Below are 144,179 nucleotides of genomic sequence, written 5' to 3' on the forward strand. Positions count from 1 at the left end.
TTCCTCTCATTCTCTGGAATAAAACCATGAATGTCAACATGTGTGCCACATGTGGAATCTTCTCACCACTTTGTAACATCTGCTTTAAGAAACATTGGATTTTAAGACTCAGCGCTGAGATCAAATTAAAGGTAGGGTGAGTGATTTTCTTTTGTTAAAATAAGTGTTAAATAGCTCAATATCGTGATAGTACTCATTGCTACAGAGCAGGGACGCAGAGGGCATTTTAGAACCGAGGGGGATGCATGCACGCGTACGCAGCGCACGTGCATGTGCTCCCTGCGTGTGCGCGCGCTGAAGAAGTTTTTTTCTTTTCCGGGTTTGTTACTTTTTGGGTTTTTGGGCCAAAGACACAATATTGCGTCCTTTCAAAAATAGATCATGTTCTTAGTGAGGGAGCTCTTCACCAACCTATGAATGATGCCTTGACTTCCAGAGAAGAATAGAACCCGGAAATGACATAATCAAAAATAAAATCACCCCAAAAAACACATCTAGCTCGGATTTCTTCTCCCAGACTGCGTTTTTTTGGTGAAAACCAGGTATATTCAACTGCCAATAACTACAGAACGGACGATCGCGGTTACAATGTTTTGTTCCGATGGAAAGAAGAGAGACTCGTCCTTCCACGGAGACATTGTTTGTTTACATCCGGGTTGAAAAAAAAGATCGGTGGATCGTCAAAAAGACTCAAAATAAGGTAAAACCGCTGGCAGTGGTGGATGAATTAATTAATTAATACCTGGCATTGAATGTGTTAAACAGAAAATACATTTTCAGGTCAGGATACCAATTTTATCCAATCAGGATAGAGAACTCAGTCAGGACTCAGGATACAGATTAAAGTGATGACAAAGAAGTGAGCAGACACAAGTGGAACTGGAACACTATAAAAATGAAGCTGATAAATGGGTACTCTCTCCTGATTGGCTGAAATGTTGTCACCTAACTGAACATGTATTTTCTGTTTTCTAAAAAACTGGAGACAGGGAGACCTCTGTTACGGTTAACACTAGCAATGATTACTATCACAATGTAGAGCTATTTAACACTGTTCCTGAATATACACTAAAGCAATGATTACTATCACAATATAGAGCTTTAACCTTTTAACAAAAATCACTTACCCTACCTTTAACTGACATTTATATATTTTGTATTTATTTTTGCAGTGTGTCCTTGTTTGTGGTATGATGTCTACTCTGAATGCTAATGCTAGCTTTTTATAATGAATAACCTTTGACCTCTAGAAAACATCTGAAATGACAACGAGCCAAGCTTTAGGCAACCTGCAACCACTTCCTGGCTACAGGACCACTACTTCCTGTCTATAGGATCACTACTTCCTGTTGTCACAGGAAGTGGAAGCAGTGCTTCCTGTGAGGTCTGTGTTTTATGTTGCATAATCACTGTAGGGTCAAAAGGTCAGGGTTCAGGGATCAGTTCTAGTCCAATCTGATCGAGCGGCTCAGGAGCCAATCATGGGGAACTGACCCTCTGACCCGGCAGAAATGCTAGCAAGGAGAGAGAGCGCCCCCTGTGGGGCGTTAGAACCCTGACAACCATTCTCCTCTAGTGCCTCCAGAACCGTAAGGAAGCGCTGAGAACAGAGTTATGGCTCGACCGTACTCTGTACAATCCAGGTGTTTCACCCGGATGGGCGTGGCTTAGCGTTACGTCGGATGATGATGCAGCTTGTTAGGTCAGCGGGTCGTCATGGCTACTAACGAGGTAAAGCGAACTTTCCATAATTCAAGTGTGGTTGAATTCCTCGATATTCTAAAATGCTAGGCTGTAACATGCTAAAGCTTTAGCACCGTCCAGGTTCATGATGCTAGGCTATAACATGCTAAAGCATTTGCCCTGTCTGGGTTCATGATGCTAGGCTATAACATGCCAAAGCTTAGCACTGTCTGGGTTCATGATGCTAGGCTATAACATGCTAAAGCGTTAGCGCCATTAGGGTTCATGATGCTAGGCTATAACATGCTAAAGCATTAGCGCCGTCCAGGCTAGATGCTAGGCTATAACATGCTTAAGCTTTAGCGCCATCCGAGTTCATGATGCTAGGCTGGATGTTTGGGTATAACATGCTAAAGCTTTAGCGTGTCCGGGTTAATGATGCTAGGCTATAACATGCTAAAGGTTCCGCTTTGTAAAAACAGACAGAATAGAAGCAACCAGGGGTGTAGAGCGCCAGCCAGAGGACACACAGGGAACAGACGTAACGTCGACGCCAACACCAGCTAGCCAAACTCTGTGTCAGCGACTTCAGGTACGATCCAGAATCATTAACGCTTAATTCACACTCTGTCGTACGACGGCAATTGCTCGCCCAACATAACTGACATGCAAGTTCACAACGCGGTGCCATGGGACGCCTTGTGAGCTTGTATATCGGTTATGTTGGACGAGCGATACGTTGCACGACAATTATAGATGAAGCTTAAGGCTCAACGGGCAGGAGGTAAAATCAACCCGGAACTCACACCAAAAAACTTTACAAGTTATGATTACGTATCTATCTTAAAATACACACACACACACACACACACACACACACACACCAAAGGACCAAAACAAACACTCTTGTAAGCTCTTCTATTCCCTGTGTTTCGCTCACAATTCTTTTGTTTGTTCATCAAAATGTTTGTTCATTTATCCAAGCATTTTGTTTGTTTATCCAAACGTTTTGTTTGTTTATCCAAACGTTTTATTTGTTTATCCAAACGTTTTGTTTGTTTAGCCAAACGTTTTGTTTGTTTATCCAAACGTTTTGTTTGTTTAGCCAAACGTTTCACAGTCGTAAAGAAAAAACGTGTTGAAATGAGCGCGTCGACGTGCAACCATGACGACAGGAAGGGAATGAAGCAAAAAACAAATCAACAAATCAACAACGATGCGAAGGCCTTCATTTTTTATAATGTTCATAAAACAACCAATGCAAAAAAAAATATAAAACAAATACTGCTGAGTGACTATGAGTGGAAGGAAGGAAGGTTGGATGGAAACAAACAAACAAACAGAAAACAAAAAGTATAAGTCAATTAATGTTCACAGTCTGGTAGCTCCGTGCGTGTGTGTGCGTGCGTGTGTGCGCGTGTGTGCGCGCGTGTGTGTGTGTGTGTGTGTGTGTGTGTGTGTGTGTGTGTGTGTGTGTGTGTGTGTGTGTGTGTGTGTGTGTGTGTGTGTGTGTGTGTGTGTGTGTGTGTGTGTGTGTGTGTGTAAATGATGTTAATCAATGAAGTATCTCAGAGAGATGGTTGTTAAGGAAACGAGGTGTGGATTTTTTTATGATTTCATGCCATTTCAGCTGCCTTTACACACGCACACGCACACCCACACACACACACACACACACACACACACACACGCGTAATTTCTTCAACAAATCAAATGGTAATCATCATCATCACACAACAATTTCTCAAAGAGAATAATGTAATCAGTTACTTTTGGGATCCACGTTCCTCCTCCCAAACAGGCCCGTCAATTATTATTACATACGGTAATCACAATTATCTTTTGCTCAATCGTCATAATCGTTTCCACGTTGAAAAATTTTCATGTATTTTCAAACATCATCATAAAATAGTGGAAATAGCAGATCTACAAGCTCAAAACGCATCGGCTATTTTCACTATTCATGTTTCGTTTTTTTTTTGTATGACGTTATTAATTTGTATAAATTATTTGTCATATCTACCCCTGTGCATTTTTTTCAATTCAAAATAATGTTTCAATATTCAACGACAGAAACGCGATTACATCGTTTAAATCGAGATTATTTGACCGACAATTAATCCTTGAGTCGAATTTCATAATCTTGACGACAGCCCTACTCCCAAAACCAACCATGTCTGAACATCAGACAACTCTTCATCATCATCATCATCACCCTTCTTCCAAAGTAACTGTAGTGGACACACACTCGCACGCACGCACACAAGCATGCGAGCACGCACACCTCAGTCAAAGTCAGTTGAAGCCCCTCCCCTCCTCTCCTCTCCGCCTCTCAGGTGGGAGGAGCTGTGTGTGAGGAGGCGTGGCTCTTCTCCTCCTGACGGGAAACTGAGGATGTCGGGGGGGGGCCACAGGAAAAGGAGGTGTGGCTTCAGGAAGGGGGTGGGGTCCATATCTATCATGTCTCAAAACGAACGTCAACATATTCTGGCCCGATAAAAGAGATATATTTAAATATATATCAGAAGAAAATATATTTGATACGGGCCAAAATATAATCTACAATACATTGTGAAAATATATTTCTGGTGGGGGGGGGGGGGTGGGTTCTGCAATATATATTTTCAAATATATGTTTTTGGAGGACTTTAAAATTTTCTCGTCTTAATTGTTTGAAACATGAGATATGTAACTTTTTTTTTTCTGCTGGGGGGGGTCAACGAGGAGGTCAAAGTTCACATCATGAAGTGTCATGTGTCGGAGGAGCTGTGTGTGGGCGGGGGGGGGGGGGCGAGGGGTGGGGTCACAGAGAGGTCACAGAGGTCACAGAGGTCACATAGTTCACATCATGACGTGCCGCCGGCAGTGCAGCGCCAGGTGGTCCGAGCGGGAGAAGGAGCGGTCGCAGTGGATGCAGCGGAACGGCTTGATGCCTGTGTGCTTGCGGAAGTGGCGTGTCAGCTCGTCTGACCGGGCGAACCGCCACGTGCACCCTTCCCACGTGCACTGGTACGGCTTCTCTCCTGAAAAGACAAACGCACGCTGTTTAGAATACACACACACACACACACACACTCACTCACAATTTACAATGTAGGCATTTATCGGACGCTCTATCCAGAGTGACTTACAATAAGCAAGGTAAACACCAGAGTTGGGCAAGTTACTTTAAAAAGTAACTGGTTATACTGTAGTTACTAGTTACTACTTTCTTTTAAATGTAACTAGTTACTTTACTAGTTACTAAATTATAAAAGTAACTAGTTACTTTAAAATAACACACACACACACACACACACACACACACACACACACACACACACACACACACACACACACACACACACACACACACACACACACAAACACACACACACACACACACACACACACGTACCTGTGTGTATGCGTCGGTGGGCTTTGAGGTGGGAGCTCTTGGTGTAAACCTTCTTGCATCCTTCATAGTCGCACATGTGGATCCGCCTCCTCTTGATGTCCGGACTGTCCGGATCCACTGGCTCCATGTCTACACCCCTACACACACACACGCGCACACAGTAAAGAAAACACACAAGATATAAAGGATACATACATATTATGTGACCTAAGACTGACATGATTCAACCAGCAGGAGGCAGCAGCGAGATGAGATGAACTTTTATTAACCCATTAAGACCTGAGGCCGATTCTACGAATGCCTAAATCAGTAATTCTCACATTTCAAGATTTTTCAAAAAACTGCTAAAAAATAGCAGATGTACAATGAACTTAGATGACTCTAAGTTCACCTGTCTGTCTCTGTGTGTGTGTGTGTGTGTGTGTGTGTGTGTGTGTGTGTGTGTGTGTGTGTGTGTGTGTGTGTGAGAGAGACCGACATGGAGAGACCGTCTGACTGTCGTGTGACCGTATGCATGTATTAACTTGTTAGCGAATGAGAATGGTGCCTACCCGTTTTCATTTCAATGAGCAGATTTATTTGAACCACTTAAAGGGCAAGACCACTTTGGTAGAGGTTTGGGTTGTGTAGTTACCTTGCCCTGATGTAACAACAAAGGTGGACAAGAAATCTAAAATAATTTCTCCATTGACTAGAAAATGATAACTTAAGATACGCTCCTCATTGATTTACATTGTACAGTGAAGAGGCTCAGGAGGAGCTCTTTTAGCGTGTAAACAAACCCAAACAAAGCTGATTCTGACAATATAGAACATCACTAAACCCAGTACTGTTTATTTTTTATTTTTTTAAATGTCAACTTCCTATTGATTTAGCTATTTTTATTAGGAGGAAACCCCGGACTGGATCTGCAGATCTGGATCCAGATCTTCAAATTGTAAAATTTACCGAAAGTACTGGGTTTTGTGATTTTCTATATATTGTCTGGTTTTTTTTTGTCATTGGAGGAATTATTTTTGATTTCTTGCCCACCTTTCTTGTTACATCATGGCAAGGTAACTACACAGCCCAGAGCTCTACCAAAGTGGTCTTGCCCTTTAAACCCTATATGGTTGACCGGAGTCCCTCAGGGCCCTATACTAGGGTCTCATCGGTTCTCTGTTGTTGTGGGGAAAGCTTCCGCTGAAAACAGCCGATCGACAAGCTCACAACGCTTTGCGTTGCCATGCGTTGTGAGCTTGTCGATCGGCTATTGTCTGCAAAAGCTTTACCCACAATATTGATGCTGGGGTTTAATTTAAAGTGGTTACGCTTCTGAACAGAGTCATTAAGTTGAGGGGGGGACGCGGAATTCACGTCCCACTTCTGTACACTCCATTTCTTCCTCTCCTCTCTCCTCTCCTCCTCTGTCTGTCTGTCTGTCTGTCTGTCTGTCTGTCTGTCTCCCCTCTTTTTGTAACTAGCTGGGACTCCCCTTCTCTTCCCTTTCCTCCATAGATCCCTCTGTCACTCCACCCATCCTGTTAACTCTATCTCTCTCTCTCTCTCCCTCGGTCTCTGTCTGTCTGTCTGTCGGTCTGAGTGTCTGTCTGTCTCTCTCTCTCTCTGATTCTCTGTCTGTCTCTCTCTCTCTCTGTCTCACTCTCTCTGTCTGTCTGTCTGTCTGTCTGTCTGTCTCTCTCTCTCAGCAGTATGTCTGAATGTATTACATAAGAATGTTTACACCCAACGCCCAGTTACACTCACTCTCACACACACACACACACACACACACACACACACACACACACACACACACACACACACACAGTTAGCTGTGTTAAGTGGAGCATGAGGCCGCCACCCTGAGGTTCAGTAGGACCACACCCACTAACGTCAAGCACACACACACACACACACACACACACAACACATTTCATACAAGCAAATGCACAATCATGCATGCAAGATCGCACACACGTTATATAAGCCTGGCAGTCATTAACTGTGTGTGTGTGTGCGTGTGCGCGTGTGTGCGTTCTCACCCCATATCGACACACTGCATGCTAAAGGAGGCGGAGCCTGACTCTGTGCCGCTCTCTGATTCGTGGTCACTCTGGTACTCTACTGGAGAGGTAGAACCTGGTGTGATACGCACTGAGAGAGAGAGAGAGAGAGAGAGAGAGAGAGGGTTACATACCAGTGGGAGCACAACCACTGATTGAAACCTCAAATCCAAAATCACGGATTGAGCCTTTAACCTTATGAAATATCCCAGACCATTAGGGTTTCAACAATTTAAAATTTACGATGTAGGCATTTATCGGACGCTCTTAACCCATTTAGACCTGAGGCCGATTCTAAAAACGCCTTCTAAATCCTGACCTGAAGTTTTCTGAAAAACTTAAAATATTTATTCAAAAATTACAACAAATGTATGTTGCTATATACTGTACATAGCAACAGGAACCCCAAAAGGGGTTCCCGTCCTGAAAGGTATAGTTGCAAATAGGGGTTCACGCCCAAAATGGGTTAAAAGGAAAATTTCGCCCTAGGCGTATTCGTACCTTGATTTGAGGTTGTTAACTCATGATAAGAGTGGTCCAGGACCCCCAGTTCATAACAAGACAAGTTCTCCATTTCGGGGGCCCGCCCCCCGCAGCTCAGAACGGCTGTCTTTAGATCTAGGCTAAATCCGCTTATTTCCGTCGCTTGAAAATAGTTTTTTCTTGTATATATCTGTCGTGTGTGGACTGTCTGATGTCCGGACAGTGCTATAGCTCCATGGGCGCCAACTCTGTTTTACTGAAAATCACGTTTGAAATTTCGTTTCACGATACTTCCGCCTTCCGTTTTTCCAAACGTGATTTCATTTAAAGACTCCCGTTCTGAGCTGCGTGCGCGGGGGGGGGGTGTCCCGTAATGTTCATAACATTGCTCGTTACTTTATGAACTGGGGGTCCTGGACCACTCTTGAGATGAGATAACAACCTCAAATAACGGTAAAGAAACGCCTTGGGCGAGATTCTCCTTTAATCCAGAGCGATTTACAATAAGCAAGGTAAACACGAGGTAATACATCAAATGCATAGAAATAGAACCTCTCATCAGTCTAAACAGTATAATATAATTAAAAAAAACAATAATCTGGACATTGAAACTATACAAACTATAGGATGCCAGTTCTGGCATCTGTCTACAATGATATGATATCTAAATTACAAGGAAGATGTTTATCAATTTACAATATATTCAATAGAACATGTATTGCTAGTTTGACCCATTGTAATAATTCATCATTAAAAAAAAAGAGATGACCAATGAAGGAAAAAATACTCTGTTTTACTTAAGACCTCTACACACTGCCCGACATTTGAAATGGTCGGTGTGTGAACAGATCGTTAAGCATTTCACATTGCACGAGTTTCTCTCTTGAAATCGGGCTAAATATATCGTTGTGATTCTCGCACGATAGATTGGTCGCCGACAGGGGTTCACTGATTACAAGATATTTCACCACGATGTGATCCCGACCCAATACATACATTTGTTTTTATTACAAACGTCTCACGAAAACGTGAAAGGCTCCCGTGATATATGCGCAAGACAGGACGCTAATGATTGACATTAAATAATTCTCAATTTCTCTGTATTTCTCTCTCTCACTCTCCCTCTCTGAAACAAACGTTTCAAAACAAAAGTCAACCAGAGTCCAATTCAGATCAGAAGCAGTGTTGCCGTGTCCGCTTATTATAAGCTATTGGTGGTTGCGTCACACACACACACACACACACACACACACACACACACACACACACACACACACACACACACACACACACACACACACACACACACACACACACACACACACACACACACACACACACACACACACACACACACACACACACACACACACACACACCTCTTTCTCTCTCTCTGTCTGCAAGCCCTATTCCTCAAACAGCCCCATCGCCGTGCAGGCTCGCTCACTCTATCAATCTGTTTATCATGTTTAAACTAATACAGCAGGACTGGACTGTCTGTACGGTAATATTGCGGTTCTATGCGGGAGGACTGCGTCTCTACAGTGAATCATGCTGATAATAAAATAGTTTTCCCACCAGCTACCTTCGCTGGCTGGTACTGTGCTTTGATTGGCTGTAGCACGGCTCTCATCGGATCCGACAAGCCCAAATATCCAACATACTAGAAAAGTAAAAATTATCGGGAACCGCTCGCCGAGCGCAATTTATTGGGGTGTTTCTTCTCGGAGTACCTTACACACTGCGCGATCAACACCTCGCCGAGGAACGCCCGATCTGGACTGAGATCGGTGGTTTTCTCGGCGATCACCAAAAAATATCCCCGAGAGCCAAATCGGGTCAAATATCGTACAGTGTGTAGAGGCTATTAAGTAAAAGTATCAATACTGCAATGTAGAAGTACTCTTTTACATGTAGAAGTCCGGAATTCTAAATTTACTTGAGTAAAAGTACAAAAGTATTGGTATCAAAATGTACTTAAAGTATCAAAAGTAAAAGTACAAAAATGTTTGAAAATAGCAGATCTACAAGCTTACGACGTGTTGTGAGCTTGTAGATCGGCTATTTTCAAATAGCCTAGGTATAAAGTAAGGCTAAAGTGGTTAATGCATGTTTTATAATGTAATAATGTATATCTGCAAAGTAACTAGTAAGTAGTAATTTTCTAATAATTGTAGTGGAGTAAAAGTACAATATTTGCTTCTGAGACGTAGCGGAGTAGAAGTAAAAGTACTGAAAATTGTTAATACTCCAGTAAAGTAAAAGTACCTAAAAATTGTGGTAATACTTAAATACAGTACTTGAGTAAATGTACTTAGTTACTTTACACCACTGCTGACAACTTTTAATCCATGCAACTCAGAACACTTGTCCCAACCAGACAGACAGACAGACAGACAGACAGACAGACAGACAGACAGACAGACAGACAGACACCCATCTCTCTCACCCGTGCCCTCCGATCGCCCGTCGCTTCCGATCAGCGGGACGGTGATGGCCGCCGTGGCCATACCCCCCCTGCCGTCGCTGGGCATGGTGGCGTAGACGACTGGCAGCGATTGGACGACGACGGGGATGGTCTGCAGCTGGCCCGCCTTGCCGGACATGGTCACTGAGGGGATGGTGTGGATCACATGCAGGATCTGTTGACCCCCCGACCCCTGGGTCGCCAGGATAGACCCCGGGGATAAAACCTTAAAGAGGGACGAGAGAGATCAATTAATCAGTGGTGGGAAAACGTACTAAAATGTTTTTTACTTAAGTACGGTAAAAATATCAATACTGCAGTGTAGAAATACTCATCATCATCATTGCAAATAGCAGATCTACAAGCTCAAAATGTGACGCGTTTTGAGCTTGTAGATCTGCCATTTTAGCAATTTTTGAATTGGAATCCAGTTTTTTTTTGTGCAATTTTTTTATTGGAATCCTGAAAAGTTACATTTTTATTTCATTTCAAATGCATTTATTTATACTTATGTTAACTTTATGAACTAAATACAAATACATTGGACTTAAAAAAAGACTATAGAATTTCAGCTACTAATATAGACTGAAGTAATTAAAGCAGGTCATGTTTGCATGTTTGGAATTGTAACTGCTGAAATCAATAATATATCTATATACAGTGACGGTGGGGGCCGCATGTGGCCCCCGGGCCACCAGTTGCCCATGTATGCACTAGAGGGCGCTGTTCGCCATGAGCGATCCTATGACTTCTGGAGAGGAGTAGACCAGGAAATAATGTGATCACAACAAACCTAATCTCTCAATAACAGATTCTACTCTGCGTTTGAATCTGTCGGTAGCCGTGTTGACAACCCGTGCACATTGGCTACAAGTGGGCGTGCCATCAGATCAGGAAGAAGGCCGCACTTTACCCTATCAAATGTAGTGGGCGGGATTTACGTGTTCCGTTCGTTCCCCACTGGAAACAAACCGAAACTCATTTAACAATAGCGTCCTCGAAGCCGACAAAACCACGGAAAGTTAGTAACATTTTAAATTGCCCTTTCATCATAGAAACAAGGTGGCTTATAACCAAAACGATCCATGTTCTTTGAGAGAAATGGTGTTAGTGTTCCGTGGAGAAATATTGTTAGTGGGAATGAAAACATAGTCGCACCACCAGAAGTGAAAGGCTGAAGGCAGACCAAAACCCCGGTTTCCCTGAGCACGGGTCGTCCGTTCAGCTCCGCCCAGAGCCAAATGAATAAGTAAAAAACAGCAGAGGGCGCTGTTTTTCCTTTTTATTTGGCGATGGGTTCCCAGATTGCAACAAACCCAGCCCCATCCGCTCTAATGATAAAGGATTTATAAAAGTCAGATTTTCTCTGCTCTCTGTATTCAAACTACCCACAACTATGGAATGGACTATCGCAGTGGCATAAATATTTTTATATTTTATATTTAAATATACCCCGCCACGTTTTTAAAGGGATCGGCGGGTGGATCTTTGTGAAGAAAAATATTCTATGATTTGGCTAGGGCAGCTATAGACGATGTTTTAACTCTAGCAGTCAATGAGTTAATAAATAGATAAATAAATAAATATCTACATATATAAATATATAAATGAATTGATAAATATATAGATAGATACATTAACACATTGCGTGCCAATCGCGTAGATCTACGCGAACCTAAATAATTGCGCAGCGTGCCAGTCGCGTAGATCTACGCGAAGTGGTCTTTTTTTTTTTTTTTCTCTCATGTTCACATTTCATTGTAGTCCTCCCTCGCCACGACACATTTCATTGTAGCACACCCGGAAACGGAAATATCCGTATCCGGAGATTTTCGTTCCCACCCGCCTCCGCTCTAAAGCGGAAACTAAATCTTTATTTTCTCGGTTGTTGTTTTTCTCCTCGCTGATCGCTGTTTAACATAAACGGTGACTGCTTCAAAATGGCCGATCGCCGATCGAAACGGTCTTCTCTGGGCAACTCACACAGCTACCCTGTGTGTCTACAAACAGTTGAACACGCGATTTCAAGGTATTTAGCGAGGTCTGTGGCGACGTGAAAAAAACAGAAAAACAACAATAAATCGCTGGCACTGGTGAGTACATTATGATATTAAACTCTGGCGTGGAATGTGTAATAAAAAATGCCTTTTTGTTTAATTAATTGATAAATAAATAAATAGATAGATACATTAATAAATAAATACCTACAGATATTTGTTATAGATACAACCTTAGAGAAATAGAGATACATTAATAAAAACCTAAATAGATAGATAAATAAATACATCAATAAACAAATTGATAAATATATTGATAAATAAACAGATACTATCAGAATATAGTACTTTAACCTTTTTAACAAAAACAGTACAAAAAAATATCACTTACCCTACCTTTAATTAATAGATAGATAAATAAACAGATAAATAAACAGATGGAACTCCCCAGCTCACATCAAAGCTGTGCCCCAACCTCGCCATGTTTAAAACCACACTAGATCTTTCCTAATAAAGTTGTTGTTTTTTTGCGACTTTGAGTACTCAGAAAAGCGCAATATAAATTGTATGAGATAGATAGATAGATAGATAGATAGATAGATAGATAGATAGATAGATAGATAGATAGATAGATAGATAGATAGATAGATAGATAGATAGATAGATAGATAGATAGATAGATAGATAGATAGATTACCATGGAGCCCAGTGTTTGGACCGTGGTGGTGATGGGCATGGCCGACAGGGTAGGAGGCGGGGCCAACATCCCCCCGGGTGCCGGGTTATTGGTCAACACGGCCGTGGTCGCCGTGGAGACCGGGAGGGAGGCAGAGCGAGGCTTGTTGAGCGACAGGTCGACCGGCTCCGTCTGGTCCTCTGGGGGGCGCGGCGACGGGCAGGGGGAGGGGTCAGGGGCGGGGCCAGGAGAGGAGGCGGGATCTGGTTCCGTCTTGATGTCAATGTCTGAAGGAAGAGATTCTACCTGCTAGAGAGAGAGAGAGAGAGAGAGAGAGAGACAGTGAGTGAGTGAGTGAGTGAGTGAGTGAGTGAGTGAGTGAGTGAGTGAGTGAGCCAGAGAGAGAGCCAGAGAGAGAGACAGTGAGTGAGTGAGTGAGTGAGTGAGTGAGAGAGAGACACATAAGTCAAATTGCTGGAACACAACCGTAACCCAGCCTTAACACATTCCCTGCCATAGACGGCGATCTCCGTCATTTCAAATCCAACCGTTGACCGCCATTGACGGAGATCTCTGTCAATTAACAAAATCCACAAGAGGGCGCTCTAACACAACTTAGGAATGATCCCTTGATTCTGAGAGTCAACCTTTCCAAGATAGCTGCTGTGCATAGAGCCAGTTTATAACTGGACCTTTCCAAGAAGGCTGCTGTGCATATAGCCAGTTTATAACTGGACCTTTCCAAGATGGCTGCTGTGCATAGAGCCTGTCTATCACTGGACCTTTCCAAGAAGGCTGCTGTGCATAGAGCCTGTGTATGTGGATCACTGGAGCCCAGATGCGAGCAGCGTTTTACTAACCGTTCGCAGTAGCCTCACTGGGCGGGGCTTCTTTCGCTCTACATTAGAAGAGTTGGGAATGGTGGGCGTTGTCAGATTCGAATCCAGCCCGAATACCCAATTTCACCACCGGCCTCAGTGGCTTGCCTCGTTAATCACTAGACTCCCAACCCATACCTCCCGGGTTCGACTCCCGCAGACATTACTTTTTCCAACAACCGCGGACTACTGTTTTCCGCCTATAAAGTATAGTTTTGGACCGCGACGGAGGGGCGGAGTCTCAAGCGAACTTGAGCCACGGGGAAGCACCACCGAGAATCGTAAATTATCGCCCCCCCCAGGCAATGCCAGCGCCAAGCATTATTTTCCACCACAGAGTACTGTCCTCCTGGCCCCGCCCCCCCGCTACTGAGAACGGTTAGTAAAACGTGTGAGGGTGTCATGGTGAGGAGGATGTTTACGTCACAGGAGAACAAAAAGAAGGAAAACGTGTAAACGTCACACATTCTGACGAAATAATTTCCGCAAAGGAGACATGAAGGACAAACGATGTGTCCTCACTCTCGTTTCCCACTAAAGCTAATGAACATTTGGGACCAGTACCATTCCCAGGTCACACTGGAGGACAGAGGAGGCAAGGAGGTGAAGAGGCGAGGAGGGGGAGTTGGGATTCAGCTAGAGATGGGGGGGGGGGCACATTATGGAGTGGTAAACAGATGGACACACACGCACATGCGCACGCACACGCACACGCAGTGACAATGACTGCTGTGTGTGGAGAGAGAGGGTGGGTGGGAAAGATTGAGTTACCATGGAAACTGGGAGGTATCAGTTGGCTTAATTTTCCGACATTCCCCTCCATCCATTCGTCATCCATCCATTGTGTGTGTGTGTGTGTGTGTGTGTGTGTGTGTGTGTGTGTGTGTGTGTGTGTGTGTGTGTGTGTGTGTGTGTGTGTGTGTGTGTGTGTGTGTGTGTGTGTGTGTATATATATATATATATATGATAGATATCTGGCAGAAACCAGCAATGTCCAAAATATTCAGGAAATGAAGAAAAAAAACATGTTTTTAGAACAACACACTACTGCCTCACCGCCTACTGCCTCACCAAAGTTGGTATGGTGACTTTATACACAGATACTTGAATGTGTCCTTAAATTATCATCACTTTACCCAAATACAGCTTAAGTGGAGTTAGGAGGTTTTTGACCATTAACTCTCTCAGTGCCAATGAAATAAAAAAATATGTTCATACTGTGCCAGCATTTTATTTTTTTCAACGTAAAAAAAAAGTGCTTAGGAAGCGAGATACAGCCTTTTTCAGTTATAACTTAAACAAGGAGTGGATGGAGCCGCAAATCTTCAGATAATGATATCTTGAGTTCTGAACATTTAAAAAAAACTTTTATTTTTAAATATATATATATATATATATATTTTTTTACTCGGGATAACTCGTTCTGGCACTGAGGGCATTCAGAAAAAACTCGGGATAACTCGTGGCTTGGCACTGAGAGAGTTAATGTGGAGTTTTTGATTTGAGTGGAGGCGATGATTGACAGGCAAAATCCCTCAACAGCGACACCCGCAGGCAAAGATTACTTTTGACATTGCAGTTGAAAAGGCTTTAGAAATGTGTGAGAAAAACACCTGCAAAGACTCACTGGAGTAGATTTTTCAGTTAAAACTTTGTATACACGTTTGAAGGACCATGACAACGACTTTTAATGTGTTGTACAACTGAATGTCATGAAACCTTTAAGTTAAAGACCTTGTCAAATGGCTTCTTTTTGCTAAATTTGCTAACCCGTCCCCTCGGGCTATGGGATCAATAGACTCTCGTCAGGAGAGACAGAGTTAGAGCTGTGGGAATCACACAGGAGAACTAAATCAAGGTTAATATATAGGACTTGCTTATGGCATCACGCAGTACGTTTACGTTTGACAGGAAGTCATTACATTTTTACTTTTAAGACCTGGTTAAACGAACAATACGTTTTTCACACTTTTAGAGTATATCCGTGGTCATAATATGGACCTAACAAAATGTTTGTGTATTTTTATATTAAAAGGCCAATCTTAATTACTTCCTGTAAACGCAAACGTACTGCGTGATGACATAGATAGACTCTTATGAATATATATTAATTGGTTTCATTCACCTGTTTGATTCCCATAGCTCACACTCCTACAAACACACCTGATTTGAATTACAGAGCTAATCCGTTTTGAATCTCATTCAAGAGTGTGAGAAGTCGGGGCACGGTGGCACAGTCGGTAGCGCTGTCGCCTCACAGCTAGAAGGTCCTGGGTTCGATTCCTGTCGGGGACGCTGTGGGTGCTGGGGGCGTGTTCTCTCCTCCGCGTCATCAGTACCCATACCCTAGGTGGGGTTGGTGAAAGGGGCCTTTCTGTGTGGAGTTTGCATGTTCTCCCCGTGTCTCCTAGGGTAGCTAATACCCTCACAAAAAAAACATTCAGTAATCCTGGTCTCTATACTGCCTCCCCATGACAGCCGGGGCGCCTGATGGAGGGGAAGGGAACTGGTTGGAATAACGTGTTCCTTCCACACGCTTACGTCTAACCAGGGAAACTCCCCCCTGTCAGGTGACAAGAAGGATAGTTGGCTCTCTGCATTGAAGGAGGCATGAGCTTGGCCCTGGGCTCCCTAGGCTGGCGGGAGGAGTGTAGCACCCAGGATCACTTAGACAATTGGCACTGGGTGAAAAAGGGTTGCAAAATCGAGGGGAAAAAAAAGTGAGAGAAGTGAACAATATCATAGCAGAAGAGTGGCGAGGTGTTGCGCAACACAGTGACATAAGCGATTGCTCAATTAGCGTCGAGTCATGAGCGTGGCTGCCACAGCCTCATTCTTTAAGGGTTCAACCTCGCATTTCATCGGGTCACCAGTTTGACCGTAACAGCGTCATGCTGTTGGCCACTGGAGGAGGGGATGTGGCCGTTTCAGTGCAGCATTTGCGCTAGAACGCCACGGCTGCCAGAGATGACATCATCATTCTGCACCAGAGGAGATGAGGAGGAGGAGGGGCCAGGGGGAGGGGCAGTGCTGCAGGCAGTGGGGGGGGGCATTCAAACGTTATGAATGCACACACGGGCACGCACGCGAGCACACACACACACACACACACACACACACAGAGTGTGTTTTCCCTGATTGCTCCTGGTAGCCAGAGGACAAGTGACTGTTTATGTGCTTGCACTGATGGCTCTCTCTCTCTCACACACACACACACACACAACAAATCCTGCCAGAGCTTGGTTGCCATGGAGACCTCGGGAGCGGAAGACAAGAGCCTCCCACAACAATATACGGAGAGGAGAAGAGAAGAGAAGAGAAGAGAAGAGAAGAGAAGAGAAGAGAAGAGAAGAGAAGAGAAGAGAAGAGAAGAGGTCTTCTTTACTCTTGAAGGAGGTGGATTTAGCTGCTTCATTTGTCTCTTTTCTTACGTAATATATGACAAGTTGGCCAATTTGTTATTAAAAAGGTCTTAAGTCATTAAATTGTCACTTTATAAATGTGCAGTGCATATATTCTGTATACTCTTATACTGTATGTTGGTTTGCTTACTGTTGAGTAAGAAAACAATGTTGCTCATTAAGCTAATCATCTTGGGACCCCCCCCAAAAAAAAGTCCCGACCCCCAGTTTGGGAAAAACAAATGGTACCATCATGAGCATAAGTGAGGGACCAATTATATAAAGATAAGGTTGAAAATGGTTCAAAGTGCTCCTTTAACAGCATTGTGCATCACAATGGCCAATGAGGCATTCCATGTAAAACATCATAACTGGATAAAACATACAATAGTAATGAGTCTCAGATGACTTGAGAAATAGTGCCACCTTCTGCTCATCTCATGAATCATCTCCTAAGCAAGGGATAATGTACGGGGAGGTGGTCATTATTGAAAATTGGCTTTAATTTTCAATAATGGCACCTACCCATACATTATCCCGCTTATTACACGGCTACTTAAAAACCCAAAAGTAACAACAAAACAAATTATTTCCTTGCTTATGGTAATGAAAGTATTCCATAAGTATTGGGCTGGGCGGAAAAGTTCGCCTCGGAAAACAAATGAAAGTATTCCATAAGGTAACCAGAAGACTCGCCCCTAAACACACTTGCCCCCATTCTATATAACGCCGGATTTGCCAATAATAGCACCAGGTTTTGGGGCGAGCGTTTTGGTATTCTTGCGTTGTTGCGCCACGATAAACAAGGAAGTGTAGTGGATCAAATAGAATCACTTCTCGGTTATTGCATCGTCTATTTCTCGCTTCAACTGTTTTCAAAAACATTCTTGAGAGCAACGTTTAGTTGTAAATGACATTGTTTGTTTGTTTACATGGCTGTCATGTTGGATACAGCATAAAACCAAGCAGCGCAGGTTGATATGAGCAGGTGTGCTGAGTCTTTGATTAGACAGAGGTCTGTTATAGAGCTCATCGGTCATTATACACTGATAACACACCGCTGAATTCAGCGATTGACCAATCAGAATCAAGCATTCAACCAAGCCGTGTAATAAGAGTAGTTAATTAATGGGAAAAAGAATTTGCTTAATTGCGAAACATTTGAATGGAAACCCAGTTACTGTCTCCTGTGTGCGTGTGCATGTGTGTGTATGTGTGTACCGTGCATGCCGTCTCCTCCGTTTCTGTTTTGATTTGGACGGAGGAGGGGGGCGTGTCTTTCTTCTTCTCCTCCTCCTCCTGGTCTGTCTTCTCCTTCTTGACCTCCTTGACCTCCTCCTTGACCTCCTGCTTGACCTCCTGCTTGACCTCCTGCTTGATCTCCTTCTCCTTCTGTGACGGAGGACTCTTCTCTGCACCTCCTAATGCACTGCTGTTCCTCTGCAGAGGAGAGGAGAGGAGAGGAGAGGAGAGGAGAGGAGAGGAGAGGAGAGGAGAGGAGAGGAGAGGAGAGGAGTTAAAAAATGGACATGGCATGAGGGAAATGACAATTTTACAAAGAGAGATTTCTCTTCTTTCAAATGTGACCAAGAAAATAAAAAGATAAACACACACACACACACACACACACACACACACACACACACACACACACACACACACACAGTTGTCTTACACACATCATACAGAAGGTGGCAGCATTGCAGGCAGTGAAAGTCTTGTAGTTGGGAGCTTCTGAACAGATAGATAAATAAGATGTGATGCACAGGTTCATAGAGCCCGCAGGAATCTACAGCACTGTTCTCAAAGTGGGGTCCTTGGTGGGTGTTCCAGGGAGTCCCCAGCAAAAGCAGTTAATACAGCATCACAACATATCTCTGCTGTCGGGCAGAAACCAGCTAACTACAAAATGTTCATTTTTCAGGAAATGACCAAAACCAAACTAAAAGTGGAGATAGGAGGTTTTGTTGATCATTGATAAGAACAGCTGAATGGACCTCCAGGCTCTCAATGAGGTTGGAGGTCAAAAGGGGGTGGAGCCTGAAGTCAGCTAATCCAGCTAACTCCACCCCCCTTTGGTGGACTTAGCTGGTTTAGCAGAACGTTTGAGGATCCAATGGAGTTGGTTTAGTCAGAGGCACTTTTTAATACTTTTCATTGGTTCAATATTGTTTTAATCAACACACAGATGTAAAGGGTGTTCAATAGCACTGATTTATGGAAACAAATGCAAAAGCTGAAAAATCCGAGTTTTTCTCGAGGGTTCTGCCGGACAGCAACGAAAGTATATATTAATATTTATATATATTTTTTTATATTTGTGGGTCTTTTTCTGCCTTTATTGATAGTAGATAGTGGAGATGGACAGGAAACGGGGACAGAGTGACGGGGACTGAGCAAAGGTCGTCGGGAGCGGGATTCGAACCCGCGACGCACTGTCAGGTGCATGTGGTTTGCACCTGGACTGGACCGCTAGGCCAGCGGGCTCCCGCATGACAATCATTTTAACTACTTTAACCATTACGTTGGTTATTCAAAAATAGCAGATACACAAGCTCACAGCTTGTCACTTTGTGCTGTGCTGCGAGCTTGTGCATCTGCTATTTTTGAACGTTTTTGAAAAATATCGGAAATGTTTGGACATTTTTTTATATTTTTGATTTATTTTGTACATATGTCTTCTCTTCTGGGGGTCCCAGGCACAAAACATGTTCAGATGTACCCAGTTCCAGTTTTGCTCATTTCTTTGTGTCATCACTTTTTCATCACTAATTTCACTAGTTTAATCTGTATCCCCCTGACTGAGTTCTGACTGGATAAAAGTGGTATCCTGACCTGGAAATGTATTTTCGCTCTATAGATGGGTTTCCTGTTTGTAAACATGAGAGGATGATGCGCGCGCAGTGGAGGGTTGAGCAGTAGAGGGCGCTATTACCCGCAGCAGCTCTAGTCAAATGTACATCCATAAAAGAAATGGTCTTCACCGGGTTTAATGAAAGTAGATTAAATGATGCAGTTTGTAATATCTTCTTTACTCAATAAAAATGATTTGTCGGAAGTTGGATCTGTTTGTATATAATAGCAGCATTATGCCTATTATGCCTAAAATAGCAGCATTATGCCTATCTAAATCCCGAAAATAACAACAGAGTGAATGGCGCTTCCGGTTCGTTCTACCACCCGCATGCGCAGATTGCGCACTCTGCTCTGTGATGACGTCGCGCGGAAACCCATCTATACACTCTATAGCAATGATTACTGTCACAATATAAAGCTATTTAACACTGTTACTGAACAAACACTCTATAGCAATGATTACTGTCACAATATAGAGCTATTTAACACTGTTACTGAACAAACACTCTATAGTAATGATTACTGTCACAATATAGAGCTATTTAACACTGTTACTGAACAAACACTCTATAGCAATGATTACTGTCACAATATAAAGCTATTTAACACTGTTACTGAACAAACACTGCATCTTTAACTGTATACTATACATGAATGACATTCATTCATTTTCAGTTTGCTTTGGCGAGAGAGATGAGAGAGAGAGCATGGGAGAGAGAGAGGGAGCATGGGAGAGAGAGAGGGAGCAAAAAAAAGGGAGAGAATATGAGAGAGTGGGGGGTGACCCGTCCTTCCTGAGAGACAGAGAGACAGACAGAGAGACACAACATTCAGTGGAAAACAGAGAAAGACAGAATGAACGAAGCATGTTGAATAATACTCTCTCTCTCTCTCATTCTGTCTCTCCAGCTCTCTTCCATTCTCTCTTTCAGCAGGGGGTCACCCCCCCACACACACACACACACACACACTCTCTCTAGATAGCATTACATTTAGAATATTCACTATGTTCTATTCTTTTACAGAAGAGAGAGACAGAGAGGTGCAAACTGTGAGGGAATGGGTGTGTGTGTGTGTGTGTGTGTGTGTGTGCGTGTGTTGGGGGAGGGGCGTGTCATGTGACGTTAGCTGGTAGATTCCTCTGTGGGGTGTGGCCAATCACATGGCAGGGTGGGGCTGGCACACTCACACACACGCACTAACGCACGCACGCACACACAAAGGACAGAGCCCCTCTGTGCACCAAACAAAGCTATGACAACTCTACACAAACACATAATCTACAATCTACACATTTATCACACACTTTCATTCAGAGAATTAAAACCGATTTATTATTTTATTTATACACTTTCATATTCTTTGAAGGCCGTGGCGGAGAATATGTTTCCGCCCCTGTCCGTCCGTGTGCGTGTGTGTCTGTTTGTGAGCATCTAATCCCCGGCACCGTTTGCCCGATCGACGTGAAACTGTGCACATATACTCCCTGCCCCAAATGTATCACATCAGCCTGTTATAGCGCCACCAGGAGGCCAATCTTTTCAAAACACATAATATTAGTCCTACAGATCTTGTCCAAACCTCACGCAATTCGGCACACATGACCACTATAGTCTTGTGATCTAGACGTATCTGTCAGATTTCTCATTTTCCATTCCAATTGGCTATGATTTGCCATCCAAACTTTGCAGGAGTGGTTCGTTTTGCACAAAATGCCACAAATCATAAACACAGCTCCTGATTGCTGTGAAACTTTGCACACACTCTCACCGTAGGCCAAGGAAGAACCTCCACCCCAAATAGTTTCACTCAGGAGTAAAAAGAAGGAAAGGTCTTTATTGTCATAATGCCAACATGTTTCCACCAAGCCATTGGTCGTCTACACTCGATATGCAGCGCAGTGAATCTTACATTAAAATGTATTGTTACAGTCTCAAGAGGTGAGTGCTAGGGGGTGAAGAGGTGAGTGCTAGGGGGTGAAGAGGTGAGTGCTAGGGGGTGAAGAGGTGAGCGCTATGGGGGTGATGAGGTGAGGGTTAGGATGTGAAGAGGTGAGTGCTAGGGGGTGAAGAGGTGAGTGCTAGGGGGTGAGGTGGAGTCTAAAGAGGTGAGTGCTAGAGGGTGAGGTGGAGTCTGAAGAGGTGAGTGCTAGAGGGTGAGGTGGAGTCTAAAGAGGTGAGTGCTAGGGGGTGAGGTGGAGTCTGAAGAGGTGAGTGCTAGGGTGAGGTGGAGTCTGAAGAGGTGAGTGCTAGGGGTTGAGGTGGAGTCTGAAGAGGTGAGTGCTAGGGGGTGAGGTGGGGTCTGAAGAGGTGAGTGCTAGGGGGTGAGGTGGAATCTGAAGAGGTGAGTGCTAGGGGGTGAGGTGGAGTCTGAAGAGGTGAGTGCTAGGGGGTGAGGTGGAGACTGAAGAGGTGAGTGCTAGGGGGTGAGGTGGAGTCTGAAGAGGTGAGTGCTAGGGGGTGAGGTGGAGTCTGAAGAGGTGAGTGCTAGGGGGTGAGGTGGGGTCTGAAGAGGTGAGTGCTAGGGGGGTGAGGTGGGGTCTGAAGAGGTGAGTGCTAGGGGGTGAGGTGGAGTCTGAAGAGGTGAGTGCTAGGGGGTGAGGTGGAGCCTGAAGAGGTGAGCGCTAGGGGGTGAGGTGGGGTCTGAAGAGGTGAGTGCTAGGGGGTGAGGTGGGGTCTGAAGAGGTGAGTGCTAGGGGGTGAGGTGGGGTCTGAAGAGGTGAGTGCTAGGGGGTGAGGTGGGGTCTGAAGAGGTGAGTGCTAGGGGGTGAGGTGGAGACTGAAGAGGTGAGTGGCAGTGCTAGGGGTTGAGGTGGAATCTGAAGAGGTGAGTGCTAGGGGGTGAGGTGGAGTCTGAAGAGGTGAGTGCTAGGGGTGAGGTGGAGACTGAAGAGGTGAGTGGCAGTGCTAGGGGGTGAGGTGGAATCTGAAGAGGTGAGTGCTAGGGGGTGAGGTGGAGTCTGAAGAGGTGAGTGCTAGGGGGTGAGGTGGAGTCTGAAGAGGTGAGTGCTAGGGGGTGAGGTGGGGTCTGAAGAGGTGAGTGCTAGGGGGTGAGGTGGAGTCTGAAGAGGTGAGTGCTAGGGGGTGAGGTGGGGTCTGAAGAGGTGAGTGCTAGGGGGTGAGGTGGAGTCTGAAGAGGTGAGTGCTAGGGGGTGAGGTGGAATCTGAAGAGGTGAGTGCTAGGGGGTGAGGTGGAGTCTGAAGAGGTGAGCGCTAGGGGGTGAGGTGGGGTCTGAAGAGGTGAGTGCTAGGGGGTGAGGTGGGGTCTGAAGAGGTGAGTGCTAGGGGGTGAGGTGGAGACTGAAGAGGTGAGTGGCAGTGCTAGGGGGTGAGGTGGAATCTGAAGAGGTGAGTGCTAGGGGGTGAGGTGGAGTCTGAAGAGGTGAGTGCTAGGGGGTGAGGTGGAGACTGAAGAGGTGAGTGGCAGTGCTAGGGGGTGAGGTGGAATCTGAAGAGGTGAGTGCTAGGGGGTGAGGTGGAGTCTGAAGAGGTGAGTGCTAGGGGGTGAGGTGGAGTCTGAAGAGGTGAGTGCTAGGGGGTGAGGTGGGGTCTGAAGAGGTGAGTGCTAGGGGGTGAGGTGGAGTCTGAAGAGGTGAGTGCTAGGGGGTGAGGTGGAGACTGAAGAGGTGAGTGCTAGGGGGTGAGGTGGAGACTGAAGAGGTGAGTGCTAGGGGGTGAGGTGGAGTCTGAAGAGGTGAGTGCTAGGGGGTGGACAATGGGGAGTAAGTCTGCAGTTCTGACTGATGGAGGGGACAGAAACAGACAGGAAAGACAGACAGACATATTAAACAGACAGACAGATATTATTAATAATTAGGTATTATTATTAAACAGACAGTTTTGGATATGAAAGTGAGATTGATGTGAGAATGTTCAGATGAACAACATTATTATTACAGTATGGGGATGTTGCTACAAACAGATCATTTTAAACTCAGTGCGACAGAGGGAGGGGCGAGAGACTATCTGGGTCACTGCTCTCTCTCCCAAACCCCCCCAGCCCTCTGTGTGTGTGTGTGTGTGTGTGTGTGTGTGTGTGTGTGTGTGTGTGTGTGTGTGTGTGTGTGTGTGTGTCATATCCCCCACCCAGCCAAACCCACACACACTATTTGGTATGTACCCACACCCATCCAGCGCACGCACGCACGCACACACACACACACCACAATGTGACCCTACATTCATTCTCCTCATTCAAGAGAAGAGGCTGGTTTACTGCTAAAGGACACACACACACACTTGTATCACTATACTTGTGAGGATATTGTCATTTTAGGACAGCGTTGAAAATAGCCAAAAATGTTCAATTTATAAATTGCGAGCATGTAGATCGGCTACTTCTTTCCGGTGTTCGACAAATATAAATCAGGCAAAACTACAACCCTAACCCCTAAACCTAACCTCTAAAGGTCTAATCCTAACGACCTAATGGTGAGCATAACTCTACCTTTAACCATAAAACCAAACATTTCTCTTGTGAGGACCAGGAAAATGGTCTATTTCTCACATGCTGCTACACTTGTGGCCCTCACAAGTGTGGACACGGACACACACACACACACACACACACACACACACACACACACACACACACACACACACACACACACACACACACACACACACACACACACACACACACACACACACACACACACACACACACACACACACACACACACACACACACACACACACACACACACACACAGTCAGAGGCTTTGGCCAAATTCCACAGAGCAGCTACACACCCTCTGCACTTCCTCTGTTACTCCCCCTCCCTCCCCCCCCCACCCCTCTCTCACAGCCCCTCAACCTCTCCCCACCCCTCTCTCTCTCCCCCACCTAACCCCGTCCCTCCCTCCCTCCCTCTCCCCCTCCTCTCAATTCAGTTCAATCGAATGGCATGAGAAAACATAGGTTTACATTGCCAAAGCAACAGTGGTGGAAAAAGTACTCAAATGTTTTACTTAAGTAAAAGTATCAATACTCCGACGTAGAATATTGGTGTCAAAATGTACTTAAAGTACCAAAAGTAAAAGTTCTAACATTTTTTAAATAGCCGATCTACAAGCTCACAACGTGTCGTGATGCGACGTGTTGTCTGTTGTGAGCTTGTAGATCTGCTATTTTCAAATAGCCTAGGTATAAAATAGGTCTAAAGTGGTTAATGTATGTTTTATATTTTATATCTGCAAAGTAACAAGTAACTAAAGTTTTCAAATAATTGTAGTTGAGTAAAAGTACAATATTTGCCTCTGAGATAATAGAGGAGTAGAAGTAAAAGTATTGGACATTGTAAATACTCAAGTAAAGTACAAATACCTCAGAAGTTTACTTAAGTACGGTACTTAAGTAAATGTGCTTAGTTACTTTCCACCGCTGTTCAAAAGTAGCAAAAGTAGCAGATCTACAAGCTCAACATGTCAAGCTTGCATGTAGATCTGCTACTTTTTATGCTTTTCTGTGATGCTGTAGTGTGATCAAGTAGGGCGTTCATTTACGCCCCACAACCACCTCCATTTCCTCTACCCCTCCTCTCCCACCTCCCTCTCTCCTCCACCCCTCCCTCATGGCCCCCCACCCCCCTCCCCCCTTTCTTCACATGGTCACATGATGTGCATGGGTCATGTGACCTGCTCTGTGCCTCATGTGACTCACACATCATGAATTAATACTGTGAATGGGGATTACTGTGAATATACACCTGTATACAGTGTAATACAACACGCACGCGCGCACACACACACACACACACACACACACACCTAAAATATTGGTACAACTAGGACGAAAAGCTCCAGAGAAAACACACACCTACACACACACACACACACACACACACACACACACACACACACACACACACACACACACACACACACACACACACACACACACACACACACACACACACACACACACACACACACACACACACACACACACACACACACACACACACACACACACACACACACACACACACAGATGTGCATTGGAGACCTGGGTGTGTCTCCCATCTGGAGAGTTCTCGCAGGAGAGGAGAGGAGAGGGGAGGAGGAGAGGAGAGTTCTGTTTCTTATCCTACCACACCCTGCTGACGCAAGGCAGACTGCCACTTTATCACACACCCTCTTATCCACACACACACACACACACACACGCTGTGGTCAGAATTCTTTAAACTCCTTCGACTCGCAGACAGCAGCTAACTCTAACCCTAACCACAACACAGCTTAGAAAGACAATCATGTCTAATTTCTCTCATTTGATCTTTTCAGTGAATTGGATTCATTTGAGAGTAGTAGAAGCGCGGTTACACAACGGTGTCGCCACGCTACGTAAAATGACATCAATGGCGCCCATCCCGAGTTCAGAAAAAAATGTATACAGTATACTGGAAATGTGCTTTATTTGTGGAAAGGTTTATAAGAATCGTTGTGTAACCGTCTTCTCTGTTTTACCACTGTTACTCAACTAGACTCAAATAAATCCAATTCACTGAAAAGATAATAGTATAAGAGAAATTAGACATAATTGTCTCTATACACCGACTCACATGTACATGTGTTGAGAGTGCAATGTTTCTAGCTTTATGAGCTCACCCTAACAATTCTGAATTTATCGAGACCCGTGTATCAATAAGCTTAGGGCTTGTCGAGCGTATAGAGGCTATGCGCGTGACATCATCGTACCTGGAAGTTATGCGGAGCCGGGAACGCCTACTACTAGTGGCAAAAAACTACTTTCTGGCCTTGACAGCCCATACATCTGATTGTGTTAAACGATGTTAAACTCAACATGGCAGCTGTACGAAAATCTTGAATTATCCTCTTTCTACTGGTTTTTGTAAATGAGCTACTTTCTGTCAATAAATTAAGTGTAAAATAAAGTGTCAGAGTTTTTGTTTTCAATAACGCAACATCCTGCTGCCTCCTGCATTATGAACAATTTAGAAACAGGTTAATAATTAAGGATAATTCCTTTTTAACAGGTCGTTCATGAAAGTCCTTGCGGTCCTGTTTCCAATGAGAACCTGTGAGCAATTGGGGTTAAGAGTCTTGCTCAGGGACAAATTTCATATTATCGGCACATATGCTGGGATAGCCTGGAATCGAACCTGGGGCAACCAGGGCCAGCTGGTTCCCTAGGCGGGCTCACTAACCACTCAGCTATGGCCGCCCCTAGGTGGTAAGCAGGATTGTTGAGTGATTTCCAACGAGCGTTTCCAACTCCAACGCTCCATGCTGCTAAATGTTATGCCACTCAGTCTAGATGAGGGGGGCGTGTCCCGGTGGAAAAGTGACGCATACTCTCTATCAGGTATAGACGAATCCACAGACGCGCTGCCTGTAGCTGCCTGTAGGCGGCCATTGCTGCGGTGTCGCGTCCGCGGAGCGTTGACACCGCAGCAATGGCTGCGCGCAGGGCAGCGCTCCGTGGATTTGTGTATAGCGTAGCATGTACCATGACGTCATGCTTAAACAATCAAGACAAGAGGCAATCAAGAAATGAATCTAATCACCCACACTGGCACAAACATGTCGGTCTAAAAGTGTATTGATACCTGTCAAACAAAGCCCCCTGGCGAAACAAGGAAGAGGAATTTTATTGGCTCACTATTGGATACATCGCCTTTCTAAAGGGTGTGTTTACATGTGCCGTGGAACAATGGCGTTAAGAGTGAAACACTCAAAAGTTTCAGAAGAGGACGTCTTCTAGCCAAGGTAGTGCGATCAGACGCGGTGTGAACTTGTAGATCGGCAATTTTTGGTGTGTGACACCGTCATACGATGAAGTATAAATTACACTTTTGAAGTGACGGTGAAGTAAAAAGGTTGCATGCCTTCTGTCTGCTAGAAAAGTACTGTATTTGAAGGCCCTAGGAAGTGTTAAAACAAAGAAAAAATTGAAACATCTAAGAGAAAATAATAGAAAAAATAAATATGCATTTTCTGTTTATAAAGAGCTGAAGAGACATGGAGATTTTATGGGACATTTAATGCTGCCGTTTTCTTTTCAAATTATTGCCCAGAAATATATATACAGTAGCATTGATTATTGGCATAGACAAACTCACAGTCGCAACTGGCCAATAAAAAAAGATACCGGTTCTGTTCAGAATGTATTGTCGTCTCACATCTTCCCACAAAATAACAGAAATAGCTCAATAGCGGGCTCAATAAGACCTGTAAGGGTCCATTTGGTTCCATTTGTACACTCTCAGAGTTACAGACCTGTAGGGGTCCATTTGGAAACCTCTCACGTAACCCAGAGAACCTTTGAGAACCACTACGTTAATATGTATGCAATACTGCATGTGTAACTGAATTTGTGTTTATCCACTATTTTAATGAAGGCCAAGCTTATTGGTTTTTAAGATAGTCAAAGGGGCTTTGCCCTCAATACCCACATACCTGACTAACTCATTCAAAAAAGTGAGTGAGACCCACAGCCACGATACTAGAGGGAGCAACAACAACGATCAGGTGCCAGCCTCCTATAGAACAAACTTGGGAAAATTCTCTTTCTACTACTCTGCCACCAAAATGTGGAATGCCCCGCACCATCCCTTAAAAAATGTGGATCACTGGCTACCTTCAAAACAGGCCTAAAACTCCATCTTTCAGGAGACCAAAAGGGAAGGTAAAATAACTTTTCCCATAGAAAGGAGATGGCATTCATTGCTGCCACTTTTTCATTTTCCCCCTTTTTCTACATTGTACATAAAGTGTTTTATATTTGTTGATGAAATTGTATTATGGTGTTATTTTTATGCTATGTTGATGAATTGAATACATAGGACCACAATGGAAACAAGTCCCCTGCACTTTTTGGTGTTATCCTTTAAGCCCAAATGTCTGGCTGTACCTCGTGCTGTTTACATTTCTGTCTAATATAATATTCAATCAAAATCAATATTAAAACTCGTTAAGGAATGGGACCACTTGGGACCATTTGACTCCCAGTGAAGCAATGAATCAGACATGGTAAATGTAATTTCCTGTATTCTGGTGCATTTTAACAGGCATTTACTAGCATAGGAAAATTATGGGTATATTTTGTAATTTAATCCATTATAAACTTTCAGGATAAATTACAATTCAGGAGCCAAGAAGGAGACGGGGTAAAAAAAATCAGTAGTTTGTAGTGTTGGCAGGTATGCACAATGCACAACTAGAAAGTGTCTGCTCCTCTGGGTGCAGATCTGCACCAGGCCTGGTTCCTACGTTGTCTCTCATTTCTCTAAAGTTCAGTCCACGCCAATGACTCACAACGGAACAACAAGTTGCAACTGCAACCACCTGCCGACAGAAAACTGTACCGACCCGCAGCAGGTCAATTCAGACCGCTGCAACTGGTTGCAAGTTGCAACTCGTTGCGTTGCCAGAACCAAAACAGTCAGAACCAACACATATATTATTTTAACCTTTGTTCCTTCACAGAAATAAATCCACCTCTAAACAAACCCCACTCCTGTTCCAAACTACTGCTCAAAATAATTAAGGAAACACTTTGATCCCTTGATTCTTTTGAGCAGCTTTTGTTAGCAGTATGTACACAGTTCATGAAAACTCAAAATAATTAAGTGTTATCAAAGTGTTCACTACATTTCTTTGAGCAGTATAGTATGGCTGTAGTCTAGTCTGATACTGTTGTACTGGGAGCTGACCGGCACAACCACAGTCTGATACTGTTGTACTGGGAGCTGACCAGCACAACCACAGTCTGATACTGTTGTACTGGGAGCTGACCGGTACAACCACAGTCTGATACTGTTGTACTGGGAGCTGACCAGCACAACCACAGTCTGATACTGTTGTACTGGGAGCTGACCGGTACAACCACAGTCTGATACTGTTGTACTGGGAGCTGACCGGTACAACCTCAGTATGAAACTGTTGTAGTGTCAGCTGACCAGTACAACCAGTTCATATTCTTCTCCCTCTGTTTCTGTCAGAGTGTGTGTGTTTGGCAGCAGGGCTTCGGTCACCATGGTGACAGGATTCTTACCCCAGTTAATGAATGGCTGGTAGGTAGGGGGTCTCACACACACACACACACACACACACACACACACACACACACACACACACACACACACACACACACACACACACACACACACACACACACACACACACACACACACACACACACACACACACACACACACACACACACACACACACACACACACACACACACACACACATTTTCCTCTCTTCCTGGCATTCCTTCCTAACATCTCTCCTCTGTCCTTAGATCAGTGGTTGTTCCCCAGGGATCATTGGGTTATTCAAAAATAGCAGATCTACAAGCTCACAGCGCGTCACAATTTGTTTTTGAAAAAATATAGAAAATGTTTGGGATTTTTTTTACAAATCGTCTTCTCTTCTGGGGGTCTCTACTGGCACAAACTATTTTAAGATGGGGTTTCTAGGCCAAATACATATTAATTTGGGGGTCCTTGACAAGTTTGAGACGCCCTGCCTTACTTCCTATTAACATAGGACACCCGACAAGGCCAACATAGACGATACGTATATTTAAATATATCTATGACCAGGGGTGCACATAACTGGTGCGCAGGTGCGCATGCGTCATCAAAATGCATGCTGCGCGGGACATCAGACGAAGGGAAGCGCTCTCGCGTACCAACAGCTGGGACCGCTGGGACAGGAATTTACTTCCTGAAGCCACACTCACACAATCACGCTAAAGCACGCGTCGGCCCCATACACAGCCATTAGGCGGAGGGGGAGGGAACGCATGCTGCACGTGATTGTGTGAGTGTGGCCTCGAATCCTGACACACAGACACAGTCAGTCGCACGCAGCACGCTGCTGGCTGTGTTACAGGCACTCGTCACCGATGATGAACGCACCGTGATGGTGCAAAGTATGCCGTGAACGTCCCAATCTGGCGGATAAAAGCAGCGCAGCACAGGGCACCAACCTTGGGGGGGGGCACCAAAAGCGGAATTTAGAAGCAGGGCGCTACAACATTGAAACGCGCCAGTTAAGTGAAGCGTCCTTTTTTCAGCGCCGGGGGGCACCGGACCTTTTATTTACCATTTATTTGGTGCGCACCAAGTAACATCTCCAGGTGCTCCTCTGAGAACTAGACCAAAAAAGTTATGTGCACCCCTGTCTATGACATATATCCATATTATTATTAAACATATCTCATATGTACATTTAGACATATCTATAGTATTGTTTTCAATACATTGCCAGCATATTACCGGCAAAATAATTGGCATAGCTTGCTGGAATGGCAATGGGAGAGACCGCTTTCCAGTGGTGGAAAGTAACTAAGTATATTTACTCAAGTACTGTACTTAAGTACAATTTTGAGGTAGATTTTGATTATTATTACTAGGGCTGGGACTCGATAAAAAAAAAATCTAATTAATTAGAGGCTTTGTAATTAATTAATCGCAATTAATGGCATTTTAATCGCATATCAATATATATATTTTTTTTTTAATTTTTATCCCACGATTTTGTAACCCTATTTTTTACACCCTGCAGTGCCAATTGTCTATGTAATCCTGGGCACTACCTTCCCTCTGCCAACCATGAGCTAGGCCAGGGCCGAGCTCATGCCTCCTTCAATGCATGAGAGCCAACTGACCTTCTTGTCACCTGACAGGGGAGAATTTCCCTGGTTGGACGTAGCGCGTGGAAGGAACACGTTATTCCAACCAGTTCCCTTCCCCTCCATCAGGCGCCCCGGCTGGCCAGGGGGAGGCAGTATAGTGACCAGGATTACTGCATGTTTTTGTGAGGGTACCTACCCTAGGCGCGCATATCAATATTTGACCTGAGAACAGTGAAAAGCAATTTTTTGACCGGCACCGCATCGTGCACCCCCCGCCCCCCCCAAACGGGACAAACGCGAGCGTAGGGGGGGCATCCATTACAGATTCTGAAACTCGTCCAGTGAGAAACGTTCTTTTCTTTACGCGATATTTTTTCTGTAATTAATTGATCGAAATTAACGTGATAAAGTCCCGGCCCTAATAAAGCTCACATATGTAACTCTCAAATAGTAACTACAAATGTCCGCTTTAAAAAATATTTAAAGATTTTCAAAAATGTTTGAACGTTTTTTCAAAAAATAGCAGATCGACAAGCTATGAGCTTGTATATCTGCTATTGTTTTAATTTAAACAAATCTAAAAAAGACAGAGATGTGTTCCCGGATTGAATGCCCAGCATCCGTATTCTCCAGGGGAAATGCTATTCCGTCATACAATGCCGGGAAAATTACTAGGAAGCTTACACCAAAACTGCCGGCATATAAGATAAGTGCAAGTTTTCACATGAGATGGATTTCAAATTTTCCACTATACTGCCGGCAATTTGGCAGAGCACAACCTTAGTTATTATCATCACCACCGTAACTCTGAGAGTGTACATGGAACCATATTCCAACTCTCAGAGTTACAGACCTGTAAGGGTCCATTTGGTTCCATTTATTACACTCCCAGAGTTACAGACCTGTAAGGGTCCATTTGGTTCCGTTTATTACACTCCCAGAGTTACAGGGTCCATTTGGTTCCATTTATTACACTCCCAGAGTTACAGACCTGTAAGGGTCCATTTGGTTCCATTTATTACACTCCCAGAGTTACAGACCTGTAAGGGTCCATTTGGTTCCGTTTATTACACTCCCAGAGTTACAGACCTGTAAGGGTCCATTTGGTTCCGTTTATTACACTCCCAGAGTTACAGACCTGTAAGGGTCCATTTGGAACCCCCTCAAGGAACCCAGAGGGTCCCTGGACCTCACTTTGAGAACCACTACATTTATTGTTGCAATGTATGCAATGTATCCAAACTAGACGAGTAATAAGAGCTTATAGGTCTGTAAATGAGATAAATAGAACCAAATGGACCCTTACGGGTCTGTAACTCTGAGATATGGAACCAAATGGACCCTTACAGACCTGTAACTCTGAGATATGGAACCAAATGGACCCTTACAGACCTGTAACTCTGAGATATGGAACCAAATGGACCCTTACGGGTCTGTAACTCTGACAAATGGAACCAAATGGACCCTTACGGGTCTTTAACTCTGAGATATGGAACCAAATGGACCCTTACAGCCCTGTAACTATGAGATATGGAACCAAATGGACCCTTTCGGGTCTGTAACTCTGACAAATGGAACGAAATGGACCCTTACGGGTCTGTAACTCTGACAAATGGACCCTTACCGCCCACATGTGGATGCTCAGAACTCCCACTCGTCTCATGATTGGCAGTTTAAATGCAGCTGGATTTGAAAGGTAACGAGCTGGCCCCGCCCCTGCTGGCTCTAGACGAGCTAACTTGAGACGGTGTTGTGACAATGTGTGTGTGTGTGTGTGTGTGTGTGTGTGTGTGTGTGTGTGTCAGCAGGGAGTGTTGAATGGGAGGAGTAGGACGGAGGTGCTACGTCCTCCCGGTGGGGGCTCCTCACTGGCAGGTGAACCAGTAGGGTACAACAGTACGTCGTCCTGGTGGGGGCTACTCGCAGGCAGGTGAACCAGAAGGGTACCCCAGTTGGACCCTAAACACCATACGTCCCATTGACACAAGCCGTTTGTTTTCTTGTTCAGGTTCAAAACTACAGCAGATTCAAAACAACAACACAGCTGCAAATATCACACTAATGATGGGTGCGTCAGATTTATAATCACACCAATGATGGGTGTGTCCGATTTATAATCACACCAATGATGGGTGTGTCAGATTTATAATCACACCAATGATGGGGGTGTCCGATTTATAATCACACCAATGATGGGTGTGTCAGATTTATAATCACACCAATGATGGGTGTGTCCGATTCATAATCACACTAATGGTGCGTGTGTTAGAATGAGGTGTGTCTGGAACCACACACAGACACGTGCAAACATAGACAGCAGTAAACAGTATTGTCAACGCACACTGACACCCATTATTAATGTGATTAGCTGCAGCTGTGTTGCTTACATCACTGAGTACTGTAAGGTCAGCCTTATGCAGCCTGCAGTGTTTTTTTTTTTATCTGGACCCTGCTGTAGTTCTAAACTAGCCTGGGAAACCATCCCAGGCTAGTTTTAAACCTGAACTGGAAAACAAAACTACAACATTTGGCTCAAGTTTCACCCTTGAAGATCAGGATCGAGATCTGCAGATCCAGTCCAGATTTTCTTCCTAATAAAAATGGCAAAATCAAATGGAATTTGACGGGGTTTTTTTTTTTTTTTAAACAGTACTGGTTTGGTGACGTTTTATATTGTCAGAATCAGCTTTCTTTGTGTTCGGTAACGGTCAATGGGGAGCATATTTTGAATTATCAATGGAGCAACTATTTTTTATTTCTCGCCCACCTTTGAAGTTACATCATAGCAAGGTAACTACACAACCCAAACCTCTACCACAAGTGTTGCTCTTTAAGCTCTATTTTCTTTTTTTAACCAAAATTATTCAAGTGTTCACTAGTGATGACTAGTGAACACATATGGAAGGAGGGGATAAAGTGGTTCATTTCTTTAATTAAAGTAATACTAGGTAACGTTTTCAACAAAACTAAAGTTAAATTGTATATCTTTTGCGAGTGGCAAAAGTTTCACAACACCCACTCCGTGAATTTCACCCCCGGAAGCCTTTTATTTATATATTTTCTATTGAACGTGTACGGGGGGGACTTTCCCGGGAAAATGACGTTCCTGGCCAACGTCATGACGTGGTGGCCGACGTCCTCAGGAACTACCGCAACGGTTTCCTGTTTGGCCAGGAACTACCGCGCTATTAACAAAAAGGAACCTCACGCTGATTTTAAGAGAATGTAGAATTGGGAGATCGAAAAAGAACAGAAAAAGAAAGCACAGCTCATGGTAACTAATGCTCCACTGGCTAAGAGAAACGATCCGTAGATAGTATAAAACAATTAAAAGATCGCTTTTTGAAACGCTTCCGGCTTCCGGTGAAAACGAATGGAATTCTGGGTAATCGAGGACTAGGGAAATTGTATGCAGTGACGGTAGTGACCAGCAGAGGTTGCTAAAAATCGTTATTTGTGATTTTGCATTGTACAACTTTAAATGTAGGCTACAGTACTAAATGACCAGACAGCATTACAGAATACAATGACCTCCTATCTGCAGCATTCGACACAAATCAATCATCATAAACCATTCATCAAGGACCCTCACCATAATCTAATTAACTCATTCCCCGCCAATGACGTCTTTCGACGTCTCTTAAAAAAAATCAAATTTTCACAAAGGAACCAGGAGATAACACGATCAAAATATTTGCTGCTCCATTCACTTCAATGTTAAAAAATAAACAGAGAAAGAAATCAAAAATTTCCTGTGTTTTACCATGTATTTTTGAGTGAAAGATGCTATTTTCAAACATCAAACAACAAATGTCAACGAGGTCACAATGACCTCGTTGACATTTGTGAAACCACACCTGACAACCCTCAGTGATTAGCAACCATCAGGGGATCAGTCATACTGGAGATAAATATTCTGTGACTACAGGTAAGATAATCGCAAAATCCTGGCAGAGGGACCACAAGCTTGAAATAAATCTGGCAGTGAATAAGTTCATAATAATCAATCAATCATCATAAACCAATCAAGGACCCTCCACCACCCAGCCACATTCGAATTAATTATTATTATTTAGGTCAAGAACCTATCATCGGTCTAACAGCAGAATATCCAAAAAAAGTCAATAATCTGTACATTGAAACTGACACACACGTATAGGATGCCAGGTCAACAATGACCTGGCATGAATCCTGCAAGGTCGTCGAGGCTAGGGCAAGTGCTACGGGCTGAGGTGGAGTCTGAAGAGGTGAGTCTTCAGATTACGGCGGAAGATTGGGAGTGAGTCTGCAGTTCTAACTGCAATGGGGAGTTCATTCCATAGTTTCCACAAGAACAGTTTCCACCTGGATACCATCCCACTGCTGGAGAAGTGGGGGAGACCACCACACTGTCATGTTGTCATGACAACACAGACCAGCACACTGTCACCATGTTGTCATGACAACACAGACCAGCACACCATCACCAGACTGTAATAATGAGGCTGTGTGCTAATGCTAATGCTAACAGTAAACAACACAACTCAACAAGCCCATTCCAATCTTCTAAATCTATTTTAACCTAATTCTATTAATAAATCTGATGCAGTGATGGAGTTTGAACTGCAAAGAAGTACACCTTTAAACCTGAGATTATGTCAATAAAGTTTTGATTCAATAAAGCAGCCAGCCAGCCAGACAAGACAACTCGGTAGCAAAGAGAACAGAAGTTTCTCGTTGTTAATAATTGTCTAGTATAGACACACCCTGACTCCACACACACACACACACACACACACACACACACACACACACACACACACACACACACACACACACACACACACACACACACACACACACACACACACACACACACTAAATTTAGTAAGTATTAAAATGTTTGAAAATAGCAGATCTACCGTTGTATGTGTTATAATATAAATTGTATCTGCAAAGTAACTAAAGTTTTCAAATCATTGTAGTGGAGTAGAAGTGCAATATTTGGCTCGGAGTAGTGGAGTAGAAGTAAAAGTATAGACAATTGGAAATATTCCAGTAAAGTAAAACATTTACTTAAGTACAGTACTTGTAAATGTACTTAGTTACTTTACACCACTGCACATACACCAGTTGAGTTATATGAATATGAATGGCTTTAATAAATGATGTGTCTGATAGTCTAGTGTTGAAGATGTGTGTGTGTGTGTATACGCCACATAGGCTCTGAAGCCAGACAGCGAGTCCTCGGTTCCATTCCCACGCCTTGCTGCATGTCACTCCCCCACTCAATTCAAAGCCATTTCAATTCAAAGGAGCTTTATTGGCATGAGAGCAACATACGTTTGCACTGCCAAAGAGCTCGCTCTCTCTTCCCATGTCGGAACTTTCTCTGGTAAGGGGAGGTGCTAGGACTACAAACTTCTGATGGGCGGAGTCAGAACGTTTTTTCGGAACTCGTACACCTCCAGATGTCCTGACCATAGACTATAAAAAAAAATGATATGGACGAAGGGAGCTGTGACATGACCCATTGAGCCACTTCTTCGGGGGCGAATTCAAATCCACCATCTTGGAACGCCACATCCCGAAAAGCAACCGGAAACGAATGCTATTGGCTGGAAGGGCAGCGAGGGTGGGTCTTCACTAAGTAGAGCCAGTAGAAGCCCTAAAAGCATACCCTACTTTATCATCATCAATTTAAAAATTAAAGGGACCATAATTTACAATAACGCATATCATGGTTAACTAGCGAAGTATTTATGACAATGACTACTAAGGCAACAAAATCAAGTGTTAAGTCCGGTCAAATCCCCATTGTAATCAATGGTGTGGTAATTGTTCTGCAGAAAGGAAGTGCCAGAATCTGGTACTTCCTTATTGGCTTCATTTAAAAAAAACGGATGCTTTCTGCGACCCCCAGGGGTCCTTGGAGGGTTTCCCCAACTAAATGACATAATATAGCCTCAAAATCAGTTTAACCACTTGAACCCCTGTATACATTACATCAGCTGTTTGAAAATAGCCGTTCTACAAGTTCACAACGTGTCGCAATGCAACATGTTGTGAGCTTGTAGATCTGCTATTTAAAACAATCATGTGTTAAAAAACTAAAAATGTTCAGATTAGAGTACACGCGGCCAAATACATATTAATTTGGGGGTCTTCGATATGACGATTTGACGAGAACCACCGGTTGAAATGTCTTAAAATGTGTTATATTGAAATGTATTTAAATAATTGAAATGTCCACTTAATAGTTCAGACTGTATACACGACACACTGCAATGAAGTTCAGATAAGTTAATAGTTCAGACTGTATATACGACACACTGCATGAAGGTGTAATGCACCTGGCCCATTTCCCAGGGTTCATAGCGCTCGTGTTTGTGTGTGTGTGTGTGTGTGTGTGTGTGTGTGTGTGTGTGTGTGTGTGTGTGTGTGTGTGTGTGTGTGAGTGGGGGTGTGAGAAGAGGGACTGCTGGCCCTTTAAGAACTAAGATGGCTGCAGCTTCCTTCCTGTGCCTCTCAATGATCAGAGAGAGACATACACACAGAGACAGAGAGAGAGAGAGAGAGAGGGAGAGAGAGAGAAAGACAGACAGACAGAGACATACACACAGAGACAGAGAGAGGGAGAGAGAGAAAGACAGACAGAGAGAGACAGACACAGAGAGAGAGAGAGAGAGAAAGACAGACAGACAGAGAGAGACATACACACAGAGACAGAGAGAGGGAGAGAGAGAAAGACAGACAGAGAGAGACAGACACAGAGAGAGAGAGAGAGAGCAGAAACAGTGAAACTGGAGACAGCTTTTTTTTCCTGCCACAACTATAATGTCTAAGAGCTCCATTCTAACAGTAATAATAAAAATAACTGTAATGACAGTTACCATTACAGCTGCTTTCCTTCACATAACCCTAACTGTCATCTTTTTTGCATAACAGGCACATGTTGGTCTGAACTCAGGTGAACCACACACACACACACACACACAGTGCGCAGTAGAGAGAGAGAGAGAGAGAGAGAGAGAGCGAGCCAGCAGGGGGGGGTGACTTACTTTCATACTCCGGGTCTCTGTGTGCATCTTGCAGCCTTGCAGAGGGGGGTCGCCGCCAGCCAGCCAGCCAGCCAGCCAGGCAGGGGGGGGCGAGGGGATGGGTGGGGGGTCTTCTTCCTCTGCTGCTGGGTGGATCCGGATCCAAACTGGAACCGCCGCCGATCCGATCTGAACGCGGTTGGTTGGTTGGTTGGGTTTACGTTTTCGGGTTCGATCTCTCTCCCTCCTCCTACCCCGGTCCGATCCGATCCGGGTCCGGCCCCTATCTGGCCTGTCGATGGTAATCTGAACCGGATCCCCGGGCTAGTAGTGGTGGCTGTGTGGCCGGGCTGGAGCGCGCTGTCCTCGGCTTGGGGCTGGCTGTGCTGTTTGTTATAACCGTGGAGGATCGGATCTAATGTTCTCTCTCTCTCTCTCTCTCTCCTAGCCAGGCAGCCTCTCCCTTCTCTGTGTGACCCCACCCTGTCCCCACCCACTACCCCCCCCACCCCCACCCTGCAGCCCCACCCACTCTGCTAACACCCCCCCCCTCCCCTCCCCTCCCCTCCCCTCCCCTCCCCTCCCCTCCCCTCCCCTCCCCACACCCTGCTAGCTGGCTGCCCCACCCACCACCGGCACCCACCCACCCACCCATCTCTGTCTCCTGTCTCTACTCCTGCCACTCCTCTATAGATGGGTTTCCCGTTTGTAAACATTGAGGATGATGCGCGCGCAGTGGAGGGAAGAGCCTGTAGAGGGCGCTATTACCCGCAGCAGCTCTAGTCAAATGTACATTGATAAAATAAATGGTCTTCACCGGGTTTAATGAAAGTAGATTAAATGATGCAGTTTGTAATATCTTCTTTACTCAATAAAAATGATTTGTCGGAAGTTGGATCTGTCTGTATATAATAGCAGCATTATGCCTATTATGCCTATAATAGCAGCATTATGCCTATCTAAATCCCGAAAATAACAATAGAGTGAATGGCACTTCCGGGTCGTTCTACCTCCCGCATGCGCAGATTGCACACTCTGCTCTGTGATGACGTCGCGCGGAAACCCATCTATAGTGCTGCAAAACACCACCTAAAAAAAACACAACTCTGTGTATAATTAACCAATAGCAGACGATCTCAGATCTACAAGCATGCAGCAGCAGCGCCTGGCATCGACTGACCTTGTAGATCTGACTCTTTTTTTTTGCTAGATTTATTCCTTCAGGATTTTTTTTGTTGATAATCATCACCTATAATCACATTATGGCCAAAATACAGACACCTGAACTAAGTACTTATTATAACACACTCCACCATCTATATTTTCTCTCTCCCCTATCTGTGTGTGTGTGTGTGTGTGTGTGTGTGTGTGCGTGTGCGTGTGTGTGTGACGTCAGCCTGGGGGGTTTAATCGAGGACACACACACACAGAGAGTGAGAGGATGAGGAGGGGTGAGTGTGTGTGTGATGAAGGTGGGATCATTCAAGGTGATCACTGATCAGGATGTTTGATGAAGAGCTAATAATGATCACGTGTTATCAATGGATGGAGCAGTGACACGATGACGTCACGGGCTGCTAACCACACCCTTCAGCAGGGAGCTGGGTGTGGCGCATGCCCTCTTAAAGGGACAGTACGCCCACTGCAGCGCTCTGAGTCTGTGCATGTTTATTACAACATTAGAATCCATGATTACAACCTTATTTATGTTTATAAGACATACACAAGCTTATCTTAATCAATCTGTAGTACACCTGCATGGTTATGTTAATGCAATGTAAGTAACATCTGTATGGTGGAGTATGTTAATACAATATAACTAACATCTGCACGGTAATGTCAATACAATATTACTAACATCTGCACGGTAATGTCAATACAATATTACTAACATCTGCACGGTAATGTCAATACAATATTACTAACATCTGTATGGTAGAGTATGTTAATCAGTGGTGGAAAAAGTACTCAAATGTTTTACTTAAGTAAAGTATCAATACTGCAATGTAGAAGTAGGCCTACTCAGGAATTCTGAATTTACTTGAGTAAAAGTACAAAAGTATTGGTATCAAAATGTACTTAAAGTACCAAAGTAGAAAGTACTCATTATGTAGAAAGTCCCATTTCACAAGTTTTCAAATATAAAATCTTTTGAAAATAGCAGATCTACAAGCTCACAATGCGTCGCATCGCGACCCATTGTGAGCTTGTAGATCGGCTATTTTCAAATATCCTATGTTTAAATAAGGCTGAAGGGTTTAATGTATGTTTTGTAATAATAATCAAAATCTACAAAGTAACTAAGTACTTTGTAGTGAAGTAGTAACTAAAGATTTCAAATAATTGTAGTGGAGTAGAAGTAAAAGTATGGGAAATTGGAAATACTCAAGTAAAGTACAAATACCTCAAAATTGTACTTAAGTACAGTACTTAAGTAAATGTACTTAGTTACTTTACACCACTGATGTTAATACAATAGAATCAGAATTTATTGTCACATTTATTGTCACATCCAATCCATTCCACTTTATTTATAGAGCGCATTTAAAACAACAGCGTTGAACCAAAGTGCTGTACACTCAGAAAACCAATATAAAATACTAAGAGTAAAACAATAAACAATCAACGTGGGAAAACCCATAAAAGGGTGCAACACATAGACATATTGCCTAACGGAAACAGCAACTCTCAGTCTGAATCATCAAAAGCCAAGGAGTACAAAGTGAGTTTTCAAACGTGATTTAAACTCAGGCAAGGTTTGAGATGCTCTAACATGGGGTGGAAGGGCGTTCCACAGTTTGGGGCGCTACAGCGGATAATGACTTGTCTCCCCTGGTCTTCAGCCTTGTTTGTGGGACCAGAAAATATGATTGGTGGTCAGTATAGACCTCAAGACCCACAGGTTTACAGATGTAAAACAGTGATTCGTTTTTTTGCAAGCTCCATCGTTTTAGTTATTTCCATAAAAAAAGAAAGGGAAGAAGAAGAAGGGGGGGGGGGGCAAGGGGAAAGAGAGGTCAATCAATAAAAAACAAACAAATCATCTACAAATTTACACAATACACATAGTAGGCCTACCTGATAAAGGTGCAGCCAATATACTGTACATCAGGGGTGGGCAACTTTGATGATGGAGAGGGCCACTATATTTCCACACTCACTCCAGGGGGCCACATTGCATATACTGTCAGAGGGCAGACATCTCTTATCTACTTATTTTTTTTAAATTCGAAAGTTAAAATACGCCATTCTATGTCACACAAAAATAGCAAAAATAGCCCATCTATAAGCTTAAAGCGCGTTGCAGTGTGACGCGTTTTGAGCTTGTAGATCTGCTATTTTTGCTATTTTTGAATTGGAATCCTGAAAAGTAACATTTTTATTTAATTTCAAATGCATTTTGTTATACTTACGTTAACTTTATGAACTTAAATACAAATACATTGGACATAAAAAATAAAATAGAATTGTAATATTAGTCATTAAGCTACTAATATAGACTGACGTAATTAAAGTGGGTCATGTTTGTATGTTTGGAATTGTAACAGCTGTGAAATATAATAATATATCAGTATTCTGATATTAAGTATAATATATGGTTTTAATATATAACTTTTGCAACCCTTTTTATTTTTATATGTACCTTGTTATCCTTGTCAATGAAAAACCATTGTTGTAAATGTCTTTTTGTACACAGGGCACTATTGAAAAAGAGACCCTGGTCTCAATGGATTTCCCTGAAATAAAGGTTTCAATCAAAAGCTGCGGGCCGAAATTAAGTGAAGGTGGGGGCCGCATGTGACCCCGGGCCGCCAGTTGCCCATGGCATGCATACTATACTGTATTCAATGATATGCTATGGACGTTAAGGTGCGAGAAAAAGAACTAAAAACAGTGCGTTGTACATGGGATTAAGGTGCAACGTGTCAGCACGTGTCGACCGCATTGTCCACACAAGCTAACTGACACTGGTATACCTGTCCACAGGTAGGTCCATGATGAGGAAGAGCAAAAAATAAAGTCACAGTCACAGTCCCTGGTATAATCCACTGGTATAGGTCCAAGACCAAGAGCAAATTAAAAGTCTAACCAGCCTGACGACAGGCGGTGCTCATGCCTTGTTCAGCAGTCTGATGGTAGCCGGGTGGAAGCTGTTCATGAACCTGGTGGTGTTGCCCTCGATAGTGCGGTAGGCCTCCTTGCCTGGCCGTGGTCATTGTAGGGGTTTGAACAGTTTGTGGCTGGGGTGGCGCTTTAACATCTGTATGGTAAAGTATGTTAAAGGGATATTTCACTTTCAAAATGACCCAAAGTTTTTTTTAAAGTGAAATATCCCTTTAATACAATATAACTACATCTGTATGGTAGAGTATGTTATACAATGTATTACACGGCTTGGTTGAATGCTTGATTCTGATTGTGATTGGTCAATCGCTGAATTCAGCGGTGTATTATTTCTGAATAATGACCGATGAGCTCAATAACAGTCCGCTGTCCAATCAAAGACTCAGAGCACTTGCTGCGCGCTGCTTGATTGTATAGAGACACACGGGGACTACAAATTTCACGCCCACTTTTGAGACAGCGCCGCTACTCGAGGTCCGTTAGAACGATGAACTGCAGCTGCCAATGCATTCCCTATGAGAGGATATGAGAATTAGCCTACTTTTAAAATTATCCTGCATTAACTGAAGACGATATTGATTTAAATAAAAATATGTTTCCAAATGTATGGAGTGTCTTTGTCAACATATCTTCTTGTTTTCTTAATAGTTGATGTGTTTCACATTTAATTTGCCACTTTAACGAGTTACCCATAATGCATCGCTAACACAGCAGAGGGTAGACAGCAGACGGGCATTTTAGTGACATCACTGTCTTTACGAGTGCCGAGCGCCGACCAGTGGCGTTCCCACTGTAGAGGCAGGAGAGGCGGTCGCCTGCCCAACTAAGATCTCGCCTCCCCTAAAAAAAAAAAAAAAACCCGAAAATGTGTCATTGCGTGCTTAATGTCCTCAAAGTCACGCATCCAACAAGCTTTGAACTGAGCAGATTGGACCTTCTGTTCCAGAGATAATGATGAAAACGGCCACTTTCGCCAGTTTTCTGGGTATTGAAAACCTCAAGGGATGCGTCCGTGACGTATATACCATGCGATCACTTAAACTCTAGATCTCCGATGCTAGCGATTTTGACATACTGATGGAGTATATTATAGTATATTGTGGGTAGTATATCGAGATGAAAGATATGGGACATTAAAAAGGACAAATTAAACAAATGGGACAGATTATTAGAACACCAAAAAAATCGCTACAGCCTCAGTAGTTAACCAGTGAAATGACGGTATTTTACAATGCCTCTCATAGAGATTGCATTGAGAGCTGCAGTTCATCGTTCTAACGGACCCCGAGTGTCAAAAGTGGGCGTGGATTTGTAGACCTTCCGCTTCCGGCCGTGTGTCTCTATGCTGTACTGTATCCAACATGAAAGCCATGTAGACAAATGCACAATGTCATTTACAACTAAACGTTGCTCTCAAGAATGTTTTTGAAAACATTTGAAGCGAGAAATAGACAATGCAGTGAACCGGAAATGTATTCTATTTGAACAACAGGAAGTATATGAACATATATATATTTAAATATATGCAACATAGCCTATATGTCTCTCATATGTGACATATTCGGAATTGGCCGCCTGTATATATGTCTCTACATATATGTACATATATCCATATATGTGGCATATGTGGACATAATATAAGCTATGAGACATATATTTCCTATATATTCATATGCACATACATGTGGATATATACCTGAATATGATATATATGCAGCATTTATTCTGCATATACCTGCCATATAGTGGCATATTATGTTCATAAATTTCCTTCCCGTTTTTGTTTTAGTTTTTTTATATAAAATAAATATATAAAAATACAATAAAAATGTCCAGCCACCAGGATCGAGGGGCAATAAGTACCCCCATGCCCCCCCTAAAAATCGCCTATGATTTCTACCATAGATAGAGACCGTTAAAACATTTTTGATTTCCACACGCGACCAGCGTGCGTAATCTGACTACAGTTCCCACAATTCCACGCACCGGAAACAGGAAGAAAAATAACCGGTAAAAGGAGATCTCATCATGCGACGGTAAACAAACCGTTTCTAGCTCACGTTAATATTTCCACATAAAGTCAATAATGAATGTAATACCGTTGTTTTAAACACTCCAGTCAGATGATATGATAATATGATTCGTAAAATTAAATTATTCTTATTTTTTAACGGTTGAATCACCTTGTTTGCTACTTATTATGACCAGAAACACAGATAAGGCTAAACTAATGAATGATGATGCTAATGCTTCCAATAACCAGTGGTGGAAAAAGTACTTAATGTTTTACTTGAGTAAAAGTATCGATACTGCAATGTAGAAGTACTCTGTTACAAGTAAAAGTCCTGAATTGAAAATGTACTTGGGTAAGAGTACAAAAGTATTGGTATCAAAATGTACTTACAGTACCAAAAGTAAAGTACTAAATGTTTTGAAAATAGCAGATCGACAATCTCTGTGAGCTTGTGTGTGTGTGTGTGTGTGTGTCTGTGTGTGTGTCTGTGTGTGTGTGTGTGTGTGTGTGTGTGTGTGTGTGTGTGTGTGTGTGTGAGGGAGAGAGAGTGATCTTTGTTATTGTAATGAGTCATTAACACACATTGCACAAAACATCCATTCTATTAAGTTCTTTAGTTGTGTGTGTGTGTGTGTGTGTGTGTGTGTGTGTGTGTGCGTGTGCGTGTGTGTGAGAGTGTGAGTGAGAGAGACAGACAGAGAGAGATTGACAGAGAGATAACTTGTGAGGAACAAATGTCCCCACAAGTATAGTAGAATATCATCACCTAAACTAATGGCCAAAGTATTTTTTTAAAAGTTTTTCAGAAAAGATAAAAAAACGGATCCAAAACAAAACTATATGGTATTTCTTAATCATTTCACCCAAAACGCTTACAACAAATTATGACTATTAACATAAAAATAACACTGTCTGTCAGTTATGTAACGTAAGAGATTTAAATAGGTTTAAATAGGATTTAACCGGACTTAGGCCAAATTATTTACTGATTTACTCCAGACTTAGGCCATTTGTTAGGTTTAAGTCACAAAAATATGTGTCACACTACGGAGATAGACCATTATACTAAAAGGGGAGGGAAGAGCATGATCCTTTTCAATTAGGAGAGGCGATTTTACCAGAGGTGGCCAGTGTCATGAGGAGCTGACTTAAAAAAAGCTGACTTAAATAAAAATATAATTTTCCTCAAAAAATTACTTATGCCATTAGTTTAAGAAGGTGACGGTATCGTAAATGGACGTTTGTGAGGACCCATTTTCCTGGTCCTCACAAGATAAATGGTAGTTTTATGGTAAAAAAAAAAAGATGTTTAGAGATACGTTTACAATTAGAGTTAGGATTGCTCTGAGGAAGGCTCATAGCCGAAACGCGAAAGCGTTCATTTTATTGGTGTGCCAATAAAAAAAAGTGGAAATGTGAGTACTTTGTCCTCCATTTAATAGACATTTTTGGATGTGCTACCCTTTTGATGTATATACTGGTCTTTGGGTCTAGCACTCCACTGAGAAAACCCATTGTTGATGCGCAACCTATTTCTCTTACTTATAGAGCTAGGATTAGGTTAGTGTTAGGATTAGACATTTAGAAATTAGGTTTAGGGATCAGAGACAAGTGTTATACCTGATTTACACTTTAGTTGCGCTCTGGTGCCGTGCGTGCACCGAAAAACTGCTGATCTACAAGCCCACAACGCATCACAGCGCAATGCGTTGTGGGCTTGTAGATCTGCTGTTTTTCGGCTTCAGCCTCATGGTTAAAAATGGCAATACTAACAAAAAAAAAGCCATTCATGAAATCACTGTCCTAAAATGTTGATGTCCTGTGTGTGTGTGTGTGTGTGTGTGTGTGTGTGTGTGTGTGTGTGTGTGTGTGTGTGTGTGTGTGTGTGTGTGTGTGTGTGTGTGTGTGTGTGTGTGTGTGTGTGTGTGTGTGTGTGTGTGTGTGTGTGTGTGTGTGTGTGTGTAAACAGTGTGAGTCGTCCGTCCTGTGAGGACGGTCCGGTCCTGGAGGACCAGGAGACGGAGGGACAGAGACAACTGCACAGTCTGTTGCTACGGCAACTCAACACGGACATAGACGTCAACAGGTGAACAGCAACATGATCATTAACCAGGACATTACTACTTTATTTTTTATTATTTTTATTATTCTAAATCTGTCCAAAAAGTTTGGATACCTTACACTCTAAAGAATTGATGGGGAACCGTTTCAACGTCCCGCAAAATGAGCAAGAGGCATCGATGTCTGTGCATTTTGCAACGATAAGAAAGCCTGTCGTTTCTATTAACTTGCTTATTTCTCTTGCAAAACCTGGCAACACTGCCAGTGACGCGCGCAGGGGTTATCTCTATTCCTCCTCTCCCAACCGGCCACAACCCGACCTTTGATTGTTCAGTTTGCTATTGGTTATTTGATAGTGTGATTTAGATTTTTAAGATAGTCAATGTAACGTTAGAGCCGTTTGATCATTGTATTTTGGTTATTTTTTGGTAAGCAAAAAGGCCAAATTTGCTGTCAAAAAGTCCCAAGTAGCCACACGAACAAAGGTTTAACTTGCAAAAAGAGTAAAAGCATTTATTCACAAAAATAAGAAGCTACCTTATTCATTGTTATTACTATTTTGTTACATTCTTATTTTTGTGAATACATGCTTTTACTCTTTTTGCAAGTTAAACCTTTGTTCGTGTGGCTACTTGGGACTTTTTCACAGCAAATTTCTTTTCTCTTTTGAATAAAATTCTGTTTATTTTTACTCATATTTTATTACACAACATATGTTTATGTTGTGTAATGTGTGTGCGTGCGTGCTGTTTGTTACGTTTTCTACAGGTGTGTAGCAAAGCGTCAGTGCTTCGCCCCGGCCTCTCTCTACAGGCCGTTCGGGGAGCAAGCCGCCGGAGTTCGAAGTCTGTCTCAGTTCCAGGCTCTGCAGGACGGGCAGAAGGACCTGGACGGGCTGAGGGAGCTGGGACTGACGGACACGGAGATCCAGCTGTGGTCCAGCAGAGATGCACCCGCCTCCACAGACAAGGTACAACCCTAAACCTTATGGGTGGCGGGACTTGAGTCTGTTTGGAGCTTGTAAATTTAGGCTATATAGGAAGTGTGACAGTTCATATGAATGGTCTGTAGTCTCGCTGTTTCACCGCTGCTGGTTGCAAAAGCAATTAGGCTTTATGCAAGCGGATGGGTCTTTACACATGATTTTATTACCTTAAATCTTTAACTGCCAGAGTATATACATTAATTAACTCACCCAATGCCAGTGCCCCGCCCTCGCTGAGGTTTCAGCCAATAGCATTAATTTTCATTAGCATTTCGGACCGGCTATCAACCGGATATAGAAAGATGGCTCATTTGAAATCGCTGCAAAATAGGCTTCATTTACGGTCTGTAGAAACCAATGGCGTGATGCTGTCCATATATTTTACGGTCTATGGTTTGGAGGCAACACACTCGTAGTGGTGTCATGCAGCATATGCCAGTCATGTTTCTGGGCTTTTCTTGCCAGGGCGAGGCTAGCAGCCTCTCGTCGGAGGCCGCCGGTAGAACTTTAATCAGGCCTAAAACTTTGAGCCCGGCCCAGCCCGGCCCGACAAAAGTTCGGCCCGAGCCCGGCCCAAAGCCCGAGAAATATGTGACAAACTGGGCCCAGCCCGGCCCGGCCGTGAGCCCAACATTTTTATGAACAGCAGCAGCCTTTTCCTCTTCAATAAATATTGGCTATTCATGAAGAACAATATGTCTGTGTCTGTAGTTGATGCAGACACATGGTAATCCACACGGCAGTAGAAAACATTTAGCCTCCCTCCCGAAAGGCTGTTAACTTTATTTAGCCTAGTTAGCCTACTGTAGCTCCAACACTGTCTCATCAGAGGTAGGCTGTCTGTCTGCTTCGTTGCACACTGACGGCAGCTGCTCCTCAGTTGCTCCTGGGTCCTAGTGTCATAGGCTTGTAATTTAAAAGGCTATTAGATTCCTCTGCTATTGTAAATGTAGTCTGTACAGCCCCAGCACGGCCCTGAAGCCCGACAAATATGGCTTTTGTGTTAATATGCACTCGGTATACATATTGTACGTTTTGGAAAGGAATACAGCTGATTTCATCGTCTTGGCGTGGGGTGTGGTGTGTGACACTGGCACCCCAGTCATTTACGCCCCGGCGTGGAATCGTTACCACAGCAACCATGAGAAGTCCATGTTTACGTTGTGTCAGCTATAGCTATTTGTGCTGATAAGTTATAACACAACTTTCATTGGAATGGTGCACGTGTCAATCTGCGTGCGAGTGCTATGGACGTGATATCCAAAGCGCCCCTTCCGCTCATCAATTATGAACCCTGCGGATCAGACAGAATTACCGAGGTTACTAAAATGAATAGTTAGATAAGTAAACAAAACATTTTTGAAAATCTTGGAATATATAACATTTTTAACTCAAATCTTTGCTTCTGGGGATTCTACAAATGTCTTCTAAATCCTAACAGTTTTTTTGAAAAAACATACTGTATGTTGCTATAATCAGTGGTTCTCAAACTTTTTTCATGTATTTGGCCGTGGACCCCCATCTCAAAATATGTTGTTCCAGGGACCCCCAGAAGCAAAGATTTGAGTTACAAATGTTCGCTTTAAAAAAATATATATATATAATATATATTCAAAGATTTGCACAAATGTTCTGGATTTTTCAAAAATAGCAGACCTACAAGCTCATAGCGGTACTCTGTGCCGCGCTATGAGCTTGTATATCTGCTATTTTTTAATAGCCAAAAAAAACAGATGCGTCCCCGGTCTTAATGGGTTAAATGCTGTCTTAGTAATATTATGTATTGAAAAATGTATCCATTTAATTATTTCTGTGGCCTTAAAATCATTGCTGCTAACATTCCAAAATGTGTCCTGTCAATCGCGCGTGCGTGCGTGTGTGTGTGCTGCGTGTGTGCAGGTGTCTCCAGCAGCCAAACAGCAGCGTCTGCAGGTCATCAAAGACAAGATTGCCGCCAGGGCGGAGCTTCTGTCCCGCCCCCAGCGCTTTGCAGCCAGTCGACCAATGAGCAGGCGGGAGATGGAGATCGAACAGGCGTTGTTCCACGGAACTTCAACCGACAACCCTGGATTCCTCACCGCGCTGTACCACAGAGGTACCATAAAATATGTAATATATACCACCTGCTTTACCACAGAGGTACCGTAAAACATGTAATATATACCACCTGCTTTACCACAGAGGTACCGTAAAACATGTAATATATACCACCTGCTTTACCACAGAGGTACCGTAAAACATGTAATATATACCACCTGCTTTACCACAGAGGTACCGTAAAACATGTAATATATACCACCTGCTTTACCACAGAGGTACCGTAAAACATGTAATATATCGTTGCTGTCAGGCAGGAACCAGCTAACTCCATTTTTACGCTTTTGCATTATTATTTCCATAAATCAGTGCTATTGAACACCCTTTACGTCTGTGTGTTGGTAAAAAAAATTAACCAATGAAAAGTATTAAAAAGCGCTCCTGAACAAAACCAGCTAACCACCTCCATTGGATCCTCAAACTTTCTGCTAAACCAGTTAAGTCCACCAAAGGGGGGTGGAGTTAGCTGGTTTTGCTGACTCCAGGCTCCACCCCCTTTTGACCTCCAACCTCATTGAGAGCTTGGAGGTCCATTCAGCTGTTCTTATCAATGATGAACAAAACCTCCTAACTCCACTTTTTGTTTGGTTTTGGTCATTTCCTGAAAAATGAACATTTTGGTGTTAGCTGGTTTCTGCCCGACAGCAGAGATATATATAGAATGTTTTATACGTTTTTATATTGAATATCATTTGTAACTTAAATGTGTTTCAGATGTAGATGCACAGGCTGACCTCCAGGGGGCTTCATCCTCAGATCCTCTGGACTCTGTGTACAGAGACCTCCTGTCACCGCAGAAAGACAGCCAATCACAAGACTCAGAGAGACAGACTGACCGATTAGAAGCTGCCCTCTCTCCGAGGTCATGTGAACACCTTGACCAATCACAAAACTCCCAGAAACAACACACTGTCCAATCACAGAGCTCACCGAACAATGTCGGCCAATCACAAGGCAAGACAAAAGACACTGACCAATCACGTGACCTCAGTGAGCACCAATCAAAACCGCCAGGAGAGACGGAGCAGTTACCCGGCCTATCGGAGAGGAGGCCGGGGGCTTCGGACCAATCAGATGCTCGGGACGCAGTAGCACGGCGGCGATTGACCGCTCCGCAAACGATCAACGCCAGCCATCCAATGGGCAGCCTGCGTGTAGCAGGGAGGGCGGGGCCAGACGGACCGCTGGCGGTTAGCGGAGAAATCGAGGCTATAACGGAAGAAGACATTGTTAAAAACAGATCGAGTGACGAAGAAATAAAAAGCATTCCACGATTCAAGAATTATGACCCAGGCCAGCCGTCGAAGGTCAGATGAATCTATCATTTATTTATTTATAATTTATAAGGTCAGATTAATTTATTTTTAAGTGATTTATTTATAAAGTTAGATTAATTCATACTGGTATGAAGAGCACTTCACCCATTTTCAACCTCATCTTCATATACGTAATTGGTCCTCACTAATGCTCATTAATGCTCATGTCTACTCACTCTGTGTCTCATTGGTTTTTATTTTATTTTATTATATTAACCCATTAAGACCGGGAACGCATGTGTGTAACCACTTTAACCATTATTTTATACTTTCGCTATTCAAAAATAGCAGATCTACAAGCTCATAGCGCGCCACTGAGTGCCGCGCTATGAGCTTGTAGATCTGTTTTTTTTAAATCATAAACATTTGTGCAAATCTATTTTAACACATTGGGTGCCAAAACCGTATATATACGGTTTTGCGCATACTAACGTTGAGTGCCAAAACCATATATATACGGTTTTTGAAAAATAAAATAAAAAAAAATTTAATTTTTTTTTTTTTTTTCTTCACAGCAACAGGAAATATCACTCCTACAAGATTTAGACTCCAATCCACCTCCTGGTTAACTTATGACTTCAAAAACCTGTATCTCGGCTCCTGTGCACTTTTTTTTTTTACAATGTTAATTTAACTATTTTCAACTGGCTGCAACTATGGAATGGATTTCCGAATGTTTTAAATTTTTTCCCCCCGATTGTACGAGACCTGTATGTGTGTAATGAGGGGATCACCGTGAGGACGGTGATCACTGAAAATATTTTGTGACTACTTGAAAAAGGTTCAAAATGTTTAAAAAGTCCTGGCACTCAAAGTATAATATTTTAATAAACCTCTGGCACCCAATGTGTTAAGCGAACATTTTTAACTCAAATCTTATCTATCTCATATTTTGAGATGGGGGTCCGTGGCCAAATAAATATCATTTTGGGTGGTCCTGGACATGAAAAAAGTTTGAGAACCACTGATATTATAGCAACATTTGTTTAAAATAATAATAAACTGTTAGCATTTATAAGATATTTGTAGAATCCTCAGAAGCAAAGATTTGCACACATGTTCACGATTTTTCAAAACATAGCAGATCTACAAGCTCGTATGAGCTTTTGAATAGCAAAAGTGTAAAACAATGCTTTTTTTAGCTAAAAAAATACACAGATGCGTTCTCGGTCTTAATGGATTAATACAAGATCAATTGAACTGTCCACAGCCCACCAATGAGACAGTGCTATCATCAGTGTAGTGTAAATTCATGTTTTTGTTTGTTTGTTTGTTTACACATGATCCTTTCTAATAATATGTTGGATTCATTTAACCACTTAAACCCTCAATACTTTGTAAACTCTGAACTTGGTCTGCTCTTTTTTCTCTTTTGTCTCGGCCCACGTTTGGGTCGCGGACCAATTTTTATGGGTCGCAAGTAAATACTTTGTTTCCTACATTTAAAAATTAAAAAATCTAATCGTTTCCCATAAATAATTAAAAAAAATATATATGTTTAAGAAGTAGTGAAAATAGCAGATCCATGTGAGCTTGTAGATCTGTTATTTTCACTAGTTTGGGTCCCGGGCAAACGTCTAATTTCTCTGTTGGGTCTTGAGCTAAAATGTTTTGGAACCACTGCTGTACACCAAACCTTTTCGCAGAGAATAGATCTGCTGCCTATTTTCAGCCAAAGTTCCCCCCAGAATAGGGATGCTAGGGTTCAAGTGAACCCAAAGATATGGTAGCCCTCCCCCACACTGTTGTAACTCTGAGGACCCCCTAGAGCAGGGGTGGGCAACATTGATGATGTAGAGGGCCACTTTATTTCCACACTCACTCCAGAGGGCCACATTGCGTATACTGCTGGGCAGACACCTCTTATCTCCGTATTTTAACTTTTTTCGTAAATTAATGGCGTACTTCGCCATTCTATGTCACACAAAAGTGGCAAAAGTAGCCGATCTACAAGCTCAAAACAAGTTTTGAGCTTGTACATCTGCTTTTTTTTGCTATTTTTGAACTGGAATCCTGAAAAGTAATTTTTTTATTTAATTTCAAATGCATTTAGTTATACTTATGTTAACTTTATGAACTTATAAATACAAATACATTGGACATAAAAAATACAATAGAATTTTAATACTAGTCATTAAAGGTAGGGTAAGTGATATTTTTTGGTTAAAACAAAAAGTATTTTGTTAAAAGGTTAAAATACTATATTCTGATAGTAATCATTGCTATGGAGTGTTTTTTCAGTAACAGATGTCTCCCTGTCTCTCCAGCTCTTTAATAAACAGAAAATACATTTTTCGGTAGGTGTCAAAATCTCAGCCAATCAGGAGAAAGTACCCATTTTTAAGCTTAATTTGTATAGTGTTCCAGTTCCAATTTTGCATGCTCATTTCTTAGTGTCATCACTTCCAATTTCACTTGTTTAATCTGTATCCTGATTGAGTTCTCTGTCCTGGTTGGATAAAATTGGAAATGAAACTGAAACTGAAACGAAAATGCATTTTCTGTTTAATAAAGAGGTGGAGAGACAAGGAGACTCCTAATACTGAACAAACACTCTATAGCAATGAGTACTATCAGAACATAGAGCTATTTAACAATTATTTTAACCAACGCAAATCACTTACCCTACCTTTAAGGTACTAATATAGACTGAAGTAATTAAAGCGGGTCATGTTTGCATGTTTGGAATTGTAACAGCTGAAATCAATAATATATCAGTATTCCAATATTAACCTGTGGGCCGCATTAAGTGAAGGTGGGGGCCGCATGTGGCCCCATGGCCGCCAGTTGCCCATGTATGCCCTGTTCTCCCTTGTTATGTACATAAAAACTGAATAAACCCTGTAAATAAGTAATAACAAAAGGTTTATGTCTCTCAACACTGTAGGTTGTGTGTGTGAAGAACGTCAGTGCACAGGCATCGTTGGCCCAGCTGGTGGCGCTCTTCTCCCGGTTCGAACCAGCAGGCGGTCCGGCGGTGGTGTACCGCCTCCTCACCGGCAGAATGAAGGGACACGCCTTTGTTACACTGCCAGGTACACACTGCCGTGTGTGTGTGTGTGTGTGTGTGTGTGTGTGTGAGTGTGAGTGTCGTGGACCCCCATTAAAACCGGGAAATCTGTGTCATTTAAGATTTTAGCTATATATATATATATATATATATATATATATATATATATATATATATATATATTAGCTTGTACATCTGCCCAGGCCCATGAAATTCATAGGCATTCATAGTAGCCAATTAGAATGAAATCTGCTAAAACGGACTCATACTGATACAGAACCATATATAGGCTAAGGCTATATATTGTCGCTGACAGGTGGAAAAACTGTTCCTTTTTTAAAATTATTATTTAAAAACAAAAAAAATATAATTGTGAAATAGCCAATCTACAAGCTATAATTGTTAATAATTAAGAAATACAATATTTTAAATATTGAAAAATCAACTAAAGTCATTATTTGTGCAAGTTCAATCACATTTCATTTGAATGAAAATAATTGTGGGGAAAATACATAAAATCTCTAATCTGTGAATCTAATGTGATTAATGTGACCCCTGCCTAGTGCCTACAGTCAGTGAAGTCTAGACTGTGACTTTGTACAAATATTGGTTATGTGCCAATACATTATTTTGTGAAATAAATGGGTTATATTTCACAGATAGTTATACTATTCTTGTACTATATTAAAATTGAATCAATCTTAACCTTCAAGTTAAATTCATTATTTCCTTGGTCTTAATAATCATTGTTTTATTTGATGACCTTCCTGCCCTGGCATTTGACGTTTGTGCCCTAAAAAAATGTACAACACCAAAGGCCAAGTGGCCTTGCCCCTAAAATGACTAAAATTCCAGGCCTGGTTGTCATCCTCCTCAATTGTTTTAGCATTTTTTTAATGTCATTGCTGCCATTTAATTTATGCATTTTTGCCATTCTTAAAATAGTTGTAATCTCATCTCAGTTAACATAGCTGATCTATAAGCTCACAATGGAGCTTGTAGATCTGATATTTTAGTTGCATGGCAGGCCTTACTCTACAAATATTTTTAATCATGTCAGAACCTCCAGAAACCACCCCCCCCCCCCCCCCCCCCCCCCACACACACACACACCCCCCCACACACCCCCCCCCCCCCCACACACACACACACACACACACACACACACACACACACACACACACACACACACACACACACACACACACACACAGAGAGAGAGAGTGAGGATGTAACATGTCTTGTGATTGGTCCTCTCCAGTAACATGTCCTGTGATTGGCCCTTGCAGACCTACACACAGCCCAGAAGGCCCTCCAGCTGCTCCATGGATACCGGTTGCTAGGGAAGCCACTGGTGATTGAATTTGGCAAAGAGAAGAAGAGTGGTGAGATTAAAGACTAAAGAAGAAGAAGAAGAGGCGTTAGGTATTCATGTTCATTTGGTGTCTTAACCCATTAAGACTGTGTCATTTTGAGATTTCTTTGGCTATTCAAAAATAGCAGATCTACAAGCTCATAGCGTGGCACCGAGTGCCACGCTATGAGCTTGTAGATCTGCTATTTTAGAAAATTTGTGCAAATCTTTGAATATATATATTTTAAAGCGAACATTTGTAACTCAAATCTTTGCTTCTGGGGGGTCCCTAGAACTAAATATTTTGACATGGGGGTCCGCGGCCAAATACATTTTTGGGGGGGGTCCTTGACATGAAAAAGTTTGAGAACCACTGATATAGCAACATAAGCAAAAAAAAAAGAATCCCCAGAAACAAAGATTTTTGTTACAGATCTACAAGCTCAAGCTCATAGCGCGGCACTCAATGCCGTGCTGTGAGCTTGTAGATCTGCTATTTATTTAATCGCCAAAACATAAGATAATGGTTTCAGTGGTTAAAATCAAAAAATGACCGATGCTTTCCCGGTCTTAATGGGTTAAGCTGGAATGTGTGGAGTGAGAGAGTTAGCAGAGATTTGGATATTGGAATTTGGCTCTAGTCTCTAATGAACAGATATATTTATATATTTGAATCTTAATGTTTCATATTTTCAGTAATCACGATGGCGTGTGAGCTTGTGGATCAGCTATTTTTGTTATTTTTAAGTTATTTGAAAACGTGTTAAAATTCTGAAAATAGAAAAGTCAGCTTTGTATACAATTTATTTACCAATATTTGGTATCTTTACACACGATGCTATGAAGTTTTTCTCGCAATAAACACATCTAAGAAATATTGTTTTTACCCTTCTATTTTGCTCTTCTAGATAATAACCTTTTAAAATCTAAACTTGAGTCTCATAATTCATATTTTCATGTATTCATAATTGGTTTCAAACCCATCTTGCTGTAAGTGATATTTTTTAGTTTAAAAAAAAGTTTTTGTTAAAAAGTTAAAGCTCTTTATTGTACCATTGTACCACAATTAAGTACTTTGATCATTACAATCAGTCTGGTTACCGCGTCATAATAATACAGTGTGTGTGTGTGTGTGTGTGTGTGTGTGTGTGTGTGTGTGTGTGTGTGTGTCTTTAAGCTGTAGGTCAGTGTTTTTGACACTAGATGGTGCTGTCTGACAGCACCTCAAACAGCTGGTATGTTACAGTTGATGAATGGTAAATGCATTTATATAACACCTTTATCAAAAATACTTTACATTGTGTATTAGATTCTCTCTCTCTCTCACACACGCACGCACGCACGCACGCACGCACGCACGCACGCACGCACGCACGCACGCACGCACGCACGCACGCACGCACGCACACACACACAGACTGTGGTTGTACCGGTCAGCTCCCAGTACAACAGTATCAGACTGTGGTTGTCCACCACCATCTCAGTATCACTAAACCTACATATCGACCTGTTTGTTCACCTTCAGGTCATGGCAGGGAGATAAACCCATAACATCTCTGTACACCACTGGTTCCCAACACTCTTGTCAACCCTGGTACAAATGGTTTTATGTCCTACCAGGACCTCTAGTACTGCTGGTTTCATCTTCTACCAGGACCTCTTTACTGCTGGTTTTATCTGCTACCAGGACCTCTAGTACTGCTGGTTTTATCTCCTACCAGGACCTCTAGTACTGCTGGTTTTATCTCCTGCCAGGACCTCTAGCACTGCTGGTTTTATCTCCTACCAGGACCTCTAGTATTGATGGTTTTATGTCCTTCCAGTAACTCTAGTACTGCTGGTTTTATCTCCTACCAGGACCTCTAGCACTGCTGGTTTTATCTCCTACCAGGACCTCTAGCACTGCTGGTTTTATCTCCTACCAGGACCTCTAGTATTGATGGTTTTATGTCCTTCCAGTAACTCTAGTACTGCTGGTTTTATCTCCTACCAGGACCGCTAGCACTGCTGGTTTTATGTCATACCAGGACCTCTAGTACTACTGGTTTTCTGGTCTACCAGGACCTCTGGTACTGCTGGTTTTATCTCCTAGCGGGACCTCTAGTACAGTATGACAGGTATGAAAGGCAAAATACAAAACCACCAAATCTTTATTATAAAAAAAGAATAGCATTTATTTCCAACAAAGGAATGAACTAAACATTAAACAGTTAAATCATGTTGAGGCTTTAGGGTTCATTTAGTTTTAATCAGCTGGAATGTAAATCCAGCTATAATCAGAGGATTAATGTCATAAAAATAATCTTGCATCATAAACCATAATGACTGAATACAAGCACAATACAAAACTCAACATAACAAATACAGTATGTTGAGTTTAACCTGTTTTGACATTAATTTCCATCATCACCTGAAATAAAAAAGTTTTAAAAAGTTAAATATTTCAAAAAGTATAAAACTTCCCCGCTATACCCAAAGTAGATAAACATTTCAAAGGTGACATTTTGGGCAAATATTGACAAAGTTGCCCAAAATATGTATTATGTATAATGTATATATTATTTGTTAAATTGTGATATTTTATTACATTTTATTTTGTTTCGCACATGGTAGTGTATCACAGTTCCTAACAAAGGATAATAACTCATTTAGTTTAACACACCCTGGGCGAAAAAGAGCAGGAAGAAGAAAAAAATCGTATTAATACCTGTCCCCCATTCTTCAACTTAAAACATAATACTTGATTATTGGCGCATACAACCAGTACTTGCACTAAAATCTAAACAAAAACCAAACAAAACAAACAACAAGCAACAAATGAACAATTAAAAAAAAGTAGAAAAAAGATAACTCCAAAGTCAAATCCTATCCTATTTGTCATCTTCATATTGTGTAATTATTGTTTTTTTAATTGATAAATATTTGCCCTTTAGGTCGTTATGGAGAGAATTCCACATTTTGACTCCTATAACTGAAGGACAAATCTGCTTTTCAAACATATTTAAAGGAAATGCATGCATGCTTCAGTCTGTAAAGAAAATTTGGCCTCTTCCTTACTTCCCCTTCACGGGTGTTGCCAATGAAGGCTCTGTTCCAGCACAAAGGTTCTCAAACATTTTAATTTCAAGTACCCCCATAACTCTGAGAGTGTACAAATGGAACCAAATGGACCGTGTACGCTCTCATAGTTACACACTCGTATAAGGGGCCATTTGGAACTCCCTCACGGTACCATGAGGGTCCCTGGACCACACTTTGAGACCCACTGGTGTAGCAGAGTGTTTCCAGTGAGCCAACATGCAACAATATCAGCACCCTGACTCCATTTGACCAGAATGGAACAGAGCCTTCATTAGTATCATTTGTTACTATTGGTAAGATTTCTTTATAATATGGCTGCTGTGCATAGAGCCTATAGAGACACACGGGAACTACAAAATGTACGCCCACAATTGAGACAGTGCACCCACGCGAGGTCCGTTAGAACGATGTACTACAGCTGTCAATGCATTCTCTATGAGAGGCATCGTAAAATACCGTAATTAGATTTCATTGGTTGACTACTGAGGCTGCAGCGTTTTTCTTTGTGTTCTAATAAAGTGTCCCATTTGTTTTATTTGTCCTTTTTAATGTGACATACCTGCCATTTCAATATACAACCAACAATATACTATAATATACTCCATCAGTGTGTCAAAAGTTCTAGCATCTGAAATCTAAAGTTTAAGTGGTCGCATGGTATATACGTCACAGACGCATCCTTTGCAGTTTTCAATACCCAGATATGTTTGTGTCTCATGTATCATTTTTATAGGCTATTTATTTTGGACAATTATCCAAACAGCATTGCAATACTATTTGTATATTAATACTATCCTGGAGAATTCACTAAGTAGTTGAAAATGTCGGGATATATCACTCCTCCATTTAATTGGGTTATTTCCCCAAGCAAGTTAATACAACAGCAGTAAACCCACACGTTTTAATTTTTCATGTACCGTCGGAGCTCCGCGGTAGGTAGAAAATTAACGTAAGCCTATGAGATGTTCAAAATATAGACATGAACAAAGTCAGTCAGGATTGGGATGAGAATAAAAAGTCGGCGCTCGGCACTCGTAAAGACAGTGATGTCACTGAAATGCGACTACTTGTCTGTCTGCCGTCTCCCTTCTGCTGTGGTAACATTATGGGTAACCCATTAAAGTGGCAAATTAAATGTGAAACACATCAACTATTAAGAAAACAAGAAGATATGTTGATAAAGACACTCTATACATTTGGAAACATATTTTTATACAACTCTATCGTCTCCAGTTCATGTAGGATCATTTTAAAAGTAGGCTAACTCTCATATTCCTCTCATAGAGAATGCATTGACAGCTGCAGTACATCGTTCTAACGGACCTTGCGTGGTTGCACTTTCTCAATTGTGGGTGTGAGATTTGTAGTTCCTGTGTGTCTCTATCGAATGACCAGAGGGGGCGTTATCACCCCCATCCCACCCCTCAAATCCAAACCCTAGATATCCTGTGACCTCATCAGACGTATCCTGTGACATCATATCCTGCCACCGTTTTCTTGGCGTTTCGCTCGCCCCCGTGCGTCCCGGAGTGAGAGGCGGTGCTGGTGCTGTGAAGCCTGCCGACTCCTCCCACCTTGGGGGCGGGGTTGCCGGTGGCCCCGCCCACCTGCAGGGTGGGGTTACGGTAGGTCTGCGAGCTGCTCCTGACTCCTCCTCCTACTCCTCCTCTCAGTGTGCCCCCTCCCCCTCCCCCCGGGTACGGGTACCCTCCCCCTCCCCTCCCCCCCCGCTGCCTCTCCTCCCCACAGCAGGAGACGCACAGCAGGGCCCCGCCCAGCATGGAGAGCAGCGCAGACGCCAGACCTGCGTAGAGACAGCCTTTTATGTCATGTGTATTTTTAATAAAGCAATGTTAAAGAGGGGCTGTGCATTAACGTGATTATTGGCAGTGATGCGGTCAGGAACGAGGCGCAGTCGAGTTCCGCAAGCATCACTGAAGTGCCACTGAAGCGCAATGTTACCCTCTCGTGTAACATTGCGATTATACTGCAACAGATACCGTCAAAATAAAACATTAAAATGTATTCATATTGTGGGGCATTTCCGTTTCAAAATAACAACCTTTCTGCGAGTGTTATCTCTGTTATCCTGGAAATACATGGGGCCTGACAGAGACTCCCTGTCTACTCAGACCCAACATGTGTCTGTGTGCTTGACAACTTTCCCCAAACTGAACACATAGAGAAACAAAACGTAACTGTTAGCTCATTGTAATTAAGATATTCGAAAGAAATATATATATTTTTAATGCCAGATTTAGCTACTACGTCTGCAAACTTCCCATGCAAACTGCTAGCCTAGTCAATTTGCCGGCTCTGTTCTGCCAAGATTCTTATATTTAGATTAGTTTCATTTGAGAACGGCTAGATGTGATTTCAGGCTCGTTTGAGCATGGCTAGAGAGAGCCTATTTCAACTAACCAGATTGCTTGGTCGGAATAATGTGTATTTTCAGACCTGCAGTCTTTAATGCGCAATGTATATACGTATTTTCATATCATGTGTACAGTGTTTGTGTATGTGTATTTTAATGTGTATTTTCAGACCTGCATACAGACAGACAGACAGACAGACCTGCATACAGACAGTCTCCCAGTTCAAACTTCATGCTGGACGGACCGGGCTGGTAGAAGCTCTGAACCACCTGGACGGACGGACAGACAGACAGACAGACAGACAGACAGACAGACAGATGGCAGTTACAGCACAGATACAGAGGCAAATAATTGCACTATGCAGAAGCATGCACGCACGCACGCACGCACACACGCACACACACACACACACACACACACACACACACACACACACACACACACACAAAATCACAGTGTTTTAAAAAAAAAGGAAGAAAGAAATGAAAAAAGACCATTACAGCATCAACGGTAATCAACAAACTATAAGAACTGGTCAAACATTGGCCAAATTATTTAAGAAAGAGGCAGAAATTGTGAAAATTGCTGATCTACAAGCTCACAACCACTCGCATCACGGCATTGTGAGCTTGTAGATCAGCTAATTTCACAGTTCAAATATGATTATTTTGGTGGATCCCCAGTTCAAATATGATTATTTTGGAGGGTCCCCAGTTCAAATATGATTATTTTCGGAGGGTCCCCATTTCAAATATCATTATTTTGGGAGTGTCCCCTTGACAAGGTTGAGAACCACTGAGCTAAGGGGGTCCTTGTCCTTGAAAAAACATTGAAGACACCTGGAATGGTGGCCTGGACCACCCACCTCATGGGTGGTCCAGGCCACCGGTATCAGCCCCAGGAAGCCCGCCGTCAGGAACAGCCCGCCCCCGGTTCCGGCCACGCGGCTCTTAGCCGCCGGCGCGGCGCTCAGACACACGGTGCACTGCATGCCCAGCGTGGCGAGGGCCACGCCCAGCGATGACATCACCAGGCTGATGACCATGAGCGCCCTGGACGCCTGCAGGTCGGAGGGCAGGGCCAGCACGGAGGTGTAGGTCTCACACTGGAAGGCCCCCGTGCTCTGGTAGACACACTCCATCCACAGGCCCTACACACAAACACACACACACACACACACAAAAGCCACGCACGCACACACGCACACACATTTGAAATATTTATTTATGTCCACATAAACAGAAGTACAAGAATGTACAAAGGACATACACACTGCCAGTGCAGTCAGATAATGGGAAAACAGCCAGTTACAAAGTGCATGTAAGGCAGAACATTGTTACATACAATAATGTTGGCATACTTGTCAAACACTGCAGACAACAATCGTGGGTAAAGGAAACAACACCTCCTCCAAATTGAGCGGCTTCCTATAATAGCCGATATTGAGCAGTACATTGCTAACTATTTGGCCCTCCTTTTGGAGAGGCCGGCCATTTGAAGGCCCCTGACAACCAACTTGTGCACGTGCCCTAGGCTTCCAAAGATAAAAAAAACAAAAGTTTACGTATGTAGCCTATAGCTGCGAGATGGTCCGCTCTATGTGATGATATTTTAGCACTTTGGTTAGGAAGGCTTCCTCTAAGCTGTTATCAAAAGTACAGCCGACCTCGAGAATTAACACCTCCCTATGGTTTTCATTAACAACAATGACATCAGGGGTATTAGCTGAAATGTTAGAGATCATCATTACACAGGCTAAACATGCTTGGCTTCACAGTAGAATGCTTATACAGCATGATGGAGGACCTGAAAATAGAAGAGATATCTTTTGATATCAAATCCACTATTCTGTCATGCCTACTTATGTAGAGTCCCCTGTATACATGGCACCCATTTAAGATGTGGGACATGGTTTCAGCTATTGTTCATGACAATGATGTATACAGTGAGGAGCATGGTTGCCAGGAAACCAAATGGAGAGGTTAAGTTTAGATGGTAAAACCTGCAACCTCGCTTTCAGAGTAAAGACACACACACACACACACACACACACACACACACACACACACACACACACACACACACGCACACACACATGCAAACACACACACACACACACGCATGCACGTGTGCGCACGCACACACAAAGAGACAAATACAAAGGTGTCAAGGTGAACACTCCATCCACAGACCCTACACACACACATGCACTCACACGCACACGCAAGCTACGCACGCACACACACACACACAAAGACGCAAATATAAAGGTGCACGCTCCATCCACAGACCCTGCTTACACACAGATTAGAGAAAAAAACAAAAAAATCACAGCATGAAAGCAGCCCCACCTACACACACACACCTACACACACACACACACACACGCCTAATGGACCACAAGGTCACGGGTTCGATCCCGGGCACCACAGCTCTATGGGTGCGGCAAGGCGTGTGGTAAGTAGGTGGCCCTCTATCTCCCAGGGGTCTAGCTAGCACATTGTAACAGGAATAGACTCCGGCGTTCTTTGCTGATACCGACAATAAGCCTCTCCGACTTCATTATGATACAACAGCACAGTGACAACACACAAATGTGTTTGGGGAGGAATCAATTGGCATAACAATTAAATTCGGGAGAAAAAGTGTTAAAAGCAAAAAAGAAATAATAAAAAAGAAAAGTGAGAACATGAATCCCTGACTTAAACTAGCAATACAACACGTATTTTATATAAATGCCGCCTTTATATATTTCTGCTGTCCGGCAGAAACCAGCTAACTCCAAAATGTTCATTTTTCAGGAAACAAAAAGTGGAGTTAGGAGGTTTTGTTCATCATTGATAAGAACAGCTGAATGGACCTCCAAGCTCACAATGAGGATGGAGGTCAAAAGGGAGTGGAGCCTGGAGTCAGCTAAACCAGCTAACTCCACCTCCCTTTGCTGGTTTAGCAGAATGTTTGAGGATGCAATGGAGTTAGCTGGTTTTGTCATAAGCGCTTTTTAATGCTTTTCATTGGTTCAATATTTTTTTTACCAACACACAGACGTAAAGGGTGTTCAATGGCCCTGATTTATGGAAAAAAATTGCAAAAGCGTCAAAATGGAGTTAGCTGGTTTCTGCCGGACAGCAACGAATATACACGTACAGTATATAAATAATTGAATAATAAATAATCGAATGATAAAATAATAACCTTCATGTTGTCCACGGCCGTCACGATGTTGGATCCAACGTGAGCAGAGACCCTCCAGTATGGGAGAACCGTGGCCACCAGAGTTCCCAGCATGCCGAGCAACCCCAGCAGGAAACCCACCAGTTCTAGACCGGCAGAGGCCATGAGCCTGAAGAAAGAAAGAAAGATAGATTAAACTGCCCACAAAAACTTTGTAAACGTAACTTTGGTCGATTAGTTCTCCCCTTTAATAATACCAATTGGTATTGTATTTTATATCATTTTTATTGTTGATTAGTCACCTCAACGAGGTACAGCGCTTGTAAGGATTGAGCATTCGTGGAATGAGCAACACAGCAAAATGTGTGTGTAGCGCCCCAAAACATTTAGCCAAAATGTCCTGCAATATCGTTGGCATTCCCTCTCTTTTAGAGCTTCAAGTGCTGGCAGGTGTGTGCCATGTCACAGGTGTGTGCCTGGCACCCGAGCATGGGTCCTGCAACTTTGTTGAGTTTGTGTATGTTCCAAGCAGCAACACTGGTGGAAAGATACCACGTTTGTCCCATCAGGATAAGGCCTGTGCAATAGGGCAACTGGAAGCTAGTGTTCCAGCATACAGAGTGGCAGCATTATTTGGTGTCAGCCCTGGTACCATTTCCAAACTTAGGACCAAGTTCAGTGACACTGGTGAAGTCAAAGACAGACCGCGAAGTGGCCGTCCCAGGAAGACAACACCCCAAGAAGACCGGTTCCTCACCCTTCACTGAGGAACCGTAGGCTTTCTTCCAGAGATTTACAGGCAAGATTTGCTCAACGGTACCCCAGACACATCTCTGAACAGACGGTGAGGAACAGACTGCACAGAGCAAGTCTTCATGCTTAGAAGACTGTCAGGAAGCCTGCGATGACTGCCCGTCACCGTCAGGCCCGTTTACGCTGGTGTTGTGGCTGTGTATGGATCTTCCACACGCTACTGAGGTCCCTGACACTGAGTGTAAAAATATGTTTTCTTTCCTTTATCCTTTATCATTACTGTGGGAGAGTGCAATCATTCAATCCACCAAGCAGCTAAAAACTAGGCTGAATACCTACAGAACAATATTGCTGGGGATTATGGCGATTTTTTGGGGGGTGCTACCCACACGTTTAGCTGTGTTGCTCATTCCACGAATGCCAGATCCTTACAAGCTGTACCTTGTAGTAAAAGTGACTAATCAACGATAACAAAAATACAATACCAATTGGTATTATTAAAGGGGAGAAATAATCGACCGAAGATACGTTTTCAAACTTTTTGTGGGCAGTTTTAGATAGATAGATAAACAACTATGCTAGATAGAGAGACAGACAGACAGACCTGCATTACTTAGTAAATGGTGCATTTCTGTAGCATCATTATCCCAAGTGTGTGCGCACACACACACACACACGCACACGCACACGCACACGCACACGCACACACACACACACACACACACACACACACACACTCACACTCACACTCACACACACACACACACACACACACACACACACACACACACACAGAGCTTGGTAATAGGGGCAGCAGTGTCTCAGGCGGTAGAGCGGCACGGTTCGATTAGTGTCAAAGTGTCCTTGAGCAAGACAAATAATGCTGTGACTCTGTATGCTGGAACACCAGCTTCCAACATACACAAACTCAACAAAGTTGCAGGACCCATGCTCAGGTGCCACTCACACACCTGTGACTGGCACACACCTGCCAGCACTTGAAGCTCTAAACGAGAGTGAATGCCAACAGAACGATATTGCAGCGGATTTTGGCAAAATGTTTTGGGGTGCTACCCACACATTTTGCTGTGTTGCTCATTCCACAAATGCTCAATCCTTACAAGCGCTGTACCTGGTTGTAAAGGTGACTGAACCTCTAAACTGCTCCTGATAAGCAGGTTGGTGCCTTGCATGGTTTCCTCTGCTGTCATGTGTGTGTGTGTGTGTGTGTGTGTGTGTGTGTGTGTGTGTGTGTGTGTAACTGAAAGTAATTGAAAATACGTCTCCTCACGTATTAGAAGGACAATATCAGTCACCAGAACCAAGGACGGGTGTTTCCGATGAATCTAACATGGTTAAAATGGAGTTTGCAGTTACAATGGGTTTGTTTAGGAGGGGGGGGGGGGGGGGCGTGTCAGATAAAATGAATATCAAATATCTAAATACTGAATCAAGCAACTTAAAAACTGGGACTCACAAAAGGGGCTCACAAAAGCCTGAGTAGACAATAAAACTAGAAAAAGTGCTCCTCGGAGCACAGGTCTCCGCCAGGTCAGGTAGGTTATTGTGGGGCAGCATGTTTGGAACTCGCCAATCAGGATGGAATATGAAAAATCAGATGGAACCATCTTGATCACTTGACTATAGAGACAATAAGTACCGATTTGCATGATGTTTGAATTTGTAGGAGTAATAAAAAAAAGAAAAGTGTTGCAAAATCGGCCTCATGGTGGTGCTATAATAGGGCAATGTTAAAAGGGTGGAATTTGTTCTTCAACGTAGTGCGAATGTGCGTGCAAAGTGTCAACGCAATCGGACGCTGCATTCATGATTTGTGGCATTTTGTTCAAAACGGGCCACTCCTGCAAACTTTAGATGTCAATGTTAGCCAATCAGGATGGAATATGAAAAAATAAACAGATCCATCTTGATCACATGACTCTAGAGATCATGTGTACCGATTTGCGTGAAATTCTGAAGGCTTAATATCAAAACATTTGTTTTACATAAGTCGGCCTCCTGGTGGCGCTATGAAAGGCAAATGTGAAAAATGCAGGGCAGTCGTTGTTCCTTGGCCTCTAGGGAGTGTGCGTGCAAAGTTTCAAAAAGCGGCCTCCTGGTGGGTTAGGGAAAGTGTAGGCAACTCGTGTTGCCAGGTTCTGGAAACAAGCAACCAGTGTTAAATCGTTCGCCATTAACGGTAGCCTCGCAGGAAGTTTCAGCGCATGTTTGACTATCATGAGACTCTACACTGAATCGTAGTAGAGAAAAAAATAACTTTGCATCGGTTATAATAGACGAATTTCCCTAACCCACGCGCTCCCATTATGACAACGGAGGGGGTTTAAAAAATGACGACAGGGGAATCTATGGAAAAAAAGAACGCCACTTTTTACGTCGGTAGGTGAGTAACGAGACATCAAAGATAACACTTAATTTGTCCGGAATTCTCCTTTAAGGCACTCTATGTATGGATTCATGTCTCGCCTGGATGACAGTATTGTTGAGGATCAATCCTAAGAAGAGCTGTCTCCGGTACTCGTCCTGCTTAAACACTGGAGAGTCAGCCTCTATTTATGATTTCATGGTTTTTAGCTGTTTAATTTATTTGATGTGTTTTGTCTAATATTTGTCTGCTCTATGGACCCCCTGAGTGTCGTTGGCCTAGCGCATGGGTGCCCAAAAGATAGATCGCAATCTACCAGTAGATTACAAGGGCAGTGCTGTACCTACCGCCCATTCCAAGTGTGTTTTCCTGACGCCTGCGTTGCTAATCCAATAAAGGAACATTTTAACTGCACCCTCAGGTAATTTTTTTTGAATATTCAGCAATAACTTTTTAGTTGGTTGAGCTTGTTGAGCTGGTCATGTTAAAAGTAGTTCTAAACAGTGTTAATTTTGACAGAAAATTCTGATTTTGTCTTAGTCTTTTGAATAACAGACCATTTAGTTTTTTCATCTGAAATTGTTTAGTCTAAAGGTCATTACACACCGGCGATTATGCGAATATACGCAAAATTCGGACTCGTCCCGAATAATTAAAAGACGTTTTTTCGCTTCGCTTTTCCGCTTTTTCGCTCCATGGAAGCTTGCATTGACTTTATAAGGTTTTTTAAAAAAAACTATTATTCGCATGAAAAAAAATCGCCTCCGGTGTGTAAGGAGCTTAAAGGGATACTTCACTTTCGGGCCGGGGACACATTTAAAAAAAATATTAAAAATAAATGAAAAAAGTTATGGAAAATTCATGGCCCCCTCACACATTAGTAGGACACTCTAATGCGTGAGGGGGCCATGAATTTTCCATAACTTTTTTCATTTATTTTTAATATTTTTTTTAAATGTGTCCCCGGCCCTAAAGTGAAGTATCCCTTTAAGTCTAGTCTTAGTCGACTAAATATCTAAATCTTAGTCTTTTAGTCTTAGTCTTGGTCAACAAATTAACACTGCAGCTAATTCTATTTAGTCTAGTCTTTTGAATAACAGGTTAAGGTGCATACAACAATAGGCTCTAATGTTTGATTCCCGAGCTCGAAGGCCTTTGCTGCCTGTCACTCCCCGTCTCTCCCCCTGTTTCCTGTCACTCTTCAATAGTCTATCCAATAAAAGCCCCCCAAATATCTTAAAAATAAATAAAATACAACATGGTGACACTTACATGAGCACTTGTTTTCATTGTGGGAATTACATATAGTTGGGAGAGAGGAATGAATATACAGTATTTCTCACCTGAGGCTGTGGCTGATGCTCGATGTTGGAGTTTATAGAGTTGAGATTTTTGAGTGGCAGATTCACATCTGGGTTTCAGCTTCTGAAAGCTGATGTAGTGTCTTCAGAATCTGCCGGTTCCAGATGTTGTAGCAGGTTCAGAAGCTGGCTGGACGTGACCAAGATCTTCGTTCAGAAGAAGATGAAGTCAGATGAATCTTCTCATCTTCCCTCAGTCACTCCATCCTTCCACTGTCCTTTAGGAGACACTGTGGTGTAGAAACTCCATGAAATTATCATCACTACATTTATACAACTATATATACAATACAATCTATTATACAATACAATATATTATAATCTGTATACAGTAAGCATGTACAGTACAGTCTATCATATCTCTCTCTCTCTGTGTTCTGTCTGTCTTTATCTCCTCTCTCTCTTTCTGGATCAAGTGGTCCTTCACCCCATCGTGTGTAAACACACACACACACACACACACACACACACACACACACACACACACACACACACACACACACACACACACACACACACAGGCACACGCACGCACACGCACACACCATCATTCTATTGGCCGGTCGGTTAAACATTGACTCGTCAATCATTTCTGTCTCTTCCCCAAAAAAACTAAAGACCTTTGGTACGAGACGGTCTAAAAACAAGGTCAACACAGACACACACACACACACGCACACGCGCACGCGCACACGCACACGCACGCACACACACACACACACACACATACACACACACACACACACACACACACACACACACACGCACACAGGTTAAATATGTAGGTAGAAACTGTAGATAAGTTTTGTACCAAAAACCCACTTCTATTTTTTTTTACACAGAGAAGCAATTGTACAACCAAAATGAGTGAGTTTAACAAGACAGCAACAACACAGTTAAACAAACAACAAGGTTAGCAGTGGTGGAAAGTAACTAAGTACATTTACTCAAGTACTGTACTTAAGTAAAAATTTAAAGGTATTTGTACTTTACTTGAGTATTTCCAATTTCCAATACTTTTACTTCTACTCAACTACATCTCAAAGGCAAATATTGTACTTTTACTCCACTACAATTATTTATTTATTTATTATTTATCAATTATAACATTTTAGTACTTTTGCTTTTGGTACTTTAAGTACATTTTGATACCAAAACTTTTGTACTTTTACTCAAGTAAATTTTTAATTGAATTCCGGCCCTTTTCTTATAACAGAGTACTTCTACATTGCAGTATCGATACTTTTACTTAAGTAAAACATTTGAGTACTTTTTCCACCACTGCTGACTGGGGAGGGAGTGTGGGAGGTTTATTAATGATCATTACCATCCTGATGTGAAAGAAAATATTCCAAAATAGAATAAAAGTTGTTAAGCATATGGACAATCAAAGTATGTTGTAATATATTTTGATGTGGTGTCATAATTAAACGTAATGTTGGTTTGGCACACTGACTATCCAGAAAATAAAAACATGTCACTTCATGTCGAAGAGGTTGCCGACCCCTGGTCTAGAGAACTGTTTCCCAAACAGCGGGTCGTGGACCAATTTTTACGGGTCATTAAAAAAATGTGTTTCCTACATTAACCCTTTACGACCGGGAACGTATCTGTGTAACCACTTGAACCATTATTTTATACTTTGGCTATTCAAAAATATAGCTTGTAGATCTTGTAGATCTGCTATTTAAAAAAAAAAATGACATTTTTAGCAAATCTTTGAATATATATATATTTTTTAAAGCGACATTTTTAAACTCAAATCTTTAATTCTGGGGGGGACCCTGGAACAACATATTTTGAGATGTGGGTCCGCGGCCAAATACATATATCATTTTGGGGGTCCTTGACATGAAACATTTTTTTTCAAAAAAAACCTGTTAGGATTTAGAAGACATTTGTAGAATCCCCCAGAAGCAAATATTTGAGTTACAAATGTTCACTTTAAATATATATATATATATTCAAAGAAATTTGCAAAAAAATTCCACGATTAAAAAAAAAATAGCCCAAATAAATCTTAAAAATGACACGGATGCGTTCCCCGGTCTTAATGGGTTAAAAGATATTTATAGATAATGTTATTTCAAAAGATTTAAAAAAAAGTTTAAACAGAAAAAAAATCCTTTCCGTGGAAAAAAAAACAACAACATTTAAGAAGTAGTGAAAATAACATCTACAAGCACACAACGTGCCGCTTCGCGCCATGTTGTGAGCTTGTAGATCTGTTATTTTCACTAGTTTTGGGTCCCGGGCACATGTCTAATTTCTCTTTTGGGTCTTGAGCTAAAAGGTTTGTGAACCAGTGGTCTAGAGGCCTTGATGACCTCTGGTCACTAACATGGACATAAGAACTAGAATCACAGAAGCTGCTGAATGTAATAAACACTGCACTATACTTTGGATAAAGGTGCTATATACATGCATAGACAGACAGACAGACAGACAGACAGACAGACAGACAGACAGACAGACAGACAGACAGACAGACAGACAGACAGACAGACAGACAGACAGACAGACACACACACACACACACACACACACACACACACACACACACACACACACACACACACACACACACACACACACACACACACACACACACACACACACACGGTGTACAGTACCTGGTCAGTTTTCATGTTGTGTGTGAGGCACTACACCTCGTCACTCTTCTCTTCCTGGTTGGCAGCGTGTGTGTGTGTGTGTGTGTGTGTGTGTGTGTGTGTGTGTGTGTGTGTGTGTGTGTGTGTGTGTGTGTGTGTGTGTGTGTGTGTGTGTGTGTGTGTGTGTGTGTTAATCCCATTAGCAGGCTGTAGGCACTGCCATGTGAGAAGAGATTGAGAGAATTAGGAGGTGATGTTAACACAACACACACACACACACACACACACACACACACACACACACACACACACACACACACACACACACACACACACACACACACACACACACACACACACACACACACACACACACACACACACACACACACACACACACACACACACACACACACGGTCCACATGACAAAAGGAACAGAGCTCCATTATTCTGCTGCAGATCAGTTTTATACGGAAGTTGAATATTATTGAACGTACTGGTCACTGTTCTGAGATCAGTTATAATGCATTTATGAATATTACATTATATAATATAATATAATATAATATTATATTATATTATATTATATTATATTATATTATATTATATTATATTATATTATATTATATTATGGTCACTGTTCTGAGATCGTTTATTATACATGTATGTATAATATTAATATAATATAATATAATATAATATAATATAATATAATATAATATAATATAATATAATATAATATAATATAATATAATATAATATATTGTTTTGTATTGTATTGTATTGTATTGTATTGTATTGTATTGTATTGTATTGTATTGTATTGTATTGTATTGTATTGTATTGTATTGTATATACTTGTCACTGTTCTGAGATCAGTTATAACAGTTCAGGGTATTTGTTCTTCAGTCAAAGTGAGTGACACCCACAGCCCACATACCCATCACACTGATTTTGTTTCAACCAAAAGAATATCACTTTTTTTTTAAGTTTATGCATACAAAAATAGCCAAGCGAGTTTACAGAGCATATACGCTCAGAAGGCATTTAGACTGCCTAAGAGATAATTTGTTAAGTCTCCATCAGTCTAAGTTGTTTCTTTGATATATTTGTAGATCTCCAATGATTTGTTGTGCCCTCAGACACCTGTGTGTGTGTGTGTGTGTGTGTGTGTGTGTGTGTGTGTGTGTGTGTGTGTGTGTGTGTGTGTGTGTGTGTGTGTGTGTGTGTGTGTGTGTGTGTGTGTGTGTGTGTTTTTTATTTGACCATTTCTCCTTCCCGACTCCTTTTCCTCCTTTTTTCCACCTGTTTGGGGGATTTCACCCTTTTTGCGTGGCAACCCATGTGTCAAAGAACCATACAACTATATAAGCCCTCCCCAGTCCCCTCACATACCCCCCTGATATGCAGCCAGGACCATTCATGTTCATTTGCGTAGTTACTTGGGTTTTTGATATGCAAATCACCATGGCTGGCAGTATTTGATTGTATTTTTTTGTTGGAAGTTGTGAGTGGTCTCTCTCTCTCTCTCTCTCTCTCTCTCTCTCTCTCTCTCTCTCTCTCTCTCTCTCTCTCTCTGACTGGCACACACCCCCCTGAGAGAAATGGGAATGTTACACTTTTACTGTTGCTCTATGTATGTCTCAGTGTCTGGATAAACTCCAGTCCCACATACAGTGTACACACACACTCCATGTATAAGCGATACATTGTAATTGACTGCAATTATAATGTAATTAGTGGTTGTTATTAAACATCTCTTTTATTGCTTCAGCCATCAAATTAATTTCTATAGGCCTACTTATAGCTTTGTAATGGATCCTATGTCAGTAAACAAAGCCTGATAAAAGTACTAAACTCCCAAAATCCACGAGAATACTGGAAATTAGATTTACTCTGTTTTAAAAAATCAGGGGGGGGGGGGGGGGCGCTTGGGGGCGTGGTCAGCAGTGGTGTAAAGTAACTAAGTACATTTATTCATACTGAACTTAAAGTTGTACAATGCAGAATCACAAATAACGATTTTTAGCAACCTCTGCTGGTCACTACCGTCACTGCATACAATTTCCGTAGTCCTCGATTACCCAGAATTCCATTCGTTTTCACCGGAAGCCGGAAGCGTTTCAAAAAGCGATCTTTTAATTGTTTTATACTATCTACGGATCGTTTCTCTTAGCCAGTGGAGCATTAGTTACCATGAGCTGTGCATTCTTTTTCTATTCTTTTTCGATCTTCCAATCCTACATTCTCTTGAAATCAGCGTGAGGTTCCTTTTTGTTATTAGCGCGGTAGTTCCTGGCCAAACAGGAAACCGTTGCGGTATTGACGTCGGCCAGGACGTCGGCCACGACGTCATGACGTTGGCCAGGAACGTCATTTTCCCGGGAAAGTCCCCCTAGTCCACGTTCAATAGAAAATATTTTAAAAAAAGGCTTCCGGGGGTGAAATTCATGGAGTGGGTGTAGTGAAACTTTTGCCACTCACAAAAGATATACAATTTAACTTTAGTTTTGTTGAAAACGTTACCTAGTATGCCTTTAAGTAAAATGTTGAGGTACTTTTACTTTACTGGAGTATTTCCAATTATCAGTACTTTTACTTCTACTCCACTAACATCTCAGAGGCAAATATTGTACTTTTACTCCACGACAATTAATTAAAAACTTTAGTTTTAGTTACTATTACATTATAAAACATACATTAACCACTTTAGCCCTATTTTATACCTAGGCTATTTGAAAGCACTGTGAGCTCGTAGATCGGCTATTTTCAAACATTTTAGTACTTTCACTTTTGGTACTTTAAGTACATTTTGATACCAATACTTTTGTACTTTTACTCAAGTACATTTTGAATTCCGGACTTTTACTTGTAACAGAGTGCTTCGACATTGCAGTACTGATACTTTTACTTACATTTGAGTACTTTTTCCACCACTGATCACCTATGTTAGATAACAGTATCAAACTCCCAAAATCCACCAGAATACTGTAAATTATATCTACTCTGTTAAAAGGTTTCTAGGTGGGGGGGGGGGGGTCAAGCTCAGTGCTTAATGAGTCTTCCAGTTTAGTAGACCTTGTATTGTGAATTTGTACTTCCATGTACTGTTGTTCTCATGTCTTACTAAATAAAGTACATCACTCAATCAATCAATCAATCAATCAATCAATCAATCAGTCAGCAGCCTACTTTTATCTGACGGTCTGAGGTTGCCAGGTATGCCAAAGACTCAAAACGTCAATGCTGAAAGGCTTTAGTATTGACCACTAGATGGTGCCATGGAACAGCCGTTCTATCCTCTCCTCTTTGATCAGAAGCCAGATCACTCAAATGTCTGTCTGCCTCCTCCTTCCTCCTCCATGCATGGCGGTGTTACGGCCATGTTGGTGACCTTCTGAAATATGTAACCCTCTTGTGCACTTCAGAATCACAATCAGTTGCATTGTCACATCACAAGGTTACTTACAAGCCAGGGTTGGGATCCGGAACTGGAGGAACCAGATCCAACATAGAAGAACCAGGAATCGGTTCCGTCACACTTTGGAACCGTTTACAGCATTGGTTCTCAAAGTGGGGTCCGGGGCCCCCCCGGGGGTCCCCAGCAAAAGTAGTAAGTATAGCATCACAATCATTGTAACCACTTTAACCTTTTTACACTTTGGCTATTCAAAAATAGCAGATCTACAAGCTCATAGCGCGGCACTATGAGCTTGTAGATCTGCTATTTTTGAAAAGTCTTGAACATTGTGAAGATTTTTAACACAAATCTTTGCTTCTGGGGGTCCCTGGCACAACATATTTTCAGTTGGGGGTCCGTGGCCATATATTTATCAATTCGGGGGTTGACATGAAAACGTTTGAGAACCACTGGTTTACAGAACCAGGTTTTTTATCACACACTGGTTCCACATTTGGTTCCATGTGTACACTCTCATTGTTACAGACTAATAAGGGTCCATTTGGTTCCATTTGTACACTAGGGTCGGATGGCTCAGGGTAGATGACAGAGTACAGCAACTTGCAATGGGCCTGGTCTACAAGATACACCTCAACATTGGGATACCCATGTACCTGTCAAAGTACTTCATAAACGTTAATGAAGTACACAATCACAACAACACAGGTAGCTCCACTGATCATGTCCAACCCAGATTTGGCACAAACAAGGGGTTCAATTCGTTCTCCTGCAATGCAACAAAAATGTGAAGGAGTGTAGAACCCTATAAAAAACTGCCCTAAAAGAGTACCTTCAGGAGGCTGCAATTCTAAACTGGCCCCTGTAAGTCATAACCTAACCCCCCGTCCCCCCTCCGAACTGTTTACTGTACATATTTTTGTTTTTCTTATTTTTTGATTTCTAAACTGTTTATATGATGTTCTGCATAGTAGTGTATATCTGTCTGTCATTTAATGTCACTATGAATTGAGCACAAGAGGACCCCAATTAAAACAAGCCATAGGCTTTCTTGGGCTTTTTAATCCTATTTAGCTGACCTTGTATTGAACTGTTTCATGTGCTTTTTTCTGCAAACTTCTAATAAAGTATTCAATTAGTCAATCACTTGCATGTACAGTTGACTGTATATCTCCATATAGTCCTGCAATGGGAGAACCGTCTCCCTCCCCATGCAGTCCACCTTCAATGTTAAAGTTAAATGTTCACATTTTGATGTTATACAATATATTATCGCAAAGTATATTCTAAAAAAAAAGCCATGTTTGTACAGTTAACGTTTAAGCTACATTATGTTATATTGTTTATGTTAATGAACTATATTCTACAGTTTAACAAAGTGATCCTCAACGGTTTTTAATTTCAAGAACCCCGATCTGATATCATTTAGGCCACTGACCTACATTTGATAAGATTGTTTATCTCTGGGACCCCCAATCTAAATCCTCAAATCGTGAAAGGGAATCGTTAAGGAATCGGAACCCCAGTTACAGCCAGGTTTAAAGAAGTGGGTGAAAGTTTTTGTGCAAAGCTTTGATTGACTGACTGAATATTTTATTAGGCAAAAAATGTAAATGTAACCCAGGTCAAAATAGCCAAGTCACTAAAACAAGGATCTAAACAGAAAGGAATTAGGATATAAACCAAATAAAATATCCAAACCTCTTCAAAAGAGCTTTAAAGATGAAAACTAAATAGGATTGTCCAAAACTATTTTACTAGGACTCAACACTACTCATCTCACATCATCACATCACTGCAGCAACACAGTGAGACTCACAGTGCTAGCCACTTGCACTGCACACACCTACCCATACCTGGATGGACATTCAGTGAACTTTACAGTCACACTGTCATTCACTACACACTCAGATGGACTCTGTGCCATACATTCATTCATCTCATACACACTGAACTTACTGCCACACACAGTGGGACTCACTTTGGACTTTTAAGACCTGTAAATGGACATGTATGGTTATTTTTAAGTTCATGGGAATTGTAATGTGATTATTGATCTAGTGATTTGATTTAACATTGTTGATTGTGTGATTACGTGAAATTGAGTATATACTGTGAATATTTTAAGGTAATTTGATTAAGGTGTTTTGATTTGATAAATAGGATAGATAATACATTGGTGGAAAAACTAATACTTACCGTGAACCTAAAAGAGGAATAATTTACTTTATACTTACCTTAGTTAGAACCAAAACCTGAAAAGGATAAATAAAATAGATCTAAAACCTGAAAGGGAAACTAAAATAGAGATTTAGAAAAGTACTTACCTGTTTAACCTGTATTTTCATAGGGGTGTTTAAAAGGAGGTATTTATCTGTGACACTTAACTGTCTAAGCACAGTTGGTTTTCTTTTGTTTTGTGATTGTTATTGTTTTGTGCGTCTGCCTTCTATTTTTATTTGCTGTTAATACAAGCCGTCGGGCTACTATAAAACCTTACCCATGGTCTGTGGTCTAAATTATTCTCCTGTGATAGCCTACTGCTCTTCCGAACCTAGTAACTAGTCCTATACCCTGCCTGTAATAACTAAAGGCTTACATAAAAATCACAATTACATTTATAATATTGTCTAAAAGGTCCGTCCAAAAAAGTCCTTGCGGTCTTGTTTCCATTGAGGTCCTTGGCATTCATTTCATAAACATATAAGAAAATCAGAGAAAAAAAACACTATGTACAAACAACAAAGATGCATTTAAAAAAAAGCTCCATGTTGTTCTTTACAAAAGAAAGACAGAAATGTGAGGGGGGACAGGCAGTGGTGGAAAAAGTACTCAAATGTTTTAATAAGTAAAAGTATCATTGATTGATAGAATACTTTATCTAGAATTTTGCAGAGAAAAAACACATGAAAGTACAGTTTAAATACAAGGTCAACTAAATAGGATTAAAAAAGCCCATGAAAACCTAACGGCATGTTTCAAATGGGGTCCTTATGTACTCAATTCATAGTGTACTCAATCAATACTGCAATGGAGAAATACTCTTTTACAAGTAAAAGTCCAGAATTCTAAATGTACTTGAATAAAAGTATAAAAGCATTGGCATCAAAATGTACTTAAAGTACCACAAGTTAAAGTATAACAGTAATACTACAGTATACAGTATAATACTGTGTTAAAAAATCTTAGATTAGATGTAGCCTATTTGAGAGTGCAGAGGCATAATTGCATTGATGCATGTAACATTAACAAGCGTCAACAAGCATCAGCTGGACACTAGCCTTGAGCTCCAGGCTTTTTATTTTCCTTCGCCAATGGCCACACACACCTCCCCTCTGCAGTGCTCTAAACTGAAAGTGACTGGAGTCTGTTTCAATTCTCTCCGAAATACCTTGAATATTTAGAGACATGATTAATAATTACTGTGATTATGATAAGCTTACATTTCATATCAGAACCATAAGGGTCCATTTGGTTCCATTTGTACTCTCTCATAGTTACAGACACATAAGGGTCCATTTGGTTCCATTTGTACACTAGTTACAGACCCGTAAGGGTCCATTTGGTTCCACTTGTACACTCTCAGAGTTACAGACCTGGGTCCATTTGGTTCCATTTGTACAAGTACAAATACCTCAAAATTGTACTCAAGTACCGTACTTGAGTAAATGTACAAAGTTACACTGGGGACGAGATGGGTCTGACTCTGGATACAGACTGCAGGAAGGGGGGCGGTTCCTATAAGGGGAGGATCCTATAGGGGGCGGTTCTTATAGGGCTCATAGTATCATGCATACTGTAGGTGGCAGTAATGCAACTTAAAGCTATTAGAGGAGTGGCTAGGGGTCAAATAAATTACCCATTGTTCACGCCCATTACCTGGAGCTTAGAGGTGCTAGAAGTGCTAATTCTTTAGACAGGATTTTCTCAGTTTGGACTATTATAGTTTAACAAGATTCAAATGATCTTCTTCAAATATTCTCCTATTTCAATGAATGACACATTTAATTTGAAAGCTTATATGCTGTACTTTAATAATAATACATTGTATTAAAATACAAAAAGAAAAATGACAAATGCCCCCTTGGCCCTAAAGCATTGTACCCAGTCACAAATGTGGTATGCGCCACATATTGTTTATTATTATATGAGTTGTTCTCTCTCCTGATTGGATACAAATTGTATCCTGTTTACTAAAGAGCTGCAGCGATGGGCAGACCAAATACATATCATTTTTTCACAAGTTTGAGAACTATTGATTTAGAAGGCATTGTAGAATTTGCCTCAGGTCTTAATGGGTTAAACACCTAATGCAATGTACATTGCCAAAGCAAGTGTCAAATAAAACAGTCAAAACTGGTAACGTGTGTACAATGAAACAGGAATAAAGAATTGGGTAAACAGAGTGTCACGTTGAAACTAGCTTACAAAATCATAAAAATATTTGTTGCTGTTATTACTTACTTACTTATCCCCATTACGGCGGTTGGCGCATAGGCAGTGCTGGAAGAAGTACTCAAACGTGTTACTGTAATGATTTTTATTCTATAAGTCTTTCAAAGTCTACTCAGATGATGTGGATGAGAGAAGTTCATAGGAAAACACAAGGTGATGTCTCAGTTATAGCAGCATATAAGAAGAGCGATGCATAAGGAACACATTGAGTCTCAAACAAGCGTACAAGTCAATATGTTCTAATTTATTGAAAGACAGACAGTCATATATACATTGACAGAATTAGTGTTGGACAGCCCACCGAGGCGGTCTCATATGGGTGTAGCTATTACACAGATAATAAATTATGCCTATGTGTGTAAGTGAGTGAAGTGCAAAAGTTCATCAGATGAGATAAGCGAAAACATCGGCAGGGCCCATTTGCCACATCCTGGTTTGTCAGACAGATGTGCTGAAGGGAGGATGTGCTGTGGTTCACAACAGGGTTTCCACCACGGGTGCGAATGGCCCCCCGACAGGGACGTGCTGGGCCCCTAATTCAGCCTGGGAATCTCAGATAGAGAGGCCCGTAAGGTGCGCGGCCAACGGCCACGCGCCAGAATGTTTTGGGCCATTTCAGATGAGAGACAAGCCAGTGGGCCAATTACATGAGTTATATTTACTTTGTGGGCTGCCCAGACCCAAAAAGTGGAGAAAAAAAAAGTTAAATATTGGAATGGAGAGGCCTTTCTGGAATTGTCCCAAATTTCCCAGTGGCCAGCACGTACCTGCCCCCCGATTTACAGGAAGGCAGGTAGATGACCAGAGTAGACATCCACGAATCCTGCAGATTCACCTCTGCAAACATTGCAAACATTTCTAGACTAGCTGTAACCACGAAACATTAGAGTGACAAGGGGACAGGAAATAAGGTTAAGAGGCACTTCCATCCAGGACAGGTTGCACCCCTAACATAAAGAAAGCCAATTACTTTTTCATTATGTCAGTGATGTGAAACTGCATACGAGGAGTTAGGTAGAGAAAGGTTAGGTAGAGGAAAGTTAGGTAGAGGAAAGGGCAGCACGAATACATTGTATAATATTCACAACAGTTGCCCTATTTTGTCCTGAATAGGACAACACCATTATACAATGAAAGAAGACCAGCAAACACCATCATGGGAGGAATATTATAGAACTCCTTTTTGCCGGACCCAGGGGGTCTGGCTTACATGAGGCTTTGTACCTGTTTTCTCCATACATGGGCATGGTCACTTTGTCCTTAGGCTCCAGCCATAAAAGTCTGTCCCCCTTTCGTCCATACATGGGCATGTTTTGTACCTGTTTTCTCCATACATGGGCAAAAAACTGGTTTTGGTCACTTTGTCCTTAGGCCCCAGCCATAAAAGTCTGTCCCCCTTTCGTCCATACATGGGCATGTTTTGTACCTGTTTTCTCCATACATGGGCAAAAAAATGGTTTTGGTCACTTTGTCCTTAGGCCCCAGCCATAAAAGTCTGTCCCCCTTTCGTCCATACATGGGCATAGACACAGGCTGACACGTCATGTGAAGTCTGGGTCTGGCAGAACCAGGTCTCCTGGTCTTGTTCTAATACATTGAATACAAATATAATGAAAAGGAATATATGGTGTTATGTCGTAAGTGAAGAGTTGATGTCGTGTTTTGACCAGTTCAGTGATGTCACTGTGATTGTAGCCACACATCAGTGTTAATTTGTGGAATACAGGCTCTGTTATGACTTTCAAATCCATTGAAACAATTAGTTTCCATTAGTGTCATTTGAATGGAGAATCTGAAACCCTTCTGTACAGTCTTTTCATAGTGAGTGACTCTGTACAGAAAGGCCCAATTCGTATCGCCGGGGCGATGTTTCCTGTTGAACTCAAACATGACAGATCGCAGGATAAGGTTCTCTTCGCCTGTGTACTTATCAATTTTCTCCCCATGAGTTTGTATGAGTAGCCTAACTTGCCAATTGACAAGATTCCAATCTGCCACTGTAAATGGTACAGGTGTCAGCACTGGTGATTTTGAACTCAAAGGCATGTGTTGACAAATCCAGCAGTCGGTCATGTTATTTTTGTGAGCAAACTTTGACATTATAGTTAATGCCAAATTGTCATGCCTAACCATATTTTGAGAGCAGAGTCTGGGTCAATGTTAACAGGTGGTGTGATTGCTAGGTTGACAGCATTAGGTCGAATAGCAGAAGGCATGTCAGCCCTCTTTTTCGCGCGCCTCCGCCCAAGTGGAGCTTACTATGAAACCGTGCTCGGGTTGTGGCTCTGTGGCTCTGTGTGAGGCTCTGTGTCCACTGCCTGTGTGCAGCCGCGCCCCCATGTGACTTCGCTCTCATTGGCTGCTGACAGATCTCAGAGTGGAGCTGACTATGAAACCAACCCGATCACCCCCGGGTTATGTAAATCTAATTGTCTACAAAAAATAATATAAACAAGATATATATATTTACATGTATAAAGCTACTACTTCATATATATAAAACATGGTAGTGGGGGTATTTGTTTTGTATTTGTTTTGTCTTTATGCAAATTCATCACATATTAACATTGATATCATTTGATAGCGTACTTATTACATATTATTACTATTATTATTTAAAGTAATAGTGATAAATTATTATTATAAATATGAAACCAGTAAAACATACATTATATAACAATTAGTAAATGGTATTTACTGACTATTTTGTTTAGTCTTTTCTGTGTAATTGATGCAAAAGTTTTGTTTCCTGTTCTTTTGTGACAACTCATGTAATTTAATTATTAATAAGGTGAGCATAATAAGCTTCGGCTTCAGCCCAAACCTTTTCGGCCAAAATTATCTTGTTGACAATATTCTGCATGTTCAACTGTTATCACAAATAACGATTTTTAGCAACCTCTGCTGGTCACTACCGTCACTGCATACAATTTCCGTAGTCCTCGATTACCCAGAATTCCATTCGTTTTCACCGGAAGCCGGAAGCGTTTCAAAAAGCGATCTTTTAATTGTTTTATACTATCTACGGATCGTTTCTCTTAGCCAGTGGAGCATTAGTTACCATGAGCTGTGCATTCTTTTTCTATTCTTTTTCGATCTTCCAATCCTACATTCTCTTGAAATCAGCGTGAGGTTCCTTTTTGTTATTAGCGCGGTAGTTCCTGGCCAAACAGGAAACCGTTGCGGTATTGACGTCGGCCAGGACGTCGGCCACGACGTCATGACGTTGGCCAGGAACGTCATTTTCCCGGGAAAGTCCCCCTAGTCCACGTTCAATAGAAAATATTTTAAAAAAAGGCTTCCGGGGGTGAAATTCATGGAGTGGGTGTAGTGAAACTTTTGCCACTCACAAAAGATATACAATTTAACTTTAGTTTTGTTGAAAACGTTACCTAGTATGCCTTTAAGTAAAATGTTGAGGTACTTTTACTTTACTGGAGTATTTCCAATTATCAGTACTTTTACTTCTACTCCACTAACATCTCAGAGGCAAATATTGTACTTTTACTCCACGACAATTAATTAAAAACTTTAGTTTTAGTTACTATTACATTATAAAACATACATTAACCACTTTAGCCCTATTTTATACCTAGGCTATTTGAAAGCACTGTGAGCTCGTAGATCGGCTATTTTCAAACATTTTAGTACTTTCACTTTTGGTACTTTAAGTACATTTTGATACCAATACTTTTGTACTTTTACTCAAGTACATTTTGAATTCCGGACTTTTACTTGTAACAGAGTGCTTCGACATTGCAGTACTGATACTTTTACTTACATTTGAGTACTTTTTCCACCACTGATCACCTATGTTAGATAACAGTATCAAACTCCCAAAATCCACCAGAATACTGTAAATTATATCTACTCTGTTAAAAGGTTTCTAGGTGGGGGGGGGGGGGTCAAGCTCAGTGCTTAATGAGTCTTCCAGTTTAGTAGACCTTGTATTGTGAATTTGTACTTCCATGTACTGTTGTTCTCATGTCTTACTAAATAAAGTACATCACTCAATCAATCAATCAATCAATCAATCAATCAATCAGTCAGCAGCCTACTTTTATCTGACGGTCTGAGGTTGCCAGGTATGCCAAAGACTCAAAACGTCAATGCTGAAAGGCTTTAGTATTGACCACTAGATGGTGCCATGGAACAGCCGTTCTATCCTCTCCTCTTTGATCAGAAGCCAGATCACTCAAATGTCTGTCTGCCTCCTCCTTCCTCCTCCATGCATGGCGGTGTTACGGCCATGTTGGTGACCTTCTGAAATATGTAACCCTCTTGTGCACTTCAGAATCACAATCAGTTGCATTGTCACATCACAAGGTTACTTACAAGCCAGGGTTGGGATCCGGAACTGGAGGAACCAGATCCAACATAGAAGAACCAGGAATCGGTTCCGTCACACTTTGGAACCGTTTACAGCATTGGTTCTCAAAGTGGGGTCCGGGGCCCCCCCGGGGGTCCCCAGCAAAAGTAGTAAGTATAGCATCACAATCATTGTAACCACTTTAACCTTTTTACACTTTGGCTATTCAAAAATAGCAGATCTACAAGCTCATAGCGCGGCACTATGAGCTTGTAGATCTGCTATTTTTGAAAAGTCTTGAACATTGTGAAGATTTTTAACACAAATCTTTGCTTCTGGGGGTCCCTGGCACAACATATTTTCAGTTGGGGGTCCGTGGCCATATATTTATCAATTCGGGGGTTGACATGAAAACGTTTGAGAACCACTGGTTTACAGAACCAGGTTTTTTATCACACACTGGTTCCACATTTGGTTCCATGTGTACACTCTCATTGTTACAGACTAATAAGGGTCCATTTGGTTCCATTTGTACACTAGGGTCGGATGGCTCAGGGTAGATGACAGAGTACAGCAACTTGCAATGGGCCTGGTCTACAAGATACACCTCAACATTGGGATACCCATGTACCTGTCAAAGTACTTCATAAACGTTAATGAAGTACACAATCACAACAACACAGGTAGCTCCACTGATCATGTCCAACCCAGATTTGGCACAAACAAGGGGTTCAATTCGTTCTCCTGCAATGCAACAAAAATGTGAAGGAGTGTAGAACCCTATAAAAAACTGCCCTAAAAGAGTACCTTCAGGAGGCTGCAATTCTAAACTGGCCCCTGTAAGTCATAACCTAACCCCCCGTCCCCCCTCCGAACTGTTTACTGTACATATTTTTGTTTTTCTTATTTTTTGATTTCTAAACTGTTTATATGATGTTCTGCATAGTAGTGTATATCTGTCTGTCATTTAATGTCACTATGAATTGAGCACAAGAGGACCCCAATTAAAACAAGCCATAGGCTTTCTTGGGCTTTTTAATCCTATTTAGCTGACCTTGTATTGAACTGTTTCATGTGCTTTTTTCTGCAAACTTCTAATAAAGTATTCAATTAGTCAATCACTTGCATGTACAGTTGACTGTATATCTCCATATAGTCCTGCAATGGGAGAACCGTCTCCCTCCCCATGCAGTCCACCTTCAATGTTAAAGTTAAATGTTCACATTTTGATGTTATACAATATATTATCGCAAAGTATATTCTAAAAAAAAAGCCATGTTTGTACAGTTAACGTTTAAGCTACATTATGTTATATTGTTTATGTTAATGAACTATATTCTACAGTTTAACAAAGTGATCCTCAACGGTTTTTAATTTCAAGAACCCCGATCTGATATCATTTAGGCCACTGACCTACATTTGATAAGATTGTTTATCTCTGGGACCCCCAATCTAAATCCTCAAATCGTGAAAGGGAATCGTTAAGGAATCGGAACCCCAGTTACAGCCAGGTTTAAAGAAGTGGGTGAAAGTTTTTGTGCAAAGCTTTGATTGACTGACTGAATATTTTATTAGGCAAAAAATGTAAATGTAACCCAGGTCAAAATAGCCAAGTCACTAAAACAAGGATCTAAACAGAAAGGAATTAGGATATAAACCAAATAAAATATCCAAACCTCTTCAAAAGAGCTTTAAAGATGAAAACTAAATAGGATTGTCCAAAACTATTTTACTAGGACTCAACACTACTCATCTCACATCATCACATCACTGCAGCAACACAGTGAGACTCACAGTGCTAGCCACTTGCACTGCACACACCTACCCATACCTGGATGGACATTCAGTGAACTTTACAGTCACACTGTCATTCACTACACACTCAGATGGACTCTGTGCCATACATTCATTCATCTCATACACACTGAACTTACTGCCACACACAGTGGGACTCACTTTGGACTTTTAAGACCTGTAAATGGACATGTATGGTTATTTTTAAGTTCATGGGAATTGTAATGTGATTATTGATCTAGTGATTTGATTTAACATTGTTGATTGTGTGATTACGTGAAATTGAGTATATACTGTGAATATTTTAAGGTAATTTGATTAAGGTGTTTTGATTTGATAAATAGGATAGATAATACATTGGTGGAAAAACTAATACTTACCGTGAACCTAAAAGAGGAATAATTTACTTTATACTTACCTTAGTTAGAACCAAAACCTGAAAAGGATAAATAAAATAGATCTAAAACCTGAAAGGGAAACTAAAATAGAGATTTAGAAAAGTACTTACCTGTTTAACCTGTATTTTCATAGGGGTGTTTAAAAGGAGGTATTTATCTGTGACACTTAACTGTCTAAGCACAGTTGGTTTTCTTTTGTTTTGTGATTGTTATTGTTTTGTGCGTCTGCCTTCTATTTTTATTTGCTGTTAATACAAGCCGTCGGGCTACTATAAAACCTTACCCATGGTCTGTGGTCTAAATTATTCTCCTGTGATAGCCTACTGCTCTTCCGAACCTAGTAACTAGTCCTATACCCTGCCTGTAATAACTAAAGGCTTACATAAAAATCACAATTACATTTATAATATTGTCTAAAAGGTCCGTCCAAAAAAGTCCTTGCGGTCTTGTTTCCATTGAGGTCCTTGGCATTCATTTCATAAACATATAAGAAAATCAGAGAAAAAAAACACTATGTACAAACAACAAAGATGCATTTAAAAAAAAGCTCCATGTTGTTCTTTACAAAAGAAAGACAGAAATGTGAGGGGGGACAGGCAGTGGTGGAAAAAGTACTCAAATGTTTTAATAAGTAAAAGTATCATTGATTGATAGAATACTTTATCTAGAATTTTGCAGAGAAAAAACACATGAAAGTACAGTTTAAATACAAGGTCAACTAAATAGGATTAAAAAAGCCCATGAAAACCTAACGGCATGTTTCAAATGGGGTCCTTATGTACTCAATTCATAGTGTACTCAATCAATACTGCAATGGAGAAATACTCTTTTACAAGTAAAAGTCCAGAATTCTAAATGTACTTGAATAAAAGTATAAAAGCATTGGCATCAAAATGTACTTAAAGTACCACAAGTTAAAGTATAACAGTAATACTACAGTATACAGTATAATACTGTGTTAAAAAATCTTAGATTAGATGTAGCCTATTTGAGAGTGCAGAGGCATAATTGCATTGATGCATGTAACATTAACAAGCGTCAACAAGCATCAGCTGGACACTAGCCTTGAGCTCCAGGCTTTTTATTTTCCTTCGCCAATGGCCACACACACCTCCCCTCTGCAGTGCTCTAAACTGAAAGTGACTGGAGTCTGTTTCAATTCTCTCCGAAATACCTTGAATATTTAGAGACATGATTAATAATTACTGTGATTATGATAAGCTTACATTTCATATCAGAACCATAAGGGTCCATTTGGTTCCATTTGTACTCTCTCATAGTTACAGACACATAAGGGTCCATTTGGTTCCATTTGTACACTAGTTACAGACCCGTAAGGGTCCATTTGGTTCCACTTGTACACTCTCAGAGTTACAGACCTGGGTCCATTTGGTTCCATTTGTACAAGTACAAATACCTCAAAATTGTACTCAAGTACCGTACTTGAGTAAATGTACAAAGTTACACTGGGGACGAGATGGGTCTGACTCTGGATACAGACTGCAGGAAGGGGGGCGGTTCCTATAAGGGGAGGATCCTATAGGGGGCGGTTCTTATAGGGCTCATAGTATCATGCATACTGTAGGTGGCAGTAATGCAACTTAAAGCTATTAGAGGAGTGGCTAGGGGTCAAATAAATTACCCATTGTTCACGCCCATTACCTGGAGCTTAGAGGTGCTAGAAGTGCTAATTCTTTAGACAGGATTTTCTCAGTTTGGACTATTATAGTTTAACAAGATTCAAATGATCTTCTTCAAATATTCTCCTATTTCAATGAATGACACATTTAATTTGAAAGCTTATATGCTGTACTTTAATAATAATACATTGTATTAAAATACAAAAAGAAAAATGACAAATGCCCCCTTGGCCCTAAAGCATTGTACCCAGTCACAAATGTGGTATGCGCCACATATTGTTTATTATTATATGAGTTGTTCTCTCTCCTGATTGGATACAAATTGTATCCTGTTTACTAAAGAGCTGCAGCGATGGGCAGACCAAATACATATCATTTTTTCACAAGTTTGAGAACTATTGATTTAGAAGGCATTGTAGAATTTGCCTCAGGTCTTAATGGGTTAAACACCTAATGCAATGTACATTGCCAAAGCAAGTGTCAAATAAAACAGTCAAAACTGGTAACGTGTGTACAATGAAACAGGAATAAAGAATTGGGTAAACAGAGTGTCACGTTGAAACTAGCTTACAAAATCATAAAAATATTTGTTGCTGTTATTACTTACTTACTTATCCCCATTACGGCGGTTGGCGCATAGGCAGTGCTGGAAGAAGTACTCAAACGTGTTACTGTAATGATTTTTATTCTATAAGTCTTTCAAAGTCTACTCAGATGATGTGGATGAGAGAAGTTCATAGGAAAACACAAGGTGATGTCTCAGTTATAGCAGCATATAAGAAGAGCGATGCATAAGGAACACATTGAGTCTCAAACAAGCGTACAAGTCAATATGTTCTAATTTATTGAAAGACAGACAGTCATATATACATTGACAGAATTAGTGTTGGACAGCCCACCGAGGCGGTCTCATATGGGTGTAGCTATTACACAGATAATAAATTATGCCTATGTGTGTAAGTGAGTGAAGTGCAAAAGTTCATCAGATGAGATAAGCGAAAACATCGGCAGGGCCCATTTGCCACATCCTGGTTTGTCAGACAGATGTGCTGAAGGGAGGATGTGCTGTGGTTCACAACAGGGTTTCCACCACGGGTGCGAATGGCCCCCCGACAGGGACGTGCTGGGCCCCTAATTCAGCCTGGGAATCTCAGATAGAGAGGCCCGTAAGGTGCGCGGCCAACGGCCACGCGCCAGAATGTTTTGGGCCATTTCAGATGAGAGACAAGCCAGTGGGCCAATTACATGAGTTATATTTACTTTGTGGGCTGCCCAGACCCAAAAAGTGGAGAAAAAAAAAGTTAAATATTGGAATGGAGAGGCCTTTCTGGAATTGTCCCAAATTTCCCAGTGGCCAGCACGTACCTGCCCCCCGATTTACAGGAAGGCAGGTAGATGACCAGAGTAGACATCCACGAATCCTGCAGATTCACCTCTGCAAACATTGCAAACATTTCTAGACTAGCTGTAACCACGAAACATTAGAGTGACAAGGGGACAGGAAATAAGGTTAAGAGGCACTTCCATCCAGGACAGGTTGCACCCCTAACATAAAGAAAGCCAATTACTTTTTCATTATGTCAGTGATGTGAAACTGCATACGAGGAGTTAGGTAGAGAAAGGTTAGGTAGAGGAAAGTTAGGTAGAGGAAAGGGCAGCACGAATACATTGTATAATATTCACAACAGTTGCCCTATTTTGTCCTGAATAGGACAACACCATTATACAATGAAAGAAGACCAGCAAACACCATCATGGGAGGAATATTATAGAACTCCTTTTTGCCGGACCCAGGGGGTCTGGCTTACATGAGGCTTTGTACCTGTTTTCTCCATACATGGGCATGGTCACTTTGTCCTTAGGCTCCAGCCATAAAAGTCTGTCCCCCTTTCGTCCATACATGGGCATGTTTTGTACCTGTTTTCTCCATACATGGGCAAAAAACTGGTTTTGGTCACTTTGTCCTTAGGCCCCAGCCATAAAAGTCTGTCCCCCTTTCGTCCATACATGGGCATGTTTTGTACCTGTTTTCTCCATACATGGGCAAAAAAATGGTTTTGGTCACTTTGTCCTTAGGCCCCAGCCATAAAAGTCTGTCCCCCTTTCGTCCATACATGGGCATAGACACAGGCTGACACGTCATGTGAAGTCTGGGTCTGGCAGAACCAGGTCTCCTGGTCTTGTTCTAATACATTGAATACAAATATAATGAAAAGGAATATATGGTGTTATGTCGTAAGTGAAGAGTTGATGTCGTGTTTTGACCAGTTCAGTGATGTCACTGTGATTGTAGCCACACATCAGTGTTAATTTGTGGAATACAGGCTCTGTTATGACTTTCAAATCCATTGAAACAATTAGTTTCCATTAGTGTCATTTGAATGGAGAATCTGAAACCCTTCTGTACAGTCTTTTCATAGTGAGTGACTCTGTACAGAAAGGCCCAATTCGTATCGCCGGGGCGATGTTTCCTGTTGAACTCAAACATGACAGATCGCAGGATAAGGTTCTCTTCGCCTGTGTACTTATCAATTTTCTCCCCATGAGTTTGTATGAGTAGCCTAACTTGCCAATTGACAAGATTCCAATCTGCCACTGTAAATGGTACAGGTGTCAGCACTGGTGATTTTGAACTCAAAGGCATGTGTTGACAAATCCAGCAGTCGGTCATGTTATTTTTGTGAGCAAACTTTGACATTATAGTTAATGCCAAATTGTCATGCCTAACCATATTTTGAGAGCAGAGTCTGGGTCAATGTTAACAGGTGGTGTGATTGCTAGGTTGACAGCATTAGGTCGAATAGCAGAAGGCATGTCAGCCCTCTTTTTCGCGCGCCTCCGCCCAAGTGGAGCTTACTATGAAACCGTGCTCGGGTTGTGGCTCTGTGGCTCTGTGTGAGGCTCTGTGTCCACTGCCTGTGTGCAGCCGCGCCCCCATGTGACTTCGCTCTCATTGGCTGCTGACAGATCTCAGAGTGGAGCTGACTATGAAACCAACCCGATCACCCCCGGGTTATGTAAATCTAATTGTCTACAAAAAATAATATAAACAAGATATATATATTTACATGTATAAAGCTACTACTTCATATATATAAAACATGGTAGTGGGGGTATTTGTTTTGTATTTGTTTTGTCTTTATGCAAATTCATCACATATTAACATTGATATCATTTGATAGCGTACTTATTACATATTATTACTATTATTATTTAAAGTAATAGTGATAAATTATTATTATAAATATGAAACCAGTAAAACATACATTATATAACAATTAGTAAATGGTATTTACTGACTATTTTGTTTAGTCTTTTCTGTGTAATTGATGCAAAAGTTTTGTTTCCTGTTCTTTTGTGACAACTCATGTAATTTAATTATTAATAAGGTGAGCATAATAAGCTTCGGCTTCAGCCCAAACCTTTTCGGCCAAAATTATCTTGTTGACAATATTCTGCATGTTCAACTGTTTGTTTTTCTAAATCATGACCAAAATAAACTAATTAACTAACTAACTAACTAACTAACTAACTAACTAACTAACTAACCAACTAACCAACTAACCAACTAACCAACTAACTAACTAACTAACTAGCTAACTAGCTAACTAACTAACTAACTAACTAACTAACTAACTAACTAACCAACTAACCAACTAACCAACTAACCAACTAACCAACTAACCAACTAACTAACTAACTAACTAGCTAACTAGCTAACTAACTAACTAACTAACTAACTAACTAACTAACTAACTAACTACTAACTAACTAACTAACAGTATGCCCAGAGCACAAACGCAGCAGCACATGCTGCTGAGACTACCAAGGGTTAGGGTTAGGGCATAACAATTATTATTATGGAGCGTCAGTCTGTCTACTCTATTTCCTGGAGGGCCACGTCTGCCTCGAGGTGCGTACGGCGGTGGCGGCTCTCTGTTGGACCAAAACCAGGGTGTGCGGGAGAAGGAGACGCGTCCCCCTCCTCGGCCCTGGCGCCCTCTTCCTCTAATCCTCTCTGCAAGACCTGGGGAGTACCAGTTAGACATTTTATATATATAGAGATTTATTTTCTGGTGCGTGCTTCAAACGGGTTGCGTGGATCCACCTAGGCTCCCGGGCCGTAAGGACAGCAGTCCTAGTAACAGCGATGACCTCAGTCGGCTCACTGTACCTCGGCTCACCCGGGACTGCTTTCAGTACCTTCAGCAGTGCTAAATCACCTGGCCTGTGGGGGTGAGACGGACCTACTAGACGGCAGAGGGAGAGAAAGTGAGACATTACCATGAACGCTATTCAGTTTGTTAATCAGAGCATCGGTATAGTCGGATACAATGGTGTCCATGTGTCCGGTGAGACATGGACCAAGGTGTTTAGTGTTATGAATCCATGGAGTTGGAAAAGGCCTGCCCATGATCACCTCAAAAGGGTGAGAGTTTTTGGGTTCGGGGTCATACTGTCACAGTCACAGACTTTGCCTGTCTTGTCTAGGTCTTGTATTTCTATGTTCCTGTTCTAGTTTTCTTGGTTCTATGTTAATGTTTTCCCCAGGTGTTTCTAATGTGTAATCAGTCCTCCTGTGTTTATATAAGTCTTGTTCCCCAGTCAGTTCATGTCGAGTCATTGTTTGGTGTCACATCATGTTCAGTGTTAGTTTGTGATTTCTGTTCACCTTTATTGTTTATTAAAACACCCCACCATGGGTTTTTGAACACTACCTGCCTGGCTGTCCTGCTTTTGGGTCCTCACCGGGTGCATACCGCCATACCGCCATTCCGACGTATCACCATTCCGACATACCACCATTCCGACATACCGCCATTCCGACATTTAGTCCCGCCATTCCGACAGTCCATAAATCCCAAATTCATTTTCATGGCTATATATATATATATATATAGTTAAAATTACATTATTGGATATATATATAAGGGGTGGCTTTAGGCAGGCTGGCTGGCTCCAGGCAGGCTCTAGGCTGGCTCTATAGGCAGGCTGCCTGGCTCGAGGCTGTCTAGATTGTCTAGATTCTTTCCATGCCAAAGTGACTGAATAATAATAATATTAACTAGAAAATGTGCTCCTCGGAGCACAAGTCTCCGCCAGCAGACTATAGCAATTATATTATCATAGCAATAACTAATGAGATACAGTAGAGTAAAAGATATATACTGTAGTTAAATAAAAAGGTGTATGTTAAAGAAATATTTATTTAAAAAAAAATGATTTAAAAATCATATTTTGTCTTCTAATGTTTAAAAAAATGTTTAAAAATATGTTTAAAAAAATGTTTAAAAAAATATTTAATAGCAATAACTAATGAGATACAGTAGGGTATCTCATGTTGTCTTTCATTATTTAAATACTCTGACCAGTTCCTTTTTTTCCTTTCGATGTTCTCTTCAGACTCTTCTACTTTTTCTTCCAGAGATTGTAGCAATCTTTGCTGTGTCATATTGTCAGCATTCATGGCTAGTCTTCGTCTTTTGTCATTTAGCGATTTTTTGTCTCTAATTAATTTCATTATTTCTTTATGATTCTTAGCTCTGTTTAATTGAAGCAATGCTCTGTTTACATTGAAGCAATCTATCATATGGGAGTCGTCATAATTGACTGGTTTGTTCAAATATTTGTCTGTCTTCTTCATCTTCATTGTCTTGAACAGTTTCAGCAGTTGATTGGTGTGTTTGATCAGCTTTGGCCTTCTGCGCCTTTGTTTGACCAATGTTAGGTGTTCTCAGAGGGACACACACACGCACGGACAGGTGATTTGGACTAGAAGATACTGTTCCAATCAAGACTGATTGATCCTGTCTTACCTCGCTTCAAAAACGTAAACGGTTTTTTGAAGTGACACACCTATTTATAGAATTGTATTTCGTCATGCATTCCTCTAGCCAATCAAAGGCATTGGTGTCAACATATTAATACGTATTAAGATTTCGGTCTTGTTGTGGGATCAATTCAACTCTAGTCCTCTTCTGTGTTACTGTTGTAGATGAGTATGCTTTCTTAGCTTTGGCCTTCTGCGCCTTTGCTTGACCAATGTCAGGTGTTCTCAAAGGGACACACACACGCACGGACGGACGGGTGATTTGGACTAGAAGATACTGTTCCAATCAAGACTGATTGATCCTGTCTTACCTCGCTTCAAAAACGTAAACGGCTTTTTGAAGTGACACACCTTTTTATTATAGGATTGTATTTCGTCATGCGTCCCTCTAGCCAATCAGAGACATTGATGTCAACATATTGACACGTATTAAGAGTTCGGCTTTGTTGTGGGATCATTTCAACTCTAGTCCTCTTCTACGTTACAATTGTAGATGAGTATGCTTTCTTAGCTTTGGCCTTCTGCGCCTTTGCTTGACCAATGTTAGGTGTTCTCAGAGGGAAACACACACGCACAGACGGGTGACTTGGACTTACTGAAGGTACTGTTCCAATCAAGTCTGATTGATCCTGTTTTACCTCACTTCAAAAAGTAGGGGACGTGGAGCTTGCCCAATGTTAGCTTGGCTAACAATGTTTGCTCACACAAAGCGAAAACATATTCTCCACCTTCGGCGGAGACAATAAATTAATAAATAAATGCTTTCTATTTGAAATAAATGTTGTATTGTCTTTATTTCTCTCTCTCTCTCTCTCTCTCTCTCTCTCTCTCTCTCTCTCTCTCTCTCTCTCTCTCTCTCTGTCGAAATGCCAAAGCTGAGCAGCTTTGGCTATTTTCTATGGAATGCCAAAGCTGCCGTATCTAGATATAAATACATAAATAAATAAATGAATTTATTTATTTTAGGGGCGTGGTTCTCACACAGCGACTGACGTAGACGGAAGTGAAATGAAGGGGCGGGGCCTCCATCTAAACTAGCTTGCGGGGGCGGGGTTTTCCAAGAGCTGGCGTGGGATCCATAATAACGCGGCATGGCGACCAGCTTGTAGATCTGCTATTTTCAAATGGCCGAAATGTACACACACACACACACTCACACAGTTTGGGGCAAACGCTTGCCCTAAAACATGATTTACTAATCTGTCCCTATCGGTACGTAACTCGGACGGCGCTGAGTAGGCTCAAGCGAACTTCGCAACGTTCGGCACGGCAACTCGCTCGCTTTAGCTCGCTCGGTGGTGCCTCTCGTGGCTCAAGTTCGCTTGAGACTGCGCGCCTCCGTCATGGTTTTGTCCATAACCAGTGGTGGAAAAAGTACCCACATTTTTTACTTAAGTAAAAATATCAATACTGCAATGTAGAAATACTCTGTTACAAGTAAAAGTCCTGAAATCTAAATGTACTTGAGTAAAAGTACACAAGTATTGGCATCAAAATGTACTTAAAGTACCAAAAGTAAAAGTACTAAATGTCACATTTCACTAGTTCAAAAAGCATAAAACATCTTTTCAAAAATCTACAAGCTCACAATGTGGTTACTGTATGTTTTGTAATAATAATCAAAATCTACAAAGTAACTAGTAACTAAAGTTTTCAAATAATTGTAGTGGAGTAAAAGTACAATATTAACCTCTGAGACGTAATGGAGTAGAAGTAAAAGTATAGAAATTTGGAAATACTCCAGTAAAGTAAAAATACCTCAAAATCGTACTTAAGTACAGTACTTGAGTAAATGTACTTAGTTACTTTACACCACTGTCCATAACTATACTTTATCGGCAAAAAAAAAAGGTCAGCGGTTTTCATAAAAGGAGCATCAGCATTGGGATTCAATCACGTATAGTTGGGGTTGAGAGTCCAATGTTTAACGAGCGTGCCACCGTTCCAGTTACGAGATAAGGTTTTCCGCTCTATTAGAATGTGTTATCGGGTGGATTCCTTGTTTCTTTGGTGTTTCGACCAGGCGGGCCGTCCCGTTTACATGGTACATGTCCTGAGTAGTGATCATAAAGCAATAGGGGTAATAATAATAATCTCCATTAGGCACTTTACCCTTGTCGGAATGGTGGGACTATTCCCAAAATGGAACATTCCGCCACTCCGACACAGTGAACATAACTTTGTCGGAGTGGCAGAATGTGTTTTTTTATGGATGGTACCGCCACTCCGACAATTAGAAGTCAATGTCGGAGTGGCAGCATGGCGGAATGGAGAGTGAACCCCGTCCTCACCACACCAGATCGTGACAGAATGACTCGACCAAATTGGACCCAGCGGACAGCACCCTGACCACAGCCTGTCTACACCTGGTGAGGCAGTGAGGTGTCAAATGGACATCTGAAGTTCCGGCTAGTTGACTGTTGGGAGGGGAAGTCGTTTGATGCACTGCATGGCTGGTTTGACTGTTGGAGGGATTACTAATGAAACACTGACTGGTTGATTGTGATGTCCTGGCCGTGCAACTTCTGGTGTCGCTCCTCGAAGTCCTGGTTGTGCTGCCTCCGATTTCACTCCTCAAAGGTTCTGGTTGTGGAAGCGCTTGACTGTCCTGCATCTCTTCAGCCCCAGGTTCTATGTCCCTTTCCTGTCCGGCAGTGGAAGAAAGCTCCGGGGGGTTTCAGCCCCTTTCCCTGCCCTTTGGACCATGTTTCAATGTCCCATTCCTGTTTGGCAGTGGAAGAATGCTCTGGGGGGTTTCAGCCCCTTTCCCTGCCCTTTGGACCATGTTTCAATGTCCCATTCCTGTTTGGCAGTGGAAGAATGCTCTGGGGGGTTTCAGCCCCTTTCCCTGCCTAACCGCCTGTGTCAACTGAACTCTCATTTTGAGCACCGTTTTCGTCCCCTCTCCATGTTCCACTTATGTCCCTCTTCATCATTGACATTGTGGGACGTCAGGAGCCGTCCTTAGAGGAGGGGTACTGTCACAGTCACAGACTTTGCCTGTCTTGTCTAGGTCTTGTATTTCTATGTTCCTGTTCTAGTTTTCTTGGTTCTATATGTTAATGTCTTCCCCAGGTGTTTCTAATGTGTAATCAGTCCTCCTGTGTTTATATAAGTCTTGTTCCCCAGTCAGCTCATGTCGAGTCATTGTTTGGTGTCACATCATGTTCAGTGTTAGTTTGTGATTTCGGTTCACCTTTATTGTTAATTAAAACACCCCACCATGGGTTTTTGAACACTACCCGCCTGGCTGTCCTGCTTTTGGGTCCTCACCACACCAGATCGTGACACATTCTGATTTCGGCCAACACTGCAGGCAAATTGTTCACCTAGTTTAAGCCGTTTTCCATGCCCACCTTCACTAATCTTTCCTTAAAAAATAGATTCATACAATTTTGTTGTACTGCTGATTTTAGATGCACAAAAAAGTTTTCTGAAAAACGCATGTTGCTATATCAGTGGTGCTCAAACTTTCATGTCAAGAACCCCCAAAATGATATGTATTTGGCTGCGGACCCCCATCCCAAATTATTGTGTTCCAGGGACCCCAGAAGTAAAGATTTGAGTAAAAATTTATATATATTCAAAGATTTGCACAAATATTCACAATCTTTCAAAAATAGGAGATCTACAAGCTCGTAGCACGGCACAAAGATTCTATTTACAACCCCTGTTTATCCGGCATGTGAACAACCGTGAAAATGGCGGACAATAAAATGTAATGATGCACTAGGGAGGCAGATGCGTCCCTTTTCATCCTTCAGGACACAGTCCGGGTCAAGAGAGGAGTTGTGCGCGGCCTTGTCTTCATCATTGGCAGCCGCCTGTATTACCAGCAAATCAATTCACCTGTTTCCTGTGTGTTTTCCACTTCCTGTCGGATTTCATTGGATATCATTAAGGCCCGTTCAAAGTCCCTAGATGGGTCTGAAACGTGCGTCAAGGGGTGAGGGATTCCGTCCGTTCTTTACGGACACATGCATGGTCGTTCACGTTATTTAGGGGTTATTTTATTTATTTTAAAGTGTACAGGCATAATACACCTATTCATCCACTAGATGGCAGTTGCGAGATCATGTACCGTAGCCGTAATGTTGCCATGTCTGCTTATTATAAGCGACTTTGGGCTTATTTTTCTGTAAAGTTGCTTGTAAACAAACAAGCAATTTTTTTATTGGTGGTTGCGGTTTTATTTGGGCTTGTTTCTAAAGTGTAGTTGCTTATTTGGGCCAATTATTATTTAAACCAGTGATTCTCAAACATATATTGTAGATCTGCTATATCCTAGTCAATTATTTTGGGCTTGTTTTCATAGACCTGGTTGCTTATTTCTCTCACAAAACCTGGCAACAGCGCAGCTGGCAACAGCGCAGCTAACAACATGAAGCTACCATTGTAGCATCTAGCCAAAACATCGCAATAAAAGACACAAACTAGTCCACAAACTAGACAAAAACAATGGTTGTCTACAAAACGTGAGTTTCGACCCCTACTGCACTGTGCTATATTATGTGTGTGTGTGTGTGTGTGTTTAACTTGGATCGACGGGTCTAAGTATTAAGTACATTTACTCAAGTACTTCCAGGGGGAGGGGGAGACAAAAACGACAACGTAAGGAGCGCTGGCGCTCGTTACGTATCCTTACGTCCGACTATGAATGATACTTTAGTCATCTGACCAGTTTCATTGGATTTCATTGGATCAAATCGACAGGAAGTGGAAAACACACAGGAAGTGTTAAGCCTAGGAAACAGGTGAATAGAGTGAGGAGTTAGGGCTGATCTAAACATTTGCACTGCTGCGGTGTGTGTGTGTCAGTGTGTGTGTGTCTGCGGCCTGCTCTGTGTCTGGGTGAGTGAAGGGAGACATAGGAATGTGCACAAGTTGGCCCCCAATCAGCACAGGCTAAAATCACCGCAGTTCTAATGATTATTCAACTAAAATACTGCATTAAATCGCATGATTATATAGGTATGATCATATATTTGATTATATTTTGTTGCAAAGCTAATTCTAAATTAATCTAGCCTATGGAGATGTGTGTTTGCATTTTGCGTTACAATTCCACACTGCTGTTTACATGCCCTCTTGGAAACTTTTAGTCCAATTCCACAGAGATAAGACGGTCGTGACCTTTTAATCACGGACAGGTGCAATGGTAATTGTGCAGATCAAGTGCTTATGGGCAATGGGCTGCCTATCTGCTGAAACAAACCATTGTAGAGACCAGAGCCTGCAAAAATCCACCAACACAGAATAGGCATACTTAGAATCTATATAGAATGTGACAACCTTCCCTTCAGAGAGCTCACAAGCTCGAATTAAAGCCATTAACTCAGCCTTCTGTGCCGACATATATGGCAATTTGTAGCACTCAACAACGGTGTCAGGAAGCTTAACAATGGCATAACCACACTTGTACACTCCATCAGCAAGTTTCGAGCATCAACCATCAACAAATAGGAAATCGCCTTAAGAATTGTCAACACTTGGTGATTAGCATGCAAAATCATGTCATAATCCAGAGTGATTTTCTCAGCTCTCAGAACGCAGGCCGCCACCGCGCGCAGGCCGGTGGGCAAACCTTGCTCAATAGGTGAGAATGAAGTGAAGCGAAATCCAGACACAGATTTCTGCGCCAGGACCTCTTGCAGCCGCCACACCAGTATAGATGAAAAGTTTCTCCGTATCTCTGTAAGCCAATCGTAGGCTGACTGCACAGAGAGTGATTCAGTGTATTGAAGGATTTTGTCATCTGCTCGGTCCACACAATATCCTGAGGATAACCAGTCACTTTGTCTCAACACTTTGTCATGATAGGAGCAGTCATGCAGCCAGTGTCGAACGTAGTTGACCAGGATCTCATTTGATTTTGAGTCCTCTGGGGTTGCAGCTGCTTAATCATTGACACACAATCAGCTGCCAAAGTTCTCTGTCCCTTCGACAGCACAAAGCAGGTATTTCACCTGTGGTTGGACCCACTGCAATTTTGAGAGGGAGACCCTATGCCCACACTTAGCCAAGTGATGCAAGAGCATTTTAGAGCCACGTTCACCGTTCACAAGTGTCCTTGTTCGGTGTAGTGAGTACAAGATCGTCCACATGAGACGGCAGCCTTCAGGGTGTGCGAAATCAGCCAGGGTTTCATGCACCACACATGCCTGTGTGGTCTTTATGTTTTGCCCATAACTCAAATGGCACGTCTCGAAAGTGCTCAGGTATGTGCAAACCGTGGTCAGCGCTCTGCACTGACATAGTTACAATAGCAGGAGAAATAGGAGACAATACAGGTGCCGTCAAATTGTCAGACAACATAGTATCGTCAAAGGCAGCCACAAATGTCCCCTGTGGGCCCGTGAGCAGAGCCATGTTTGGACAAACAACTAGGCGACTAAGTAAAACCGCGTGGTGGACCAAATCCACCGCGTGGAGTTTAACCACCACGCTAAAAACTACCTCTGTCTCTCCATGAGGTCATTAATTATTCTCCCAACTAGAGGCGGCAGTGCCTGTGAACATGTGCTCTAGATAATACTGCCAGTCAGTTCCGGTCAAATTGTGAAATTTTGCAAGTCTGCGAGTGTAGCTCATAAAGGCATTCACATTTTTGTAGGGTTTCGGGGCATCTCTGCAAATCTGATTCATTTGTGTGAGTCAAGTCAAGTGGTTTTAACACATAGCTGTCATTAATGTAAAGTTTCCAATGAAAAATTGTAAACTTATTCGCTACGGTATGTACGGAGGGGCATGTCAGGCTGATGTCTGTCTCCTTTGCCTCAGCGTATACTCAATATACAAAATGCAACTTCATGATTTTTTGTATCAACAAAACAAAAAAATCCCAATAGATAAATTTAGAATTTTGATAAATGGTACAGAAATCTGTCAGGTTCCACAAGCAAAATCTTTGGGCGTCATTATAGATGATAATTTTAATTGGAAACAACAGATTGATACTGTATGTATGAGGTCTATGAATATGTTTCGTATATTGAAAAAAATATATGTCCACTGGTTCATCCTTCGTCTCATTTAACTTTATCTTTATTACAGTTTAATTTTCCCCCATATGAATTACTGTAATATTGTTTGGGCTGCTACATATCCATCATATCTAACTAAATTACTGATCATTCAAAAGAGGATTTCACAGTCAAATAGTCATGAGCCATCTGCACCTCTCTTTACTAAATATTCATTATTGCCTATATATAAGGTACATGTTTTTCAATCCTGCTTATTTATGACATTCCCTTTTCTTTTCATATTTTTTTTTCATGCTACTTCTGACATTCACTCCTACCCCACAAGGCAAAGAGATGATTTACCTTTTTGTCATACTTATAATTATAATTTTTTTTAAATCAAATTTAGAGGCCCTCAGTTGTGGAGCTCTCTAGATGCATCACTTAAGTCATCACTATCCTTCCTAATATTTAAGAAACATCTAAAACAATATCTAATTTCTTCCTCACTGTCCATGGATTTAGTAATCTTTACAAATTAATTTTTGTTTGTATTTTTCATCTTATGTGCAGTTTTTGTGTTTTTATTTCTTTATTGCACCGCTGCTCCCCTTGTAAACTTGTATTATTTTGTATTGTTCTTATTGAACTTTTATGTTTTATGTTTTAGACAAATCTATTAAGTCTGGATACAGAAGTGCATAACTTGTCACAGTAATCGTGTCGTCAGAATCAGTATCCGTGGTTTTGCACGGAGTAGTCTTACAACTCACCAAAGGAGTTGTGTAAAAAGCACCAAATTGTTTCTCTACATATTAATTGGTTGCTCCTTACTCAACAGATAGATACTCAACAGATGAGTTAAATCCTTCTTTTGGAACCTCATCACTGTTTTTTAAAGGAATGACCACCTTAGAGCAAACAGCCTTGCTCTGTTTATCACACTTTAATTTAAAGAATGACATTTTCCAACCTCCACATAGATAGATATGAAAGGAAAAAGAAAACAATCACAGTGTTCTTAACTCACCACATACATCTTGTCAGACTATGTACCAAAATTATATTACCAAGACCATATACCAAGGCTATATACCAAGGACCCGTATTGTCAACACAATACTACTGAATAAACAACTTATTCTTAGCACAGGTACTTCCTTTACCGTATTGTCAACACAATACTACTGAATAAACAACTTCATTCTTAGCACAGGTACTTCCTTTATTTATTTATATACCGCGGTCACTTCACCAACTGCGACAGTTACTTTGTTATACTCGTCAGTACAATCTCACTATCCAATGCGTCGCATCGCGACCCATTGTGAGCTTGTAGATCGGCTATTTTCAAATGGCTGAAATGTATATAGGGCAAGTGGTTAGTGTATGTTTTGTAATAATCTTGAAAGTAACTAGTAACTAAAGTTTTCAAATAAGTGTAGTGGAGTAAAAGTACAATATTTGCCTCTGAGATGTAGTGGAGTAGAAGTAACAGTATCGGAAATTGGAGATACACAAGTAAAGTACAAATACCTAAACATTTTACTTAAGTAAATGTACTTTGTTACTTTCCACCACTGAACGCGACTCTTGGGATCACGTTGATGTCCATTCTGAGGACAATGGCCAATCCAGGTCCACCTGCGTTTATTGATTATGCAGTGCATGTCATCTTGTTGGGTGATGTTAAGGAGTTTATTGTTCGAGATGGTCTTGGGCCAGAATATACGCAGGATTTTGCGCAGGCATGATGTGTGGAAAGTGGATAATTTATATTAATAATAATGTTGCTTCCTGTGGTTTTCCAGCATTCTGCACCGTATAGTAGTGTTGATAGTACACAGCTTTGGTAGGTCCGGAGTTTTGTTTTGGTGCTGTATTGGTTTGACTTCCAGATTTGTTTAAGGCTTATGAAGGTTGTGTATGCTTTGTTGATCCGGTTTTGAATGTCCTTACTTGCTCCCCCATCATGGTGAATGATACTTTCAAGATATGTGAAATGGTCTGCATGTTCCAAGACCTGTTCCTCTATTGTTATATGTGTTGTTGGTGTATTGGTGTTGATGGGCATGACTTTGGTTTTATTGCTGTTTACGATCAGTCCAACTTGTTGGCCATTGTGTTGGAGTCTGTCTGTCTTTTCCTGAAGGTGTGTGTGTGTGTGTGTGTGTGTGTGTGTGTGTGTGTGTGTGTGTGTGTGTGTGTGTGTGTGTGTGTGCGTGTGTGCGTGTGTGCATGCATGCATGCGTGCGTGCGTGCGTGCGTGTGTGTTTGTGTGTGTCAGAAAGGTTAGGTCATCCGCAAAGTCAAGGTCCTCAATGGTGGAATGGAGGGTCCATCGAATCCCTCTTGCCTTGTCTTCTGGGGTTCTCCTCATAATCCAGTCTAGTGCAAGGTTGAAAAGCAATGCTGACATGTATATCTCTGCTGTCCGGCAGAAACCAGCTAACTCCAAATTGTTCATTTTTCAGGATATGAAAAAAACAAAACAAAACGAGTTAGGAGTTAGGAGGTTTTGTTCATCATTGATAAGAACAGCTAAATGGACCGCCAAGCTCACAATGAGGTTGGAGGTCAAAAGGGGGTGGAGCCTGGAGTCAGCTAAACCAGCTAACTCCACCCCCCTTTGGTGGAGTTAGCTGGATGGGTTGGATTAGTTCGTTTGTTAATCCTCTCCCATAAACTTAATGTCCTCCAGATAATGGATTACAGACACCACATGAGACCAGACAGGCTTAAGGTTGTGTACAAGCTGTCCGGCACATCAAGTAACACCTTCTCCTTCTACAGCACTGCCACCCAGGTTTGGAATAGTCTAACACCGTCCCTCAAAAAGTGCGGTCCGCTGGGCTAATTTAAAACAGCCCTGAAAATTCACCTTTCAGGAGGCCAAAAAAGGAGGTAGTACTATTTTCCCGTTAGACAGACGCCCCCCCCCCCTTTTTTTGTACATAGTGTCATATTTTTCTGAATTTTTTTATTGATATTTGAACTGTGGTGCCACCATATGACTATGAATTGAATACCAAGGACCTCATTGGAAACAAGACCGCAAGGACTTTTTTGAACGGACCTTTTAGACAAAGTATTTTAAATGTAACTGTGCTGTTTTACATTTTTGCCTAATAAAATATTCAATCAATCAATTAAAAATCAATGACGGTCGTTAACAAGCCATCAACGCACAGCAAATGTGAGCGACCCAGTCAAATCTCTCTCTCAGAGAGAAAGGGAGAGAGAGAGTCTATTCTTAACGATGGTGGTTGAAAGCAAAACTTCAACAGGTTATAGCATACCGGAGATTCTTTATCCCAATTTCCAACACAGAGATATCCTCTTTTAAGTGTGTTTTTGTAGCTTATAGAATATTAATTACATACACCAGGTAAGTTACAATGACCAATTTGTAACTGGATATTCATAATCATTTGAAGTAATTCTGTGCATGTGATTAATTTGGAGCTATATGGACAGTTGTGTATAAATGCCAGCCCATGCTCCACAAGTAAAACCAGACTCATCAGGACATAATTGATAGCCTAATTTGTTTTATGTAGGCAACAGTGTAGTCACTGTAGGTTAATAATTAAAAGGGCAGAGTGACAAAAGTTGTAAACTATGGTTACCAAATACTCAACTTTCTTCAATCTGACCAGGATTCAATGGGTTTCCCACATGTATTGAGAACACTATCCATTCTGCTACCACTACTACAGATACTACACACACTGTGCATTTAGCAAGACTGACCACAGTCATGTTCTAATCTATGTGGAAAGCAAAACATCAGACATAATATCAGTTTTAAATAAATATAATTATGCAAGCTTAAGGGAGGAGTGAAGTTCTCTCTAATTATAAACCCCATTGTTTCAGAGGACAGATAGACACACACGAATAACAAATATAATATAATACTGCATAAATTGGTTTACCAACCAAGAGCAGCCTAGTTATTTCCAACAGCTCAAAAAAAATATCTATAATATCAGATACAGTATAATACTGTGTAAAAAAAATAGATTAGATGTAGCCTATTTGAGAGTGCGGAGGCATAATTGCTTTGATGCATGTAACATTAACGAGCATCAACAAGCATCAGCTGGACACTAGCCTCAATCTCCAGGCTTTTATTTTCCTTCGCCACACACACCTCCCCTCTGCAGTGCTCTATAAACTGAAAGTTACTGGAGACTGTTTCATTTCTCTCCAAAATACCTTGGCCCACTCACTGAGTGGACTGCTTCAGTCTGATATTCAGGGGGCCGCGTGCATTTTCACTTCAGAGCATGTTTATTTTAATGATCAATTAATTGATTGTGTTCCAGTGATCGTTGGTCAATGGAACTAACGTAGTATTATGTTTCAGCATGCTACTAAGGCTAAAATGAAGAGAGACTCAGTACTTGCATTAAGCGTGTATTGTAGCCCCCGTGCCAACATTACAGTCATCACAACAATGATACATCCGTTTATATGCATGACTATCGATCGATCTAGACCCTGTAACATCCTCCCTCACAAATAAAGCATTTTCAATATATAGTGCTTTCAAATTTCAAATTTGACACCACATGTCTATTTTTTCCTTTTCTTTTCTATTCTCCCCCTTTTTTTCTTTTTAAATGCCCCCAGTGAAAATCCTAAAATTACTAATCAGCCATATAGCATTCAAGAGCAATAACGATTGCTGCAAAGATGTACTTTGAGTTTTAAAGAAATAATATCATAAATATTTATGTATAGTGTTTTGCCCACTTGCAGTATCCTCACGGGCCACTAGTGGGCCCCGACCCACAGATTAGGTGTCACTGCTCTACATGATGCTCTAACATCTAATGTTTCATTTGCTGCAATATATATATTCCTTTAGAGCCATGGCTGGTGTTGTCAAAGGGTCAAAGTGGGGTCATCACTTTGCTTTTAAAATTTAGGCCATACTAACAGGAGAGATGATGAGAGGAGCAGAGTTTGTACCATCATTATTATTACTGAGACTGAAGAATGGATAGAGTTTCTCAGTGAAGGAGCAGCCAGTGAAAGAGTAGAGATGAACTCTGGCCTCCACATCATAAAAGGAGACCAGACCCTCCTCATAATCCACAAACACTCCCACTTTCTGAAGATTATCTCTTACAGGGAGGAGGACATCAGGGCCAGCAGCAGCCTTGAACTCGTTTCCTTTTCTCAACACTATAGTCCAGTAACGATTGTTGGGTAACAGTATGATGACTCCCTTCCTGTTGACGGACTCTCTGGCCACTCCTACATATTCCCTTTAACCTGAACCTCAAAGTAAAACCCTCCTGAGGAGAAGCTTTGTTTTCCTAAGACATTGGCACCTTGAGACTATCTTTCTGTGTTTTCTGGGACGTTCATCTTTATGTTTAGTAAATTCACTTGTTTTCCATCCTCAGACAGGATGAGATTGGGAAATGCTGTATCAGGCAGGGTCCAAAGTTACATCCACTGCATATTGCTGGATCCTCCAGCTCAGCTCAGCATCACTCCGCTTCTTCATCTCTTGACTGTATGTTTGGGCTAGAATGGCCACGATCATGACGCTTACGGTTAGTAGGGTTAGGACAAATTTGGCACGTTCTTGGATTGTGTTGACTCTGTTCAATGTTTTTTCCTCATCTTCCTCCTAATACAAACAGTTCAAATCAATGATATTATAGGTTAACGTGTGATAATCATAATTTACTCGTACTTATTACTCTTACTCAGTGATTATAAACGTTGTGCAGTTCAAGGAATCCCAATTGGATATGGATTAGATTCTATTTTAACTCTAAGGTCCATTTGGTTCCATTAGTACATTCAGAGTTACAGACCTGTAAGAGTCCATTTGGTTCCATTTATACACTCTCAGAGCTACAGACCTGTATGGGTCAATTTGGTTCCATTTGTACCCTCTCAGAGTTAAAGATCTGTAAAGGTAACTCCGCACCAAACAGACTCGTCCAGACTATTGCAGACTACTCCAGACTGCAACAGACTGGTATTCGGTTGGCAAAAGTTGGCATTTAAGTCTGTCAGCCGACTGGCCATTCATGTGCTAATTTGACTTTTAGCCTGCCAGCGTTGCCAGGTCTGCTTATTATAAGCGACTTTGGGCTTGTTTCCCTGCAAAGCCACTTAGGGATGTTCCCAGCGTTTTTTCTTCACTGACGTGCAGTGGTGTAAGTAACTAGTACATTTACTCAAGTACTGTACTTAAGTACAATTTTGAGGTACTTTTACTTTACTGGAGTATTTCCAATTGTCTATACTTGTACTCCACAACAATTATTTGAAATGTTTAGTTACTAGTTACTTTGCAGATATAAATCATTATGAAACATACATTAACCACTTTAGCCCTATTTTATACCTATAAGCTATTTGAAAATAGCAGATCTACAAGCTCACAACGTGTTGCGATGCACGCGTTCTGAGCTTGTAGATCTGCTATTTTCAAACATTTTTGTACTTTTACTTTTGGTACTTTAAGTACATTTTTATACCAATACTTTAGTACTTTTACTCAAGTAAATGTTGAATTCTGGACTTTTACTTGTAACAGACTCAGAGTACATCTATTGCATTCAAGCCTGGAATTTCGTCATTTTAGGGGCAAGGCCACTTGGCCTTTGGTGTTGTAATTTTTTGGAGGGCACAAAGGCCCTGCCCGGTCTTCCTGCCAGGACAGGAAGGCCATCCAAAAAAATAATAATGATTTTTAAGTCCAAAAATGATTTTTAAGTCCACGGAAATAATGCATTTAACTTGAAGGTTAAGGATCATTGTATTTTAATATATTATAAGAATAGTATAACTATCTGTGAAATATAACCCATTTATTTCACAAAATAATGTGTTGGCAAATGACCAATATTTAGTTATATAGGTCTCAATATGTCACATTCAGCCCTGGACTTCACTGACTGAAGTAGGGGTCACATTAATCACATTAGATTCACAGAATGTATTTTACCCACAAGTTATTTTCATTCAAATGAAATGTGAATGAACTTGCACTAATAATGACTTTAGTTGATTTTTCACTCTTTAAAATATAGTATTTCTTAATTATTAATAATTACAGCTTGTAGATTGGCTATTTTCACGATTTTAAATTGTTTTTAAATAATAATAAAAAAGGAACATACAAGATTTCCACCCGACAGCCATAATATAATAGCCAATATATGGTTCTGTATCAGTATATGAGTCCGTTTTTGCGGATTTCATTCTAATTGGCTACTATGCCTGCATATGAATTTCATGAGCCTGGGTAGGTCACCCTGGCTTGGAGATATGCCCTGTAGCGCACACTCCGCCAGTGGTGTAAAGTAACTAAGTACATTTACTCAAGTACTGTACTTAAGTACACTTTTGAGGATTTTTTACTTTACTGGAGTATTTCTAATTTTCAGTACTTTTACTTCTACTCCATACATCTCTGAGGAAAATATTCTACTTTTACTCCACTACAATTATTTGAAAACTTTAGTTATTAGTTACTTTGCAGATATAAATTATTACATTATAAAACATACAGTAACCACTTTAGCTCTATTTTATACCTAGGCTATTTGAAAATAGCCGATCTACAAGCTCACAACGCGTCGCGAAGCGACGCGTTGTGAGCTTGTAGATCTGCTATTTTCAAACATTTGAGTACTTTTACTTTTGGTACTTTAAGTACATTTTGATACCAATACTTTTGTACTTTCACTCAAGTACATTTTTAATTCGGGACTTTTACTTGTAACGGAGTACTTCTACATTGCAGTATTGATACTTTTACTTAAGTAAAACATTTGAGTACTTTTTCCACCACTGCGCTCCACACAGCAGCAGCAGGTGAAAGCAATTCACTTAAACGAGGGTTGTGTTGCGCACCAAAACTGCGCAAAACTAGGTCAAATCAATCAATCTCTCTCTCTCTCTCTGGGAGCAACAACGAGAAACAGTGAATGTAGGTTTTCATAGACATGGTCGCTTGTTTCTCTCACATAATCTGGCAACACCGACAGCCCTTTGTTGTCACTGCCACTGCTCTGCCAGTCGGCTAAAAAGCTGAACATGTTCGGTCGGCTCTGGGTCGGCCGAAAAGGTCCCGACGGACCCCTAACCGACTGGCCGACGGACCCCTAACCGACTGGCCGACGCTTCCCGAAGCCAAATCGGCCCAAAGTCGGGCCGATTTGGATTGGTCTGGAGCCAGCTTAAGGATCCATTTGGTTCCATTTGTGCACTCTCAGAGTTATAGACCTGTAAGGGTCCATTTGATTACATTTGTACACTCTCAGAGTTACAGACCTGTAAGGGTCTATTTGGTTCCATTTGTACACTCTCAGAGTTACAGACATGTAAGGGTCCATTTGGTTCCATTTGTACACTCTCAGAGTTACAGACCTGTAAGGGTCCATTTGGTTCCATTTGTACACTCTCAGAGTTACAGACCTATATGTGTCTGTCATTTAATGTCACTATGAATTGAGTACAAATGACCCCAATGGAAACAAGCCAATGGCTTTCTTAGGTTTTTTAGTTCCTAGCTGACCTTGTATTGAACTGTACTTTCATGTGCTTTTTTCTGCAAACTTCTAATATAGTATTCAATCAATCAATCAATCAATCAAACAAACCTGTAAGGGTCCATTTGGTTCCATTTGTACACTCTCATTGTTACAGACATGTAAGGGTCTATTTGGTTCCATTTGTACTCTCCAATCACTGCTGTTAAACTCAATGTCAGGTCATTGAAAGTTAGTATCCCAAATTCTGTCTAATTTACCCCAAAACAGTTAGATAGCCGCACCTGAATTGACAGGTTGTGCCAGCGCGGGAGAGCCGAGCCACGGTTAATGGGGTTTTAGTTAACCAGATGGTGTACAGATCGCACAGGATTGTGGAATAAGTCTAGGGTTAAGGCATGAACTTAGTTTTATCCCGTACATAGAAGGGCTTGGTAAAAGGTGGTAAAAGGATAAACCCTCGGCCTCTGCCTATGCATTTGCTGCAGACATGGCAGAAGCCATCATAACAGTTGAGAAAACGAACTGGGACAGATGTTTCATTTGTTAGCAGGTCACCAAGGAAAAACTAATTCAGCCGAGTTTATTCACCAGAGAGCACGATTGTACTGGTTATGATACCATTGCAAGAAATGTTCCATTGTTTCATAAACTCAATGCTCTACCTATCTTACTGTGTGTGAGTCAGAAGGGAGAAGAGTCTGGGACGTGTGGAGCGTTGTCCAGGATGTTTTAGCGAAGGTTCTGAGTTCTGACAGCTTCCCTGTGTTAGCTGATCTGAGAGAGCGGGAGGGGTTGTAGGGTTGGATCAGGCTTTGAAGATACGGGGGTACAATACCTTTGGTTGCTTTGAAAAGTGCATTACAAATAAAATGTATTATTATTTATTATTAGGCATTGCCAAAGCAAGTGTCAAATAAAACAATCAAAACTGGTAACTTCTGTACAATTAAACGGGAGTAAAGAATTGGGTAAACAGAGCTGTGTCAGGTTGAAACTAGCTTACAAAACCCCAAAAAATATTTATCTGTTACTTACTTACTTACTTATCCCCATTACGCCTGCTGGCGCATAGGGCAGCAACAAAGTTTCTCCACTTTGAATACTGTTTTACAAACTGGTCTTGCACAGGCGTGACGATTCTAAAACCCATTGAACAGCTCTACAAAAGTGCGCTCAAGGTGTTTGACAGGAAGCCTCACTCTTATCATCATTGTAACATACTCAGGAGGCTCAATTTTTTTTGCTTCGACAATTTCAAAAAGTTCAAACAGGTTGGGGTCATATACAAGACCTTACATGGTCTGTGCCCGCCCCCCATAAGGGAATTCATTAAAAGGAAGCCTGAAAGAGGAATCAGTACCAGAGCAACCACTCGAGGAGATTGTGAAGTGCCGCACCGGCAAACAACCTTCGGTCAAAATGTCCTCAGTACAGGGTTGTGTAGCATGGAATGGCCTTCCTCTACATATAAGGGATTGTGCTAAATTTCCATCTTTTAAATTCAATGTGAAAAGATGGTTGCTTGAAAACCAAAGCTGCAACCATTTGTGATAATATTTTAGGTTTATTTTTAGGCTATGTAATGTTATGTAAATGTATTTCACCGTTTGTCTGTTTTCTGATGTTATGTTTTTCTGATTTTATGTTTTGTGTGAGGACTGCGGATGAAAATTAGCATCTTTGCTAAATCTGGTGTATTTACGTTCATGTGACGTTCATTAATATGCTCTGTCATGTCTAAATAAACAAATAAAGTAAAAAGTAAAGCATGCACAACAACACACAGGCGGTACTGTCACGTTGCGTGTCAGGTGTGCTACATCAAAACAAATCCGACTCGGTGCAGTGCCAGTGTACCTTTTTGTTATTGCATTTCATTACACTATTAATTAATTTGAAAATATATGTATTAATAATAATCACACAGAACATGAAAAGAACATATTTTTAACACCTGTAAAACATATTAAAACTAGAAAAAGTGCTCCTCGGAGCACCGGTCTCCGCCAGGTCAGGTAGGTTATTGTGGCCTCCTGGTGGCACTATAATAGGCCAATGTGAAAAGGGTGCCATTTCTTCTTAGGCCTTTCAATCGGACACTGCATTCATGATTTGAGGCATTTTGTTCCAAAAATTTGTTTTGCTAAATTAGACCTGCTGGTGGTGCTGTAACAGGCCAATGTGAAACGGGTGGCATTTTTTCCTCGGCCTAGTGGGAATGTGCGTGCAAAATTTCACGGAAATCGCAAGCTGCGTTGAGGCATTTTGTTCAAAACGAACCAATCCTGCAAACTTTGGAAGCCAATCTTAGCCAATCAGGATAGAATATGGAAAATCTGACAGATCCGTGTTGATCACATGACTATAGAGATACTGTGTACCAATGTGCGTGAGGTTTGGACAAAATCTGTAGGAGTGATATCCAAATATGTGTTTTGCACAAATTGGCCTCCTGGTAGCGCTATAACAGGCCAATCTGAAATATTCGGGGCAGAGGTTCGGCTTTGGCTTCCAGGGAGTGTGTGTGCACAGTTTCGCAGCGGCCGGGCCAACGGTGCCGGAGATTCGCTGTTCACAGACAGACACACACACACGGACGGACACACGGACACACGGACATATGGACGGACAGGGTGCAAAACATACTCTCGCCATGCCTTTCGGCCTGGCGGAGACAATAATGGTGGGTACTACTGGGGTAGGGTACTACTGGTCAATTTGGATTGGGGGGGCACAAAGTCTAATCTGGGTGGGCATTGCCCCCCCCCCCCCCCCCATAGGGCCCACACTGCAAGAACAGCTGAATGGACCTCCAAGCTCACAGTGAGGTTGGAGGTCAAAAGGGGGTGGAGCCTGGAGTCAGCTAAACCAGCTAACTCCACCCCCTTTGGTGGAATTAGCTGGATGGGTTGGATTAGTTTGTTTGTTAATCCTCTCCCATAAACTTAATGTCCTCCAGATAATGGATTACAGACACTACATGAGACCAGACAGGCTTAAGGTTGTGTGCAAGCTGTCCCGGCACGTCTAGTAACACCTTGGCTAATTAAAAATCAATAATGGTCGTTAACAAGCCATCAACGCACAGCGAGTGTGAACCCAGTCAAATCTCTCTCTCAGAGCGAAAGGGAGAGAGAGAGTCTATTCAGCATCTTAACGATGTGGTGGTTGAACAATTAAGCAAAACTTCAACAGGCGTCATAGCATACCGGAGATTTATTATCCCAATTTCCAACACAGAGATATCCTCTTTTAAGTGTGTTTTTGTAGCTTATAGAATAATAATTACATACACCAGGTAGGTTACAATGACCAATAACTGGATATTCATAATCATTTGAAGTAATTCTGTGCATGTGATTAATTTGGAGCTATGGACAGTTGTGTATAAAGGCCATAATTGATAGCCTCATTTGTTTTATGTAGGCAACAGTGTAGTCACTGTAGTTAATAATTAAAAGGGCAGAGTGACAAAAGTTGTAAACTACTCGTTACCAAATACTCAACTTTCTTCAATCTGACCAGGATTCAATGGGGTTCCCACATGTATTGAGAACACTATCCATTGCTACCACTACTACAGATACTACACACACTGTGCATTTAGCAAGACTGACCACAGCCATGTTCTAATCTATGTGGAAAGCAAAACATCAGACATAATATCAGTTTTAAATAAATAGAATTATGCAAGCTTAAGGTAGAAGTGAAGTTCTCTACTAATTATAAACCCCATTGTTTCAGAGGACAGATATAGACACTAATAACAAATACAATATAATACTGCATAAATATAAATATATTCTACCTCATATTTTTGTCATCTGGACTTTACCAACCAAGTGCAGCCTAGTTATTTCCAACAGCTCAAAAAGTACATTTTTGAGCTGTACACAGTATAATACTGTGTTAAAAAAATCTACATCTAATCTAAATAGATTAGATGTAGCCTATTTGAGAGTGCAGAGACATAATTGCTTTGATGCATGTAACATTAACGAGCATCACCAAGCATCAGCTGGACAGTGGAAACTAGCCTCGATCTCCAGGCTTTTATTTTCCTTCGCCACACACACCTCCCCTCTGCAGTGCTCTAAACTGACAGTGACTGGAGCCGGGGTTGATCAAGCCCCGACTTACGTCCCAGTAGCCACCCACGGTCAGTCCTCTTAGGGCAAGACAGGGCCCCTCAGTCCGCTTCTCCGGAACTACTCTGCCGGGACTGGGGGAGAGTAGAGGCTCTGGCACGTGGAGGGACTAGGCTCTGTGGGTGGCCTCCTGTCTGGGCCCCTCCTTCGTCTCACCAGGTCCAGGACCTGAGCGTTGCACCAGACTCCCGCGTTCCAAACATTTCATTCTGGCGTGATGGTGTCTTGGGCCGTGATGGTACTGCAGGCTCCACTTGCGGCTTGCTTGAATGTTCCTCCTTAAAGGCCAACTCATACTGCTCCCGGGTGTTAGAAATAGTTATTTATACAGATGACGGTATTGAATGAATTGATACATATAGGACCACAATGGAAACAAGTCCCCAGGACTTTTTAGCCTTAATGTCTGACTGTACCACGTGCTGTTTACATTTTTGACTAATAAAGTATTCAATCAATCAATCAATCAAACTTGGAATAACGTTTTTTTTAAACCAACCAAGACTTTGCTTCACTTGGTAATAAACATTTGTCTGGTTGTACCCAGATCAACATCACGCTCATTTACTCATTAACTTTTACTGTTTGTGTGTGTGTGTGTGTGTGTGTGTGTGTGTGTGTGTGTGTGTGTGTGTGTGTGTGTGTGTGTGTGTGTGTGTGTGTGTGTGTGTGTGTGTGTGTGTGTGTGTGTGTGTGTGTGTGTGTGTGTGTGTGTGTGTGTGTGTGTGTGTGTGTGTAGGTCTAAATAAGATAAGAGTTGAGCTGTAAAGAAAACAAGAGCAGGGCAGCTGTTCCTCTGAGACTGAGAGAGAGAGAGAGTTAGAGGGGGGAGGGTATTGATTAATTTTCAAGACTATAGAGAATACAGAATAACTATTAGGGTAACGCCAATGTACAACCCTGATTCAAATAGAATACAAAAAAAAAAGGGAACTTAACAACCTGGGGTGGTCTCATTTGCATAATGTATGATAATGAAGCATTCCATCACCTCCGGTCTATGAATATAAATACCTCTATGAAATAAGACTGAAAAGAGTTCTAAATCAGTGGTTCTCAAACATTTTCATGTCAATGACCCCCAAATTGATATGGACTGGGTGTGGGGGGGGAGAGAGAGAGAGGGGGGGGGGGGGGGGGGTTGGCAGCTTTTGGTCAGTTTGGGGTCAGTTTGGGGGTCTGCCCCTTTTGGGGGTCGCAGGGATCGTGACCTCCTGGAGGACCAGACAACATGTTAAAAAACAAAGCAACCAGGTCACTCCAGGGTTAGAATGAACATAATAACTACACACCCAAACTATATATCATGCGGACTCCTCTACCTGTGTGTACGCACTGTGGTTTATGTTTAGGAGAGGATCGCTGCGTCGGTCAACACTGTCAGTTACATTTTATAGTAGGGTAATGATGATAATAATAATAATAATAATAATAATAAGGGTAATAATAATATTAATAATAATAATAATAATAATAATAATAATAATAATAATAATAATACTTAAGTTAGATAAATTGTATATACTGGAGTTTTTACATTTTATAGTTGGGTAATAAGAATTAATTATAATATTATATAATCTAGATAAACTGTAGAGCCCTATATCTTGCCTTACCCCTTATGCCTAAACTTTTTAGGCATTCTTTACTGTTTTGAAAAACATTTTTAAATAGTGAAAATAGCCGATCTACAGGTTGTGAGCTTGTACATGAGCTATTTGAACTATTTTTAAATGTTTTTTTATTATTGTTTAAGTGCCTAAAAAGTGTAGGCATAAAGGGTAAGTGTGTGTGTGTGTGTGTGTGTGTGTGTGTGTGTGTGTGTGTGTGTGTGTGTGTGTGTGTGTGTGTGTGTGTGTGTGTGTGTGTGTGTGTGTGTGTGTGTGTGTGTGTGTGTGTGTGTGTGTGTGTGTGTGTGTCTAGATTTAGAGCCAAACATGGAGTTTGTCAGTTTTCAGTTTTTATGCTCCATGTTGTGGAAAAAAATCCTAGAAAATGTCTTCTTTTAAATGAAATATAAAAAACCTTTCACTACCTTTAAACATAAATAATTATTAAATGGATTTAATGTTAACATATCTAACATTCATAAAGGCAGTGGTGTAAAGTAACTAAGTACATTTACTCAAGTATACACTTTTTGAGGAGTATTTCCTATTTTCTCAGAGGCAAATATTGTACTTTAACTCCACTACAAGTATTTGAAAACTTTAGTTACTGTTCCTTTGCAGATATAAATTATTATATTATAAAACACACATTAACCACTTTTTGTACTTTTACTTTTGGTACTTTAAGTATATTTTGATGCCAATACTTTTGTACTTTTACTCAGTAACATTTTGAACACAGGCCTTTTACTTGTAACAGAGTATTTTTATAATGTGGTATTGCTACTTTTAGTTAAGTAAAACATTTGAGTACTTTCCCCACCACTGCATAAAGGCATGTTTATCATAATGTATCAAGTGTTTTTGACACTACAGGTGGCAGCCAGCCAGGGGCTTAATTAGGTTGCTTAATTAAACTAAAGCACTGATTAGACTAGATTAGACTGGTTGTCAAGGTAACTTCATTAACAGCAGGAACATTTGGGCTCCTTTTGCCAAGAGTTTGTCTCTCTCTGTGTGTCTGCAAATGTCTACATGTCTCTGCAGCATGTGTGTGTGTGTGTTGTTGTTGTTGTTGTTGTAAAGGCAGGGGGGGTCCGCGGGGGTCTTTGGGTGGGGGTGTGGGGGTCCGTGGGGTCCATTATCAGCCATTAGGACTGTCATTGGGTCATTAAGTCTGGTGAGGATTTTAACACTGAGGAGAGACGCATGCTCTCTGACTGACTGACAGCCTCTGGCTCATGCATGGAGTCTGAACATCCCATTGTCTGGAAGGACAGCGCTTCTGTCGGCTACTATACAGTTCAAACTATCTACTTACTTACTTAGTGGTGTGGACATTTTTTTCTTGTTTTTACCTGGAACAGTGGGCATCAGGTGGGTCCATTCCATTTATTATTATTTTATTTTTATTTTATAAATTAAGGCCCAAATGCATAGCTATAATATATTTTGTAATAAAAAAATGGAAAGTAACTCGTACATTTACTCAAGTACCTACTGTAAGTACAATATTGAGGTATTTTTTACTTTACTGGAGTATTTCCAATTTTCATAACTTTTGCTTCTACTCCACTACACCTCAAATATTGTACTTTTACTCCACTACAATTATTTGAAAACTTTAGTTAATGTGTTACTTTGTAGATGTTTTACTTATTTTTTCCACTGTTGTATTGTTCCATCTCTTTCTCACGAAACCAAGAATAAAATGAGACGTTATTATTACATTATCTGGTTCGACTGTTGCTTATTGTCTGCTCAACATGTTGTATTTATTATGATCAAACAGTTGCATCATAAATAAGTCACTCACTGGAACAAACCTCATAAATCTTTTTTTTCTTCTCCACAGTTCTTCATCAGCGGTCTTATTTCTTTCACTGTCAATCACCAAGGGTTGTCCTGACAACCGAACCAGCCAACGCCAACCAGAACGCGTCCCCTCTGTCCAGCGTATGGGACGTGTAGAGTCATCGTCATCATGCCTCATGCATGATGGAACTAAAGCGGACTGCTTTCTGCTCTGAGCGAAACGTATTCGAAAACTGAAATAAATGAATGAATGAATGAATAAATGAATAAATAAATAAATAAATAAATAAATAAATAAATAAATAAATAAATAAATAAATAAATAAATAAATAAATAAATAAATAAATAAATGAATAAATGAATAAATGAATAAATGAATAAATGAATAAATGAATGAATGATTAAAACTCACAATGGCTATTGTCCTAGCCCTGAAACATGACGATCATATCATGACACAGTCATGGCGCAACTTGTTCCTGGTTTTTCAATTTTCTATATTTACAACGCGTACATCTACATAAATGTTCAAATTTGAAATATAAAGTGCTTACCCCACGGCCACACATATACAACATTAAAACGCTTGGGTTTAAGTGCCCGTATCTTCCGTACTGTTCAATAAACAGCATTTTAATTTGATTGGTGGCCATTAAAAAAAATCCTTCATACGCTTTCAACCTCGCGACCTTATCGGTTGGGGAGTGTATTGCACTCTGATACACTATAACTCTATGAGAAAATGGCCGCCGATCGGATTAAAATGCTTTTTATTGAACAATACATAAAATACGAGTACTTAGACCCAGGCGTTTTTTACTTGTTACATCCGTGGCCGCGTGGGGTAAGAAATGTATATTGTAAATGTGAACGTTTATGTAGATGTACGGGTTGTAAATGAAAAAAATAAATAAACCAGGAACAAGTTGCGCCATGATGACGCCTGTGACAGACGAGCGTCATGTGAACCATGGCTAGCTATTGTCCCAAATACATTCCCAAATTCCCAGCCATGGGAGAGTTTGCCTTAAAGGAGAATTTTGGACTAAAGTTTTCTTACCTTTTCTATGACGTTATGATATCTTAGGATGAATGGTTCAGTAGAAAATTTTCATAACTCCACCCCTGAGCCACCACAGCTTAAAAGGTGCGCGGATAGGCCTTAGGTTAGATCACATATTTTAATAACTTTTTTTTTTTTTTTTTTTTTTTTTAGATCTGACGTTCATAGTGACAGAACACTGTCCCCCAAAAAAAAAAAAAAAAAAAAAAAAACAGAAGTCTCGCTAGACGAGATTGAAATCTCGAGATTTCAATCTCGTTTAGCGAGACTTCTGTTTTTTTTTTTTGGTTGCATAGTGTTCTGTCACTATGAACGTTAGATCTCACAAAAAAAAAAAAAAAAAGAAATCTATCAAAATATGTGATCTAACCTAAGGCCTATCCGCGCACCTTTTAAGCTGTGGCGGCTCAGGGGTGGAGTTATGAAAATTTTCTACTGAACCATTCATCCTAAGATATCATAACGTCATAGAAAAGGTAATAAAACTTTAGTCCAAAATTCTCCTTTAACTGGGTTGATTAGAGCTTAAATAGTCTATCACCTATAGATTTTAAATAGGCTAATTAGGCATTAGTAAGCTCTGAAGGGTACACATGTAACCTTACAAGGCATGTTTAACTTCAACCACATCTAAATGTAATTTTCTCTGGTTGTTAATTAGTTTATCCCCCCCCCCCTCTCTAGTCTCTCCCCAGGGGTCTCTCTCTCTAAGGGGCCAGGGGTGTGGGGGTCCCCGCTGTTTTTCTCACAGATGGTGTGGGATTTTTAACCTCCGTGTTTTCATCAACAACCAAACGGTACCAAATGTCTCACCTCCCCGCTGAGCCCAGTGTTTGGACAAGCTCTCTGAAACTCCATAATTAACCCCTCCCCCCCCCCCCCCCACACGACCCGCCTGTCTGTCTACAGCAGTGGTCCTCAGCCTTTTCAGGCTGTGTGACCCCCCCCAAAATAATCATATTTGAAGAAAATATTCTGGAAAATAGCAGATCTACAAAGTAATCATATTTGAACTGGGGACCCCCCAGATAAATATTGTGGAAAATATAGCAGATCTACAAAATAACCATAACTGGGGACCCCCCAGATAAATATTGTGGGGAAAATAGCAGATCTACAAGCTCACAACGCCTCGCATCGTGAGGCATTGTGAGCTTGTAGATCGGCTATTTTCCACATGTTTAGCCTCTTTCTTATATTATTTGACAATTTGGCCAATGTTTGACCAGTTTTTATAGTATAGTTTGTTGATTACTTTTGATGCTGTGATAGCAAAAAAAAGTTATTAAAAAGGTCTTAAAATTCCTTAAATTGTCACTTCACTTCACTGTCATCTGGGGACCCCCCCCCCCCATGGTTGAGAACCAGTCGCCTACAGGACCCTCACCCTGCATGATCACCCCCCTCCTCTCCCCTTTGATCCTATAAGGAGCAGCACACACACACACACACACACACACACACACACACACACTGTCTCCTCACACACACACTCACACGCGACGAACTAAGAACAACTTCTGCTTTCCACTTCTCCATTCATCCGTGTGTATCGATCGAGATCGCTTCTTCTAATCTCCTGGAGATTTTTAGAAGCATTCATTCATTCATTAGATCAGATCTCCTCCTGGTGGTTAGCAGCATGATGATGAACATGATCACCTTTGGAACTGTTGAACGAACCGGATCATCAGGCCTACAGGATGATCCCCGTCCTGTAGCTGCTCTGAAGGACGGGATCAGCACCACTTTGGACCGACCGCAGGGAACTGCCAGGTAAGAAGATTAACATTCATACGGAATGAATGGATTTAACCTGGGATCAAGACTGTTTCACACGTTGTCATATGTCTAACGTGTATAAAAATCTTTTGAAAATAGCCGTTCTACAAACTCACAATGCCGCATTGTGAGCTTGTATATCTGCTATTTTCAAATGGCCGAAATGTATGTTTTGTAATAATAGTCAAAATCTACAAAGTAACTATAGGCCTACTCAAGTTTTAAAATAATTGTAGTGGAGTAAAAGTACAATATTTGCCTCTGAGATATAGTGGAGTAGGAGTAAAAGTACTGAAAATTGGAAAGTAAAAATACCTCAAAATTGTACTTAAGTACAGTACTTGAGTAAATGTACTTAGTTACTTTACACCTCTGTAAAATACATACATGATAGTCTTGATCCAAGGCTAGAATGAATTCATGGATGGATGAATGGCTGAATTCATTTTATATCTGATTGCATTGTTTCCATATGCTTTTTTAACCAAAGAGCTTTGGGATATAGGAAAGCTAAATTATCCCTGAGGATTTTACTGTAGTCTGACCAGGTTTCCGTCTTGTTATTTTATGTTGGATTGATAAATGTGTTTATAGTTTCATTAGTCGTGGCTGTCAGTCTTCGGCAAATGCTATATGCCTATTGGTTTAATAACTAAAAGGATTGGAGGCTATAATGTTTACATTCTAATAACTGATTCATGTTTAACCAACCAGACATTAACCAGAGATTAATGTCATGATAAATTACAAATTGCAAGTTTAGCTAGCCCACTGGTTGTCACAGTGGGGTATAAAGACCCTCCCAGTTTTCATTGAGTGGGGGGGTCCCCACTCCCCAGCAAGTTGTGAGTTGGGGGGTGGGTCTGTGGCCAAATACATATCAATTATAAACCACAATGAATCTGGGGTCCTTAATATGAAAATGTTTGAGAACCAAGCCTGTTGAGGGAACTGTGTTGGATGATGATGATGATGATGATAATAATAATAATAATAATAATAATAATAATAATAATAATAATAATAAGGGTAATAATAATAATAATAATAATAATAATAATGTTCTCTTTCTCTTGCAGTTCTGCATCACTATGGAGACCCTGGACATCTGTTAGAAACAAGCTGTCATGTGTAAGTTACATAATTTTACTGTCATAATAATAATGTGTGTGTGTGTGTGTGTGTGTGTGTGTGTGTGTGTGTGTGTGTGTGTGTGTGTGTGTGTGTGTGTGTGTGTGTGTGTGTGTGTGTGTGTGTGCGCGCACACGCGTGTGTGTGTGTGTGTGTGTGTGTGTGTGTGTGTGTGTGTGCGTGTGCGTGTGCGTGTGCGTGTGCGTGTGTGTGTGTGTGTGTGGAGAGTGAATGTGGTTTCTGGAAGTTCCCACAGTGTGTGTGTGTGAAATGTCACCTCATAAGTGACCAAGCAAGGTGCTGGCAAACCTCGCACCCTGAGCTGACAAATGACACACGGAAACGCAGTTCAGCACAGTTCAACAGAATCAGCTTTAGTGTCACGCCACACGATTACAGCTGCAGCTCTCACAAAGAGTTAACCCGAATTAAGACCGGGAACGCATCTGTGTCATTTTTTAGGTTTCTTTGGTTATTCAAAAACAGCAGATCTACAAGCTCGTAGATCTGCTATTTTTGAAAAGAATCGTGAAAATGTGTGCAAATTTTTGAATGTATATATTTTTTAAAGCGAACATTTGTCATTTGTCTTTGCTTCTGAGTTAAAAATGTCCGCTTTTAAAAAATTAAATTTTTCACGATCTTTCAAAAATAGCCCAAAGAAATCTTAAAATGACACACAGATGCGTTCCCGCCTTAATGGGTTGAGGGCCATTCACAGCAAGCACCATAACAATGATGATAGATAATGTTGTTTTAAAAAAAGCATCTGTGGACTCATGTACTGTTTGTGTGTCTCTCCACAGCCGTACTCAAGACCCTCTTCAGCTTCTGGATGTTCAGACGGTCCGATGAAACCTCACAGCTTCCAGCACCCTGTCAGGTGAGAAACGTTCAATGTCATGTCTACATAGCCTATATGTAGGCTATAATATCTATTAGATTACAACACAAAACACAAATTCTGGAGGTATGCGGCGGGGGAGTAATCTAGGATCATAGGTAAACCAAGAACCTATCATCAGTCTATAAACAATATAACATAAGAACAAAAAAAACTATAATCTGTAGGATGCCAGGTTTGCAAATGAAATATGAATGAATAATTTTTATTTTCGCGTCTGACTGCCTAAACACAGCCCATCCCTTACGGGATTATTCAGACACATTTTAAAGAGCACAATGTTTCCAGTGCCAACATAATAACCAAAAGTACAGAGACAGTTTAGTAGACAGATTTTCATTCTAGAGAGTGGAGGGCTAGAGAAATATAGTGTATATTCTGTAGGCCTACCATGTGTACATGTGTGTGTACTGATGATAGCTGAACATCACTCAATGTGTTTTGAATGATGGAATATGTTTCTATAGAAACATAATATAACTCATATATTTCTATATATTCATCATGTTTCTCTACGTTGTGTTCATATAGGTTGATGTGGCCGCGCTCCAAAACGTTTGACTTCCTGTACAGCGACGGAGCAACGCTGCTCAGAAACTTCCCCGTTCAGGCAACCATTACCTTCTACGAGGAGACTGACAGCGAGGATGATGATGACGATGAAGATGAGAAGGAGGAGGAGGAGGAAGAGAAATGCGTCAAAGCGCTGTGTCATCATTTCACCACAAACAACTGAACTGTGATGCTGCGTTCACAAGCAGCAACAAAAACGATTGCGTTCACACTCGCAGCTATAAAGCTACAGAACTAGGGTGTTGTGTTATAAACAACAGGGAACAGGCTGACGGCAAGATTTGTGTTTTTTCCTCCATAACAAGCAGGGATTGTGTGGAGAGAGAAGGTGATCAGAATCAAAGAGACGAAAAACGTACATGGAAACCCATTAAAACCGGGAAAGCATCTGTGTCATTTTAAAAAAATAGCAGATTTACAAGCTTGTCTGCTATTTTTGAACATTTTTTAAAGTGTTATAACGCAGGTAGGTCGACGATGTCTGAATACACACATCTGATCTGGTCACATTAATTATGATAATTATTATTAATTATGTATCTTTCCCATATTTGGGAGAACTTACAGTATATGTTTACAAGCAAGATGTGACACATACATAACCCTCAAGGCTAGTTTAAGAAATATTTAATATTTAATGTTTTCATAGAAGAAGGCTGACCTCATTACCTCATTGACCATTACATCTGATAGACGCACGTTCTGTATTAATGGACACAATTTGAAGGCAGCTGTTTTTGTTCGTTCTAATTTGAAGTAGAGATGTGCAGCTCAGCGGCGGACTGGCCATTTGGCGTACTGTGCAAATGCCCGGTGGGCCGCTGGGCCAGTGGGCCGCTGGGCCACCCAAAAAATCAAATATTTTTGCTCCCGTTTTAGGATTATTACGGTCATTTCAGGGTCGCGTGGCCCAATTATTAGTTACGTTGAATTTTGGTCCCAGTCCGGCCCTGGATCATGTGCTGATACCTGTATCGGCTGCGATACTATTTACTCGATACCACCTAATTTATCATAAGTTGCTGTATTAACTTGTGGCTGTAGCCTGACACTCAGCCTGAATTTTCATTTAGTTTCACTCCATTATTCACTCTGAAAGCCCTCTCAGTGCAGCCGTTTTCTGAGATGGGGGCGTGGCCAAAGTGGGACTCTTTGCAGATTGGTTCATACTGGATTATCCAGATCTCAATTGCCTTCGACAGCGTCACCAGACCCTGAATGAGAGGCTAGCGATTCAGGCGCTGGAGCCAGGCTATTGTGGCTGCACTTTAACACGTAGAAATTCAACTGTTATTTGTTCTGTTTTTGTTGTTATGCACTGATGTTTTTATTATTAGTCGTGGATATCAGATTGAGCAGTACAAATCAAGTATTATATCTGCACTTAATTGTACTTTTTTATTTTATATTATTTAACTTTTGTAATATGGATAATTTAATGAAGCCGAGTTGTGCAGAATGTTGTAGCGCTAAGAAAAGCTGTCCTTCCATGAAGGTTCTTTATCAGTATGTTCCAATATGTGTGGGGAGAAATAAATAAATAAAAAGCCTTTTTTTCACCTGATGCCATTTGACTCATGCTGCCGGTGTTCATAGGACAAGATAAACATTTCAGTTTGTAATACAAAATTTGATAGAAAAAACTTTTACTCAAAAATAAATAATATATATTTAATATTAAATTATTGTATTAATTATACTTGTAGATTTTACTTGACAATTCTTGTAGATTTTACATGACAATTCTTGTAGATTTTACTTGGAAATTCTTGTATATTTTACTTGATACTTCTTGTAGATTTTACTTAACCAATTTAAGTTTACTACTAAAACAGTTAAGTATTTTATACAAGAACTAATAGTCTTGGTTGATTTACCTAATCAAATGATGCAATTAGTTTCATTAGTGCGAGTGCGTGTGTGTGTGTGTGTGTGTGTGTGTGTGTGTGTGTGTGTGTGTGTGTGTGTGTGTGTCTGTGTGTGTGTGTGTGCAACAGGTCTGCTTTCTGTCCTTAGAATCAGAGCCAAAAGTAGAGAAGCAGCATTCAGTTTTTATGCTCCACATTATGTGGAACAAACACGAAACACCTAGAAAATGTCTTCTTTTAAATCAACTCTAAAAAACCTTTCACTAACTTTAAACATAAATAATTATGAAATGGATTTAATGTTAACAATGATTCCAGTCAGAGGGACATTCATAAAGGCATGTTTTAATAATTTATCAAGTGTTTTTGACACAGGTCAGGTAAGCTTCACAGGTAAGCAGTGGTCTAAAGTAACGTCCGACTATGAATGATACTTAATGGGCCACCCTCCCACAGTTTCTTTTTTTTGTGTCATCTGCATAAAATGGCATATCTGACAGAGTTGACATCTGACGGAGTCTGACGGAGTTGACAAAATGCTTTTTTTCCCTTTTCATTCCACAGCACAGTCGTAGTGAGTTGGCAATTTATTTTTCAAAGTTGCTTAGGTTCTATTAATGTTAATAGAATTGCACTTATTTTTTTTTATTTTTTTTTTGAAGGACTGACGGAGTTGACATGTTATGGTTGGGACACACCAGATAGTAATATTATTTAGTGCATTTTGCATTTATCAAAAAATAAAAGCTTACCAGAGCTTTCACAGCTTTCCCGCCTTTTTTAAACCCGGAAGTGAGACAGGGGACCTTAGAATATAGCTAAAACCTGTTTATGCCTGATTAAATTACGTTTTTGAAGAATTCTGACAGAGTTGACAACGATCTTGGACACAACTTTAGAGGACAAAAACTTTTACAAAAAACACATTTAAAAAAAAAGTTGATGGCAAAAGTACATTCTTACATCTATGTCAGCGCTACTCAACCCGCGGCCCGCGGGCCGCATGCGGCCCCAACGCAGCGTCTTGGCTGCCCCTCATGATCAAACCAAAAAAAAAATTTTTTTTTAAGCACAGGATAAAAATATACATTTCCGTTCAAATATATGGGTTGCAAATTTTTTTTTCAAAAACAAACATCAATTGTTACAGGTATAATGCATAGTTTTCTATGCATTTCGGGTTTTTTGGGGTGTTTGACCCCCATTTTTTTCCGGCCGCGCGGCTTTGGGTAGGTGCCCAGGGTAGGCGCCCAGGGTAGGTTTTTTTTTTTTTTTGGGTAGGCGCCCAGGGTAGGTGTCCCTTATTTCAATCTCTGGGAGTTGGCAACCCTAACCTTGCCATACCTTAGCTTTTGCTGAACTGATGCCACTGGACATACACACAAAATAAACAGGTACAGTGAAAAGAATATGATGTAAAAATGTACATTTTCTTATAACAATAACAATGCGTAGTGTGTGTTACAAAATCAAAAAATCAAAAATAGGACCGTCATTTTTAGCTTGCGGCCCCTTGGACTTTTGGTATTTTGCTGAGTGGCCCCTGAGCCATCTTAAGTTGAGTAGCCCTGATCTATGTTATCAATACACATGGTTCGTTTTTTTACTGCTTTTAACAAAACAAAATTAAGAATGTTTGAAGTTGTGAATCCTTGTCTTACACAATGGTGTTTTCTGGCAGAGTGCAAGTTTAGATGTAAAAAAAAAAAAAAGGAAACCAGACCAATTTCTTTAATAAATCTTATGTAATAAATCCTTTAAGAATATATTTTCACCAAACTTTTTTCTAAATTATTTTGTTAATAAATAATAATTTTAAATGATTACATGATTTGTCCCAGTTCTCAAGAAAGGGTATATATATATATAAATATATATATACAATGCGTCCTCGCAACGCATCAGCATTGAGCTTGTAGATCGCGTTGAGCTTGTAAAGCTTGTAGATCTGCTATTTTCAAAAGATTTTTATACATTTTATACATTTGAAAACTTTTGAAATGGGACATTCTACTTAATGAGTACTTTCTACTTTTGGTACTTAAAGTACATTTTGATACCAATACTTTAGTACTTCTACTCAAGTAAATTCTGAATTTTGGACTTTTACTTCAGAGTATTTCTCCATTGCAGTATTGATACTTTTACTTAAGTAAATAATTTGAGTATTTTTTCCACCACTGCAGGTAAGTAGCCTACCAGTATGTGTTTTCTTCATCAGGTGAAAACAGTTTAGTTGTGTTGTTTTTCACATGTGGGTGGCAGCCAGGGGGTTAATTAGGTTGCTTAATTAAACTAAGCACTGATTAGACTAGATTAGACTGGTTGTCAAGATAACTTCATTAACAGCAGGAACATTTGGGCTCCTTTTGCCAAGAGTTTGTCTCTCTCTCTCTGTGTGTCTGCAAATGTCTACATGTCTCTGCAGCATGTGTGTGTTGTTGTTGTAAAGGCAGGGGGTGATGTGGGGGTCTTTGGGTGGGGGTGTGGGGGTCCGCGGGGGTCCATTATCAGCCATTAAGGACTGTCATTAGGACATTAGGTCTGGTGAGGATTTTAACAGGAGACGCATGCTCTCTGACTGACAGCCTCTTGCATGGAGTCTGAACATCCCATTGGCTGGAAGGACAGCGCTTCTGTTGGCTATAGTTCAAACTATCAGTGCTGAAAAAGTAGCTCACTCACATTTTTTACTTACTGCAATGTAGAATGCAATGTAGAATGTTATTGAATTCCGCATTTTGTCTTGTTTGTAACTGTAACAGTGGGCATCATGTGGGCCCATTTATTACTATATTACTTTATATTTTATATTTTATATTTTATATTTTATATTTTATATTTTATATTTTATATTTTATATTTTATATTTTATATTTTATATTTTATATTTTATAAATGAGGGCCCAAATGCATAGCTATAATATTATTATTTTTCTCAAAAAATGGAAACTAACTTGTACATTTACTCAAGTACTGTAAGTACAATTTTGAGGTTTGTTTTACTTTACTGGATCGAGAGTATTTCCAATTTTCATTACTTTTACTTCTACTCCACTACACCTCAGAGGCAAATATTGTACTTTTACTCCACTACAATTATTTGAAAACTTTAGTTAATGTGTTACTTTGTAGAATTTTTTTTACTTAAGTAAAGAAATGTAGTACTTTCTCCACTGTTGTATTGTTCCATCTCTTTCTTGTGAAACCAAGAATAAAATTATCTGGTTGCTTATCGTCTGCTCAACATGTTGTATTTATTATGATCAACCAGTCGCATCATAAATAAGTCACTGGATCAAACCTCATAAATCTGTTTTTTTTCTCCACAGTTCTTCATCAGCGGTCAGCGGAAAACTGAAATAAATAAATACATGACTGAATGAACGAATGAATGAACAATTAAAACTCACAATGGCTAATTGTCCTAGCCCTGAAACATGACTGTCATATCATGACACAGTCATGGCGCAACTTGTTCCTGGTTTTTACATTTTCTACATTTACAACGCGTACATCTACATAAACGTTCACATTTCGAATGTAAAGTGCTGACCCCACGGCCACACATATACAAAGTTAAAACGCCTGGGTTTAAGTACCCCTATCTTCCGTATTATTCAATAAACAGCATTTTAATCCGATTGCTGGCCATTAAAAAAAAAATCCTTCATACGCTGTCAATCTCGCGACCCTATCAGTTGGGAGGTGTATTGCACTCTGATACATTATAACTCTATGAGAAAATGGCTGCCAATTGGATTAAAATACTTTTTATTGAACAATACAGAAGATACGGGTACTTAGAACCAGGCGTTGTAACTTGCAACATCCGTGGCCGTGGGGTAAGAACTTTATATTTGAAATCTGAACCTTTATGTATATGTACGGGTTGTAAATGGAGAAAATTATAAAACCAGGAACAAGTTGCGCCATGACGCTTGTGACAGACGAGCGTCATGTGAACCTTGGCTAATTGGTCCATATTGGGAGAGTCAGCTGAAACTGGGTTGATTTGAGCTTAAATAGTCTATCACCTAGATTTTAAATAGGCTAATTAGGCATTAGTAAGCTCGTTTAACATGCCTGTTTAACTTCAACCACATCTACATGTAATTTTCTCTGGTTGTTAATTAGTTTAGTGGACCCCCCCTCCCCTCGCTCTCTCTCTAGTCTCTCCCCAGGGGTCTCTCTCTCTAAGGGGCCAGGGGTGTGGGGGTCCCCGCTGCTTTTCTCACAGATGGTGTGGGAGTTTTAACCTGCGTGTTTTCATCAACAACCAAACGGTACCAAATGTCTCACCTCCCCGCTGGGAGCCCAGTGTTTAGACAAGACTCTGAAACTCCATAATTAAACCTCTCTTCTTCTGTTCTGCCCCCCCCCCCTGACCTGCCTGTCTGTCTACGGCAGTGGCTTCTCAACGTCTTTTCATTGTCAAGGACCCCCAAAATGATATGGATTTGGCCGCGGACCCCCCATCTAAAAAATATTTAGTTCCAGGGACCCCCAGAAGCAAAGATTTGAGTTAATGTTCAAAATACATATATTCAAAGATTTGCACACAAAAAAAAAATCAAGATTTACAAGCTCATAGTGCAGCACTCAGTGCTACGAGCTTGTAGATCTGCTATTTTTGAATAGCCAAATTATAAAATATGGACAAAGGGGTTAAAATGATTGTGACGCTTTATTAACTATATTTTGCTGGGGACCCCCTAGTACCCCCCCAGGACCCCACTTTGAGAACCAATGGTCATATACAGTCACAACGTGTTGTGAGGCGTTGTGAGCTTGTCCCCCCCTGATCTGACATGTTTTTTCTTTCTTACATTATTTGACAATTTGGCCAATGTTTCACCAGTTATATATATCCATCTGAGGACCCCCCAAAAATCATGTGGGGACCCCCCTGGGGGTCCCGACCCACAGGTTGAGAACCACTGGTCTACAGGCCCCTAACCCTGCAAGATCACCCCCCTCCTCTCCTCTGATCCTATAAGGAGCAGCACACACACACACACACACACACACACACACACACACACACACACACACACACACTGTCTCCTCACACTCTCACACACACTCAGACGCGACGAACTAAGAGAACAACTTCTGCTTTCCACTTCTCCATTCATCCGTGTGTATCGATCGAGTCGCTTCTTCTAATCTCCTGGGTTCTTCAAGTAGATTTTTAGAAGCATTCATTCATTCATTCCAGACCAGATCTCCTCCTGGTGGTTCTAATATAGCAGCATGATGATGAACATGATCACCTTTGGAACTGTTCAACGAAACGGATCATCAGTACAGGATGATCCCCGTCCTGTAGCTGCTCTGAAGGAACGGATCAGCACCACTATGGACCGACCGCAGGGAACCGCCAGGTAAGAAGATTCACAATGCTAATGATAGGCCTACTACATACTGAATGAATGGATCTATCCTTGGATCGATTTTGACTTTTTTTTATATCAATCATAGATACTAAAGTAAAAATTAGATTCGATAAAATACCAGTGGTGGGAAAAGTAAGCCTACTCAGACAGTACCTAAGTGAAAGTATCAATACTGCAATGTAGTTCGGAATTCAAAATTAACTTGAGTAAAAGTAGGCCTACAAAAGTATTGGTAATTTTTTTTTAACTTAAAGTACCAAAAGTACAAGTACTCATATTATGCAGAATGTCCTGTTTCACAAGTTATCATATGTCTAAAATGTATACAAAACGTTTGAAAATAGACGATCGAAGCTCACTATGCAAGGCATTGTGAGCTTGTAGATCGGCTATTCTCAAATGGCCGAAATGTATAGGCTATATAGGGCTGAAGTGGTTAATGTATGTTTTGTAATAATAATTAGTACATACTCTGAGATGTAGTGGAGTAGAAGTAGAAGTACTGAAAATTGGAAAAATACGGATGAATGGCTGAATTCATTTTATATCTGATTGCATTGTTTCCATATAGCTGCTTTTTTGACCAAAGAGCTTTGGGATACAGGAAGGCTAAATTATCCCTGAGGATTTTATTGTAGTCTGACCAGGTTTCTGTCTTGTTATTTTATGTTGGAGATTAATGTCATGATAAATTGCAAATTGCAAATTTAGCTAGCCCACTGGTTGTCAACTTGTCACAGTGGGGTATGAGGACCCTCCCAGTTTTCATTGAGTGGGGTTCCAGGGGGTCCCCAGCAAGTTGTGAGTTGGGGGGTGGGTCTGTGGCCAAATACATATCAATTATAAATACACAATGAATCTGGGGGTCCTTGATATGAAAATGTTTGAGAACCAAGCCTGTTGAGGGAACTGTGTTGGATGATGATAATAATAATAATAATAATAATAATAATAATAATAATAATAATAATAATAATAATGTTCTCTCTCTTGCAGTTCTACATCACTATGGAGACCCTGGACATCTGTTAGAAACAAGCTCTCATGTGTAAGTTACATAACCTTACTGTCCTAATAACACTCTCTTGGTGTTTGTGTGTGTGTGTGTGTGTGTGTGTGTGTGTGTGTGTGTGTGTGTGTGTGTGTGTGTGTGTGTGTGTGTGTGTGTGTGTGTGTGTGTGTGTGTGTGTGTGTGTGTGTGTAGTGTGCGTGTGCGTGTGTGTGTGTGGAGAGTGAATGTGGTTTCTGACTTTCTGGAGGTTCCCACAGTGTGTGTGTGAAATGTCACCTCATAAGTGACCAAGCAAGGTGCCGGCAAACCTCGCACCCTGAGCTGACAAATGACACACGGAAACACAGTTCAGCACAGTTCAACAGAATCAGCTTTAGTGTCACGCTACACGATTACAGCTGCAGCTCTCACAAAGAGTTAACCCGAATTAAGACCGGGAACGCATCTATGTACATTTTTTTTTTAATCGTGAAAATGTGTGCAAATCTTTGAATATATATATTTTTAAAGCGAACATTTGTAACTCAAATATTTGCTTCTGAGTTAAAAATGTTCGCTTTAAAAATATATATCTTCAAAGATTTGCACAAATTTTCACGACCAAAAATAGCCCAAAGAAATCTTAAAATGACACACAGATCCCGCCTTAATGGGTTGAGGGCCATTCACAGCAAGCACCATAACAATGATGATAGAAATGGTTATTTTAAAAAAAGTATCAGTCGACTCATGTACTGTTTGTGTGTCTCTCCACAGCCATACTCAAGACCCTCTTCAGCTTCTGGATGTTCAGACGGTCCGATGAAACCTCACAGCTTCCAGCACCCTGTCAGGTGAGAAACGTTCAATGTCATGTTTGTATAGCCTATGTAGGCTGTGTAATATCTACTAGATTGGGGGGAGGGGGGCAATATGATGGACACAGAGAGATCTTGTGCATGTACTGTATATTACATTTTACAATTTAGGCATTTATTGGACGCTCTAAACCCATTTAGACATGTTGTAACTGGTAACCTCTACGTTGTTGTACCTTTCAATCCGGAAGCCACCTGCAGACCCAGGTGGAGGTCAATGTTAAGTCAACCTGTTTATCCCACATCCGCGCTACCAAATGACACTTGTTGACGCTCCCTTCAGGATTATTTTGCTACGTATAGCAACATTTTTTATTTATTTTTTGAGTAAGAATTTGAACGTTTTCAGAAAACTTAGGTTAGAATTTAGAAGGCGTTTTTAGAATCGGCCTCAGGTCTAAATGGGTTCATCCAGAGCGATTTACAGTAAGCAAGGTAAACACGAGGTAATACATTGAATGTATAGAAATAGTAATCTAGTATCATAGGTAAACCAAGAACCTATCATCACTCTAAACAGTATAATATAAAATAAAATAAAACAATAATCTGTGGAATGGCAGGTCTACAAATGAAATATGAATGAATAATTGTTATTTTCGCGTCTGACTGCCTCAACACAGCCCATCCCTTACGGGATTATTCAGACACATTTTAAAGAGCACAATGTTTCCAGTGCCAACATAATAACCAAAAGTTCAGAGACAGTTTAGTAGACAGATGAGACGAGAGAGCGGAGAGCTAGAGAAATATAGTGTATATTCTGTGCCTACCATGTGTACATGTGTGTGTATAACTGATATATGTATAGCTGAACATCACTCAATGTGTTTTGAATGATGTAATATGTTTCAATAGAAACATATATAACTCGTATATTTCCATATATTCATCATGTTTCTCTACATTGTGTTCCTATAGGTTGATGTGGCCGCGCTCCAAAACGTTTGACTTCCTGTACAGTGACGGAGCAACACTGCTCAGAAACTTCCCCGTTCAGGCGACCATTAGCTTCTACGAGGAGACTGACAGCGAGGATGATGATGACGAAGAAGATGAGGAGGAGGAGGAGGAGGAGGAGGAGGAGAAATGCATCAAAGCGCTGCATCATCATTTCACCACACGCAACTGAACTGCGATGCTGCGCTCACAAGCAGTGGCAAAAAAGACTACAGATTGCGTTCACACTCGCAGCTACAGAAGCTACAGAACTCGGGGTTGGGATCCGGAAAGCGGAGGAACATCCTAAAAGATCCCAAAACCTATACAAAACGACTAAGTGTGTTCATCTACACTGTCAATGAGTGGTGTTGTGTTATAAAGAACAGGGAACAGGCTGACGGCAAGATTTGGGTTTTTTCCTCCATGACAAGCAGGGATTGTGTGGAGAGAGAAGGTGATCAGAGTCAAAGAAATGAAAAACGTACATGGAAACAAGTTTAATCCATAAAAACCGGGAAAGCATCTGTGTCATTTTAGATTTGAGCTATATATATAGCAACAAACGTTTTTCAGAAAACTTCGTGCCACGATGCAAGCTTGTACATCTGCTATTTTTGAAAAATCTGTTTTAACGCAGATAGGTCGACAATGTCTGAATACACACATCTGATCTGGTCACATTAATTATGATAATTATTATTGATTATGTATCTTTCCCATATTTGGGAGAACTTATGTATATGTGTTTACAAGGAAGATGTGATTCCTGCCAATGTATATACAACTAAGTAAATTATGACCATGTAAATACTGTGCATAATATGCACATTCATTAATATTTGATATATTTTTTTATAGTTTGTCACTGCTGGATGGAAAAATAAAATAAAGTCTATTTTTTTGGAAACGTTTGTTGCTTTTTTGGATGATAACTTAAAGGAGAGATCTGGACATTTTAAGTGTTATCTTTGATGTGTCGCTAATCACTCACCATCATTGAAATGGACGTTGAGTTATTCCAAAGAGTCCCGTGTCCTGCAGTCTGTCGACCCCCTCCGTGGCATAATGGGAGCCTGTGTAAGAGTGAAATTCGTCTATTATAACCGATGCAAAGTTAGTTTTTTCTCTACTACTGCTCATTGTGGAGTCTCATGATACTCAAACATGCACTGAAAGTCGCGCACGAGTTATCGTTCGTGCAGAACTAGACGACGCTGGTTGCTTACTTCTTCCACAGAACCTGGCGTCTGTGGAAGAAGTAAGCAACCAGCATCATCTCGTTCTGCATGAACGATAGCTCGTTCGCGACATTCAGTGCACGTTTGAGTATCATGAGACTCCACAATGAGCAGTAGTAGAGAAAATACTAACTTTGCATCGGTTATAATAGACGATTTTCACTCTTACACGGGCTCCCATTATGCCAACGGAGGGGGTCGACAGACTGCAGGACACGGGACTCTCTGAAATAACTCAACGTCCCTTTCAATGATGGTGAGTGATTAGCGACACATCAAAGATAACACTTAAAATGGGCGGATCTCTCCTTTAAAATGATGAATTTGTAATTTTTAAAGACGGTAGTGGTTGGAACTGTTTTAGCTTCAGTTCCCCGTTCCCTGATTTCTGAATAAAACTACAATTTTACCCAATTATAGAAAGCCTTAGCTAGCATATGATGCTATGAATGAATGATAAGTCACCTTTTATAGAAAATAACATTATAAATAAGAAAAGCAGTGAAAGAGTTATAATTAGTGCCTCCTGAGAATAATGATTTTAAAACTAAACTCACATTTCAATAAAATTTTTATGTCAATGTGTTCACATGCAAAAATGCAAATAAGTATTGATTTCTATTCAATGGCAGTTGTGCTGGTCAAGTTTGTTTTTTATATATTTTAACACTTTACAGATCAGACGGTTCAAATTGTTTTATCATTACATGTAACAGTAAAATGAATTCTTCATTACACTTTCTCTCACATACCTCCTGTGGTACCTCCGTGCACCACTAGGGGGAAACATACCCCAATTTGAGATGCAATCTAGAACTCTGGTTCTTCAAAGTGGGGTCCGAGGACCCCCAGGGGTCCTTGAGGGGTTATAAGGGGTCCCCAGCCAAATGATTGATAGTAAAGGAACCAAATGGACCCCCTTACAGATCTGTAACTCTGAGAGTGTACAAATGGAACCAGATGGACCAGAGATCAAAATGTTATCAAATTGCTATAGCCAATCTTCTCTTATGGGGGTCGTGGTCCTTGGCATATGTTTTCAATTGGGGGTCCGTCCGCGGGCTAATATGTGTCAATTTGGGGGTCCTTGACATGAAAAAGAGAAGAAAACCAGACAGTGCTCTACAAGACAGACATGTTTGCTCTTGGCGACTGATTTCCCTAGGTGAGTACTTTTGGGCAGAAAATACAATTTTCGATTTACTCAACTCAACTGCCTCACGGCCCTCACCAATCTGTTACTGTAGGTGGGCACTTGATTGAATCAAAGATTTTCCGACGTAATTTTATTTTCTGGCCAAAAAGTATATTTGCCCAAACGGTTTGGTTCTGAGACGTTTTCCACTCATAAAACTGTTTCAGTCAGTAGTGAAATAGTTTTCTTTATTTTGACTACAGTTCAGACATCACACGTTTGACGTTTGACGTAGTAGTCTATGGGAATAAATAAAATATAAGGCTCTGGCAATGACCCGATTATCCCGATATATTATAACTCTATGAAATATGGAATAACCTTTATTTCTAACTCTATGGGAATAACACTGTTCCTGGCAAAGCGCCCTCTGTTAGCGTTATAGTCGTGAGGAATGCTGGGATGTGTAGTTTTATTTCTGCCGTAAGGAACGCTGAGATGTGTAGTTCTTTGACGCAAGGAACGCTCAACGCTGGGATGTGTAGTTATTTGCCGCAAGGAACGCTGGGATGTGTAGTTCTTTGCCGTAAGGTGTGGCTAGCTGTGGAGAAAGCTGCCCCCCCACACAGACAGAAGAAACTACAAGTCCCGACGTCCTCTGCTCCCACGGGGCGGCCGGTTCCGCGCCTCCATTGGTCGGTGGCAGGGAATCCTCGTCTCCCGTTGGCTGGTGGAGAGAAGCTACGTCATGGCAAGGGCGGGTCTTACGGCGAGAAGCGGACAGTGAGAGAGACGCTCCTGGATGAAAATGTGAAGAAATGAAGATAAAATGAAGGTAAAAACATTAATATTTATCATGTTTTACTGTAACAACAGCTTCATGTTTACCGCGCCGCCATATGCTGCTTGTTCCTCTGGGTGTTACGAGTGGCTTTTCTCTTAGTTTGACTGAAGAGAATTGGTTCAGTTTGGGTCTTTTCACACACAAAATGCCTGAATTAAAACTCAACATGAATAATTTAATATTTAAGTAGCCCCGTTATGAAGCCGCCAAGCATCGTGACGTCATAGTTTCAGAATTTAGTTTTTTTCCCCTCCTGTGCTGTTTTAGATGACGTTATGGTGTCAATTATGTTTGGTTTTGTTTGTTGAGTTGGAGTCAGAATGTGTGTGTGTTGTAGTACACTGTGTGTGTGTGTGAGTGTGAGTGTGAGTGTGACTAGAGAGAGTGGGTGGGTGGGTATTATTAGAGTAAAATCACACACACACACACACACACACACACACACACACACACACACACACACACACACACACACACACACACACACACACACCATCCTCCATTAATAGATGTCATTTATTATATTCATATTATGGGGAAGGGGGGGGTCAGTGGTTCAGGAAGTATACGGTCGCTTGGCAAACTGAAAGGTTCCTGGTTCAATCCCCAGCTCTCCCTGTGTTAGTGTCGAAGTGTCCTTGAGCAAGACACTGACTGAACCCATTCAGTGAAAAATAAAAGGGGGACACATTTTTTTTCCCCTTGGTTTTTTGCCTCTGAAGGGCACCACCTCCTTTTTTTGTGTAGAAACAGGAACTCAGTTTGACTGGTCGGTGGCAAAATACATAATAATAATTTTGGGGATCCTTGACATGAAAAAGTCACCACTGATATAGCAATGAATCAGCCTCAGGTCTGTCTGTCTCTCTGTCTGTCTGCCTGCCTGCCTGCCTGCCTGCCTGTCAAAACTACACACAGTACCATTATCATACCATGAGGTCATATTGAGGACAACAGGGATCCCCATATATGGGCATACAAGGGACACCGTATTTGACTCTCTGATAACAAACTGTCTGTCATTACACCTGGGTAAAACAGAATGCATTATTTTTGGGTCCAAACCTGAGTAATGACAATTACCACAAGGTCAGAGTTGACCATATAGTAATTTAAAACAAAGAAGAGGTTACCTATTTGGGTGAAAAAAAGGCATCTAAAGTGAAGAAAGAAGAACAAGATGTTTGGGCAGGATTTGTTCCTTTGTCAACAAGAGTGCACTAAAGATCAGTGGTGGAAAGTAACTAAGTACATTTACTCAAGTACTATACTTTGAGGTATTTTTACTTTACTGGAATATTTCCAATTTTCAGTACTTTTACTTCTACTCCACTACATCTCAGAGACACATATTGTACTTTTACCCCACTACAATTATTTGAAAACTTTAGTTACTAGTTACTTTGTAAATTTAGATTATTATTACAAAACATACATTAACCACTTCAGTCCTGTATATATTTCGGCCATTTGAAAATAGCAAATTTACAAGCTCACAATGCGGTGCGATGCGACGCATTGTGAGCTTGTAGATCGGCTATTTTCAAAAGATTTTTTCTACATTTTGAACTTGTGAAATGGGACATTCTGCACAATGAGTTTTTACCTTTGGTACATTTTGATACCAATACTTTTGTACTTTTACTCAGGTACATTTTGAATTACGGACTTTTACTTGTAGCAGAGTATTTCTACATTGCAGTTTTGATACTTTTACTTAAGCAAAACATGTGAGTACTTTTTCCACCACTGCTAAAGACTCTAGCTGGAGCTATGTTGATTATGCTTGCACCTCTTGGTTATCCAACACCTCAGTGTGTCACTAAAAACAAGCTGATACGACTACTACTCATGACCCACCTGATTCCAACACACAGTGGTTAATATTCCATGGTCTGTTGATGAGTTGAATACATACACCACAAAGTGGTGTATGTATCCCCAGGACTTTTTTTGTGTTTTCCTTTTAGCCTAAATGTTGTACTGGACTAACCTGACTCTGTCAATTGGAAGAAGCTTGCGACACACATTTTGTTTCACAGCCTACTTCCTGAAATCAAATGCAAATGAGATTTCCGGAGGGAGGGGGGTTTACCAGGCTAGTACTGGACCTCTCTGCTGTTTACATTTCTGACTAATTAAGTATTCAATCAATCACAGACAGACAGACAGACAGACAGATAGAGGGATTTTTCTGGATCAGACTTCCCACTCGACACATACTTGATATTTCCAGGCAAATATTGAGGTGTGTGTGTGTGTGTGTGTGTGTGTGTGTGTGTGTGTGTGTGTGTGTGTGTGTGTGTGTGTGTGTGTGTGTGTGGGGACTTAAGTATCATTCATAGTCGGACGTAAGGATACGTAACCAGCGCCAGCGCTCCTTGCGTTGTCGTTTTTGTCTCCCCCTCCGTCACTTACGGCTCCAGGATTTCCGTCCGTGCGATCAACATTCACCGTCAGGCCGACGTACGTTCGTTTGTACGTTGCCTGTAGTACCAGTGGAAACCGTTGGCAGTATATCAGGGAAAAAAAGTTTTCCTTGGGCACTCTTTCTCCACAAAAAGACCCACGTTGGTGGTGGAAGTACTTGAGTAAATGTACTTAATTACTGTGACGAAATGAACCCAGCCAGCCATTCCCTAAACACACACACACACACACACAAATAATATAGCACAGTGCAGTATGGGTCGAAACTCACGTTTTGTAGACAACCATTGTTTTTGTCTAGTTTGTGGACTATAGTTTGTGTCTTTTATTGCGTTGTTTTGGCGTCCATTTTAGCGCTGTTGCCAGGTTTTGTGAGAGAAATAAGCAACCAGGTCTATGAAAACAAGCCCAAAATAATCGACTAGGCCACATCACATGAAAATAGCAGATCTACAATATCTATTTGAGAATCACTGGTTTAAATAATAATTGGCCCAAATAAGCAACTACACTTTAGAAACAAGCCCAAATAAAACCGCAACCACCAATGTTTGTTTACAAGCAACTTTACAGAAAAATAAGCCCAAAGTCGCTTATAATAAGCGGACATGGCAACACTTTTCACAACATTTAAAACCTCGCAGCTGCCATCTAGTGGATTAATAGGTGTACGACGCCCAACGTTATAATTCCTACGGATTTAACGTCAGCGACTATGCATGCGTCTGTAAAGAACGGACGGAATCCCTCACCCCCTGACGCACGTTTTAGACCCATCTAGGGACTATGAACGGGCCTTTAGATTCACATCTACCCATTTCCATTTCTGTTGCTATGGGAACCCCCACTCCCCTTACCCCCCCCCCGCCCACACACACACACCTCTAGCTGTATATTTATAGCAGAGTGTGTGCAGTAAGTGTATTGTTACATTATTTATACACAACCTCTCTCTGAAATGTATGTCACAATATAAACATTTTATTAACCACTCAAACATTCAGCAAACCAAATCTCTTTGCAAAAAATAGCAGATCTACAAGCTCAGAGCTTATTATTGTCTAATGGCGGCAGTGGCTCAGGGGTAGAGTGGCTGGTAGAGGCTCCCAGTTCGATCCCGGGCTCCCCCAGAGTTAGTGTCAAAGTGGTCTCGCGTGGCCAGACTGTTGCCTCCCACAATTTTCAAATGTTTCCGGTCATACAGTCTGGGACTCGGAAGCTCTGATGATCATTAAAATATAAACCAATGAAAAGCATTAAGCGCTTCTGACAATTTTCTGCTAAACCAGCGAAGTCCACCGGAGTTAGCTGGTTTTGCTGACTCCAGGCTCCACCCCCTTTTGACCTCCTACCTCATTGTGAGCTTGGAGGTCCATTCAGCTGTTCTTATCAATGATGAACAAAACCTCCTAACTCCCCTTTTTTTCATTTCCTGAAAAATGAACATTTTGGAGTTAGCTGGTTCCTGCCGGACAGCAGAGATATAAATGGAAAGATATTTTTAAATATATTTTCGTGAACGGAAGTGCCAGCTTCCTCTCTGGGCTTTCAGGTGGTGTAGTTCCAGACTCTATATAGCATTCAGGAGGTGTAGTTCCAGACTCTATATAGCATTCAGGAGGTGTAGTTCCAGACTCTATATAGCATTGGGAGATTGTGGAATAGTTGTCTGGCTACGCGAGACTAGTGTCAAAGTGTCCTTGAGCGAGACACTGAACCCCTAATTGCTCCCGATGAGCAGGTTGGTGCCTTGCATGGTTTCCTCCGCCATCGGCGTATGAATGTGTGTGTGAATGGGTGAATGTAATGCACAATCTATGTAAAGCGCTTTGGATAAAAGCGCTAATAAATGCACCATTTACCATTTATGTCCCCACCAGAATATGGATGCTGGGGTTCAAGTGGTTAAAGGAGCACTTCACCCATTTTCAACCTCCTCTTCATATAATTGGTCCTCACTAATGCTTATTATAAGATGACACCATTTCTGTCTGCTCACTCTGTGTCTCATTGGTGGACTGTGGACAGTTCAGAAACCTGCCTACCAGTGACATCATCGGTAGGCAGGATCGGTCAGTTCAAAGAAGATTTCAAACATTTTTATTGTTGACTTTTTATTCTATTTCAGCTTGCTAACTTTCCAGTAAGATAAAGGCTGTAGTTTCTATTAGCTTGGAATCCCCGTCGATGATGTCACTGGTAGGCAGGGTTTATGAACTGTCCACAGTCCACCAATGAGACACACAGTGAGTAGACAGACATGGCGTCATCTTATAATGAGCATTAGTGAGGACCAGTTAGATGAAGATAAGGTTGAAAAAAGAAGAATGTTTGTTTAGTACCTGCACCAAATTGTCTCCTTTTGATTATAATGTAATGCTAAATTGATTATTAATTATTATTATGATGTACTAATACTAAAATATTATTAATTATGGTTATAATGTATTAATACTAAATGATGATTAATTATAATTTTAATGTAATAATACTAAATGATTATTAATTATGGTTATACTGTATTAATACTAAATGATGATTAATTATAATTTTTATGTAATAATACTAAATTATTATTAATTATGAATCATTATTTTTCAGTTCTACACAGTGTGAGTTGAACCGAGAGGAAGATGGCTGGAGGTAAAGAAACACAAAAAAACACAACTCAACACAATAGACACACAACACAACAACACACAACAACACAAAACCACGACACTCGCGCCAAAATGACACAGACATAACCATAAACAAACCTGATATGCCCATATATAGGCATGTGACATGCCTATATATGGGCATATCAGGTTTGTTTATGGCATAGTGACATGCCGCATGTCACTATGACTCAGACATAACCATAAACTAACCCGATATGCCCATATATACAGTAGGCATGTCACTATGACTCAGACATAACCAGGCATGTCACTATGACTCAGACATAACCATAAATAAACCAGATATGCCCATATATAGGCATACTGTATATGGAGATCCAGTTGTCCAGAGCCACAGATCAGACTGCTATGCCAATATATGATCATGTGCATATATGGGACCGACCGACTTCAAACCCCGGCCGATCTGTCCATATATGGGCATATATGGATATCCAGTTTTCCAGAACCATTGATCCAACCAATATGCCCATATACTGTATGGGCATGCCAATATACAGGGTATGGGCATATACTAATGACATCTCCATATATGGGCATAAAAGGGACATAGGTAGACAGACAGATACAGAGATCTCCATGTATGTGTACAGACCAGAGTTAAAAAGAAGAAAAAAAAATCCTCGCCCGTCCACTTGTATGGAGTTGCTCACTTTTCACCCCTTCTTCCGGGTTGGGAAATGTGACGGGCTGCGGGCAGGGCCTATTTGGGTCCTATGTGACGCGTTTTGTGTCATGGAGGTGATGCGTTTTGCGTCACCTCCGTGCGCAGCCCCGTGCCCAAGCTCGTGATTCGAGCCCATTGGCTGAAACCCTTTTCGCTCATTCATGTGTCTGGCCCCAGCCGTAATAAGCTGCAGTACCTATGAACGGCCAGCATGTCCAATGCGCTTCACTGCTCCCTCTCTGGGGGCTTGGTACAGGCGGGTACTCTGACCAAGCCCCCGACACTATATATTGGTCTCAGACTCAGACATATTGGTCAGATCGGTGGTGCGACGTAGGTGTGAGGCACGGCCCCAACCTAGAGTTGAATAAATGTACTGGTTACTATAATAGTAGAGTAAAAAGTATTTTTACTTTCCTGGAGTATTTCCAATTTCCAGTACCTTTACTTCTACTCCACTACAACTATTGTACTTTTACTCCACTACAATTATTTGAAAACTTTAGTTACTTTGTAGATGTGGATTATTATTACAAAACATATATTAACCACTTCAGCCCTTTATACATTTCGGCCATTTGAAAATATGCGATGCAACGCATTGTGAGCTTGTAGATCTGCTATTTTCAAATTATTTTTATACATTTGAAAACTTGAAATGGAACATTTTGCATAAATGACTACTTTTACTTTTGGTACATTTTTATGCCAATACTTTTGTACTTTTGCTCAAGCAAATTTTGAATTCCGGACTTTTACTTGTAAGGGCGCGCTCCCACCGCACTTTTATTTTACCTCTGGGGCAGAATCTGCCAATGCATTGTCAATGTAAATGCGTGGATTCACGCAAGAGCAGATTTTTCCGCTTGTCGCGCAGACCTTGCGTTTATCTGCTCTCCGCGACTAAGCATAAAACTGCTGGAGGCAGGAGCTGATTTTCTCCCTCTGTCCAATCGGGTGAGTGGAAGGCGGACCGTCCCAAGACTCAGGAAGCACCATGGTGCTCAAGGCAGCAGGCGGTGCGGGCTACGGGGACGGTCTTGAATGTGAGTGACAGGTGCGTCACAGCGTTTTTTTAGAATCCGCTGGCTGCAAAAAACTGTGGCCGCGCACAACCTGCGTTTAACAGCGGCCAGCCAACCTTTGGTGAGAGCGCGCCCTAACAGAGTATTTCTACATTGCAGTACTGATACTTTTACTTAAGTAAAAAATGTGAGTACTTTTTCCACCACTGCTGGTTACTATAATAGTAGAGTAAAAGCATGTGGTTACTACTGTGTTTATGGTAGCGTTCCTGGGCTCCAGAGCGGCCCACTCGCTCCTGAAGCGTTTCCCTCGAGCCAATGGCTTCCTGGAGGAGCTGCGGCAAGGGAACATCGAGAGGGAGTGCGGCGAGGAGAGCTGCAGCTTCGAGGAGGCCAACGAAGTGTTCGAGAACAAGGAGAAAACTGTGAGTACTGGGAGGTGCAAGCAGTGAGGGGGAGTTGTGCAGTGTTAACGTTCACAGCTAATTTTGTTGTAGTTGTAGTGTTGTAATTTACTTTGAAGTCATATTTTAGTCACCTGAAATGTTTTAGTTTTAGTCTAGTTTTAGTTAATTTAAGGTAGGGTAAGTGATTTACTTTGGTTAAATAAGTGTTAAATAGCTCTATATTGTGATAGTACTCATTGCTATAGAGTGTTTGCTCAGTAAAAGGAGTTTCCCATGTCTCTCCAGCTCTTTATTAAACAGAAAATGCATTTTCAGTGCTCTCTCCTGATTGGCTTAAATGTTAACTTGTCACCTACCTGAAAATGTACTATATAACACTCTGTAGCAATGTCACGTACTCTACCTTTAACTAAATATCATAAGATTTTAGTCAACTTCTACAGTTGTCTTTGACAAAAAATTTTTTTTGGAAGGCCGTAATGGCTTAATGCCTGATTTATACTTAGCTCTGTGCCGAAAATAGCCAATTTACAAGCTCGCAACGCACCTGCGACGCGCTGTGAGCTTTGTAGATCGGCTATTTTCGGCCTGCACACAACCAAGCATTAAACGACTTGTCTTAATTCTACTGGATCTCTTCTCCACTAGTCCCTCCCTAACATTTTAGTCTAGTTTTTATTTGTTGATGAAATTGTCAATATATTTAGTCATAGTTTTAGTCATCATAGCTTAGTTTTTATATAGTTTTCGTCCGTGGTAGTGGACAAGATTAACACTGGTCCGCTCACACAAAAAGGAAAGGAAGGAGATATTCGGTCCATTGTGACCGATCACTAAGGAGAGTTTCACCTGCTGCTGATCAAAAGAAGCTGTGGGATTATCACCATCCATTCAATGTTTATTCATTAATGCAGGATTATCAGCATCCATTCAATGTTTATTCATTAATGTGGGATTATCAGCATCCATTCAATGTTTATTAATGAATGTGGGATTATCAGCATCAATTCAATGCTTATTAATTAATGTGGGATTATCAGCATCCATTCAATGATTTTTGGGAAACATGTAAAAATGTCAGTACAGCAATGCATTGATATAAAACATAATAATACATTTGTAATGTTTTCCCATAGACACGTTTAATATCTCTTCATATAAGAACTGTGTTCCAAAAATAAACAAATGAGCCGGGGCGTTTTGACTCATATGGATATAAAGAATCAATTGACGATGAGAAAACGCTAATGTTACCACCGCCAAATTAATAAAATTTTCGCCAGACTCAAATATGAGTGACTGTCTATCATAAACGATACAGAGCCACATCCCTTACAATATCGCCGGTTTTTAGACCACAATTCTTATATGAGACGATTCAAAATGACCCAATGTTATTCTCCATAGAGAAAATTACCCCCTTAACCCAGGGGATGAACGAGTGACGTGGAAACGATTATGACGATTATGCAAAAACATATTGTGATTATCTCAAATAATTGTGACAGGCCCAGTGAGCGGCGGTGACGCAGGTTGTTATGATGTCATTGTGACATCATTATTGTGAAGTCATATGTCCATAGATAGAGTCCTGGAAGTCTCGTGGCGTGTACACGGTGATCGGCGGTGATGCAGGTCGTTGTGATGTCGTTGTGACATCACTGTGATGTCATTTCCTTCCAGATGGAGTTCTGGAAGTCTCGTAGCGTGTACACGGTGAGCGGAGGAGACGGCGGTCGCGGGGAACATCGTGCGGACACGGTGTACATGGTGGTACCGCTGCTGGGCGTGGCCTTGCTCATCATCATCGCTCTCTTCCTCCTGTGGCGGTGTCAGCTGCACAAAGCCACCCGCCGGCGAGGACACGCCCCCTATGCAGGAGGACACGCCCCCCGGTACCTGACCACCTCCTCCAATCGCATCGCAGGAGCCAACAGGTAGGATGATGGTTTAATTGCCGATGAATTGTCTTACAAATAATAGCAATTAAAGGGCCTTAACACACCAGGAGTTTTATTGTGTGCGGTTAAAGGAACACTATGTAACATATTTTTCTTTGTGAACAAAATGTTATTTTGTGTTAAT

The 144,179-nt window shown here is 41.2% G+C and overlaps 4 protein-coding genes across 5 annotated transcripts in view; 2 read left to right on the top strand and 2 right to left on the bottom strand.

The window, feature by feature from the left end:
• Positions 1–2,895: 2,895 nt before the first annotated feature.
• klf8 (Kruppel like factor 8) lies at positions 2,896–38,978 on the bottom strand. Of its 2 annotated transcripts, none has more exons than XM_080435586.1 (7): positions 38,533–38,978; positions 18,249–18,467; positions 12,770–13,054; positions 10,058–10,301; positions 7,105–7,216; positions 5,081–5,217; positions 2,896–4,706 (listed from the first exon to the last, which is right to left on the bottom strand). In XM_080435586.1, the coding sequence occupies exons 1-7, from the start codon at positions 38,557–38,559 to the stop codon at positions 4,525–4,527; spliced, it is 1,206 nt and encodes a 401-aa protein (XP_080291712.1). In that variant the 5' UTR covers positions 38,560–38,978; the 3' UTR covers positions 2,896–4,524. The 2 variants fall into 2 exon arrangements, with proteins under 2 accessions (XP_080291712.1, XP_080291711.1); XM_080435585.1 differs by having other exon boundaries at positions 12,770–13,057.
• A 5,685-nt stretch (positions 38,979–44,663) lies between these two features.
• Positions 44,664–55,597, top strand: rbm41 (RNA binding motif protein 41). The gene is made up of 7 exons (XM_080435293.1): positions 44,664–44,672; positions 46,620–46,736; positions 47,480–47,681; positions 49,596–49,791; positions 50,508–51,100; positions 53,997–54,144; positions 55,409–55,597. Exons 1-7 carry the CDS (start codon positions 44,665–44,667, stop codon positions 55,519–55,521), a joined length of 1,377 nt encoding a protein of 458 aa, XP_080291419.1. The 5' UTR covers position 44,664; the 3' UTR covers positions 55,522–55,597.
• Positions 55,598–60,011: 4,414 nt separating this feature from the next.
• On the bottom strand, positions 60,012–64,268 carry cldn2 (claudin 2; the record flags this gene model as incomplete). Its single annotated transcript, XM_080435132.1, has 4 exons — positions 60,012–60,358; positions 61,129–61,198; positions 61,795–62,079; positions 64,125–64,268. The coding sequence occupies 4 exons, from the start codon at positions 64,266–64,268 to the stop codon at positions 60,012–60,014; spliced, it is 846 nt and encodes a 281-aa protein (XP_080291258.1).
• A 70,534-nt stretch (positions 64,269–134,802) lies between these two features.
• The window catches only part of prrg3 (proline rich and Gla domain 3), a 13,161-nt gene continuing 3,784 nt past the window's right edge, over positions 134,803–144,179 (top strand). Inside the window, exons 1-4 of the mRNA XM_080435593.1 lie at positions 134,803–134,872; positions 139,913–139,954; positions 141,952–142,112; positions 143,778–144,031. Of these exons, the coding sequence (XP_080291719.1) occupies positions 139,945–139,954; positions 141,952–142,112; positions 143,778–144,031 (425 nt within the window). The 5' untranslated portion in view covers positions 134,803–134,872; positions 139,913–139,944. The remainder of the gene's footprint in view (positions 134,873–139,912; positions 139,955–141,951; positions 142,113–143,777; positions 144,032–144,179) is intronic.

The sequence above is a fragment of the Gymnoscopelus braueri genome, assembly GCF_963280865.1.
Source record: "Gymnoscopelus braueri genome assembly, chromosome: 8".
NCBI lineage: Eukaryota > Metazoa > Chordata > Actinopteri > Myctophiformes > Myctophidae > Gymnoscopelus > Gymnoscopelus braueri.

Coding starts and splice junctions, on each gene's coding strand:
- klf8 (XM_080435585.1), bottom strand. CDS start 38,559: ATGCACACAGAGACCCGGAGTATGAAA. Junction 18,468..38,532: donor CAGAGACCCGGAGTATGAAA/GTAAGTCACCCC, acceptor TCTCCTCTGCAG/AGGAACAGCAGTGCATTAGG. Junction 13,058..18,248: donor CGGAGGAGACGGCATGCACG/GTACACACATAC, acceptor CTCTCTCTCTAG/CAGGTAGAATCTCTTCCTTC.
- rbm41 (XM_080435293.1), top strand. Junction 46,737..47,479: donor ACGGACATAGACGTCAACAG/GTGAACAGCAAC, acceptor CGTTTTCTACAG/GTGTGTAGCAAAGCGTCAGT. Junction 49,792..50,507: donor CACCGCGCTGTACCACAGAG/GTACCATAAAAT, acceptor AATGTGTTTCAG/ATGTAGATGCACAGGCTGAC.